This window comes from Xiphophorus hellerii, chromosome 4, assembly GCF_003331165.1.
Source record: "Xiphophorus hellerii strain 12219 chromosome 4, Xiphophorus_hellerii-4.1, whole genome shotgun sequence".
NCBI classification, from domain to species: domain Eukaryota; kingdom Metazoa; phylum Chordata; class Actinopteri; order Cyprinodontiformes; family Poeciliidae; genus Xiphophorus; species Xiphophorus hellerii.
Window position 1 is genome coordinate 9,861,108 of NC_045675.1, and position 119,717 is coordinate 9,980,824.

The 119,717-nt window shown below is 37.2% G+C and overlaps 4 protein-coding genes across 6 annotated transcripts; all 4 read right to left on the bottom strand.

Moving 5' to 3' along the window:
* Positions 1 to 2,987: 2,987 nt before the first annotated feature.
* LOC116719189 (AT-rich interactive domain-containing protein 3B) lies at positions 2,988 to 62,412 on the bottom strand. 3 transcript variants are annotated; one of them, XM_032561629.1, is made up of 9 exons: positions 62,060 to 62,412; positions 59,383 to 60,015; positions 28,672 to 28,746; positions 28,488 to 28,560; positions 9,913 to 10,096; positions 8,002 to 8,261; positions 6,054 to 6,329; positions 4,714 to 4,806; positions 2,988 to 4,623 (listed from the first exon to the last, which is right to left on the bottom strand). In XM_032561629.1, the coding sequence occupies exons 1-9, from the start codon at positions 62,093 to 62,095 to the stop codon at positions 4,424 to 4,426; spliced, it is 1,830 nt and encodes a 609-aa protein (XP_032417520.1). In that variant the 5' UTR covers positions 62,096 to 62,412; the 3' UTR covers positions 2,988 to 4,423. The 3 variants fall into 3 exon arrangements, with proteins under 3 accessions (XP_032417520.1, XP_032417519.1, XP_032417521.1); XM_032561628.1 differs by having other exon boundaries at positions 6,039 to 6,329; XM_032561630.1 differs by lacking the exon at positions 62,060 to 62,412 and adding an exon at positions 61,891 to 62,053 and having other exon boundaries at positions 6,039 to 6,329.
* A 1,462-nt stretch (positions 62,413 to 63,874) lies between these two features.
* Positions 63,875 to 70,717, bottom strand: fam219b (family with sequence similarity 219 member B). The gene is made up of 6 exons (XM_032559841.1): positions 70,329 to 70,717; positions 69,017 to 69,125; positions 68,592 to 68,685; positions 68,425 to 68,502; positions 68,202 to 68,253; positions 63,875 to 65,829 (listed from the first exon to the last, which is right to left on the bottom strand). The coding sequence occupies exons 1-6, from the start codon at positions 70,401 to 70,403 to the stop codon at positions 65,680 to 65,682; spliced, it is 558 nt and encodes a 185-aa protein (XP_032415732.1). The 5' UTR covers positions 70,404 to 70,717; the 3' UTR covers positions 63,875 to 65,679.
* Positions 70,718 to 72,319: 1,602 nt separating this feature from the next.
* Positions 72,320 to 78,376, bottom strand: cox5ab (cytochrome c oxidase subunit 5Ab). The gene is made up of 5 exons (XM_032559842.1): positions 78,191 to 78,376; positions 76,976 to 77,092; positions 72,879 to 73,000; positions 72,580 to 72,702; positions 72,320 to 72,441 (listed from the first exon to the last, which is right to left on the bottom strand). Exons 1-4 carry the CDS (start codon positions 78,261 to 78,263, stop codon positions 72,589 to 72,591), a joined length of 426 nt encoding a protein of 141 aa, XP_032415733.1. The 5' UTR covers positions 78,264 to 78,376; the 3' UTR covers positions 72,320 to 72,441; positions 72,580 to 72,588.
* A 1,678-nt stretch (positions 78,377 to 80,054) lies between these two features.
* LOC116718147 (synaptosomal-associated protein 25-A-like) lies at positions 80,055 to 115,634 on the bottom strand. Its single transcript, XM_032559840.1, has 8 exons — positions 115,474 to 115,634; positions 98,563 to 98,668; positions 97,622 to 97,663; positions 92,633 to 92,681; positions 87,511 to 87,628; positions 83,604 to 83,723; positions 81,982 to 82,126; positions 80,055 to 81,362 (listed from the first exon to the last, which is right to left on the bottom strand). The coding sequence occupies exons 2-8, from the start codon at positions 98,632 to 98,634 to the stop codon at positions 81,294 to 81,296; spliced, it is 615 nt and encodes a 204-aa protein (XP_032415731.1). The 5' UTR covers positions 98,635 to 98,668; positions 115,474 to 115,634; the 3' UTR covers positions 80,055 to 81,293.
* Positions 115,635 to 119,717: the final 4,083 nt, after the last annotated feature.

A 119,717-nucleotide genomic window follows, 5' to 3' on the forward strand; every position in this document is an offset into this window, starting at 1 on the left:
ATTCGAAAAGTGTATTTTATTCCAAAATCAAGAGACCTAAAGGTTCCTCAAACTTCCAACTTCACAGCTTCCTGAGTGACGAGACGTCGCCTTGCAGTTAGTGACGACAGAAAGTTTGAAATAAAACATAAAGCAAGTCAAAATTGAAGAAGCAAAATGACCAGAGCTTTCGTCAGTACTCGTCGCTCGATGCAGCTTCGTACTGTTGAATGACAAACACGTCACACACAGCCAGGAAGCCTTAATTAAACCCACTGGAGAATGGAAAATTGACTAACCAACCCTCAACATTTCCCACTCTCAGATCAGACCTCAAGCAGCACAGACAGGACTGTGGTTGTGCCAGGCAGCTGCCAGTAAGCCGGAACTGTGCCAGCCTCAAGAAAAGTTTCAAGCTGACTCAATTGTCAACAAGCTGACCATCATTTTAGGAATTAGCAGATAGAACATTGGCCCCATCTGCAGGCTCTTTAATGTTACTACAATAATGTTCACTGATAATAATATACTAAACCTGCTTCCACACACTCCCACACACAAACACAGAAACATACAAAGGCAGTGAGGCTACTCTACCAAACAACCATTACAAACCAAAAGCTAAGTAAATGAAATTGACAGTTTGGACTTAACAAAAATGTTTCAGTTAAGCGGTTTAGATGATTTAGCTAAACAATTTCAGCCAAGACAAATAAAACAATACAAATAAATATCAAAACTCATCTGGTAACAGTATGAATGGTGGAAAATATCTATCCAAACGGCAGGTCATAAACCCCCCTGCATGAAACCTGCACTGACCAGATCTCACCAGCAACTACATTAAGGCAGCATCTATGATTCCCTCCTTTATGAGTTTGTTTTTGACCAAATAAAATGAACAGCATGGCCAAAAACTGCAAAATCTCACGTTTAGTGGCTAAGATACAGTCAAGCATCAAGTCTGAGCCTCACATTCAACACAGGAGAAGCTGGAAAATCTATTTTTAAATCTTATTGATGTAATGTTTTATAAAAAAATAACTTGAAGGAAAACATATCTTATGCCATCTGTGTCTGAAGGACCAGGAAGTGTGTTTGGTTGGAAGGAACTGAAACTGTGGGGCAATGCCTGAGCTTGCAGGCAGGTGGTTTGTTCAGTGCCCCCAAAAATATCTGATTATATAAGCTCAACGTGACATGAGATCTGGCTTTTCTTCTGTGTAACACTTTAATCTCTCCTACACAGCCAGCGTATGACCATCCTTTCATGTTACACGTTCAGATTCGATTTAATCTAGTTTAAATCGTGAGCAGGAAGTGAAGACGTGTCATAATATGTTGAGAAAGAAAGGACTTGCACCTCATCTGACATTAGTTTTCACAAATATTTCAAAGATTAGGTTGTACGAGGTTAGGTGGGATTTTGTTTTGCAGTTCAACAGACTGTCGGATCTGTTTTTCGAACCACCTCAGCACGTGCAACCAGGATTGTATGAGGATGACCAGCTGGACTAGTCTTTGGTATCTAGCTGTGCAATAACCAGAAAATTAATGTGTTCTAACACTGGTCACATGATTGTACACATGCATTTCATTTCAAAACGGCCAAGAAAGAATTAACTGCAATTCGTCTGTTCGCAATCAAATCTCACAATCCTGCAAATCTGTACAACAGTTAGGAACGAAGATTTCTGTTCCTCTTCCCTGACAAAAAAAAAAATGCATATATCACTTCCCTTAGACGAAATCCCTCCACCCCGCCCCTTCCACCCCAAATCCCACCCACTGGGAAAAAATAGCAGGAAAAAAGAATGCATGAAACAGGGTCTATGAGTAAATACAGCAGAAAGAAAGCAAACCCCTCCCAACTCTTTTTTTTTTCTCCCCAAAACCCACCCGCAGTGTGTCAGTACATCCATCTCAGTTTCAGTTCAGGCAGGATTTGGCTTCACAGCCGAGGTATGTAGTGTCGCTCTCGCTTTCAGAGAGTCTAATGAGGTATTTTCTTTTCTTTTTTTTTTTTTTGAAACAGTCACGTAGTCTTGTGCATTCTTCACGAATGAATCTTCTTTAAATTATCAGTGATTCCTTGCGGTTGTCACTTTGCTTCCTGAGAGAGACGCCCTCCAGAAGAGAGAGGCCAGTGTGAGGTCTGGGAACTACTTACTGATGAAGACGCCGTCCTACTGGACATTCAGGTGGAAGGATGCAAACTAAAATACAGGGTGGGGGTGACAAAATGGGTCCGTGTAGCTGGGTTTGAAATGCCACAGTAGGTCTGATTAGAGACAGGGACTCAGGGTCTACTGGGCTTGTTGGTGGACAAGAGCTGCTGTTCCCCCCCAAACTTTGTGCGTTAAGTCGTTAAAAAACAGGCCTGTGAGCAACTGAACTAAAAGTGCATCTCAACAGATAGAAGTATATTCAAAAAGTTAATTTATTTCAGCGCCTCAATTCAAAAAAGTTAAAATTATATTATGTAGATTTCTTACATAAAGAATCAATATATTTCAAGTATTTACTTCTGTTAGTTTTGATGGTTGTGATTAATGGCCAGGGATGAAACCCAAAACTTCAGTTTCTCAGATAATTAGAACGTTAAATAAAATCTATTAATATAGCTTTTAGTGCAGAAATTTAATGTTATTGTATCATAATAATGGGTAAGACTACTTACAGCACAGTTACTGACAGGCTCGCATTGTGAAAACACAAAATCTTACCAATTATTTTTGGTCAAGTTTCTAGTGTAAATATCTTAGTACATGTGGAATAAAACAAAGCAAACTTAAAAGTAACTTTTCATCAAGACACATGGCTTGTTTTAAGTAAATAATTCCTTAATACTGATAATAAATTATTAGTACCACATGCAGATTATTTCACTTATAACAAGGGAAAAGTGTCTCATTATAAGTGAAATAATCTTCCAGGGAAAACAAGACTTTTATATGAATATAAAAGCATTAGAAACTAGACCAATAATAAAAGGTTTTGTGTTTTTGCAGTGTCTAGGAAAGTAAAGAAGCTGGCTGTGAACACAGTGCAGATTCTCAGCATAATGTTAAGCATAGGGAAGACCAGAGGTAGGAAAAAATGTCCATTTACAAACTTGGGGGACTTTCACAAAACGTAGACTGCAGCCTGGATTAGCGCTGAAAGATCCCCCGACACACAAAGACTTATTCAGGACATGAACACGCCATCTACCAAGAAATTTTAACTTGGCAGGACTTGGTACCTTTTCAAAGTACCAGTATGTGCCTTAATGAACATGGTATCACTGGGTTCAACTGGCCAGCAAAGTGGACCGACCTGAACTCCACTGAGACCCACCAGGATGCTGTTACGTAAAAGATGAGAGACACCGGAGAAAATAATAGAGACCAGCAGAGCCGCAGGCTGATCACCTCTCTGTCAGGTCGCATTGATGGGAGTAATTCATGTGCAAGGAGCTTCAACGAGGTATTGAGTGAACATATTTTTCAGTAGGCCTATATTTGTACATGAAATAAATTTTTTTTCTAAGAAACTGAAATATGTTTTTTGTCATTAGCTGTAAGCCATAATCATTAAATTAACAGATATAAACACTTGAAATGCATGACTCTGAGGCAGTGGATTTCCCTTCTTGAATTAAATTACATTTTTAAAGATACTTGAATTTATTGAGATGCTCCTGTATAGGTTAGGGCTTCCAACTGTTGTAAAGGTCTTTTACTGAGGGTAGTTGTGAAATGAGGTATTTAATCTGCCGATCTACAGCATCATCTTTATCATTCACCAGTCTGAGTTCAACACGAGGCTACAGTGTGTTACAGACCTGAGTGGCCTGGGTTGGAGGCCTATTGCTGTGAGGTGAGTGCGCTGTACATGAGGTTGTGTTGGTGAGAGATACCCGACTTCCCCTGATTGCAACAAGTTTAAACAGAATACAAAAATAAAGTTGATTCAGGTTAAATATTCTACAGCTCCTGAGGTAAAGACACCACTGCAGGTTACATGATTTGAGGTATGTAAAAAGAGAAAAACTGAAAACAAAATCATTCTAAAAAACAAAAATCAAAAAGAGAACAAAATGGCAATAAAACAAACAAAATGTCCTAAAGTAAAACTTTTCAAGTTCAGTTGTGAATACGCCTGTCAGTGGGTTTTGGCTGAGCTGATTGTGTTTAGCATGTACACTAGGATTAATAAGTGTATGAGTGTGTAGATTGTGTATATCTATGCATGTGATGAATTTAATGCAGAGAAGTGGGTTTATGTGATATTCTGGGGCTCTATGTTCATGATTGGACAGCCAAAAGGTTGACAGGGTTGTTGAGGTATTTGTTGTGCAACAGTTTCTTATTCTTATCGGTTTCTCATTGTACTGTATATTCATGCTGGGGCCTTGCTGTGGAGCAGCGGCCTAGGGAGCGGGTACAAAGGAAAGCTCGAGTTAGGGGGAACCGCTGGGCGCCAGCTCAGCGGAGCCAGAGCCCTTGGAGGAGGAGGTGGAGGAGGGTGTGGGGCTGAGGGTCTGGGCCTGGGGAGCAGAGAAGCCAAAGCTTGAGCTGGGTCCAGCAGGGGATGATGAGGCGGCACTAGCAGCAACAACAGGCCCTGGTGCCCCGCCGGACTTCTGGGCAAACAGGGTTCCTGAATAAAAGCAAGAATTCCCACAGACTGCTTTTATCTCAGCCGGACTAAAAAGTACAAATTAAAGGTTCTGATCTTTTTCATACACACCTGAGTAGATTGTGCCATTAACCTCCACAGATACAGTGATGCTGGCATTCCCATTGGTGGAGATGCTAAGAGACATATCCTGCTGCTTCTCATCTAAACAAACACAGAAGCACTTATTATTCCATCATCTGTTCACAGAACATGCTTATCACTTCAATCCCAACATTTTTTAAACAAATTTTGTGAAGTGTAGCGAATACTACAGCTACGTTCATACTCCATGTGTTGATGCTCAATTCTGATGTTTGCTGAAATTAGATTTTTTCTTTTAGTCACCTTTCATTCTACTAATTAAATGCAATCACACTTCTGTATGAACAATTTATGTCTCCATCGTGACCCGCAGGCACAGAATAATGGGCTGTTTTGATGTCACAGAACAACCCATTGTTTACAGAAGTAATAATGGAAAGAGGCATTTTTGGATCGATTTTAAGGTTTATTCAGTAATGAGAGCCAACAGTCGGTGTTATCACACAACAACATGAAGGAAACTAATAAAAAGGCAGCACAACTAAAGCAACAACCTTTTGACTGCAACTTCTTTAGAGAAATCTGTTTGGATGTGTAGCCAGGAATACGATGCGCTTCAGTGACAGAGTTTTTTGTAAGTTCATAAATATCATTTTCAGTCATTGTTTATGTCTTAGTTTACAGTGTCTGTAAATCAGACGGTCTCATGTCAATAACATGACAGATGGATAAAATGAGACATGCAGATGTTTTGAAAACAACTGGATACGTAATCAAATTAGTACTACATATGGAAATGCCACAGATCAGATATTTTTGGGTGAAAAGATGGGAATTAGGTTGTTCAGACTGCCGTGAAAAAGTCGGATATTTGTCACAAATGGGCATATTTGATAAGAATATAAGAAGAATATAAGAATGCATATTTGGGTCACATTTACCTGCTGTGTGAGCATAGCCTAACAAACCAACTTTTTAACTAATTTTGCCCATTTTTTCTCCAAATATGCTGTCAGACCTTTAAGGTCAAGTCACAATGACCATCAGGTCTTATGCTCAAAATAAATTTGTCAATGCCCGTCATACATGTGGAAGTCATTCAAATGTAAACTATCTATTTTCGCTAACTAATTTGATTGGAGCTGAACAGTATATCAAATTGCAGTTGGTTTGGTGAAATCAGTGTGTGCAATCGCAAGGAACTGCTTGGAATGGCATTTTTCCAATGCCATGCAAGAAAATTCTACATTTTTTTGATAGTTTGATTGTGAGATATATTAATTTATATCAACACAGGAAAAACAAAGTCAGTATTTACATAATTTCAAATAATATTTTTATCTCTTCACAACCTTGGCAGCGCTGACCTCTGGTGGCGATGGTGGGGGCTCCCAAGCGCAGATTCATGGGCATCTGGGATGCCATGGCCAGCAGGTTATGTTGGAAAGCCTGCTGCATGAGGCGCTGCTGCTCCTCTGCCAGGCGGGCCATCTTTCTCTCTGGCCCCTCTCCTCCCCCACTGGTCTCCAGTTTTTCTCTGAGCTGCTCCAGGGTGGCAGCTCTCGCCAAACCAGCCACCTGCTGCTGACCCAGAGACAGCGCAAGAGGAGGTCTTGCGGCCATGATCGCAGGGGTCAGGTCTTCTAAAGAAGAAAAAAAAAAAGCAAGTGTACATAAAACTGTGTTTAACAATCATGTTGTAAAACTGAAACAGGAACAGAAATCAATTCAATGTGAACAGCTGCTTTGTGTTCTGTTTCAAACTACCAAAAAAAAAAAAATTCTGAATAAAATGATGCTTCAAATTCTTTAGTTTTAGCTATTGTTTTTGCACTGCTTATTATGGCTTTAAATTTTTTTAGATTGGCAGTTACCTCATTGAACCCAGACTTTAAGACTATGAGTACAAGACAATTCTGCACTGGTTTATGTCACAGAGCACGACAGCGATTACAGACGCTCAAATACTCATCATACATGACCACTTAAAGTAAAGAACTTGAACAGCTCATTACTCAAGTCAAACCATAGACACTGTTAGAGGTCAACACCAGAGTCACATTCCAACCAAGGCTAAGCCACATCAGATAAAACAACAGCATAATGACAGTTATCAGCAGGAGTCCTCTTAATGTGAAACACAAGCTTCAAAGTTCATAAAGTGGCCTCCCCTGTGTGGGAAACATGTTATTTATCATTAAATAGGAGGGGGCTCCCAGTAGCCTTGGGCAGAAAAGGTTCACATGGACTCTTAAACACCTGGATGGATGACATGAATTTGCTCAGTGCATATTTAAACAGTAAAAATGTACACACACGTTTACAGGGTCATGCAGTATATAGAACAGCTGAAATGTGACAATGTTCTTATATTTTGTCTTAAAACAGTAGGTATAGTGACATTATGAATTTTATTAATTTTGGTAGTTTGATGAACTTAAAAATCCTTCCAGGAACAGATTTTCTCACAAATATACGTCAGGGTCAGACTCCGAAATGCTCAGAGAAATGTCAAAAACAACAACAACAAAAGAAATCCATCCAAGACTCTATTGGAGTTAGTTGATATGTAAAAACTAAAGTAAAAAACTGTACAACTGGAACATAAGAATAATAATGTGTGGCTTTTTATGAAGGGTTGAACAACAAAAAGCCCCTCCTTTTTTCAAAAATCAAAGAGTACATAAGCAACACAGCACAGTGATTGGGAGGTTATGATCTGAGCTTGTTTTATAAGTTGAGGAGCTCTACTGAGTAAAGAAAGAGATCAAGAGATTAGACAGTAATCTGGCTACTCAACGGGAAAATGATACCAAACACAGAAAATTTATATCATAATGGTGGCAGAGGTGTGATGGCCAAATTTGGCAATGCAATTGTGAAGAGATTCAAAAGGCAAAAATTCTAAGAAAAATGCACCGGTATAAGAAAAGAATCCAGGTTCTTTGCAGTTATGTGAAGGACTATATGGGCAAGATGCAGTTATCAAACACAGCGATAGAGGGCAGTATTTTTCTATCAATAAGCATCTTGGTACTTGAGCACTTTTGCCATTTTTTCCACATCAAAGCAGCTAAACTCTCCCAAGTAGTAATTTACCCAACCTATAAAGTCATAATTGATTTGCGTCTTCCCCTTCCAGCACCATTAAAAACTGTTTGGAAGCATGCATATTTTAAAGTGGAAAAATCTTAAAACACTTTACTTCCAAACCTTTTCCTTAAGTTTTCCAGATTCATATTACAGACGTTGAATCAAATTTGTCTTGTTCTAGAACTTAAATAACATTATTTTGTGCAAGTTGAAAGTGCTAACCTTTCTTCAGAGAGGGTCCTGGAGAAGCCTGCAGGCCATTGAGGGTGACTGAGGTCCCGGCGCCAAGGCCTGTCAGATGCATCTTGGGAGGAGAGAGGATGTGGGGAGCCGTGCCTGGAGAAGGAGAGAAGCGGAAGAGGCTGCTGCTGTAGCTAGGACGACGGCCCTCGCGTCGGTTACTGTCGATGGCGGCTTGCAGCTCGCCCGGGGAGCTGAGACCTTTCCTCTCGCACTCGTACGGGTACAGGTATTTCATGTACCTTCACAAGAAAATGCAAAGTTGTTGTTAGACTGAGAGAAAGCCTTCCATCAAAATCAAGCATGTGAAAAATGCACTCATGTATGTAATGTGTTTGGAGCACAAGTATGTTTTGTTTTTTTTAAAGAATGTGTTTTGTGAGCACATAGAACTTTTTTACGCAGTATGAGAATAATGCATTTTTCTTTAAATTAACTTTTTCCAAATGTATGTCTAATAAGTCAGTTACTTCTAGAATGATGTTGCTTTACATTCAGCTTTATAGAGTCATTTTTTTCAAACATATCAGCGGAAATTCTTATGGAGTGTTTCTCTATCAGCTTTGGACATCTAGAAATTGAAATGTTTGCCCTTTCCTATTTACATTTAAAGCACCCAACCATAAATGTTGAAGTCTTGCAGCAGCTTACTAAGTGGATTTAGCTCAGGACTTTGACTATAACATTCTAAAAAGTGAAAATACTTTGATCTAAACCATCTTATTGTAGCTACACCCATCTTCTCATCAAATCTAAACAACTTCCTTGTTCTAGCTGAATAAAAGCATCCACATTGCATGATGGGACTAAAGACATTCAGGATAATGTGGTGAGATAATTAATTTGGACACAGAGGATTTTGCATGAAGATCAAAAGTTTGACGTTCGTTCGAGATCAAGCCAAAGTTTGTGGCCATAAAGTACAAAACATGGGAAAGTTTATAGGGTATCAGCATGTTTTTCTACTCTTCTTATTTGATTATCTAAATTAAACAAGATACCCAAAATATATCCAGCATAGTTTACACATTTGGTTATCAAATTTTGAAAACTTATATTAGCTTTTTTTCTTCCCTAATTTAATTCCCATATGCACTCAACTCTGTTTCGGATGAAGTGTGATTTTATTTTCCAGAACATCTGAATTTATAGCAACACCTGGAACAATAATGTTTGACAGGTTGAACTGGAAACATACTTGGATTACGTCACTGCAGCTCTAGATATATGCTCTATTATGTTTTCCATCCCGTAAAGGAAGGACGCCATAAGCCGCAAGAGCAGCAGTTTCTATCATGTAAAGTAGGTGAGCAATACTGTATAAGAACCTGTCAACATAAAAAAATACATCATGTTTCTTAAAGTGTAAGAAGATAAAGAGGTGTTACTTCTACTGATGGGTGTCTATAAAAAACAGGAGGTTTAGTCTTGGCTAAATGTGTAAGCTGTCAGTCCAACCCCACCTTAGTCACTTCGTACTCTGACCCAAATGACATCGATAGATCACACAGATCAATGAGCTTTGGGTGTGATGTAATGTCAAGAAGATCCAAATAAACACAAAGACAGGAGATTATTTTCCCATATGTGTGTACAAACGCACATTTACTTCAGCAGGGTGTAAACAGAGCTGTTACTTAGCTTTGCGCACGACCATCAATTAACCCAGCCAAAGCATGGTTCCCTTTGTTGTCTGTAAAGACAGCTGCACTGATTAAAACGGGAGGAGATCTCATCTAAAAGACATGCGTCACACGTGAGTGCACCTTAATACTGCACGCATACATGGAAAAGGTGTTTGCTTCCAGTTTGAAGGTTACTCGCTTGACGTTCTTAACTTAGTTCCAGCAGATGAAAGTAATTTGTTTCCTTTCCAAACAGACAAAGACTTACTGTGTGCGCAGAGTGAAAGCAGCGCTGGTGATGGATGTAGGCAGGTTGAGTCCCTTGGTGATTTCTCTCCAGATCTTCTTGTTGATAACCTCCACAAGGCCGCCTTTCTCCGTTACCAGCTTGTAGAGCATGTACAGATCCAGGACCTGCTTGGCCATGATGGGAATACGATTGACCGGGGTTCCTACAGAAAATATATAAACAAGGTACATCAATACAGTATCAATTATTAATGTGATTTAGAATATCTTGAGGAAAGGTGACTGGTTTAGGAGCCATCAAGGCTTTTTTCTACAGACAGAATGCCAGAAAAAGAAGAATCCTGCCATTAGCTCATCAAACAATCAATGCTAAAACACCTAGGATTATTTTTGACCTCTAAATCCTGATCTAAGTGCTACTAGGATGATGACAAGACGAGAGTGGTGAGCTTGCTGCCTGCACGTCCATTAAAATTGGCTTGAAAACAAATTAGCTCCGTTAAGGCAATCTGGCTTGACCTGGAAAAGGGGATTCACAAACAAACACAAAGCAAAGCTGCTCGAGACTTTTGATACAGATGCATTAATCTTGTGAGCAGCTTATCTGCAGTGAAGCTCGCAGGGAACGTGTGCAGTGGGAAAACGAGGTGGAGACGGAGGAGGGAGGAGCACCGGCCGCTTCCCATATGTGACGGTATCAAATCAAAGTGCAATGGGCAATAGTGTAAGCATTAAATGGGAGGAGGGGACTGGGGATTGTGACAACCTAATAATCCTTAAGAACTAGTGGGGAGGAGGGGATGTGGGCTCCAGGATAGGCTGGTATAATGAAGCTCATTTAGAGGATTGTGCCGAGTAAATCCATACCCCTCTGTGTAAGTGCCGGACCCAGTGCATGGAGATGTGCAGATTTGCCCTCATAGGTAATGCCAACCAATCCTTTAGCCCCTCCTTGGACTGCTCTTAACCTGGGCTCATTAATGACTTTATAAAATAGCAGCGTGATCGGACCATACAGATTAGCCCTGATTCATTTTCTTAAGTTAGTAACATGTCTTTAAGCCATGTGCAAGAGGCCAAGGTGAGCACATGGTCCTGTGGAGTGGAGATCAGGAAAGCGACTCTGACCCTCTGAACATGCCTTAGTCAATGCCAGTGTTTGGGAGACAAGCTAATTTCTAGTTAGGAGGCATGTTGGATGCATTTGAAAAGAGTTAAAGGAGTTTAATCATTCAAACACAAACAGGAAAATGAAGGTGCAAAAAAAAAAGAAAATAGTTAAGCATGGAGAGTGATTGAACTTTTTTGTAATATTCTGTATTACAAACACAAACTTCAATGTATTTTATTTGGATCCTATATTATTTACCAATGCAATGTAGTGCTTAGCTAGAAAGTGGAGGAAAACTGATGCATAGTTTTCAAATTTCCCACAAAATGAACCCAGCCTTATAATCAGCCCCAAGTCAAGGTAAAAAATCTGCAGAAACACTTCTTAGAAAATTCAGTTAAAAGTTTTTTTTGGGAAATGGCACAACTACTGTAGCTTAGCATATGTAGAGGCAGATTTTTTTTTCTCCATAAATGCTGAAGCTCAGTCACATTTAAAAGAGAGCATCTATTAGACTTCAGTTATTGCCAAATTAATTATGGACTTTGACTAGGCCATTGCGGCATAGGTCCATGCAAAAAGGTGAATGTCCACTCCTATCTCATCCGTTTGCAGCCTCTAATAAGTTTTCTCGCAGTATCGCAATGCATGTTTTACTGTGGGGATGTTTTGTTTAGGGTGGTAGGCATCATTAATGTTTGATGAAATGTTTTGCATGTAGTCCAGAAGGTTCAAATTTGTTCTCATCTGATCAAAGCACCTTCTCCTACATGTTTGCAAAGAGAAACCATGAACCTTTTATCCGTTTCTCTGATTAACACTCTTCTTCCCTGGCCTGTCAGTTTAATTGGGCACATTCCAATAAAATATTATGAAGTTTGTGGTAATTTCTTTATCCAAATAAATACCACTTAAATTGAACTATCAGAGGAATATAGTTAGAGAAACATAGTAATCAAATGGGATGTTGCTTATTTTCAGAAAATATGTTATTGTTGAGTAACAAGTTTATTTTTAATTAAGAACATTAACTTAAAACTATTTTAAGCTCTTACATGGATATGCCAATATAGTTTTGTTATTAGTTAGTGAATTAAATTTGATAAAATTCAGCAGCAAAATAATAGTTTGAAATCAAATGATATTTAGAAACTGTGTTAATGTGGAATCAACTTCACAATAAATCTTTTTATCTGTTAATGCCATCTTTTTTTGAACAATTTATTTCATCGGTGGCCAAGGAAGCTAAACAGATGACACAAATAGAAAGAACTACCACTTTTTGCTTCTGGGAACACACAAAATTTCCAGAACAAGCCCAGCTTCAAGCTGCAAGTGCTTTGTCAGTTATCTAATGCAGCGTTGGACATCAATCCTGCATTAAACAATTAGTACAACTACAGGGGTCAGAGATCAGCCAGGGGTTATTGATGTGTGAATTAAACTGCAGGTCAGCAGGAAGCCATGTTTTCATACTGGCCCGCTCGTGAACAATGACAGAACAACAAATGAGACACAGGAGCGCTGGCCCCAGTGTGACAAGCCAGCAGTTAGTTAGCTTTTAATTCACGTCTGTGCCTTTGTTACCATCTGCTGTCAAATCAAAATCTGATTCTGTGTAGTGACTGCAGCCCTAGAAAAACTCTAAATGTTTCATATTTTATGCAAAACAGAACAAAGCTTGAAGTGCGAATATGGTCATCTTTATATCTAAAATGGTTTCAGTTTCATATTTCAAATTCTGATAACCCCACATGAAAGCCCTGAGGAAAGCAGTTACAATAATATCATAATTGAACAAAAATCACATTCACAACACTTGGTCAATTAGGGAGAGACTTCCCTTATTTGAAAGAGTCAGTGCACCGCCTGGCTTTGCTGTCCAACATCTGCTGTTTCAAACCCTGGAGACATTCAGCTCTAATTAGAGCAGCCCAAAACACGTCTTTTGATCAGTTAAACACACCACCTCTACCCCGTATTTGCTCTAAATGACTGTTTTTATTCACACATAAAACTTATTGCCAAATGCTGTTGAGAAAGCCAGAGATACAATATGATCATCGAGGCTTCTGGCAGGCAAACTGCTGAATACTTCATCTCTCTGTGAAGCACTGATTTGACCAGCCGCTTGCTATGAGCCAATCTGTAATTGGCTGCAGGCCTCACCTCCCATCATCCTTTGCCCCGGACTGATTTTCCCCCAGGGACAGGACCATCAGGAGCCTAGTGATTAATGGCACCAGAGGTTAGAGGTCGCTCTGGTGGGAAGTGCTGAGGCTGAGGGCCCCTGAACCACTCCCTAAGTCCTTCCTCAAATGTCCACAGCGAGCACCAGAGCCACACGGCTGATCTTCAAAAGGCTGGCCTTCAGGAAGAAAGTACGCAGCAGCCTCTTTGAAGGATTCATATTTGGAAGTGTGCGGGTGTGAGAATGATCAATAACTTCACCCTATGATGTATGTCTGCAAACTGCATTATATAATGAATTTGTCTCTGAAAAACTCACAGTAAAACATGTAACCAGGTGTAAACCCATTCTGTCAATCAGAAAATGAAGCAAATTATCAGTCCACAAGAACACAAGAAAAGTAAACAAAAGAGCTGCTAGTTTGACTAAAACAAATGTTATATAGTTAGCCCATCAAAAACAAGGTCATTTCATCTGACCCTTACCCTATTTTTAGCTGGAAACAGCTGTTCACATTAAAATGGACTCTATAATAAATCAATTGGGCACCCCTGACGCCAGTGGTGGTAAATTAAATATTGCAGACTTCCTTTGATGGGCATTCTTTAAATAATTATGAGATGGGGCAACAGCCTTACAGCGGCCAACACACAGGAAATGAATTTTTTACTAAATGAGAGTGCTGGTCGGTGTGAGGTTTCACTGCCATCTACTGTGAAGAGCAACAAGAAAAAAAAAAAAAAAGATAGTGAAGAAAACAAAACAAATCATCCCTTGCTGCTTGAGAGATTCAACAGTTTTTATGTCATAATCAAGACAAAAATCTTACCAAAAAAACATAGAAATAGATAAGACATAAAGGAAAAAAATGGGGTAAAATGTGTCCCTCTGCTGCCTTTATAAGGAAATGTAGGACAGATGAAGGAAAAGGAAGGGGGAGGTGTAGTAGTTAGCCAGCTGGAGAAAGACTGGATTATGGCTGTAAGGAAGGTGTCAGCCAACACAAACAGCCCTTGGCCTCATGGCAGCGTCTGAGTCTTTAAGAGTACCAACAACCCACCACCCATCCACACCTTCCTCCTCGTCTTCCTCGTTACCCCCAATTACGACAACAACAAGTAGATCAAACCCAACTGTAATTATAATAATTATAATAACATAATTATAATAACATTCACATTCTTTTACAAATCCAACTTATGAGAAAAGGTTTGAAGTTTGCAACATTTTTTTTTACATACAAATTGTGTCAATTGCTGGTATTGATGCTAATGTAGAGTATGTAATGGCAATAACAAACTCTACATTAACATACTCTATGTTATTGCCATTACGAGTATGTTACGTGTTACAGAAATTTTTCTTGTCAGAGCAAATCAGACACATTTCTCTTCACTCATCAAACAGTCTGTTTGTTGGAAACACTTTTCCCCCCAGAATTATGAAACAACGAGAGAGCCAAGAGAATGTTTGACTGCAGATGCTATCTGAGTATTTTAGCTCCCAACCACTACATGTGTAGCATTAGCCGGAAGGGATTTTTCTTTAGAAACAAATGGTATGTTGTTATGTGAATGCCTGTAAACTGGCTTACAGAGTTTGAATGTTATAAAAGGTGACCTTGGAAAAGTTTTTAACAGCTACATAATAGCACTGCAGTTAAGTTCACACACTGATTATGTGGAAGAAAATGAGACTTTCACAATCACAGCACTGCTCCCAAAAAGAGTATAAACCATTGTGGTGACAAGGTTGTATGGAGAAATGACACTCATGGTTATTAGATTAACTATGCCTGCCGCAATAAGTAATAAATTAGTCAATTGCATGATAAATTAAAGCAAGCTCAATAATTTCCATTCGCATGATTTATCGTATTTCTCTTTTCTCTTTCCTACTAAAAACTGGATGACAAAAGTCTTCAGTGTGGTGGTTCAGTCTCAACTAGTCATTTTTGTTGAACAATTTGTGTTGACAGAAACTTCATACGTCTTTTTTTTTACTATTTTTGTTGCTCTTTTTATTTATTTTGGATGTTTAAGAGGTTTTTCAGTTCCAGTGTCAAATACCGATTAGATTTTAAAGTTTTTGATAGTCAAGAATGTGTGCTTGCATTACTATGCCATTAGTATTATATTACTTGAAAATATTCTCAAACCAACAATATTATAGTTCATAGCAATAACTTCTGGGACAATTAATTGTCCAGAAATATTTGTTACCATTACCTAAAAGAGCTGGTTTCTTAAATATCCTCATTACTGCCATCAGCAATTCTCCTGACTTTCTCATCATCATCACATAACTTGTATTAATCCTTAATTTTTGACTAAAAAAGTAAAAATACTGCTACATTTATCTTGACATCATTCCTCTTAATGTTAGCTTTTTCTATTTCATGCTTCCTACCTTTTATTTATTATTTTAGACATGGAAATAAATATTGTGCCCTACAAGTCTGAACAAGAATTACATAGGGAAATTGCAAAGTTATTGCCTTTCAAAAATCCTCTGCAATCAAACATGATTTTTTTTTTAATGTAATATCCATCACATTGTTCTGCTGTCAATAAGAGAAAATGTTAAAGATTAATAAACTTTCATTCCTCATAATAAAAGGCAAAAATATTCACAAAATTATTGGTTGATTTCTAGCGAGTATCCACTGACAACTGTCCAAATTCTTTAACATCAAACTCAGAGATGCTAACAGAAGAGATGAGCGTCTGGTTTCCACATGCTGGGAGTTTACTTTATGCATGCAGACCCCGGCTGTAAAGTTTATACATTCTTATGTCGGGCCTCCATATTGTCAGGACCCTGCTGTATGCCGGGGGCACGTTTGTTTTATTTTTAATGCACGGTTGAGTACATAAAAGGTAAAAAAGCTTTGAGTGCATGGAATTTGCTATCTTTAGTGCAGGCAGAGCCACCACTTGAATGACAACCCAATTCATATCATGTGTTAAGATATCCACCCCTCCACATAAGGAAAGTTAAATGTAATGTAACACTATATAGATACATTGCTATTCTGAGCATGATTTAAAGCTACAGCTGGTTAACACACACACAGTGACATACAGAGAAGGTGAGGGACTGCCTTCTCTTAAATTCTTCAATATAAGCCAGTCAATAATCTCCACAGATCTGGCTGTATGAGATAGAGGGCTTCTGACATGTCAATATGTTCAAAAAATCTTTACTAACACAGGGAGAAAGGTGGGTAAATGGAAAGAGGAACTACTGACGAGAGAAAAAAGGATGAAATGTGTTGATGGTTGAATATGATCCACATTGAGATAAACCCTAAAAAAAAGAGCAACTCCCTTAACTAATGACCTTCTATGTGCATTTAGGCAAGTCAAACAGGTTTAACAACCCCATAAATGTTAAAGCTATGTGCATACATATCTGTGAATTATAAAGGTATTATAAAGCAGCATAGTTTCCTTCATTAGTGAAGTATTGGAACAAGAGGCCAGATGACTTCACAAAGACAAATATTTTTTATACCCAAGAACTTTGCAATATCTCTCTATTTTATCAATCAATAAATTCATTCATTTCAGTGCCAGTCTGGCTTTCTTTCAGGAGTAAAATCCAACAGATTCTTCTCTTCAAGTTGTGTCAACAAGGCCAATACTAAGGAGGAAAATGGTAAACAGTCAATAAGGAAGGTGTATTTACTAAAGAGAGGGCCAGTTATCACACTGAGCAGGCAGACGGTAAATAAAAGAGCTGTCTTTCAGGGTGTGAAAAAAAGAAAAACTAAGAAAATCTGACATCTCTCCAAATAAAGGTCAACACTGGAGTCTTCTGACTGTATACATGGACAATAATAACTGAATTGCATGCATATAAAAACCCAAGATAATTTACATCATTCTTAGAAATGAAGTTACCAGCTTAGGCAACTGTTATGAAAATGAACAGCATATGTATTAATGTTACAACAGAAAAAACTCGCTTTACAGTACACAGTTCCACTTAACAGTTTTAGTCTGCTCCATTTTCCATTGCAGAGCTCCTTAATGGAGACAGAATCAATGTGTAACTTTTTGTATGTGTGGGTTTATTAGATCGAACTAATTCAGCTGTGCAAAAATGACTTAGAAGTGAAGAAAATACAGGACCAGACATAGGCTTTTTAACAGATTTGTGACAAACTTTTAACACATGAACCACAGAAAATGTTTTGTAAGTGATTTATAATGTCTGAGTTCGACAGAGTTCATCTCTGCATAGCGGAGGAAAAAAGAATTGATCTTAAAATCCATATTTGCAGTTAATAAACATGCTCATGCTCATTAGTCATGCGGAAAATATTCAATTTCGGTGGACAAATGAGATACCTGTGATTTATGCTGTGAATTGTGTCGCAGATTTTCAGATGACTTCATTAAACAAGGAAGTGTTTCAGCATGACAGTTGTTAAAGTATTGATGATTTGAAGCAGCCTGCAGTGTTTCCATGTCACGATACAGAGCTTTGAAAAGTATGTGTGACTTTATCCACTTCGGGAACGCATTCTGTGGATGATAAAAATCAAATTTGGAATATCACACCAATCAGGGAATCATGATGGTGTCTGTGGTCTATGATTGCTTTTCTGGATTTCTTCAAGGCATGGACAACTTTCTGTATTTGTAGAGACCACAAATTCTGTCGTCCAGAAAAAAATCCTGAAGGAGAAACTTGTCATTCCTCTTACACTTATGCAAGAGAGGAATGACCTTGAGCACAATCGCAAGTCCACTTCTAAACTTTAGCCTTTGTGTAAAAAAAAACAAAACAATGTTTTATTTTATTTTTTTTGCCAAAATTGACTCTTAAATAAGTAAAACTTCACAGAAAATGCTAGTTAATTGTAATCTACATAGTTATTACAATCTTAATATTGACTTTGTGCAGCACTAATTTAGATTATTTGAATAATCAATAAATTGAATAATTAGTAGACAGATTTCTTGACTAAGTTACTGTCTAGAAAAGGAGAACCAAACAAAGCCTTCTTGTGCCACAGCTTAAACCTTGTAATGAGAAAGCTCTAATGGAGTTTTAACAATGAGCTGACATTAATCCTAAAAATTGCTGTTGGCAAAGAATCTAAAAGTGAATTGTTCAACTGAGTGATGAGTCAGGGAGTTTCTTTCTGGGAGTTATTACAGCGAGCCAGCAGCCAGTAAATAAAAGAGCTGTCTTGTGCGGTGTAAAGGAGAGAAAAACTGGCGAGGCTCCAAACAAAGGTCAGCTGCTGCAAATCTCACTGTGTCTAGTCGAATCATTGGGAAGCCTGTCAGGCTGCACACAATGACACCATTAGCAACTGAATTGCATGATTAGAAGCTTTTCTGCTGCAATTTGGCAGTAAATCGTTCTTACCCATAAAGACGATAGATTTGTTTTCCATTTTTTAATGCTGTGAGCAGTGAAACCTTGACAGGCTTTCCAAGTACTTTAAAAATAGTGCTAGATGTCATTAGTTGCACAAAAAGGAGAAAGAAAGGGAGAAATATGACTCCTTTTCCATGGGTCATAACGATGGGTCACCTGGTGAAATAGGGGAGGAGGGGGGTTGAAAAGGTTGGATGGCACGAAAAGTGAGATGGCCTCTCCAACTGTAACCCAAGTCCCGTCAGTCCCCTGAGACCCAGCAGATCAACTGACAAGACCCCAATCAACAGCAGAGGGTATGGAGCCAAATAAGAGATGGATGGGTGAATGCATGGCTGGATGGACATACTGAAGGATGGCCAAAGTGTAATCAGACACAAACAGCTACACAAACAAGTTGTAGAGTATTTTCATTAGACCAATTATCTCAGAAGAAAGTCCAGAGAATCACTGAAAAGAAATTTTGCAACAAATTGCAGGTGCTGTATTTGGATAAAGAAAGGGAACCTATAAATAATGGATAATGCCTACCTCCATGAAATATTCTCCTGCCTCTGGTGTTTTTAAGTCTAGTTAACCAACAGAAATAATCTATTTTCAAGACATATTTATGTCCAACCTTTAACTTGGGGCTTGTGTTTAGTAGTGATATTGCTTCAATACAATCTTCAATATTTTGTGAAGCCTACTGGTCTGCACTGCAGTAATACACACACAGACAGCAAACAAATTGCAAACAAATCTAACACAGGTCATTAAGGTCAAACACTTCAATTTTAGTTTCACAGGACATGTCATCAGAAATCAAGGTCGTCGTCTCTAGTTTTTTGAAAACTGTGATCTGGCTTTTTGTCTTGCTTTTGAAGTAATAACTTAATCTTCTCTGAGTGCAGATATTAATGGTGCTTAAAACACATTTTCTTGCCTCTTTTCTTTCTTCATTACAATTTTCTGAGGCTTAGTATCTCAGACAATAAAAATTACAGTCTCTATGATGTCCAAGAGCAATCAGAGAGCATTCAACTGGCCAAACATATTATTGCCTGCATGGCCCTTTAAATATGATATCCAACCAAATATTGCATCCAAACAGTCCTTTGTATTTAAAAGAAGTGTGTACACTGATATTGTGATAGTCAGTGTGGTTCAATAAATATTGTGATGCAGTCCATAATTCTGATTTCTTTCCATTATGTTGAACAAAGAAGCAGAGTGTTTTGAGGTTTTGTCTTGGCATAAATTCAAGGGTGAATTTCAAATTTGAGTTCATAATGTGAGTTTTCCCAACTTGTTTACACACAAAATGTAATATATGCACATGTGTGTGTAAAATTCTGAAATTAAAATAGTGACAATTTCTCAAATGAAATCAAGAAGAAGAAAAAAACATCATATTGTGCCGTTTAACAAATGGAAATACATTTTTGATTATCACACATGAACTAAAACTAGAAAACTGTAATCTGATTTAATTCCAGAGGGTGAGGGAAAAATAGATTAGAGGTTTATTTGTAGACTTTGTAAATATCCTACTGTATGGTTTTATTTAGATTATCTTTCCTACATATAACCAGGGATAATCTTGTTATTCCTTTTTGCTCAACTCAAACAGAGAGACGTAAATAGATACCTTAGGTACAGTTTTCTCATCTCTTTTCAGTAGGGTTGCATAATACAATGCAAGTTGATCTTTTTCGCAATATCACTGTATGCAACATGGATATTGCAAACAACTTCCTGGTATGCAATATTAGTTGCCTAATTATTCAAACACCTAGCAATCAGGCTCTCTATATATGTAATATATTTGTTTAATGCAGCCTAAAAAGTTTCAGTCTCCAGAAACATTGATGTGAAATCAAAATTTTATTTTATCCCCCCACCCCCAAGTAGCTGTACAGATTTATTGTTTTTGAGTCAGTGTTTGCTATGAACTCAAAGTAGACAGATGTTAGTACTTTAGTTATTTGTCAATTCATCCCAAGTCACATCGTTATTGCAACATTCACCAATATAATCGCACATAACATGTTTTCCTGATGTTGTGCAATCCTAGTTTTCAGCAGGCGAGGCAAAAAAACCAAAAAAAACCACATTTAAACAAAACCAAAGAGCAATGACAGTGTTTCACTCACTGTTTTGGTGTGTTTATATGGATAAGTTTAGATTTTCAAAATACCTGGTTTCTCAGAAACATAAAAGATGACCTCTGCTCCATATTTACATGCAATGGAAAATTTAGAGAGAAAAATAGCCCTGACCCTGTAAACAGCCGTCTTTGATGATGGAACAGAAAATGTCGAGAATGCTTATGTGACAGCAACATAACAATGGATTATCAAGGGAGAAACTCTGGCAGTAGCTGCAGATTTATTTCCAATTTAAAAAAAAACAACACCTAAAGCCAGAGAGAATAAAACAATCTTGCACAAAGATAAATGTAAATATGAAGTCAAACAGAAAAATACATGTATAGGAATCTAACACAGTTTGCCAAAACTGGTGGTAGTTTACAAGTCCAACTGATTATTTTCAGTTTTAAAGGCAACGCAGGAAAGAGACATGCCGGTCCTTTAAAGCAAGCTTTATAAAACAGCTAACTGCTTCAGTCAATAACCACCCAGATTGACAAATAAAGCCATCAGCTTTATTTGGAGCAGTGATCAATACGAGAGAGACATCTGCAGCAATACGTCGAGGAGAAAGACAAATATATTTAAACAAAGGAAAGCGTGTGGGGGGTTACACAGCCATCCAGGAAATTTTAACTCGCATCAATGCAAATTACTTTTGGCTTCTGGAATCCATGACACTGTGTTAGGCATTTGTCTTTTTTAATGGACAGGGGCAAGTATAAGAGAAGTATATCATTATATTAAGATCTTATTTTTTAAAATAAAACCTAAAAAAAAACTAAGAAAAAAAAACATGGGAGCATGCATTGTGGCAGATTGTATACTTCAATTTCTAACGGCTACTTCAGAACTACAGAATATCCACTATACAGACTGTTAAACAAAATAATAAAAAAACACAACACATCAACATAAATGTCACTGGCAGAGATTGTAGCATCTGTGCTTCACATCCACTTGGGCCCTCGTTTTCCATTAGGCCCCTTTGCACTCACATCTTGGTGTCTGTGCGGCTCATGGAACGTCGTTGCAGAGTCCGCACTGGAAGTGAGCTCAGGGCTATTGTATTGGTGTAGGGCTCCTCTGGGGGCTGTAATGCATTTCATACCATCCATCACAGGGGTGTGGAGGGCAGGAAACATTGCTTTAAGAGCACACACAGGACACAGATGGAGAAGCAAGACATGCAGAGATAGCAGAAGTTTAGGAATTTGTTGATCAGAGGGGGGATTCTGGGGAAATAAGCTTTTGAAAGCCTTCAATAACACAATTTCTTGAATATCTTCTAATATACAGCACAATGACTAAAAGAGGACAATTAACTAATAAGGTGTCATTATGATGTTGCTGCATGCAAGTATCTGTTTGCGGTTCTCTCTGCAGTGCATGGCGATTAAGAATCTTTCAGCTTCAGCTTAAGTTCTCAAATCTTTGCACATTACAGCCATAATTAAAAATCAACAGCACTGAGGCAATCTGTGTATGTTGAAATGTCTTCCCAAACGAAAAAGGAAATAGCAAGGAGGTGCATGGGGTTGGGGGCTGGGAAGCAGAGGAAAGGACATAAAGAGCAGCCTTGGCTGGAAAGAACCAGAAAATAAAGTCTTAAGATTTCCATTTAACCTCCCCCAACACGAGCATAAAAACAAAATCAGGAAAACTACTATTTCCTTTTGTTTTGAAGGAAGAGCATAACCCTGAAGATGTAAGCTCCACAAAGACGGGGCTGTAATTTGCCAGCCACTGGGTGGAGTGCAACAGAGTTAAAGATAATGTCAGCACCCAAATATATCAAGATGGAAGCCGCAACATGTTTGATCGCAAATGCTGGGGGAGGATGTGTTCAAAAGAGAAGTTTTGCCTCTTTTTTGGAGTTTTCCTCTGAGCAATGATTAAAAAGCTGCGGTTGGCGTCAGTGTATCATTAAAGTTGCCACCCTTTCCTGAAAGTCGGACCCCTGTGCTCCAGCTTCTGGTTTTCTAATGTTTCCCTGATTATCTTACTGTGACTGGTGAGCTCAGGCAGCTTCAGCTCCCTGACAAAGTGCCTTGAAAGGGAAATGAAAGCGCAAGGCCTCGTTTCTGCTCAGGCTGGCTGATGTCTCCTTTAACCTCTGCTCAGTCACCCTGGCACCCTGTCTGCCCTTGTCTCCTCCTGTGGTTTCCATGTCTGCCCTCTTCATCCCTTATTCTCCGTTTTCTCTCTTTTCACACATTAAAGACACACAATGGTCTCTCCCTTGTCTGCTGTCCATCAAGGGTTCCCTATCAAAAACGCTGGACCCCACTTATTTAGAGATCATTAATCATGCTGTGTAGGACAGGAGGCCCTTTAATCCAGCCCCCCGCCCCCCCGAACCTGACCAAGCAGGCCGCAGCGCGGCCCTCCACCCTTATCCCCCATGGTGTTATCAAGTTTCAGTGGTTGTAACTGTAGCACAATAAACAGAGAGGAAAGTAGCATTCGGAGGGGGTAGAAGAGGAAGGGGCTGGAGACACAAGGCAAGAAGAGAGGAAAAATTGTCCGTTCTTCATCACATTTTATTGCTTCTCTCCGAGTACAACATGCTTACCAGGATTATCTTTATGGAAGAATACTGGATCCATCTAATAGCTGTCTCTAACCAATCAAATTAATCTCTCTGAAATAGAAAACTTTTTTAAATGACAAACCAACACTTCATCTAAAATATACTCACAATACCTTGTCCTTTTATTGTCAACCCAACCAGGTGCTGCCACTTTCCAGAAGTTGTGGGGTGTTAACTAAAGGAAAATGAGGCCATATCAAAGAGCCAGGGAATGTTCCCATTGTGGTGTGGTGTTTGTACAGAAGGCCTGCCTGTTACAAGCACCAGTGTGAGGCTGACCAGGGGAGTAATATAATGCATACATGGATCCCCCCGAGCCCATTCATGGTGTAATTGGTGTGGACAGAGCTCTGGGTCTCTGGGTTACAGTTGGGGAACTTCCTCTAATGTCCTGCTGGGAAGCCACTTTTCCCACACTACAAATCCCATCACAGCTGCAAAAAAAAAGCTAAATCTGGACTAAGGAATATATTTTTTTAATATTGGAAAATTGGCAAAGGAAGATTTATGTTTATTTGTCCTTAAGGAATTTTATTTTATTTTTCAAATTGTGCACAACATAAGTTAACCAACACACATCATTTTCATTCTAGACAAAAAGAAGCCCTCCTCATTTTCAAGAAACCTAATTTGCCATTCTGGCAACCTTGATCAGAGCAAGCAGGAGATCTTACAATATTTCTCACAACCTTAATTGTTCATCTTTGTCATCTCTCATCATTTTTCCAGGTATTTTCTCATGTTCCCTAAAGCTTTTCCTAGGTCAATCAAGAACTTATGTTCAAACATACAAATCGTGCTTATGATTTCAAAAATTTGAACAAACCCAGATCTCCTAGCACCTCAAAAAACAAATGTTTTGTCTTTCATTTTTTAAGGTAATTTCACCCATTTAACCCAATAGTGTTTTTTACATGTATATGCAGAGTGATGGTGCTTGAACCTGTTTAGTGTAAAACTCTGCAGAAAATGCAACAAAAATTAAATTTAAAAATGTATTGATTATCTCAGAGTTTGACAGAAAAACAAAATTAAAAGTTGACATTAGCCTGACCTCAGAGTAAACTTTAAACCCATTGTGAAAGTGTGAAACTGACCTAAATTTAACTTCCCAACAGTTAAAGTAAAACTTTATGATATATGTAGGCATTTTTCCAAATAAAATTCATTTTTAAAAAAATCACTCTATGACTAGAAACTGACAATGTTGCGCTCGAAGAGCTCCGACTTTCTATTAGCTAGTTGGAAACAAAAAAAATCTGGTCCTTCTCCAATCAGTGAACTCTCCAAACATAAACTCTACCAGGACAATGACATTCTTTAGAGCAGGAGAAGTAACTGCAGGAAGAACTCAGCTAGCTATTTTCAGTGTTAATATAGGGGTTTAAAAATGAAGTCAGAGGAAACACAAAATGGTTGTAAAAAGCTGTAACAAGGAAACTGAATTTCCTTCAGCAGCATGTTGCCTGTTCATTCAGGCCAACACAACGTGGAGTGAGATGTCAGCAGATAAATGGAAACTGAAATAATTATAGCAAAGTCGCTTTTCCTTTTGGTTCAGTTTCCAATTTAAACATCCCGAATATTAATACCAGTAGTTTTTATTAAAGAACTGCTGGTATTTATTCGGAATGAATCCTGTAGAAAAAAGTCGAGGAAATCTTGTGAATTTTCTGTCATTATTATTGGTTTGATTTTATTTGAACAGATGCCTCTTTTTTATAACCTGAAGTGTTTTTCAGTCGTTTTGATTTTCAGTGATGTAGAGACACATTTCGGCAACTTTTGGGTGTTTTTGAGAATGTTCTTTTTTGATTGTGAATTTAAATTTAAATTAAGACCATACTTTTTTCAATGTATTCACCCAGTAGAAAGACAAGTGTGTTATTTCTGATTTCTTAAGAAGAAATCAAAAATGGATTAAATTGGTATCTGCAGGTCAGAGCTTTACAATACTCAAGATTAATCTATACAATAAATGCATGAAAATAAATAAAAAGGAAGATAAATCACTTGCCCTTCTAAACGGTGACATGAAAAGGGTTTTTTTATAGCTAGAGGAAAAGGAGGAACTGTTGTATTTAGTCCCCTCCCCACACCGTTCTGTTCTTGACTGGTGATTTCAATGAACAGGAGCCTCTCTCTTTGGCTCTGTCCATCACAGTCTGTGACCATTAATCATCTCGAGTGGACACCGCTGAAAGGCAGTTGGCAGCATCAGTCTTTTTTCCCCTTCATCATGTAATCCAGCAGACTAATTTACACCACCCCTAATTCGCAACCCCACTTTTTCTCCCCTCTTGCCCCCCTTTTCCACGATGATGCAGCAACTGGTTATCCCAGCATGACAATCCCTCTCCAGCTTAATCGAAATCCTTAAGGCGGTTAATGGTGACAAGCCAGATTGAGGCTTTTTCCTTCCCCACAGAGAGTAGAATCGAGACAGGAGAACCGTAATGGATCTAATGAACAGCCATCGTAACTCATCAGGGCTATGTAGACTCCTACAATGTGGGCAGCTCTAATTCATTTATATTACATGTACATGTCAGGCCATTAGCTAATGTTTGCTCCTGCAACAAATAATTAATATATACATGAGGTTCTTGGGTTGATTAAGGCTGAGATTATGCTCAATAATTACTAAACAGCAAACAACTAAATTCAGCTGTGAATGCAAAGTAAGCTGCCAGCAGAAGATGAGAACTATTATGAAACGTTGGTAAAAAGTTAAAGGTTGAAGAGGCAGTTTATGAGTAGCTTCTGCTTTATCTGTGATCCAGAGAGCATCGATGGCCCCCCTCACACAATTTAGGACAGCTGCTGAAATTCCTCAACCATTAACACACACACACCCCCACGAGTGCACAGGCATGTTTTTTAAACTGCAGAGGCAGGAAATGGGAATCCCTCGTAATTTTTCCTTCCGCTGTTGCTTTCCTTTCAAGACTCAGAGGCCCCTTGCCAAGGTGGGAAAAATCACCTCACCATTTGTTTCTCCCGTCTCAAGAGTCTACTGAATTTTGCTGAACCTCACAAAATAAAATAGTATTTGTAAACTTTTTACTTAATAAATTAGATTTGTAAATCTAATTTTTGATTAAATTAAAAACAAAATGAAAACAAATTCAAATTCTTTTGTGAGACTTTAAAGTAAAAGATGTGATCTCAGAACTTGAAGAGTAACGGTTCAATCAAAAAATTAGGATTAAAGTCAAATAAACATTTCAGAGTAAGAAAACCTAAAAATCATAAAAGTATGAAATCACAAAAGAAGTTTGCCCACAAATTAATACAATTTTAGGTAATCTCCAGAAGCTGTAGTATTTGTTGCCAACTGTTGACCCTTGCACTCCCTCACTACCTAACACTTGTACAAGATGACACAGGAACGTGATCCGTGCAAGTCGACTCCTCTAACGCTTTCTGTAACACACACCAGAAATATAATTTGGCTTAAACTCCTGAACAGATAAACAGCACAACTCTTATTGTTTTTAAATCTGAACTTAGGACTGTAGAAGTATGTAACTAGGCTAAGAGAAATTGAGAGAACTATGTCCTGAGTTCAAAGATGCCACAAAGGACCTGAAAAACTTAGTCTCTCTGGCTCTGCTCAATCCATTACAGTGCAAACAAGAACTCCAGGTGTCAAGACCAGATCAGGGAGAGGCCGTTGTTTTGTAGATGGTGCTTTGACATTAGACAAGCTCAAAAATCTTTACCAGCTTAGTGCAAGACTGCAATTTCTGCCCATTTCTCCCCATCACTTCAGTTCAGTCAGATTGAATAAGAAGCATCTGCAAATAAATTTTAAGTCTTACAACAGATTCTCAATTGGTTCTAGTTCTGGGCGATTGCAACACACCAATACTCTTTGATCTAAACCAGGAGGCTTTAAATCCAGGCCTCAAGGGACAGTGTCCTGCAAGTTTTAGATGAATCAAATGGCTGAATCCCCACCTCAGTATGCAGTCAAGTTGTCTGGAGTCCTACTAATGACCTCATTATTTGACTCAGGTGTGCTGAAGCAAAGACACATCTAAAAGTTGCAGGATACCAGCCCTCGAGGCCTGGAGTTGAAAACCCCTGATCTAAACCTTTCCATTGAAGCTCCGGATGTATCTTTAAGGTTGTTGTCCTGCTGAGATGTAAAGTATCAGATCTTCAGCAGTCTATCTAATCTGAGAGCAACTTCTAAACAAGTACTCTATTGACTATTACTTTTATATAGATATCAGAGTGAAGGAGGCTAAACACAAATGCAAAGCAAATGTTTCAGATTTTTTTGTGAAAGGGTTTTAAAAAAAACAATCACTGGTAGCATTTGAAAATTATACACTCCTTTTTGTAGGTCTAGCAGTTTAATTTCTGATAAAATACATTGAAATGTATAGTTATAATGTGACAAAAGATGAAAAGGTTCAAGGAGTATGAATACTTTTGCAAGATACATGTATTACTCACTAAATACAACTATCTCATAAACCACACACACATCCAGAGCACCACTGTAATCAAAATTAGATTCACTGTGGGAGATATTACTTGAGCCAAATGCCTTTTTTGGCAGCAGGTTTGTATGATGAAAGTCTTGCTGCATCAGCAGTGGAGATTTGAAGGGTCCTATAATTTGTGCAGAAGCAGTTCATGGTCCCTGAATGCCTAACTCACAAGCATTTACCATAAATGAATTTTGCCAATCCCAGATCTACATCACTCTACTAAGGATCAGCTGATGCAGAGCTCACCTGCTGAGACCTTATGGCCAATAATCTTAGGACTGGTGGCCAGACATGTTTTTGCCTGTGTGACACTGCACACTTCTTAGACAAAACAGGCAGAAAACAAGGTGATAAATATTCAGTCCACACTGGAAATATGAAAAGAGAGCAAATCCCTCCTACTATGAGCCAGGGAAATACTCTTAATGAAAACACCACAAAACATCCTCCTTTCAATGAACAAACCAGACCTACTGTTGTTCTGACAGACTTGTAAAGAACATTGTAAAAATTGTTGGACACTTCTCTTTTTTTCAGAATCACGAGGGTTCTTGTAAATTCTTAATCCTTGTCAACCAATCCAAACAAACCTCCACTTTCTTCGATAGTTTTGCCACAAAATATTTGATTCCGTCTGTCGCTGCTGCTTAATGTTTTGTTCTTACCTCGTTTCTGCATGAAGGTAAAGAGATCATCCAAAAATTCCTTCCTTTTCGGATCATTGTCCAGCTCATACAGCTGCAGGAGAACACAGAAACATATCAGGGAATTAAATGCAAGTTTTGTGGTTGCTGAAAACATGGATGTCTTAATACAAAATTCAGTGAACCGTGACTTTAACAAGCTCACCTTAGCAAAGTCTCTGGAGGCTTCTCCTCGTCCTCTGTTACTGTCAGCCTCATCTGTCCATCCAGCACTGCCATTCTGAAACACAACAAGTAAAACAGGAAACATAAAGGTCAGAAAAAAACATAGAAAAAATTATGCCAATAAAACAGAGAATTTGTATGAACAAAGATAGAGTAGAACCAAAACAATGTATCACAGAGATGTATCAAATTTTAGTTGCTGTGAATGAATTCTGGATGTTATTTCTTAAAAAAAAAAAAAAATTATTTGATTCTTTTCGTTTTACTGCAGGTCAAAACATTTGTGCTGGACTCAAGGGAAAAGAAGACAAAGCTATAAATTAGCTAAAAACAAACATCCAGCTATAAAAACCGGTGGGAAAAAAAAAAAAAGAAAAACTAATGTAAACTCGGAGCTAAAGAATGCATTTATCCAGGGGTTGAAAGAGCAACTTCTGGAGTTATTGTACCCCCGATCTCTTAAATCCCCCTCCCCCTTCATCCTCAAACATCTCCATTTGACCTAAACCATCTGCATCTGGACCTGCCCTGCCCCCACCTATGTCTTCCGACCCAGCTGGATACACGGGCCCCCCATCCTTCAATCTTAACGCAGCTGTGACGGGTGGCCAAGTTCATAGAGTGTAGCTGGCTGTCAGGAGGGGCCAGAGGAGGGTGGGCTGGTCACTTGCCTTAGCGTGCATCTCTGCAGGCCTGCACATACGCCCACATACATAGACACAAATGCTCAAAGGCTAATCATCAATGTGTGCATGTTTGTGAGTGCAGGACGGAGGTGGGAGGGGGGCATAATGGCCCCACAAGACGGAAAGAAAGAAAATAAAGGCAGAAAGGAGTGCACGGTATGTGCAGACCAGGAATGTCTCTTAAAGACAAAACCTATAAAAGCATCAGGAATCAAAACAAGATCCTTTTGGAGGGAGACGTTAATAGCTGCAGCACGGGGTCTAGTTTCAACCAGGAGCCTATTGGTCAGTGGCAATTACAGGCCCTGAAATGAGAGCTAGGAGGGCAAAGGTTGTCAAGGCCTCTGAGAGCAAGTCATTTTCACCCTCTCACTCTCGTGTGTCTAACTGTTGTCAACATTCATGCTCCCTAAACAAATATTCATCAGCCATCAACCTGGACAACTGCTGCAGATGGTCTGTTTCAAGGTCACCAGATAAACGCACGAAGAGTTGTGAAAGAAAGCCAGTCGTGCCCCCCTAACACAAACACACAAAGTGTTTTTATAAACATACATAAAATATATATGTCCAACATATGTTTCCAAGGAAAACGTTTTTAAGCCTGCAGTGTTAAAAAAGTGCTAATATAAAACACCTTTTCCTATTAAACTGCATAATCTATGACATGTGACAAAGATTACAACTGGTTGATCATGTGGACATAAAACATACATTGTGTGCAAAGGGCTGTAAGGCCTTCAGATGCACTGTAATTTGATTGCGTTTGTTAAACTTTAACCTTTATGAATGATTATGACTGAAGACACATCAGATTTTAAATATGCATATAGAACCTGTTATAGGTTTCTGACCTTGTTAAGGTAGGTTTGCAGTTGTGCCATTTGAAAGCTAAAAGATTTTTGCATTGGAAAAATGCATGATAAATGTGCCACCTAAACAAAAAAAATCTGCTCCTGCATACTCACATTACTAACCAAACAAGAAACCAGTATGTTATACTGAAAACTAAAGGTTGCTTTCATCCTGATAATCAGTGTGTTAGTCAGTAGACGCTGCTGACCTTGAAAGTAACAGCTGATCAGATCATGCCAAACTAATCTGAAATGCTGTTTCACAGCACTCTCCATTTGAGGAAATGTATCCCCACAGCATGGTGCTGCACCCACCAAGTTTTACCATTGAAATGGTGCATTTAGAGTGATATGCAGTGTTAGTTTTCTTCCATACATGTCTGTTGTGTTCGCTTGGCTGCTTCTGTGATTAATGCTAAGTTTTTAGTTGTGCCATTGTGCATTTTGTAAGCTAACCCTGCTTTAAACTGTTCCCTAGTCTTCATCGTGCAACTTGTTTACTAATGTTCTCGAAGAAACGTTTTCCTCCTCTGCCATAGAACAATGAATTGTCCAATTGGTTGGTGGTCTTTTATTCAATAAGAAGACAAACTGTTACTCTGAATTATATAAGCATCAATTGTGTCCTTTGTTGTTTTTTCAAACCCTAATGAACAAAAATCAGTATTAATATTTTTATTACAAAACTAAAGGATATTTTTGTAAACCAAAGACCTATTTCTAGCTTACAAACACAGATAATTCCAACATGCAACTAAGGATCAGAACCGAGTGAAGGTCCAAAGGTGCAGGCAGTAGCCGGCGGGTCACTGGACTTGGAAATGTTAAGGAAACACAAATGTGTTTATACACAAACCACATGGACACTTTCACACACATACACAATCATTCTTCCCTGAGGGACACTGTTATGGGAGAGCCGAGGTCAAGGTGTTGTGACATCAAATGAGAACAAAGGTCTAAAGTAACCGAGCATTACTGTGCAGTCAGTACGTTAGGCCTGAAAAAAGGCCTGAAAACCTTTAGTTAAGTGACTCAGGTTTTTTCCAAAACTCAGACTTTCCAAGTTGTCTGTAAAAGTAAAATTTTGAAACTGACAAATTTGTTAAAAGGAAAGCAATAAAGAAGAACCTGGTGTAAAAACAGGAAGATGTTTAGGGAAACAGAAGTTTAGGTCGACATGCAACTCATTGCATAAATATTTATTCTACATTAACTACATTACCCATGAGATAAAAAAAATACTAAGCTATGTGATTACTTTAAAGCAAATGGTGATTTTGCAATAATCAATCAGAGATGCCACTTTTGATTTGCCAAGTTCAGCTACCGAAACATTTTTTTTTTACCTCTCAATCCATAACATATTTCAGAACTAAGAACATTTTCAAAAAAAAAGATATTTTTAATGGAAAGCCTGTGTCAATGTAATTAGTGGACACTAATATAATTAGTGTCCACTAATGTAATGTGGACACATTACATTAATTACATCTCCACAAAAAGTTACCAAGTAGTTTAAAACAAACTTGACTATAAAGTGGGAGGAGAGATGCAGTAAAACCTGTGTTAAATATAGTGGTAAATCAGTAGAAAAATAATTGAGGTAAACATCAACCAGAAAAAAAACATTGCTTTTTTTAGAAATCATTTTCATCCTATCCTCCTGTTACACAAATGTTTCAAAATATCTGAAACACATCTGGGAAGACACAGATCAATAATTCCAGCTCACTGAACATTGGTATTGAAGCAACTTTTTAGTTAATTTCAACTGCCGCCTTAAATGCAGCCAATCATTAAAATGGAAACCCAGTTAAAGCCTTGGACCCAAATACGAGATCACGAAGGTTAACCATTTTATTTTCTTTCAATTATTACAATCCACAGTTAATCATAAGTCTCCATGGTAAATGTTTCTCGTTTCAATGTTTTGAATGTGAAACTGCTTTTATTAAATAAAATACTTTAAATGTGCAAAGCAACCCAAACAGTTTGTTTATATCAGGAAATATTGTGGATCAAATGACACATTTTTGAAACAGAAGAAGAAATAACTTCTATAATTGGCTTTATTCAGACTCCCTTAATGTCAATGTCAGGATATCTGATCCAACACCCTCAACACCCAAAGGTTTAGTGGCTGATCGGTCTTGGATGACCTAGTCTGGCTGGAGGTGCAAGTCCTGCTGTGGAGGGATCCGAAGAACCGAACAAACAAAGAGCTTTTGTTTAACAAAGAGGCCGGACACAACTGAGTCAATAAGAATCACCCTGTTCGTACTCCAAATAAATGCTTGTTTTACATTTTATACTACATTGTTTATATGGAGTAAAGCTCTGTCAGAAATTAGTCTTATAGCATGCAATTTTTGCATCAATATCCCTGTTCGAAATCCAAAATTAAAAACCTCAGGACACCCAAAGCTGGGAATAAAAGCGACCACTGTTATCATTTCTGAAAGGGATCACTCCTGGATGATTGAAGCAGTGCTGTCAAAAAGTGTTTCAAAGCCAAAGAGATGTGAGTAACTAAAACTTCACCACATGATGGACGCAATCAGCACTTCCTACTCTTGTCCAGAGCCAACAGTGATGTGAATGCTGCCAGATTTTTACAAATCTCCTACTTATAACAAAACTCATAATTAGATCAGCAAAAATTATTTCTCTTCACATGTGAGAAATGACCAAACCTGCTGAAAAAAATCTCCTATTTTATTTTACCTCTAATTCAATAAATATGCTGTGATTTACAATTAATTGTTTGCCCCATTAATTGTTTGATTCATCTTATTAATCAATAAAAGATGTGATATTTCTTCCAAAAATCTTATGGAAAATTTTAGATTTTCCATGCTTATTTTTAAGCTTTATATATATATATATATATATATATATATATATATATATATATATATATATAAAACTTAAAAATATTGAGAAATTTTCTATTTTTATAACAGTTAAAACTAGTTTCCTATAAGTGAAAGCCAACTTTTGCTTCTTACTCATCCAGGAGAAGCGAATGGTCCAAGACTGTGACTTGCACTCTGTTAGGTTTCCTCAAATGTGATTAATGAACTGAAGTAAACTGCATTGTTTGATAACTAGGATCAATTTGAATATATGTGCTTGACTTTCAATCTGTCTGAGTGCATTATATTGACATTTTTTGGTAGTTGGTGCTGTGTACTAGTTAGTAAACTGAGATGACGCCTAGGTTGAGTTTCAGATTGAATTTATTTTGTTGATAAATGATTACATTGAATTGATAATAAGTCTGATTGGGTGATTTGTGGACATTAATGTCACTTAATGTGACTAATAGTTTGCTTCATTATATATTTACTTATGTTGTCTCTGGTGAAGAAAACACTCACATGCACAAAGTAATTATAACAGGAGCCAATAACCAGGAGTAGACATGTTGGCTCTTGAAATGAGACCTTGGTCAGCTGAGGAATGTTAACACCATGTTGCTCCTTGTAAAGTTAAGAGTGGCTACTGATGTGTTTGGACCGCTCCTTATGATCAGTCACCTCAGCCCCCTCATCACGTCCACCACTCCGCCCCGAAAAATGACTTTTAAAAAAAATTCCCACACCTTTCCATATTTTATGGAAGATGTGTACATGACTTGACAAGCCTAGTGCATTTAATAACTGTTTTATTGAAAGTAGCGCAACACAAAAACTTTGTACAGGAGTGTTGCTTGATGCAGGATTTGTCTGACATCCATCACAACTAAAACTGTAAAGACATTTGTTTTGCTCTTAGCAGAACACAACCTCGCAGCTTAATGTACACATACAAAAATGCAGAGTTTCATATGGAGTCAGTATGGGTGTGACTAATAAGAATTGTTTGTGTTGAAAATACTGGTGGATACATGTACACACACATATATAACAAACACCTATCTGAGTAGTCAACAGCTCTTTACTAAAGAAAATTACATTTACTTTATATTTTTCACTGACTTATCTGACAAGTAAGGCTGCATACAGCAATGGTTTAAAAAAAAGGGGGGGAAGTACATCCTATGAATCAAGAGCTTGTTGAACTGCCTTTAGCAGGTATAACCTGAAGTTTTCAATAAGACTAACTGTGGAAGAATGTCAGCCCCATGTTTTTAACAAAGTTGCATCAGTAGGTTGAGGTTTGCTGTCGGCACAGCTCTTTTAATGAATGAGCTCAGTATTTATTTTAGATATGGGTTGGGCCAAACATGTATTTTCTTTTTTTTTTTTAGGTAATTTTGGTAGATATTCTGCTTCCTGTTAGAATCATCTCTCTGGTAAGAGATGTGTGCAGGTGTTGGATCTCTGATACATTGTTTCACATTTAACTCTGACATAATTTGGCATACAGAGAAGTTCATGCTCAGCTCAATGACCGCAAGGTACCAAGTTCTTCTGGGTGCAAAACAAATCCACATCATCACCCACTCAGGTGGCACGAATATGTATTATAGCCAATCATCTCATTCTCTTGTCTCATCTGTCCAAAAGACAGATGAGACAAACATAAACAAGTGGTCCATTTAGTTTCACACTTGTAAACTTCTCTTGCTGTTTTCTTCTTTGAGAGAACAGGCTTTAACTAGGCTTTAAATGTAATTTGTTTACAAACAAGCTACATTTGTTTAATTGATTCTTAGTGTAATGTGGTGAGTTTTCTCAAGTAACATAAATAAAAACAAAAATGAAACATGCTAGTTGCATTTTTTGAACACTACAAAGTTTAACCTCTAGATGAAATTGCTTGTAATTCACAAGATAAACAGGAGGAGTGTGAAATGTTTTCCATTTGTAGATAATCTTTTAGTAGTAGTCTATGACTTCATTGGCCTTGTAAAAACCAGCCTTGTACTACATTTTGCTTCGTACAGAGGGCAATGGCTAGGCTATGAATTGATGGAATGACTTAAAATTGTTGCTACCATACTAATGGGCAGCAACAATTGGTTTTCCAAAGGCACTGCTGATGCCTTTTCTCCTGTCCTGTCGAACAATGATTGAATAAATCGATGGTTGGTTAATCAGATGCATCTAATGAGCATCTTCTGGCCTCCATCTTCACTTTTAAATCTCATGCAGGAAGCTACTGGACTGTGCCTATTTTTTCAACATTCATGGAAACTTGAATTTGAACTTGAAATTCTATTAAGTAAATATAATTTGTTTTCAAATAAAATATGAAAAAACCCCAACATAGTCAAAATGTTGCTTCTAGAATAATTTCACCTGTCTCTCTGAAACATGCTGGTGCAGCCATGTTATATGTCAGTGAGTAATGCCTATTTTGTGCCTTCATTTGCTTAGACTTATGAATATCACAACAATCAGTCACTCTGTTCTTTGTGTAGAATAAATGCAATGAGTTTCCAGTATGATTGTGCAAAACAAGTGTGATCGCGGTACAGTCCAAAATAAATAATAAAAAAAATGTGAACATAGTCAAACAATCCTATACATAGCTGTAGCATTAGTTGAAAATGGGCTGTTTGTCCAGTAACTAAAACCAAGGTTTTAAGTAAGTTATTTCTAAAATTATAAAAAAATTTCCATTTTATATACATTCCTAAGGTTGATCTTACTTAAAACTCAAGACCGCTACAGTTTTATGCAGGTTAAAGAAATGCTACACTGACATTGCCACTTGTAGCAATGCAAGGTCAGGTGCATTGCTACTTTCCCTTTACTTAGTAGAAAATCAAATTTGCTCTTTGGAAATATTTGAATCCACAAAAAATACAGACAGCCAGGGTGTCTATGTTGTTCTGTGTCTAAAGAGATGGTATCCATCACTATCATTAAGGCAATAATAAAACCACAGATTCCCACTGTTAATCTATAAATAGAATAAAGGCAAAAAGGTATATAACATTCTGTACAATAAGCCCTTGAAAATAACCGAGTCTTTCAAGTCTATGTATTTGAATAAAAATAACACAATGCTATATATAACATTATTGTAACAGCCACAACAATATGTTAGATCATATTACCAGTGGTAGGGATAACTGGGGTACATTTTGTAAGCAGTTAGAATCAGTACCAAAGTATTCTTGTTTCAAATTGTTGTATAAAAACTGTAATACAGTGAAACTGTAGTGTTTCTACACAAGATTATCATGTAAGAATCTCATAGCAGCTCATGCCTTTCATCTATGCATATGAATTATCTGCACAAGCTACCATATGCTCAAACAGCCACTGTGTCTGTTTCTCTTGTGTTGTTAAAGGGTTTACTGGCAGGGCAGTGGGTGGCCTAATTACATTATGGCCATACGTGACCAACTGGTTCAGTGCCAAATCAGGGATAAGAATAACACAGCACTAAAAGTTAGCCAAAGATGGACATCACTCGGAGGAGAAGATGAAAAAAAGAATGCACTTCCACAAATGTCCTTCATAAAAGATCCCCCTTATTCAGTATCAAAAAGGAAAACACCAAAATGAATATTTTGCTAACATGCAAATGTTTTTAAATACACTTTGGATCATTTCTGTACTTAAAGATGAACATTGATCAGCAAATCAAAATGTGAAGTAAAAAAATTAACACATTTTCCTTGATTGGCTCCAACTTGTGATCCAATGGTGATGGTGGGGAAAAAGAAAGAAAACAATAACTAAAAAACTAATTTTGCCAAAATTGCAATTAGGAGTTAATACCTCAAAGACAAATAGATGCCAAACTTAGGCTGATGGTTGCTAAGTTCCATCAACATGCTGTTGAAATGATTCAACAGCATGTCTGACTGCAAAAGAAGGCAAGACAGTGAAAACTTGGCAGAGCATTGAACTTCCTCAAAGAATGTATGTGAAATGCAGACTGAATTGTGTATTTATGTGTCATTATTTTGATTTTTATGGAAAACAACCTTTAGCAGGATGACATTCTTCATTGCACTCCATCAGACAATCCACACAATGCTCTCCCACATGAATGCTAATGCATTTCTTGCAGGAAATTGTACTTTGACACCATAGAAAGATGTCCAGAGAAGAGCCACCATTTTATTGAGGCCAGGCATGCTGGAACAAGAGGGGTTAATGGCTGCTGCTTGGAGAGCGGGGGGTGGATGGCATTGATTGCTCAGGATGTTGACAGCACTTTTCCAATTTGATAGTGCAGCTGTTATTAGATGAAGAGGCTTACCCTTACCCCATCATGTGATTTCTCTTCACTCAAATAGCTCTTAAAGACTGAAATAAGAAGACATTCACTGTCCACTTTTGAAATACCAAAAATGTAATTAAAAAATAATGTAAATACTTTGTTGAAATAAAGATGACCCAGTGTATAAATAGCAGAGAAGTTTCTTGCTACAGCTGAACTGGTGGAAACAAGTAGCACCACATCTGATCTAAAACATCTGTTCAAGCAGCCCACCACTTTAATCCTGTGAGCCCAACAAAAAACTTATGAAGAGTCAAAAACACATCTTTGCCATGTAAGGTCATGTTAGCCCTTAGCCATACCTCAAAAGCCCTCAAAGCTAACTGTCCCAGGGTACTGTCAGGGCTCTCTATACCTCACCCTACAGAGGTACATGCAAAATCCCCAGGGCCATAGCTATTGAACACGCAGCTCAAATCAATAGCCCTGGATGTGCAAACACAGGGAAGTCCCCAGCCCCCCTCCGGACGTAATCTCACTGCAAACGTCAATACTCATCATCCTCAGTCATCTACCACTACACCAGGGAAACTGAGATGAGGGCTGGATCATAGCTCCCAGGGTGACCTAACCACCTCGCCTCCAACAAGACATCCTAACTTCAAGTGACATGGTTAGGGTTTCCAAGGGAAACCTTCATCAAGTTGCAGCCGTCTATAAGAAACTGTGTAAACAGCCACACCTATACTCAAAGAACACACAATTCATGCTCATGCAAGCTAGATCGCTATAGCAACCCTGGGCAGTAAATCAAAGTTAACCAAATCCTGCAGTGTTCCCAGTGTGAGCTGTGCCAGAACGGACTGAGGTGAGAGGGCAACTTTAGTGAAATTCACCAACATTCCTGTACCCCAGAAACAGGACCTAACAATAACAGGATAGCCCCTCTCATCCCACAGGTACTCTTAACATCTCATTCCTAGACTAATCTTTTTTAGCCAAATTGCTGCCTGTCAAAACAGCTCAGCAAGGAAAACCTTTCAAACAGACATGGCAGCAGTAATTTAATCACAATCTTGGCCTTCAGCGGAAATCTGGACCACAGCCAATAGCAATGCTGTGAATGAAAAGTAACATTTAGAGGGTAGATTACAATTAAAAGCCTATTCCTGGTACAAATTTAGAAAGTCATCACAAGATCCAAAATAAATGGGAAAATAAGTTTATACTACTTTTAAATAGATATGTGGTTTAAGCCAAGTTCTCCTACTTCTGTGAATTAAAACACAAAAAGGAAAGCAAAATACCATTAATTTCATCACCTTCAGTTATTTTCTTCAATATATTTGCACAATATATTGTAATAGCAATGTCTGCAGCATTTATATCGCAAAGGACTATTTAGAGCAAAATAATTGTTGGCTAGTAAATCCCACGTGTTATGAACTTGAATATTTCATCCAAATGTAATATTTGGTCAGTTGGATGAAGTCTTAGACCAGCAAATGCTCACACTGGACACAAAAACTTGTAAATAGTCACAAGAGTTATGGGAGAACAGAAAGAAAGGAAAGAAGAAAATAGGCATACATGGTAACGGATATTGTCACTGCAATATTTCCTAATAAAGTTGTCATCGCTAGATTTTCTAAGATTGTGCAACCCTAACAATAAGTGTAACTCAAATACACACAAAAAACATACTTTCAGCATAAACAAAAAGATCAGTGCAGATTAATTGTCAACAAGATGGCAGACTCAAGGTACCAGTCAAGATATGGATTTTCAAAGTGTGAGGCAGCTCTTTGGAGGATAAAAGGAAAATAAAGAAAACAAAGCAAAACAAAGAACTGAAAAGTAATTGTGGACCTTTAGCCAACTTCACCAAACGTCAGAGACAAAATGGATAGATTTTTATTACCTGTAGCTATGGTGAGTAAGGAGACAGAGTCTCTAGGACAAGTAAAATAAAAAATTAAAACAAAAAAATTTTTTAAAAAGCATGATCAGTTAAGATTAAGAATTTCATGGGCTGAATCTGAAGATGCTACACTGACAGGTAGTTGTCTATCAAGAACCTGGGAGTTTTTTTATTATAATTTTTACAGAAGGCTAAATGTACTATGTTGCCTTGCCAGTGAAACACGTATGCACAAAAAGTCAAGTGTACATCAACAATAAAAATTCTCCAGAAAAAAATAGCAATAATCCAATTGGGAGTGGGGAGCTGGAGGATAAAAGGCAGTTGTCTTTTTGCTGTATGAGGGGGACTAGCTCAAATTCAGAAGACAATCTTTATTCAAAAATAAATGTCAAAGTTAAATCGATAGTAAAGTTTATAATAAAAATGCTGTATTATTTGAAGCATAAAAATAAGTGACAGGCCTGAAGCAAATCTGCTTTCTCTCCCAGCATGCCTGACAAAAGTAGCACAATTGGGGTCAGAAATAGTTCAACCACATGAAATAACTGGGGTTTGATCTCTCTGCAGAAATCACTTATTGAGGCTCTTCCGACTGGGAAGTGTAGAAGGGAGGAGGGCTGAGGGGATCACATCTTTTACCTGAAAACAACTGCAAAGGATTTCACAGTGATCTGGTCATACGCTACCATCCACAAAGGCTCCAGCTAATCGTGATCCCATGCACGACAAGGAGGAAGTAAATCTCACTGGAAGCCAGGAACATATGGTTACCGGTAAGTTTCTGCTGACAGCCACGTCCACTCATGATTGTACGCTCTCATAAGAAAATATTAACAGCATTTCTACAGATCCTATAAGATCAGACTGATGAGATCAGGGAGGAACACAACCTAAAGGCATTCCTGCCCTTGAGTGTCCAGTCATGTTTGTAGCTATGAGAGATTTCTGGCTTTAGAGGGAACAGACATAGTGGCGGGGACAAGGGGCTAAACGTCCAAGAGCGGAGCATGTTGCTACCTGTCTTGGCCTCAGCGGTGCTGCACCTCTAAATAGGCCACTGAAAAACAGGCCTCCAGGCAAGACCACCCCTCCCTCCATTAATCACTCCAATTACAAAGCTGCAAAAGAAAGACAGAGGAAAGAGGGAGGGGGCAGACAGGAGACACCTACAGGCAAATGGGCAGGTAGACGAACATACAAAAGAGAAAAATAACAAACGTGTGCATTTTTCAACAATTCATTTGCCTTATTTAGTTTTTAAACCACAAACAGAAAGAGGTTGTGAATTCAATCACTCAGAAATACAAATAAAGAAAAAAAAGATGAAGTGGATCTTGATATTAGCTGCAGAGTAAACATGTCTGCTGGTATCCTGTAAGTCTGGTTTGCCAAATAAACTGAGCGCGTTTGTTCAGCTCCAGCCCTTTCACCAAGACACCACATTCCACAGTCAGAGGCCCCATCCCCCATTACACTAGATGGCCCCTTTCGTTGCCTCACACAAATGCAACGTTTATAGGGTGGTGTGGCCAGGAGTTCACACTCATTGGTTCAAAGAACCTTTCACAGGCAGAGCAAATATTTTAGTGAATCACATCTGTGCCATCAAATACGGCGCTCCATAAGTTAACCCGTTACTCTGCGGTTTCAGGGCCATCAGAAACTAGACCGCAGAGACTACATTTTTCAACTACTAACAAGAAAGGAGCTTCATGGCCCCCACTTAAGGATAATTTGGTTTAGATATTTTGTTTCTATTCTGTGAAGTCTACAGTGACAGATATAATTTCTCCTGAATGTTTAAGTAGTTATTTTACGAACAACTCAAATTTGTGTTCCAACTGTGCATCAAAGCAGAAATTTTACAATATCCCGGATCCCTGCCGCTTTTCGCTAGGACTTATATTGAAAAATTTAAAGCAGCTATAAGACATTTCTCTTGCGTAAATAGCTTTGGCTGAAAATACCTTGCATATCTCACAGCTTTCAAATGGCAAGAATCCACCTCACCCCAAAGCTAATGGTGACGGGAGACATCGCACAAACCTGATAGGTCTTAATACATTCTCAGTCTACTGCCAGTGCCAGTAACTTGATACATTCACAATCAACAAAAAAAACTTTTAATTACATATAAAATGACAAAGGTCATGGCGCCTGGAGTCAGATGGGTAAATGGCTTCTTTGTGAGACATGGTTAAGAAGTGTTGGGGGTGGGAGGACTTCCTCTGTCAGAAAAGTTACTGTTATGACAGCTTCTATGAATCCGGAGTATCAAATGTTCAAACCATAAGCGCAATTCACAGCTTTTCAGAGGAGTTTAAATCGATAGGGAGCGATTTCTCTGCTCAAAGCAAGAGGTATCTGTTTCCTCTCAGTGAGCGTTAAGTGTACAGGGGCATTCCAACCCTGACAGGCCAGCACCCCCCTGGGAACCAGGTTTGGATGTTGCAGGCCGTCACGCATCTGGAGCTCATCTCCAGAAGCAGCAGGGAGCTACATCTCTACTGGATGCTCAGCAGATTAGAGCTGATCTGAATGAGTTTTGAGCTTTATAATAATATAATATAATATAATATAATGTGTGTAAAAGTGCAAACTATAGAGAAAAAAACCCCATAAAGTATACTCTTACGCAATGCATAGCCTCCATTTTAAGGGAAGAAATTAAAAGCAGAGGTATGCCTTGAGGTGACAAGAAAGACATCAATCTTGTGAGGTAGTATTAACAACCATCTGTCAGAGATGAACTGATCAGGCTTTTCCTGATTGACGCCAATGTTCAGTTTAACGAACATTGACAGAAGTGGTAGTTTTAAATCTAATGGAAAGTCAAAGAATTACAAGGCTACCAGCTATGTAGGAATGATTTGATCAATAAGGGGAATTTTGTTTTTAGCTTTTGCAGTATTTCACCTGCCAATCCATCAGCGTCGATCAAGAAAAAGACGGGCAGAATTTGGCTGACTTGTCCCTTTTGAATTAAACAAATTAATATTTTTAGAAATTCTGCAGTTGGTTTTGGAAAGTTTATAGCACTGAATGTAGCACTGCAGTATGTCTAAAAAGGAAAAAACAGGATTAAAAGAGTTATTACAGCAGCAAGGAATGTAAAATAGGAGAAAATAAACCGGATTTAGAGAACATGCTTTAACAGCAGCAAAAGGTGTGCGTTAACCAAACTCATAAAATGTTGAAATTTGCATATCCAAATCATGAACAAAGCTATCAAATTGCAAAAGAAACTATTAAGGGGGAGGGGCATATTATTTTCTATGATGATGGTGTATTTAAAGTGTGACAGCACATAAGAATAATTTTACATTTAAGTCCATTTCATCAAATGAAACAAAAGATCCGTGTTTTTGGCATGCATTATTCCACCTACCTTTGAAACAACCAATCTTATTATATTTTCTATTTATGCTGAAAGCAATGGGCAGTCTTAGGTTTTCTAATCACATTTATAGAGCAGGAAAACCCGAGACGTCTTTGTTTGACCAGATGGCTGACTAATCAAGGCCGGCTCCACTGGGAGTGGTGTGTGTTTATGTGTGTGTGGAGGGGACATTGAAATCTGCTTCAGACATTATCAGAGCAAGTTTAATATGAATCATCAGATCAGAGTTTTAGCATCTGGTAAGCATTTGTAATATAGATGACTTTTTATTGCCAAACATCTGGACAATAAACACTAACATTTATTTTTGTCAAAAGCATGAACTCTGTGTTGAATCTCAAGTTCATATTTGAAATTTCTATGTCATGCTTTAATCATTTACTACTTTGGCTTTGAAATTATTGACTAAAGTTTACGTAGTTCATAGTTCCATCCAATGTGATTGTCTATTAACCAGAACAGCTACAGGTCAAATAAAGTTGACTTTATTTTGGACATTGCAAATCTGCAACATAAAGTTGTAGATTTACAAAATAGAGTAGCATAGATCTATATATTTTCCATATAGGCATTTTTAAAAAAAAAACATCATAAGATCACTTTCTAATTTCCAGATGATATTAGCACTTTTGGAAGTCATTTTTAAGATGGTGAAGAAATCGTAATTTCTTCACCATAAATGGTAATTAAAAAGAAAAGGAAACTTATTGGAAAACATTATGCTTTGCAATAATGTAACTGAAAATAATCAGACTGAAAAAATACAAGACTTGGAAAAATGTGCTTATGTGATCCTTGTTTAGCAGAAATATAATGCTTAACAGACATACCACTTACAGTTCAGTTCTTGTGGTTTTTCTTTGGGGATTCAGGAAGCATTCAGTTTTTAGAGTAAAGGGCAAATTAAAATATTAGAGGCTGAGCTGCAAACACATTGCTATTAGTGTAATGTGACGTTTCCTGGGTTGGAGCCAGGAGATTCTTTTTCTTCCTTCCTCCTGTGGTGGTCTCTCCTGCTTACAAGACTTTGATTACGTTTAGTTTATGTTTGAAGATAAACAACATAGCCACACGCTACTATAAACTGCAGGACATTTTGGCAGCCAGTGCGATGCTGACCAAAAAGCAGGGAAGCAACAGTGTAAGGAAAGCCTTCTGAAGCACTTCCAACTGCTTCTACTGTATGTGTGGCTTTGTGCCAGGTACCAGTCAGCTGCTGCGTTTACCCAAGCGCCTTGACACAGTGGCCCAGTTACCGCTTACAAGCCCCGGAAAGCAGCCTGGAGCTGAGCCAAAGCAGTAGCAGAAGAGGGCCTAGAAAGCCACTAACAATAGACAACTCTCACTGCACACCTCTACGTCAGCTGGCCCCTTTTTGCAGGGTCTTTTACCACCAAACATAAGTTTTCTATTGAAAGACACTAAGGCTAAAAAAAAAACATCTTGAATGTCTCTTTGCTCCCTGAAGTGGCCTTGATCTCAGGTGCATTGTGTCTTTGAAACACTTGCTGTGAGGGGTTTTTGGATTGTTTTGTTCAGTGCATCTTGACTTTTACAAATATACAGTCAGCAGAAATGTCAAATAATACGGATAACTTTGCACAGGCATTAAAAGCCCCTTAGCATTTTCACAATCATGTACCAGCCACATAGTGTAATGTATCTTACTGTAGTTTTAGATGACAGACAAAAAAGTAGTGCACAATTGTGAAGTGGACAGCAAAATAATATTACTTTTTTTTTTATGAATAAAAAAAGTGACACATTTGTGTCTGGCCCCAGCTTCAACTGCTTGCAGAAATACACTTAATTTTATTTTGGGTTATGTTCCTACCATCTTTGCACATTTGGCAAATAAATATAACTTGGATCTAAATTATTTCTGTCGTTCTGGCAGTATGATTTGGGTTGTCCTGCTGGAGAGTGAATCTCTACTCCAGTCTCAAGTCTTTTTTCAGTCACCAACAGCTTTTCTTGAGTGATTTTATACAATTACTTCCATCAATATTTCTACCCAGTCTGATCAGCTTCCCTGTTCCTGCTGAAGATGTGTTGCTTTTTCACCACACATTAAATTTTTCATATCAGAAAAAAACTTCCATTTTAGGATGCTTTCACACTATAATAATCCAGGGAACTCGACATATTGTGTAGGGAATACAGACAAAGTTATTTGGTTTGTGTTATTTTAAACCTCCATGTACTTCTTTCAAAGTGGACTAAGTCATGTAGTTACAAAAGCTGTTCACTTGGGGTCAAATCACAAGAATGTTCCCAGAATGAGCAGGCGAGGCAACAGACTATTGAGTGCATTACTCTATACATTCAAAGAAAGTAGCAAAACAGGAAAAGATGCTGAAAAATTAGGAACTGTTACTGTTACATGGTTACGCAGAGCAAAGTATAGCAAGGATATACAGTAAATGTTTCCACATCTCATGTACGTCTAGAAATCACCTGTCACTTCCTCCCTTTGGCTCACAGTCTCTCGTTTGCTCTCTACATAGACAGGCAGTTTCCTTTCCCTCTGCAGACAAACCGCACCAAGATTCACTTGCTTCGTCAGTATCAGACAACGGTTGAGCTTTTACACCTGACTATTACAAATGAAGATGGCTGAGGGAACAAACTTAAAACAGACTAACCAGCTCTCTTACTGTGTAACAACACAGCTGGTCTCAACCAACCAACTCTTTTACTGTGTAAAAGCTCTCTTAATCTTATCTGGACAGAGCACCATCTTTTATGCATTTGCTCTGGTCTCTACATGGGTTTTGGCCAGCAGCCACACGTCTTTTTGTTTTCTTTCAACAGTTCAACAATCTCGCTACTCTTACACAGACTAATGGCTTTCCCGACAGATTGTCCCCCTTGAGCTGTGGATCTCTGTTGCTCCTCCAGAGTTACCATGAGTCTCTCTGCAGTTTCTCTGTTTTAAACTCTCCTTGTAGGTTGACCGTAATCGCTTGGTAGGTGTGGAGTTGCAGCATATTCTTTATAGCTTTAGATGAAGAATAAACACAGTTACTGCCTGAATACCTAACCTATCACTTTTCCCTTGATTCATCTGGTCTGTCAATGTAGACATTAAAAATATACACAGTTGATTGTGTTGAATTTTTTTAGGGGCAGAAGAGTAAAGTGTGTAATGCAAATGATTACAATCCCAGAGTCTTATCTGGTTAAAGAGTTAAGACTTTTAGATTTGTTCACTAAATGTGTAGTAAATCTCCTTATACTGCAAGAGGGCAAAAACAAGAAAGGCAACCACCTCCTTTCAGTTTTCCTTATTTAAACATAGTCTCAAATGTCGACAGCTGATTTCCAATTCAAATAAAATTTGGATAGCTTGAGACTACCAAATCCAGCAAACATCTTATATCACTTTTTTTTTCTTAAATTGAGTTGCTATTTAATCTTAAAATTTGAAAGAGAAAGCAAATTTTATAATGTACTTAAAAGTAGTTCCTTCAAAAAGCAATTTAAGGCGTTATTTAAATTGCTGGAAAATGAAAGTATCAACACAAAAATTCAAAAGCGTAAAAAATACAATTATTGTTGTTTCAAAAACATACCTATGTTATAATCTGAAAAATATCTACATTTCAACATGTTAATTCCCATTTTGTTTTTACATTTAATAGTTATATAAATTTAATTTCATATCAGACTCAAATAGAAAATTAATCATGTGTAATGTTCTAATCACCAAGTTCATAAATACTTTACATTCCACTAGTTTATTCTCTTCACAATAACAGACGGCACATACAATAATTAAACTATATATATCACAATGTTGTCTGTCTACATGAAAACTCATGGAAACTTTCAGCAACAATATTATAATGGGTAACATGACCTTGTCCATGTTTCACTGCAGCTGCTGAAGGCGTTGGTGGATGTCTTTTTCTCATTTGGCTTCCCCCCTATGTTGTTCGCCTTCATTATAGAGCAGGTGTTGAGATACGTTTTGTGGGAGTGGTTGTAAAGCATGAATGAAACTGGCAAAGCTGTTTGTGTGTGTGTTGAGGGGGGTGGATTTCGGGTTTACTACAAACTGATCAAATAACAATGGACCCGAGTATCTCAGTTTTCATTGAAGGGAAGACTATCACCAAGGGTCTGTTTGGGAAAAAAACAAAACATTAAGTTCAAATCCACAACCTTCCAAGTAAATGTTAATGTTTTGTTAGCCTAATTAAAAAGGAAAATGCAGTCTACCTATCAATAAGCATGCTTGTGAATGTTACATTTTAAAATGCAGCCTTAAACCAAAGGATTGGCTTAACAGTTATATAAAAATAATAATTAATTACAACTAGGTTTACAGGGAAAGCCAAATAGTTGTAAGAACCCATATATTTCTGTGCTTCTGGGAAAAAAAAAAGAAAAAAATAAGCCTTAAGCTTCTCTCATAAATTATTAACTTTGCCCCGTTTTATGTTATTGTTCATGTGTCTTGAAATGATTCACTGCTTACTTTGTATTAGGGTTGAAAGGTAAATAAGTTATCTACATGCTGGATGGTTGGATTGCATTGCAAATCCCCTCCTCCACCATCTGACCAGACATGAATAGTTTGATTGCAATTATGTTATGTGTAAAACTAAAAGTTCAATTCACGCAAAGTAGCAAGGGGTTGCACTTTACTTTCAGCTTTTTACCTATCTGAATATACAAACCACTAAAAGAAATTTTAAATATTAATAGTTGCAGTGATTTCTAACCAATAACAATATCATTGATAATGAACCTGTTAACTGATAAGACAGTGCACCCATCAGATAAAGCACAGCGGCTGTGCTGCAACATATGGTTGCACAACCGCTCTTTATATATGGCAAGATTGCCATCCATTTCTCAAAAAAGTGGAAAATGTCACCCATCTTGTTTTGCTACCTGTATTCAGCATGTCAACAAATCCTAAAGAAAGTTGTGTCAATTGAAACATTCACTAACTAGCCGCCATACCGTGATGCAAATGCTCTCTTGAAAAAAAAATATACCAAATGTCCATTAGATTACAATGTCAATTATCCACAGAATGAAAAAAAGTACTTTTGCATTTGAATGCTACTATATGTTGATAAACATCACAAACACTGACTTAGTACTGCATACTAAAAATCAGAAAACCAGCAAAGACTTAATAAATGGGAGAAAACGTTTTCATAAAATCACAACCAGCCAAAAATTTATATGCATTGTAGTCTTACAAATGACTGATCCAGGTAATAGCTAAGGCTAAATGTATGTCCATTTAATTTATTTAACTAGTGTAGCACAGAACAGATTCCTGGACTTTAGTTAATATAGAACAAATCTGGAAAAGACTGACTGAAAAAAAAGAGAGAATCACGTTGTAGTTCAGTCACAGTCCAGACTTTAACCTGATTTAAATGCTGTGGCAGAGCAGAACCTTAAACAAATACCTGTAAATCATGTAGCAACTGAAGCAATGTTGTAAAGAAGTGTGGGGCCAAATCTCCACCACAACGTAGTGAGTCTGATAAGGTCATGCAGAAGACAATTATTATAAGTTATAGCTGCTAAAAGTGTTTCTACAAGCCACTGAATCATGACGTGGGTTTAAGTTTAGTGTTTTCCCCCACAGTTTGCCTATTCTTCATGGCTCAGATTTTGTTAAATCAATAATTACATGGTGTAATGTATGCCAATGTAATGTATGGTACATTTTAAACCAAGCTACGGGCTTTTTCCTATTCACAATTATTGTATTTTGCAATTCTTGTACATTTATAAGGTCTACTCTCTCTCTCCATATATATACATACATACAGTACAGACCAAAAGTTTGGACACACTTTCTCATTGAATTCAATGAGAAGATGTGTCCAAACTTTTGGTCTGAACTGAGTACAGACCAAAAGTTTGGACACACAGTTGTGTCCAAACTTTTGGTCTGTACTGTATATACAGTATATATACGTATAGTACAGACCCAAAGTTTGGACACACCTTCTAATTCAATGGGTTTTCTTTATTTTCATGACTATTTATAAGGCAAGAAATCCCACTTATTAACCCGACAGGGCACACCTATGAAGTGAAAACCATTTCAGGTGACTACCTCTTGAAGCTCATCAAGAAAATGCAGAGTGTGTGCAAAGCAGTAATCACAGCAAAAGGTTGCTACTTTGAAGAAACTAGAATATAAGGGGTATTTTCAGTTGTTTTGCACTTTTTTGTTTAGTGCATATTTCCACATGTGTTATTCATAGTTTTGATGCCTTCAGTGTGAATCTACAAAGTCAATAGTCATGAAAATAAAGGAAACTCAATGAATTAAAAGGTGTGTCCAAACTTTTGGTCTGTACTGTATGTATATATAATATTATACTGGGTGAATCTAACATAATGGTAGTGCAGAAGATTTTTTTTTTGTTCGTTTCATTTAATAAGTCAGAGCTCAGTTGTAAAAAGTCGGCGAAATTCCCTATGTGCTGCTTTACATTTTGTGGTATTTATACTGGGTCAAAGACTATGAGACTTGAGCTGCAGGTCTTATGTTGCCCTAGTCCTGGTTGAGACTGAAAATTTTTGTTTTTTTATTTCTATAGAGCTATCCCTTATTTACACTCAGAGGGGTCATCACTTCAAGCTTCAAGTGTGTGTGTTAACATTCACATCAGTATACCAACAACAACCTAATTAAAAACTCTGGTGTAATAACATACGGTATCCACTGATTAAACCAAATAAGATCACATTTTCAGTAAATAATTATCAAGTAAAGCAATGAGGACAATTATCTACATCACATTATGTAAGCATGTTTACATCCAAATCCTGTTGTATCATGTAGATGTTTTATGACATTTTGAAACTGGTATTTATGTACTGTGCATAAATACCACAGCACAAAAAAATGCTGCAGAAGTCAGTGTAAAACATAAAGGCTGTTGACAAAAATAAGCAAAGTTGTTTGGCCAGGAGGGAGAAATATGATTACACCTGAAATCCCAACGGAGATGGGAGAGTTAGGATATTTCTAACTCTTTTCTAAATCTCTGTTCATAGATATGAATGTAATGAATAAGTGAGTATAATTCACAGGTGCATCATACTCATTTGTTATCATTTATCACTTATGAACAGCAAATAAGTGAACAGAATATCACATTTTTTACAAGATATCAAAACTGTAAAAGATAAAGTTGATGCTAAAATAATCCAACATACTGGTTATTAGTTATAATCATTTTATATTTGACAATTACCCATTTTAATGCTCATAATTTTTCTTAGATATAGAGGAGGCAAGGCAAACTCGGTAGTATTCATTATTGAGCACAATATTATACCAATTTGCCCTGTATCAATAAAGACAGGAAGAATAATCTGATAATAGCTAATTAATTAAATTGCTGTTTAACAGACATGCTGCCCCGAAGTTGTAAACCATTGTTTTAAAAAGGGTTATGTTAATAAGAGTAGTGGATAGCTCTTCTTTAGTTTTCAAGTCATCAGACAGAGAGGGAAAAGTATAGCTGTCTTCTTTAAGCCAGCTGTCTCGCAGTGCACAGCAACAGGTGTTTTGTATTTATTTTTTTTCCAATTGTACAGTCAGCTGTACAATTAAACAGTATACCCCCATTACAGAGGTGAAATGAAACAAAGAATGAAAATATGATGATTATTTTTGTCATAAACAATTAACAATTGGTTATTTTTCAAGAACCAACACAGCTCGTCACTTCAGTCCTACAAAACCTTAACCAGCATGAATCCTGAGGTTTTGTGTACAGATGGCAGAGTCATCACTGACAAACAGACACCGCCAATAAGTGGCGAGCTTGACCAGGGCATGGCGTGACAGAGGTTAAAGTACTGTGGCCACTCTGAGAAGCCTCCCCCGGTCTGTGAGCAGATGTGTGCTTTAGAACTCAGACAAATAAAAAAAACCCAACTGTCTCTGCCCTCAGTAGTGGGGTACTCCCCTCCAGCTCCTCCCTTTGGGGCACTTTGGCTTTTTTCCTCCCTTTTACAGCCCCTGCAACACTCGGTGAAATGAATTGAAAGATCACCAATGAGAGGCTCAACAACCACATGGACATGCACCCAACCACCCTCATCAAACCCCTTGTCTCTTGTTGGGAGCCCCCAGTGGGAATGTTCACTGTTTGAAGAGTTAACTCTTTAATTCTGTCTGGAATGTTTCCTCTGGGTGGGGCAGTGTAGCGTGCAGAGCCAGACCACTAACCACTCTCCTACAGCCCCTCTACTCTCATTCATCTTCCTACTAAATTCAATACCTCTATTTCTGGGAGGGGGAGTGGAGCCACACTTAGCTGTTAAGAGGTCAGCACAAGATAAAGCTGTTTAATGTCAGAGTGATTACAATTTTTTTTTTTTTTTTTTTAGAAAATTGGCAATTAAAAATAACAATTAGGGGGCATTTATTTAAATTTGATACACACCACCATCAGCAGCTTTTGAATCAAAAAGTTCAAGTATCAGATCAGTGGACTGTAAATTGTGGCTACAAGTAATTCTGAATATCTTCCATAATGCCTCTTAATAGCTTTAGCTAAAAATAGAAAACAACCAACAAATAGTTTTTAAGCAGAGATTGAATAACAAATGCAAGTTTTAGTAGCTTCTCGTTTTTCTTTATGGAATAACGGCATTGAAGTCAGCAGAACAACAATTATTCTGTTATTTTGTACAAATTATTACATTCCAGATAGATCGCAGTTTCAATGATGATTAAAACATGACGACATCCACATAAAGATTAATCAAATCTAAATGTAGTTGAAGGGCGGTTGGGGGTCAGTGGTATGGGCCAACCAAGCCTGACTTTCAACGCCTTTGTTTAGGCTAACTTTGGCACAACCTGTGGGCTAAAAAAATATTTACTAGGCTAAATAAAAGGCAGGTCAAACTTAAATAGCAGTCAAAAAGATGCCTATGGACTCCATACAAATTTGTAACACTAAACACTAACAATGCTTTGTATACCTACCTCTTTTACATGAATGTACGGTCTTCTGTTCTGTTTTTGTACTTTAAGTAAACTGTGTGGATTGAGATTTTCAATTCCCTGTGTGGTTCAGCAGATTGTGCAAAGAAAGATATTCCAGGCCTCACACATTATAGTCGCTCTTTGTTCTGAACAAGCACTGCAACAGGTTTAAATGGACCACAGCCCTCCTCATTATTTCTCATCTGAATGGCCTCCATTTGCAGGCAATTTGTACAAGCAGAGGTCAGACAGTAATTCCAGTCTTATTACATCAACATAACAGGAAGTGCAGTAAACGGAGTAATACTAAGTACTCCATTTAAAAGCCACTGACAGTAATGGCATCTGAGACAACATTCGGAAAGAGAGAAACCAGGTCAAGTTGGCGCATGAAGTGGGGCATATCGACTCATGCTGCACAACTACAGAGACTGTGCTTCCAAAAAAAAAATACAATGCTCTAGCCAAATATAGTGTTTTTGCACACTGATTGCAGAAATGTTCCACTTTCTATTGTCAAAATAACAGCATTGAGTCCATCTGCTAAATGCAGTTTCCTCCCCATTTGTGGAAAACGAGCTGAAAACAATGCCAAACATTCCTGCCTCTTAAAGCTTACACACAATCCTTATCGATCTACTTGCTGCAGCCGTGCAGCTCCCCACTTCCTGACTGATGTGTTGCTGGGGCGACAGCTAAATTATGCAACGCTGCTGCCTCAACAGACAGGCTTCAGTGCATGAGTAGGAATAGCAAGGCTCAAGAGTGGCAAGTGTTCCCGCGCTTCATCAATAGCAGATGCCCAATTACAGAGAGGAAACAGATTTAGTCCAACATGGCCAATACTGGTCAATCAGCTTTCTTCATTTAAATGCATTCTTCACCTGAGTTGTGGACAAATCTTTCCTGGAAAAAGTTTTCCATGTTGCACTCATTAATTCAACAGTTATAAATTACTAGTTGTCTTTTTCAGTTTTCTCATAGAAAATAAAAAATTATCTTTCCAGAAAGCCAGAAGTACAGATATTATCAGAAAAGCTAGCGCTACACCTGCTTATGGGATACAAGGCAAGAATGAAATTGTGTAATGTCTTCCTAAGAAGAACAACCCGTCTTAGTGTTTCCCAATATTACATCATATAATGTAAAAAAGCACAATTTAAAATGAACTTACTAAATTTTAAATGTGAAATAAACCCACGTAAATCTTAAGACTGTGAATGACATGAGGTTTATTAATATCAGTTTGAGATTGAGACGCAGTCAGTCAGGCTTTTAGTAATCAATACAGATTTCTGTATAAATCCAATACAGGTGTGAAGTTAGCAGTAAAATGTAATTAAAAACTCAACATAAGAAAGGAAATAGAATATGCTGTGATTTTACTGTAAAAGAAAATAAGATAAAGGGAAGAATATTGCATCATCATAATCCTAATTTCTATCAGATTCTTTGCTAACCTCAAAGCAGCACATCAAAGAATATGCAGTTTTTATTGTGTTTACAGGCTGAAAAAATGTCAGAGTTTAAGTTTTGATTAATTAAATAGGGTGGTAGTCCATCTGAGCCAAAAAGAGAAAAATTTGTCTGAAAGTCAAAATATTGCCCTAAACTACAACATTTTCTGTTATTATTATGGTACCCAGCTAATAGAAATTAACTTGGTAACAATAACTGACCTAAAACGGGAAAAGTTTAGTCTGATTAATTAACAGTAAAAACAAAGGGAGCCTTTTTATATTATGTGTGTAAACATCTGGTTTCAGCATTATGTAAAAAGGCAAAAATAAAACTATCTATAACCACAAACAAATTACAGTAAGGAGAGGTGGGGTTTATTCATATGTGGATGCTAAGTGACAGAGGTCACGTAGTCTTCATCCTATTGCAGAGGAGACCCGGGTGCTGTGGCTGCCCAGCCCATCTCTCGCTCCACACGGCACCTTTGTGCATCCTCTTGTTTGACATTCATTTACTCTGCTGTTTAGGAGAGGGCCGAGGTCACCATGCATACATCACTGACACGAAAACACTGGTTAACATGTCTGTCCACACCCATCTGCCCTGTATAAGACATTCACATTCATTCAAATAGGCAGGAGTACTTTGCTGCAAGATGGATTATTTGTAATGCCTGTCAGTCAAATTGTCTCAAGGAATTAGGGAAATCTCATTCAGTGAAAAAACTATGTTTTGACACACAAAAACTGCTACATTTGGTGGGGGGGGAATGGGAAGAAAATTCATCAACCTTAGTTAGAAAATCATATTTTAGAGTCATAAAACCTATAACTATTAAAAGTTATAGTTAATGAAACATTAATAAATTGAACTTGGCTATTCCTTGTTTTTCCAAAGCAATTAAGGAAGAATTTTTTGATCATTTAAAAAAAAAAAAAGCCTATGTAGTCATGGCTTTTAACAGGAATTGAGTGCCACATATACAGTAGATGATGATGTGTTTTCTGTGTCTGCATTATCTGTTGCATGACAGTTGTATAAAGCAGATGGACTGTTTTATGGACTGTTTGCATGAAAAAAAAAACATTTATTAAATAGGAATGTGTCAAATGACTGTTTTAAAGCTTATCAGGAGTAACAAAAAACACAATGTTGTGAGGACTTCTGTTACAAAAAAACACTGCAAGCATCATGGGGTTAGCTTTATTAGCTGATTCCAAATGACCTACAAAAGAGTTTTTTTATTGATGACACTTTGAATCTTTTCTGTACCCTTTTAAAGAGCAAAATAACTACAATTTGAGGGAAGACGAAACACCAGGTTACGCCACAGTTTGCGCAACTGGGATTCAACAACCAGAGAAGAGAAGAGACTTTTTAGGACTAAACTACATGTTGTGGGGAAACTAACTACAAACCAGCTTAAAGTTTGAATGGAGAGACAGATTGTCTCCCTGGAATAATTCTAAAATTATTATCAAATTATTGATCTGTACAATCACTGTACGGTTTCAATATAACTTAGGGTATTGTTGAGACAGTGTTTAGAGGAACTTTCTGGTGCACATCAGAGTAACAATGATGGTCAGAATCGAAGCAGAAGTAGCAATATCAATCTGAATGATCCTATAATTTTAGTATTTTGAGATATTTGTTGTATCCAAGCTTCTGCTCTTTAAAAAAATCTCTTTCTCTGCCTCAGCCTCCTGGATAAATCACCAGATAAATCTTCAATTTATAAGCTCAAATTCAAGTTGCTGACTGCCATTACTACTTTCATCTTGGTTGGTCACTGTCTTTGTACTGATGCCTGAGTTTGTCATTAAAAATATCCCAGTATTACTCTTCACAAACTTTAGAGCTGTGCCTTCTTTTTTCTTCTTACACACTTTCCCATTCACACATTTCTTAATTTTGGTCATGGAAATGAATAAGGTCATCATAAGACAAGTTTGTGCACAATTACAAAAGAAAAGTTGGGGGAAGAAGGCACTATGCAGCTTTTGTTAAATAGACATAACCAATTTTAATCACCTAATTGTTCTGGATAACATCAGGACCTAAACTTTTTCTAATTATGGGTTGAGAGGCTTCAGCACCATGGTGATATCTCTTGACAGCATTCATCCACCAAGTGCTTTAGATAAAAGTCTCCATCCAGTGTGACAGGTTACATGAGACACACATCGACATGTTAAAGAGTTAGTCTATAGAAATCTCTCCTTAGTGAGTCATTCTATCTCTCCTTTGTCTTTCAGAATACTGCAAATGTCCTTTTAAAAAATTTTAGATAGTCGGTATTTGTGGCATCTGTCAGGCTTGACTCTGGTCCTTTGAAGACAATAACAAAAAAAAAAAAAAAAAAACACACACACACTTCCCCTGCCTACACGGATCCCCTCCCCCTACAGCGGTGCAACCTGAAACTGCCTGAAGAGATGAGCCGTCATTAAATACTGCAGAGCTGACATAATGACAGGAAAGATAAAAGAGAGGAAACAAAAAAAGGCCAGACCAATTCTCTTCCCATAATGCCGCCCCCAACCCCCAGGCTCTGGCCACCTCTCCTAATAAAAGACACCAGGCCACACATAGGACACTGGTCAGCTACAAGTTGGCTGCTACAATCTACTGTTCAGGAGACACTCAAAGCCTGGACAGCGAAATACCCTAGTATTTGACCTCAAGGGAAACAGTAACCAGTCTGACCAATTTGGTGGAACTCAGTTTCCTTTAAACTCTCTGAACTGAAGGAGTACCATGACCTGTTTTCTATTGTCCAAAGCTAAATTTGGAAATGTGGTTAAGAGCAGTTGTTATCTTTAGCCCTAAGACCTCTACTTGCATTCATAAATATTAATCTCCCTGTGCCTGCCGCCAAGTATGCATGGACAACATGCCCACATGGATGAACACACCACAAGTAACTGGCCCAAAAATAATAGTTTGCAAAACTGGGGTCATGGATCAGACGCCAGGGCTAAAGTTTGTGACAGCTTTTATTTTTATGTTAACAGAAGTCACAACAGGTATTTAGTTTAATTATCTAAAATGTTTAGTTTTACCAGTCTGGATAGAACAATTCAAAAATGTTCAAATCTTTTGCTCTGAAAGATATTTCTTGCTTTTAGACAAGTACATTTTTTAAAAAAAGTTCAAATTTTTGTTGCAAGTCCAAGATTTGTGTCTACTTTGACAAGCATTTCTAAACAGGAGACACACTAATCAGTCTGCCAGTAAACAAAATTGAGGAATTTCCCCATTGCTTGGCTCTGACTGGCAATAGGTTGCATAAAAAATGTCCCCTGCTCATTGAATGCAAAAGAAAAAAAAACATTTTTGTGGGTTTTTAAAGAAAAAAAACACAGAAATTACTATTACCGAATGGAAGCCTGACTGGTCTATTCTTAGTCTCTAGAAAATTTGTGCAAAATAGAATCCCATTGTTTCCAGGATGTTTCATTTTACACTCATCATCGGCTGTTTTGTTCTTTTGTAAAAAAAAAAAAAAGGAAAAGTGTTGACAGAGTAGAATTTTTAAAAAATTAAAAACAATGTATATTTGTGTAGTATTGTAGTTTATTTCTGCAAATAATTCTTCCTTTACGCACAATAAAAAAAGTGCAGTCTTTCTTGTGTAATAGTGGCATTATTATTGAGTTGTGACAGGAGTGCAAACCTGCAGTTAACCATGGGATAAGATCTAGTTCACATCAAATATCTAAAATCCAGGTCAAAGAATTCTGAAAACTCACAATTGCTGGCTTATGAGTGAAGCAAAAAGTTTTATTTCACTTTCACACCAATTGAACACCTGCATGTAACTGCAAAGTTTGCATCTTATCCTCGGACAATGGACTTGAACAAGTGAAGTTGGCATTAGAGAAGCAACAAAGGACAGCAATATGGACATAATAGTGCATTGTTCATGCAATCCCCCACTTCACACCTACTCGTCAACTTAGCTCTGTGACTACATTCATTGGCAGCGCAGAGCCAATGAAGGCTCAGTTCTTTAACGAGTCACTCTGAGATGACAAGGAGTGATCTCTGGACAAGCTTGAACGCGTCTTTTTGTGAAGAGGCATAAAAAAATCTTGGATGTAATATTTTGTTGGGGAGGATGAGACAGATGGGATATTCCCCTGTGATAACCTTAAGTAAAAAAAAGACACTAGCTTCATAGTATTTACACAAAAATCCATCTGCGTGGAAATATTAGAAACATTTATTTTAACTTCTTTATATAAATCATATAGAGTGAACACCTTAAAAATTTTGTATTACTTATGTTGTGCTTAATGTGAAGAATATTACAATTCTGTCATATTATAGAGTAACACTGGATATTAGCTGGTTCTTAAAACATGACTGCATGCCTTTTAAAATCAGAAACATGTCAAAACCTAAGATGAGAATTACTGCATCTTTTTTCACCAAAACAGTAACAATTTGGATCACCAAATGTTTTTTGGTGATCCCTAAAAACATTTAAAATTAGGATTGTCACTTTATATACTTTTTCGCACCACTGATTCAGTGAGGGAATAAACATATTTGAAACTATGATTGAATCTAAATATTGTTTTTCTCTTTAGCAATACAATTGTCATATTTAATGTAACCAGTGCCTTAAAGTAGCCTACATGATAATGGATGGCTTCTATTTTTAAAAGAATTACTTTTGTTTGTTGGGATTTGATCTAAAATTATTCTCCTCCTGTGTGTAGGGTTTGAAATCCTGTTAATACAAGGTCTTAAAGTGTGTCAGAATGACCAGAGTTTTCTTTGGGTGCATGGAGTAAAGTACCCCAGTGATGTCCAGCACTCACTTGTTTTCATGCACAGCCTATCAACTTGCTGAAAAAAAGGCTACTATATGTTCACCAAACTAACAAAAAATGCATATTTAGCCATTTGGACATAATTCTTTTGCAGAACCAACAGCAAAACTTATATCGGTTAATTTCCTGCTAACTGAGCAGGAAGGTTAACTAATTAACGAGCTAATATAAACTCGTTATACTTCCATTGTTACTATAAAAATAGCAGAATAGAAAAATGTACATTTCACATGATATGAACAATAACAAGTGTTTGTTTTATGTTTTTCCTCAAGTATTGAAATAACAGTAATAAATGTAACAAATTTGTTAGATTATTTTAAGAACAGTTGGAATAATTCTATCTTTTTGTTTTAAATCAAACTCAGATTGCTAATTGAGCGTTCCAAATCTGTGTGTAAATATTATGACAACATGATATTTTTACCGAGTTATTATGAACTTAATACATGATTCCAGGCGCTGTGTCCCTGAAAACATCTGTTTCCACAGTGCAATAAACTGGCCACTGCCTTTAAATAGATAATAAAATAGAAGTACATGAGAGCCAAATCATCCTAGCCCACTGTCCAATCACATGTCTTGTTACACTGTCCACTTCTGCACAGCTACAGCGTTTTATCTCACTTACAGGCTCGTGAGCTCCGTGTTTAACCTGCTCCGTCTGCAGCTATGATGTTAAACCACATGGCGCTTGGCTCGGTTCCCTCCTGACATGTCAGTGCTCTGTAACACGGTGCCGAGGCAATATTTACCTTCAAGGGAAAGTTCACTTGGCACACAGCCGAACCTCTTGGGGTGGCTGCTACTGTGTACTACATCCAACCTTTCCACCCACCCAAAATCATCAAGCTGACCCAGGCAGCCACCCACAGCCTCACAGCAGCAGCACTGCCCCGCCTGACTCCGCTGCTTGGACCAGAGCCAAACCAGAGCCCGAGCAAAGCGCCAAGAGGGACAAAGAGCAAGATACACACACTCAAAATCTGAGTGCAGGAGGAGAAAACTGGCGAGCGTGAACACATTGCACCTCGGCCTGGCAGTCTGCCAAGACTCACTCAAGAGGCTTTTTTTTTTTTTTTTTACCCACCACAAAAGCCAATCGGCGGTCAACCCCCTGTAGAGATTTGAAGTGTTTTACAAAGATACTCCCGGAGCAGTGCACGACGCAGTCAAGATTAAGCCGTCTTTCCCAGCAGGGGGGTTAGCAGAGAAATCACACTAAGCTCACAAAATTTAACAAGAGACAGAAACATGTTGAGAGAGCTAATAATATCAGAGGAAACTCAATATTTAGAGGACATGACTAGGAAAAGAGCAAAACACAATTTGCAATCAAGAAAGATTAAACAGAAAAATGCATCGTAGCATCAGGAGCCACACAGAAGAAGGAACTAACCTGTCTGAAGTGGTCATCAAATCCCCAGTCGGCCTGTCCATTAGGAGAGGCAGATGAGTTTGGCCCTGCAGGGGACATGCCCTCATCAGGTTCCTGCTTCACTCTAACAGGTGGGGAGACAGCTCTCTGGGGGGCCGACATGGAGTAGCCTGCGAACGGACGGGCTGGGATGCGGGAGGCGTTCTGTTGCAGAGCCAGGGTCTGCTTGCGGAGAAACTCCAGGCCGCTGGCGTTTCCCTCATCCTCGTCGCTGCCCTCGTCCCCCTCCATCATCTCGTTGTCATCATCCTCATCCCCCGAATCCCGGCCTCTGTCCTCATCCTCCTCTCTTTCCGAGTCCACGCTGCTCTGATTGGACACCCGAGGAGGCAAGCCGGCTGCAGGAACGCCTCCGGCCATGCCTTTGCCCATGAAGCTTGCCCCGGAAGCCCGGGCTGCAGCCAGTATAGCCTGCTGGGCTGCAACCTGCTGAGCGTACATGATGTGGGCCTCTCGCAGCTTCCGTTCCTTCCTCTCCATTTCCAGACGGGCCTGCTGCTGGCGCTGGAGCTGCTCCATCACTGCCTCCAGCTTCATTCCCCCTGTAGAGGTGCTCTGTGGAAAAGCCACACTGGGCTCCTGAGACATGCTTGGCTGTGGAGGGAAGAGAAAGAACCATAAAGTACAGATAAGGAAAGCTACTCTCTCAGTAGAGTTACTTTAGCAACACATTTGCATACATAAAACAAATTTCTAAATAACCAATCATGTTTTCAGTGGTAGGGACATTATTAAACCGGGTTCAAAATAAATTTTGAAAAATAAATAAAAGAATAATAAATCCAGGACATTATACTCTACATTCAATACTAAAATATTCCCACTCTTATCTTATCCTTTTTATATATACTCAAATAGTGAAAAATGCACACACACTCTAAATAAAGGAAATTAGCAACTAAGCACATTACAATATAACCGGGTGTTAAAATGACTGATACAAGCAACAAATTCATTTTTAAATAGAAAACAGCACATAGACAGCAGATAAATATTGACTGCTATGACTCTTAGGACACGGGCTCCACGTAAATTTGTCACCGAATCTTTACCCGTGAACAATTTCTATTAGTTATTTTGGAGAACAAGTCTGACATGTAATTTTATTTTATTAAAATAGTATTTTAAGATTCTATTTTCACATATTGTGGGCTATTTATTATGCCATGAAGTGTTTCTTCCACTGTAATTTGACCACAATGGGGTTTTTTATTACATAGTTCAGCATTTTCATAAATTCTAAACATGAAAAAGGTCATGACTGCTAAAATCTTTAATTAATTTAAATTTTTGTGTTACACTCCATTTTATTTATTTGGGTTCTGATCCCCGTTGACTTTTGAAAATTTGATAAGATTATGATCCATGATCAAACCAAGACAATGCTAAGTGACGTCCTGCTGATATTATTTATTGAATTCATAATCACATTTCCCTAAATATATGAGCAGATAATAGAAAATGACTGGACTGGTTTTGAAAAATTGTTTTCCAATCACAGGGCTGACACTTGACAAGGGTGCTGGTCATTTATCCCTCTTACCCACTCAGCATTGGCTTCTTTTTTTTTTCTCAAATTCATACAAGGAGGTGTTTTGTACCTGTTATGACAACAAATGATTTCCGATGCTTTTTATGCCAATTGGAAGGTCTTCTAAAAGGAAATATGATTAGATAACTCCAACACTTTCTAGCAGCATTAGGTCACACAGGTTTACTATTTTGATTTGGTCAGTTGTTGCGTTTCCACAGTCATCTGGCCCAAATTGAGATTAAAACCAAAACTCAGAGGAAATAGGAAGTAATAAAAGATTATAAAATCAAACTGAATTAAACTATAGGTGAGCCCAATAATCCACACATTTAACGTAAATACTCATCTGTAATAAAATAAATACAGAATATTTATTGTGTATTTACAATTAGGTACTCAATTTCTCAATTTCTTCAAAGACATGGAGGAAAAATGGGGGTACAAAGTGGCAAAGGGGTCAACTTACCAAGACGCCCACCTTTCGAGCCTAAATAGTCAAGCAAAATTTAAAACGTAGGAAATGGCAAGAAGGTAAAATGACCAGAACCCGGACTGGTATTGGAAGTAGACGATCGTCAAAGAGAGGGATGGACACAAATTTGACATAATAAATTAAACCATAATCATGCTATATCAATGTGAAAACTGTCGCCAATTAAGTTCTAGCTTTTGATCAACATTATTTTTAATAGCAAACAACCACACAAGTGGGAAAAAACAGACACACAATTAAAGCACCTCCTCCGTATTAGAGCGAGTTGGCTGCCACATCCTCAAAATAACGTGGATAACATAAGAGATAAGGAGGAGATAACATGCAAACATGCCAAGTCAGCCAACTTACGCTTTTTTTAAAAGAATGCAAATAAAAAAAATTGCCCCAGCTGCAATAATAAAAACGAATGAAAAGTAACCAGCTCTAAAGGTCATGTTACCTCTCCAAACTTTGCTCTCCTTTTTCTTTGGGAAACTACGCGATCAGCAGCCACCTCCTCCTCTCGGCAGCGTGAATAAAAGCGTAAAAACGAACTCTCGGAGGGCTTTTTCAGCTCGCTGCCAGGTCAGAGAAGAGCAGAGCCACAAACAAGCACAGCCACCACTCACCATTTGCGCCTTGCTGCTGCTGGAGTTGTCCACCATCCCTCTTTCCTTGGGGTTTTATCCTCCTTCCCTCGTTTCTGGCTCTCGTTCAAACACTTGTAAACACACACGCATGCGCGCGTGCACGCCCCTCAGATTCCGACTGATCCGCCGGGAGCAGGAGAAAAAGGAGCTATCCGAGAACTGGGCCAGTTCTCCAGGTTTGCCCGTGTTTCTGTCCGTTTCCCACCGCTTTCGTAAAATTCGTGATTTCCTCCTTTAATAGATAAGGGAGCAGGGTGGTAAATGACCCAATCTCATACCTCGGAAAGCGCTGAGGTAACTCCCTGTCGTTTTTTTTTTTTTTCTCCAGTGGAGTTGACACCCCCCTCGCATGGCGCACACCAGCGTTAGGCCCGCCCAATGACAGCAACAAGTATTTCGATTTAATTAAATTAATACATGCTTTTATCTGACATTAATTTCATTATTCCTCAACCGTTTGAGGATTACAATGAACATGTTCGCGGTTATTGCGAAAACATCAGAATTATGCCTTATTTTTTAACTAAATCGAAATAAAAACACAGGTATTGACGCAGTCGCGTGTATATTTTTAAAGCCAACGTGTACAGATTTTTACGTATTAGGGCTTATACTGTAGATGCACAACTTATACATTTTGCTTCTGTAGCATAAAAAAATCTTTCAAACGAGATGTTACAAAAACTTGTTGGAAAATGTTTACCTCAACAGGTAGTTCAAGCAGCACAGCTCTATGCTGCCCCCTTCCGGAAATTAATGTCTGTAATTCGATTTAAAAAGTGAAACTCATGTCCGTGTCAAACTCCAGTTCTCAAGGGCCACTGTCCTGCAGTTTTTAGATGTGCCACAGGTACAAAACACTGGAATGAAATGGCTTAATTACCTACTTCTTGTGTAGAGGTCTGCTAATGACCTAATTATTCTATTCAGGTGTGGCGCAGCAGAGGCACAATCTAAAAGTTGCAGGGCAGTGGCCCTCCGGGACTGTGCAGATCTGAAGCGTTTATTTGTTTTAATTGTAATGGTTATGATTTAGAGCTAACGCAAAATTTATTTGAGCAGAAAAGTACAATTACATAAGACCAATAAAAATACAATTTAATAGAGAAATGTCAAACTGCCCAACATATCTTGCAGTAGATAAACGTAACATATTTGAAAACCTAATAAATTAGGATTTTAGGCTTAGTGGAGAAGTGGTTTGCATTTTTCTGGTTCTGAGTCATGTAATTACGACAAAATTATTTGAAATTTATATTTGAAAAGGGACAAATTTTCCCAGTTTTGATGTGCAATTTGGTGAAGTTTAGGTAAATATGCACCAGTAGAAATGTATTTTCAAAAAAGTGAAATGTAGGATCTTAATTAAGCAGAAGTCAGTGAGAAAATGTGATATTTGATCAAAAACTTTTTGAAGTATAAAATGGATTTTTATCAAACCTGGTAAGTATTTTAAACGCTGAAGCATCTGGTAACATCCCAGTGTTTATTGACCTGCTTTAAGTCAGAATGTTTTTCTAATTAAAAGAAAGGAAGTAGTTAACTTTCACAATGTGTTTAGATCATTTGAAAGCTTATCCTACTCATTTCTATAGAAAATAATTATTTTAAATTACATGTATTTAGTCTGGATAGCCAATGCTTTAGTCATCCTGGTCTGAAAGAGCTGCAATTTCACATGTTTAAGTGGTTGAACAGCACAAAGATTGTGGTAGTCCAAAAAGAAAGAGGTTCCCTGTAATGTGAATTCTTTACACAGTTCACACTGTTGCTTTCAATGAACATAAATACAAACCATGTTAATTGAATTTTTATTTATAATGTAAACCAACAGAGTACAATGGGAACAGAGTATTTACAGTTGTAAAACAAACAAAACATTTATTTATTGCATTCAGCACTCAATAACACAACCTTGTCACAATGTTGTACAACAAGCAGATTGTCCCATAGTTGCATAGTACAGGTGAGTCAAGTGTACTTGCTACTGGCAATTGGTGTTAAGTGCAAAATTTAATCTACATCAAAACACACCACAGAGCAAGAAATGGGGTTAAAAAATTAATTTAGAAGGTCCATATAAAGCAGTCTGCTCAAACCAGAAACCTGCCTTAAAACTATGAAATGCAAGGAGGTTATGCTGCGTATCTCAACTCTCCAATTCAGGATTTATGACCAGCTTTCAGCTCTTCCTACATTGTCCTTGCACAGAATTTTGTTTTTGTTCTAGTCCTATGCTTCCTCAATGTGGTGAAGTGTTTTGCTGTGAATATATGCAACAGTAGAAAGGAAGGTTTTTATCCTGCCTGCATTATTTTATTCACTTGAGCGGTTATGTAATTTTCAAATTTAATTTTAAATATATATGCAAAAGTCTATCCGATCTCTGTGCATCGGCGCATAAAAACCTCCTGAGACGGGAAAGTCTCTTCATCTCTGGCAAACAATTGGTGATAATAGTTTTAAAATGCATCCAAAAGTGAAAACAATTAATGCTGTAATATCAATGACAAATATGTTCTGAAGTGTTGGAAGTCACAAGAATCAGAACACAAAGCAAATAAATGTATGAATACTAACACTAAATGTAAATTATATTAGAACTGTAAATAACTTGTAACAAGTATTTTAGCATACACTTAAATACAATGATAAATAAATAATGTAACTCAAATCTGATGTGGAGACATGTTTTCTGAGGAGCTGTTTAAACCAAAATACTACACAAATCAAAAGAAATTTACCTTTAGGAATGATTTTGTCGATCTTCAGTCTCTTCAATACATCTGTTTTTTTAAATTGTAGATTTGTGCCAAGGTGAATGATAAGATCCAAATATAATCCTCAATTTAAGCACAGTCGTCAGAACTACATTTTGAACCTTAAACAGCACCTATACAATGTGCCAGAGGTATAAACGGAGTGCTTCTTAGTATGTTGCACTTTTGTTCTGAGTTGTATTTGCTGAAACAGGTGCTACATCTGTATGGTCACCTTGCTATTTAGAGTTTCGAGAGAGAGAATCAGATGTAGATTATAATGACAGAGGAAGTAAAAATAAAACTACTATTGTGCACTCAGGTGCTGCCAGTATTCCCATGAAGTGCCAATATATCATTTAACAGTAACAGATGAACAGTTGATCATTTCAGATTTGTCAAAGGGTTAAACTTTCCATACTTCATACTGGTGGGATTCTAGGGGGTTACAGACCTGCTCACCATGGAGGAAATAAACCAGCCAGCTCCTCCTTGAGTCAACATTCTTATCAAGAATGTCAAAATACTCCACCACTCAACTCAGACCAGTGTCATAGTTACGGTTTTATGTAATGCTGCAAGAACATGATAAATAAATACAATTAGTTAGGCTTTGGAGTCACAGTGGATAAGGCTTGCTCTCATGTCTTTCTGCATTCTCACTGAAGCTGAGCGATCTCAGTGTTCAATGTTTGCAGTCCAGCATCAGGCCTCAGAGCTGGATTTCCTCAGGCAACATGCAGCAGCTGAGCTGCATTAGAAAGAAGAGCTTTGGCCCCAGCGACTAGCGAGCTGAATAAAGAGTCAGACCTTCAGAAGGTCCAAGTCACAGCACCGACATCACTGCATGGGGCAAGACGGGCACTCGAAGCAGCAGCACATAGAAGAACCCATGGCTTTGGGGGGAATCAGGTCCAAGTCTTCATCATCAGGAATCTCATCCAGGTGGTAGCCATCCTGAAGCAGCTGCTTGCTTAAATCAGGATGGACCTGGAGAGGGAAAAAATACACTAGAACCTCACAGAACACCTGAGCTAAAGCTCATAAATGTTAGTGAGTTTATATTTGAAGTTAATTTTATTCCATGTAGAGAACTGATGAGGGAAGTATTTGGGGGTTTTTTAGACAATTTCCTGAAGTTTCCTGCCTGATTAGATCATCAGGATAAAAGATCTTGAACATTTTTCCTCCAAAGTTTTAACAAATTGATAGCTCTCAAGTCAAAATTTTAAGGACTAAAACATACAGGAGAAATATAGTCATGCTGCAGGTTTATTGACAAAGACAAGTTTTAAAAAATAAAGGGATTACAAGTTTAACTGGTTCATCCAAAACATACTTGGCCTTACCTTTTGTCTGATTCTTCAACTAAAAAAAGTGTATAATGAGACATTTATAGACATATGCTATAAATCAAGATATTTCGGTATTTCCCAGGCCAATCACCAAACAGAATTAACTAAGGGAAAAGTGGCAGATTCTGATATTTAGGTGACTGATTTGGGGCTTCTCTAGAACTAATTTTTGAGAAGACTGTCAGTTTATCATGAGAACATAATGACATTTCATTTGCATAAAGCTGCCAATCTTCCTGGGTGTGGATGTTTCAGCCAGTTTACCTTGAAGTGAGATTTTACAAGGCTAAGAATAATCCCAAAAGATAAAAAAAACTCCATTTAAAAAGACTCTCAGTTAGCTTCAGTTATTATGTTAAATAAAAAAAAGGTCATGAGAGTCCAAACAGATAATAAACAAGTTTGGCTTGTTTTAAAGGAGTTTCAGGAAAAAGACTTCTAGTTCCTAAAGAGAGCCTATACAGTGGTGTGAAAAAGTGTTTGCCCCCTTCCTCATTTCCTGTTTTTCTGCATGTTTGTCACACTTAAGTGTTTCGGAACATCAAACCAATTTAAAAAATAGTCAAGGACAACACAAGTAAACACAAAATGCAATTTGTAAATGAAGGTGTTTAATATTAAAGGAGAAAAAAAATCCAAACCATCATGGCCCTGTGTGAAAAAGTGATTGCCCCCTACACCTAATAACTGGTTGGGCCACCTTTAGCAGCAACAACTGCAACCAAGCGTTTGCTATAACTTGCAATGAGTCTTTTACAGCATTCTGGAGGAATTTTGGCCCACTCATCTTTGCAGAATTGTTCTAATTCAGTTACATTACAGGGTTTTCGAGCATGAACAGCCTTTTTAAGGTCATACCACAACATCTCAATAGGATTCAGGTCAGGACTTTGGCTAGGCCACTCCAAAATCTTCATTTTGTTTTTCTTCAGCCATTCAGTGGTGGACTTGCTGGTGTGTTTAGGATCATTGTCCTGCTGCAGAACCCAAGTTCGTTTCAGCTTGAGTTCACGAACAGTTCCGAAACACTTAAGTGTGACAAACATGCAAAAAAACAGGAAATGAGGAAGGGGGCAAACACTTTTTCACACCACTGTAAAAGCTAAGATGAGAAAAGAAGAATATACATCTGGATTAGACATAGGTGGATAGGTGTGCTCACATCTGAAATATGTAATATAACACAGGGTGGTGTAGGACTGATGATTTGAGCTGGAGCTCTAAAAACCTCATGGTCACCATGAGTTTCTCTGTACATTAAGACATTCTACAATTAAAAACAAAGCCATTTGACAGTCACAGCTAGACTATTTGTTTTCATGCATGACAGTGATCTCACCCAAATGAGTACTTATAGAAGAATGAGAGCAGCTATCAAAAAAAATAAATACTGTGGTGGGGAGCCTGTATAAAAAACTCCAAATGCACAAGCTCAGCCCTTGTGAGCTCAACCCTAACCCTAACATAGGGAATAAGGCCAGGCAGTTTCTTTGTACAGCATATGTCACATATCACCTGAAACGAGGGTGTGAGAAGAAAAAAGAAAACAACTATGCACATAAATTACTGTGACATTAACTCAATGACTACTGAGTAAAGCAAATTAAAAATTGTCATCTATGACGTGGCTAATGTGGTTGTTAGTTGAACTAACTCAATAAAGTAATTTTCTATTAGTGCTATAAGGAAAAACTGTTTCATTTATCTTTTACCTCCTATTTGCTTTAAAATCTATATATCTGTAACAGATGTCCTGCAAAAACATTGCACAAAAGTTTGTGAATAATTACTCTGAAGGCAAGGCTTTCAATAAACCACTTTCTTAATAGTGTGAAAAGGTGCACACAGAGGATAAAAATATGCACTAATTGAGGTAATGAAGTCCTCGGTGAAAAGAAAACAAAATTATCTTCCCGCAACCACAGGCCAACAGTCCCGCAGCGAGTTTGACAATGTGTCAAAAATGAATCAGACAAATCTGAAAAATGTCCAGTGAGACAAACTCACCTCGGCTGAAGAGTATCCTGAGGAATACTGCTCAAAATCGATCTCTTCATCACTGTAAACACCAGGAAGAGAGACTGTGAATGTCGTAAATTTAGCTGTTAAACTAAATCAGCAGTGCAGTGCCAACTTTACAGCACTATCAAGACGTAAATACGGTTTTAAAGATCATTTTGACTTCAACGGCATCATCTGATTGATTTATGCCTCTTTCTGTTTGCCCCACCTGTCTGAGTCTAGCGCCACCAACATTTCCTCAGCGTTCTGGCTTAAAGCAGCATAGCCCTTGTTAAACTTCACCGTCCTGAAAAAGAAGGTACAGAAAAATATCTCTTTAAACATCCCTGTTTTGTGTGACAAGGTTAAAAAAAAGCTTCTTTTCTCTTTCCCCACCTCTTGACTCCCTGTCTGGGCTGTTGTGACACTGGAGGACCAGCAGAGAGGGCTTTCTTCTTTAGCGCTTTCCTCACCATCTCCCTGTGTTTCTCTTTGAATGATCAAAAAGAATAAATGTCATCTTTATGCTGACAGATTGAAACCAACAACCACATTATGGATTAAACCATACTGAGATTCATCAGTGCTACTGTGCACATATTTTAATGTATAATCCTTGACTGTTTAAAGCCGGTCGGTAATGTTTGCACATGATATCTGCATTCTATGACCTCGGATAAAATAAACCCTAAACATTCTAAAAAAGTCAGGGACTTAACCTCAATGAAATACTTAAATACAACTGATATAAATCACTGATGGTAGATGTAATTTAGTCTTGTTCTCATCTCTCTCCTTGCTCTATTAGTGAAAATGCTCACGTAGTTTGAGGTGGATGGCTGGAGCTCTGGACATGATGTAAGGTCCTCTCTTTTCCACCGGCCGGATGCCTCCATCTGGAATCTTAGGTCTTGTGCTGTTACTTGGTCCCTGAAATTTCACAAATTCAAATAAAGAGGGTTCATAACCCTTAAACACGTACACATTTTTGTCAGACCACAACCACAAACCTCAATGTATTAACTTAGATACTCAAGTTTGTTTTTGTTTATTTTATACAACAATATGAAAGGTGTGCATACATTTGCATATAGCCTCTTTATTAAGGCACCTCTGCTAACTCCAAAATAAGGAAACTGAACCAAACTGAAACCTCATCAAGACTTGGAAATCCATGTAAACTGACAGCCTAGAATAAACAAATGTGGTGTGTCTGTTCTCAGCTATTTTGTCTGCTCTTCACTGGCCTCTGCACATCACAGAATTCATTTCAAAATCCTCTTGTTTTCTTATACATTATCTATGCAGAAGTTCAACTTTCAGTGATACAACCCTAAACATACAGCCGGTGCTACAGTAGAATGGATTGGATCAAAGTATATTTATGTGTACGAATCATAGTGCAGTCATTTATCTAACACAGACACTCTGGCTAGACTTGAAAATTGATTTTCAGACTTTCCATTGAATCTGATTAAGCTTGAGATATGTTGCAGAACAACATTTTCGACCTCCAAATATGTAAAAATGGTAGGACAAACCTAAAAAGAGTTGCAATAGCTAAACACAAAAGCACACCCCTCTGTCAAACTTTTATTTAAATAAAAGTTTAAATAAAACTTATTTTTAAAAGTTTAAAAATAAACTTTTAAAAATTGTATTTTTTGAGGTATTTTTTAAAAAGGGAAATCAATTTCCCTCTTTAAATACATTGGCGTTTATGGATGCAACGTGACAAAATATGGAAAAGTTGGAACTTTTGAGTACATACATGAACTTATGAATATTAAGAGTGTTTCTTGAAACATACATTTGATGAGCAACCTATAACAGATTTTTGGGGGGTTACAAATAAACAGCACTGTGATCCCAACAACAAATACATTTGTTCTGTTAGTTTAGCTTTCATTATAAACCCTAACTGTTCGAACAGGAAAAAGCGGTTTAGAAAGACGTATTTTCTATGTCTATCGCCATGCTGGCGTTATTGTCATATATATAAACTCAGAAGCTTTTATTCGAAGCATGTCTAATGTAAACAACTGTCAAAGATGACATGCTAGGCTAGCTAGCTAACCTCCCAGTTTCTGTTTTCATCCAAGCTGTCGTTGAACTAGCTTTAGCCCACATTACCGACAAAACTTGCTGTTCCTGCTGCGCCTCCAGGAGTGTGTCCTTTTCAGGCTCCTCTATTATGTCGTTCATCATCTTCGGTTTAGTTGTCACAATTTATTCCACAACATAGCTATGACACTAGTCCCACAGGAGGGACGTGGTAATTACTTTTAGGCACTTCTGTTAGCCCGCTAGACTGTTGCTATCAGTGTTAGCCAATGTCTCTACTTCCGGGGGAAAAATAGATAACAACTCCAGAGTTTAAAAGATTGACCATAAATAACGCAAATACATAAAAAAGATAAGGACAAATGCTAGTTAGCAATTCATTTTAAAACAATCGTAACAATAAATAAAGTATTAAATTACGAATACTACACTGATTCTTCTTCTACTATAATTAAACCTACCCTGCTTTTTAGACGTTTGTCGCCATCTAGTGGCTAAGTGAGTGGATACGGGTGGATTTCACAAGGTAAAAATATAATGCATATTATTTTTGGTTTTCATGTTAAGAATACAAATGCAGGCAAAAGACAGGCAATCAATCTAATTATTATACTTGGTAAATTTCATATTCACAAATGTAAATGTTCATCATCTTCACCTCTTTTTTTTAAGTTTTGGTTATCGAACTTGATCCACTATTTCCAAGAGTATGAACAAAAAAGCTGTAAACACATACAAATGTTGTAGATCTCTGAATATTGACAAATTACATTAATTTGTCATGTCTGTAATATCTGCTCTCTATTCTTTTTGTCTTTTATACCAATGTATTTACTGTTGAAATGTACACTCCTGGCATACTTTATAATATTTTGTGTTCTTTTTCTTGGTTTTTCTTTGTACTTGTAAACAAAGATGTTCATTAAAAAATATATGTATATATACAGTGGAAACTCATGCACGGAATTATGGTAAACTTAGTGTTTACCATAATTGGTGTTTCATAGCACTCTTGCACTTACAGATCATTGTATATTTAAGCTGTCCATAACATTTACATTTTATATGCATTCTATACTTGGTCAGGTATCCTTTCATCTGAATTTCTGAATCAATGTAGCATAGCAAGGAGGTGATAAGCCTGTGACTCTGCTGTTTCTCATTGTCCTCTTGACAATACTCCATAGTATTGGAGAATTGTCCAATACTATGGATAGGCCAAGAAAATCTGTAAACCATCAAGCACAGGAATATGCTAATTAAACCAATGTGTGTGTTTGGGTGGTGTATGGAGGCAACGTGAGGACACCAGCCTCAGCATACAATATGCTCTGGGAAAAAAAACTAGTAAATGGATACACTACCTTTGAACTTCAGAAAACACAATGACCCAACACCTGCTGATGACATGGCTGCCAAAATCCTCCAAGATCCTAGAAACCTCAAACTGAAACTCATACGTTATGGATTCTGTGCCTCTCCACTTTTCTAAAGACTCTAGGACTTTGATTTCCAAATAAAATTCAAAATGTACTTCAATATGACAAGGGAACGTTGGACCACTGAGAAACAATCTGTAGGCTGCAGTTGTCCCTTCTACTTCTTTCCACTAAGTTGCTATTGATATTTTAAATGCAGAACTCTGAATAGAAAGCTTCTTTAGCAGTAGTTTTTTTCTGGCATACCCTCCTTGTGAATTTTGACGAAACTGTCAAATTATCAATCTTTCCTTTGATTTTATAGCACAACAGTAAAAACCCTTTCAGATCATATGCAACAATTTTCCTAAAAACTTGGTGCTCACTTTTCATTATCTGTAAGCCATAATAGGCATGAGAAATTATCCACAGATAAGCAACACTACATATATTTGTTAAGCACATTACCACACAGTGTGCTGTGTTTATTACAGTGTGTGCAATGAATCTATGAGTTTCACTTTAAAATGAATTTCTTTTTGTGATATTCTTATTTATAACTCTGCACTTCTCTGGCTTCCCTCTAATGTTTATTTTATCATCAGCACATATTATATTTGTAGTTCTCTTCCAAATACATAACACGTTTGGTAATTGTTTTTTAATTATATCCATTAATTTGTACAACAGCACAGAATGTATTGAATCAACAATATAGACATTTCCAATGGGAGTCAATCAGGAGAATCATCACTCAAAAAGGCCTGAAAGAAAAAAAAAAGAAGAGAGACATGTTTTTACCCCACAGGTATTTTTATGTGCAGCGTTACAGTTCTACACTTTGAGACAGTCAACAAACACAACATGGGTGTGAACCAGTGTGTAGTCTAACACCTTCTCACCTCGACAGTCTACAGCTTATCAATTCCAAGCTCCTCTGGTGTTGAGATGCCAAGTTCTGTAAGGGTGGGCTTCAGCTCTTGGATCACGTAGGGATAGATTTCTTTGTGGGAACCTGCTTTGTCCTGCAAACAGGAGAATATGCTTGAATTTGTTGCAAATTGGACAAGTAAATTTCAGTACACTAAATGTTGGAACATGGGCATTTTTATGTCTCTTTGATTGAGCTTCAGTTTGGAAGTGCTAAATGAAAAGTTTAGAAAAGAAACTTGCCTTAGCCAATGGAGGGAGTGAGACTCACCTTGACAGCTTCAAGGATGCGGATGGCGCTGGCGAGATCGTTCAGCCTACGACAGGCTCTTAGTGCTGAATCCAGGATCTTGGGTTCTGGGACCAGGTCATATCCAATTAAAGTGTTCATGCCTGTAATTGATCAAATCCTTGTTATTTACCAGCCAGTAAGTGTAGAGGAATATAATTATATTAATAGTTAAAAATTATGTTTGTTGGTCGGTTTCGCACTAAGATATGTTTTAACCTAAAAGAAATGTATTGTGTCAAATGGATTGGGATTATGTAAGAGTGGAAATACTCTTTATGGAGTTGCACTGAGGAAATCTGGCGCCATAGAAAGTCAAGTTGACCTGGCTCCCAGCTTTCCTTGGCGTGCGAAGCCGAAGTGAGACGGAAAGAATGTCTGAGGAATAAACTGTTTGGATAGATAAGAATAATAATTGACTTGTTTTGCACCTTTGAAATGGAGCAGATGTTGGAGGCCAATAGGTCTGAATGTTTCCAAGGAACTTCCAATACACATCCAGTGTAAGACGGAGCCAAATGAACTACGTAAATGGAGGAAAGCAACGCCATTGGTCGGGGCTTTCCAATACACACCAGCAGAGCTCGGATCCTATAAAAAACTGATACCAGAAGTAGAAGTCAAGAGATTTTGTGACTACTGTAACGATGTGTATGTGATGTTTAGTTCCGCAGATGTGCATTAAAATCTCTTCTCGTTTTGACTATGAGCAGAAGGAGTTCCGAGTCTTATTTAACCTTTATTTATATACTCTATAAGTTTAGGCACCCTTAAATTCCTCTATATAAATGGTGACACCCGACGTGCCAATGAGCCGATTCAGGGGGACTTAAGGGGGACGAAAAGGTGTCTCTCTCCAGACTGGCTGCAAGGCAGGGATCCGGGCCAGACACAGAAAAAGAGGTAAGATTTTTATCTCTTACTTATTAAATTATAGAAAGGATTCTTGTCTGGTGGCAGTCTGAAGAGCTAAAAAGTGATAAGGTTCTTTTCTGCTCATCATCAAGCGAACCCTTAGCGCTAAGGGGGGTTGCCTAATCACCAAAGGCTCATAGTTACCTTTTACATTCTGGAAATATACGCAACCTTAAAACAAGCACCTTTGTCAGTCTGGCTTTACGCCCTTTTGGCGATGTGTAACACTCTAGGAATTTCCATTCCGCGTTATAAGTTACCACATTTCAGCGAGCTGGGTGAAGCTCTTCTGAGGGAGCGCCTTCGCAAGTTGATTAATTAAAACATATCACGATTTGTTAAATACGGCGTGAGGCCGTGGGTTAGGAGAATGGCAAGAGGCCATGAGTTTAATATTAAGCCAGCTGAATCTGCGAAGAGAGATTGCGATCTCTAGAAAAAGGCCGGGAGGTGATTCTGACCTTCCCCAGAGAAAGCGAAGAACACCCCCAAAAGAAATATCAGATTTCTTGGTGAGGCCTTAGATATATGAATAAAGGAAAAAGTAAAGATTGAGATCTCCATATATAAGTTGATGTAAAGCGCTGAGAATAAAGTTTAAGGTCACAAATCTTCGATTTCGACTGGGCTGAGCGAGGATTGATTCCTTCATTTTTGACTGATTAGATAAGAAATCTTTCAGTTAGAAATAAGGGGCCTAAAACGACGAGTCTGAGACATATACTGAGAAGTCTCAAAGTTTAGGAAATTGAGTTTTTTAAAGAATATTTATGTGAATTAAACTGCAGTATGTGTTTTCTTATTTTCTTTGTCTAAAATCTTTGTAAGAGGACTTGAAGTTAAATTGTGCCTTGGCTGAATAATTGTGGTCCTAACATAAGAATATTCTATTGTGTGCACACATTAAAATTGACCAATGGCTAGTTAAAACAGTAGCCAACTAAATTAATATTTTTATAAATATAATAGTCAATAAGTTATATATATATTAGAATCCCCGGGGAGAAGAAATTTCACAGGAAGTGGAGAAAAGAGCAATATTTGGGAGAAAATAAATGGAATGAATGTGTTGAGACGAATGCTGAATAATTGGGAATGAATGCGTATGTGTCTGCTGTGTAAGTATTCAACGGCATGCTCTGTATATATTGTAAACTTTGAAATGTGCATATTTTGGGCTTATTAATTGACTGATTGCTTCAAAGTGGCGTTGAAGCGTTGAAACTGTGCTCTGTTTAAGAGTTAAAAGTTGGCCTTTAATTTGTCTACAATTGTTCTATACTGTTCGTAACTTAGGTAATAAAGATAGGAAAATATAACCATATCTACAGCCTAAGTTACAGTGAGAGAAAAGAAAGGCGTTTGTGGCGGATTGCCAAAGGATAGACACACGAACATTCCCTTCCAACCCTTCTACCCCTCTCTCTCTCTCTCTTGCCCCCTCCCACCCTTTTTATTTTTCTGTCTCTCCCTCCTCTGTTTCAACACACGTCACGGGTCCCGGATCTTTCGTGATTTGAGACCATTCCTTGAACACACCCAACTTGTAGTCCACAATATCTAAGACAGCCCACTTCCTATTACGGCTAACTAGCCCACCCTTGCTCACCAACTGAAGAGAAGTGCAGCGTAGCTTTTCCTTTTTTCACTACTCTTTACTCAAAACAAAGAGGTTTAAAGCATATAGCCTCAAATTAACTCAAATAAAACAGACTTTCATCTAAATAATCATTGTTCTGTGACACTGAACTATGTTGAACATCTTTTAAATGTATATTTTACTGTAAATAGAGTTGAAAACTGTAGGAAAACTCACTTAACTGCTATATCTATTGAAGAATATATAACATATTTAGCAATATTAAGCAATAATAAGCAAACAATACTACAAGGAGCAGATATAGCGAGCGCAACTAACTAAATTAATCAACTCATTCCTTATGATTTGATTCACAGTAGATCCATGATTATATTACATTGGTGCCAAATTAAAGAATTAAAGAATTGGAAGCAGTCATTATTCAGTTGAGCTCTTTGCTAGTTTAATTTTAATAGCCAATAAATTTAGATTCAAGCAACATAAAGAAAAAAAACAGACGTTATTGGTGGTGACCGCGCCAGACGAGGACTAAAAGGTAGTTTTTTCCTGAAAGAATCAGATCACTAACCAACCATATTTTATATTTTTATAAATAAATACACTAATTAACTGAAGTTACATTAACTAGTTCTCTGAGTAGAACGTAAGGAAAGGAGAGACGCACATGATAATAAAATGGCCTTAACTGCAATAAATTCTGAGATCTCTGAGTTAGTAAAATAAGGAAACCTGGAGAGATAATGACAGGCGGAAGTGAAAAATTAATTGTTCCGGCAAGAAAATAATAACAACTAGTGTCGATAAATAAGCGATAAGATAAATTAAGATAAATAAGATAAAGATAAATTAGGGAATTAACTAGATTACCATGACACTTAAAATATGTCCTAAATACCTGGGGAAGAGAGGAATGAAAGTGTGTGTGAGTAGGCCTACTAGAATGATGTTGATCTGTGCTTGATAAGATGTGTAATAAATATTTGTGTGAAGGATATATATGGATGGATGAATGAAAAAAAAAAAAAAAGAGTTGAATGAGCAAAGTATGACAAAATGAATGGAAGTTTGAATGAGAAGTGTATGATAGAGTGTGAACGCATGTAATAAACAGCTAAAATTGCATGTTTGGCTTTAAGCACCAGGAGTTTTGCTTTAGTATTATTAGAGGTGAACGGCTTGACTGAGTAAAACTGGTGATTGCTTGGAGTGTGTGTGTGATGCATGCAAAATGATGGCTAATGTGCATGCTATTTCAGAAGTGACAGTCTCAAAAATGCTATATGTGACAAACAAGTGCAGACATTCCAGGTCTTCTTCTCCCAGTGTTCACTGGATTAGCAAGTATGTTAAAAGCTAGAACAATAACAGCCTACTACTAATTTAAGGAAGGTTTTTTCCACAGGTATTAAACTCTTAAGTTACATTAGCTGAGTTTGCCTAAAGCTTCCTCAGAAATTCAGTCTTCTCGTGGATCTGGTGAGGAGTTGTAAAAGCTACACAAACCAAAACATTATGAGCAAAAACACCAGGAAACTCTCTTGATAACAGCAACCAGTACAGTCACCTTTCCTCAGCTCCCAGGCATCAATGTCAGGTTTGCTGAAGTAGGTGACCCAACGAGAATCAAACTCCTCCTCCGTCTCCACTTTCCCATGGGAATAACATCTGGATGCCAGGGGAGCTGGAAAACACAAGTGCAGAATTATAATAAAGCAAAACCTGTTTCCTAATTAAAAATAAAAACAATGACAAAATTGCAGCAAAAAATAACATCTGATTTATTTTATTTAAATAAATCAGTCATTTAACAAAAAAAAAAGTCATTTTGTATTTAATCATCAGACATATTAGGGTTTTCAAGTTACCTTAGCAGGTAACTTTTCAAAATCACAAACATTTTTATACTCTGATACCAGTAACAGACCCATATCTAATTCTTTGAATGATTGTCATTTATAATGAATGAAAAGCTACAACTACTTGCTCCAAATAATCCCACTGCACAAATGTTATTTGTCAAACCACAAACTAAATCTGTGCCTGACTTTAATCAACAACTGAACATACTTCTGATGAACTATGCTCCCAAATGAGCATTAAAAGTTCTCAAAGAAAATAAAATCAAACCAGCAGTTGTTCTGTGTGCTTAATATTGTCCCCTGTTGGTTTTACTCAGGGGTGAAACTTCTCAGGTCAGGTCGAGGAACAGAAGGTTGCTTCCATTTTCCTTAAATCTCAACTTCTTCTAACACAATTCTGCACTTTCTTCAAGATATTAAACACTTTGATTTAGGACTATTTTATAACGCCATTCATCAACATAGACTCTGTTCTGTTTCCTTTTACTGACTAAAAAGCTTTTCACCTGAGCAGGAGAACTTTATACGGGTTTACAGAGAACAGACCAAAAATACGCATTTTGATTAAGGTCAAGGGAAGCTAGATGAATTAAGCCGCGGGGCAAATAAATACTACAGAATGAGTGTTGGTCCTAGTTGTGTTAAACTGCGGCTACTGACCCTTCTGAACTGACTAAACGGGGTCATCACAAGGTCGAGAGCACTGTTCTTTAAATTTCATTCCAAGAACCCAATTAAAATACAGAATGAACCGCAAAAGAACAAAACACTGACAATGCGAAACTAACAGAAACAGCTGCATTCAAAATGCCTCAATGTCACCCTGTGTTAGCTTGTGGCTATATGCTAGCCGAGCAAACCAATCGTATTCAAGGTTTTACAATAAGATTTTGTATTGGGTGCAAAGCGGACCAACGTACCCGAGTAACCGGTCCGTGTCCGAGCCACACTTCGGAAACCTGAGGTCGATAAACGGGAAAGAGCTCGGAACATGGTGCCGAACAGGAGACGCTAACCGTCCTGTAAGTGGTAGAGAGGGAGATTCTGGACGGACAGACACGATGAGGGCGCCAGTCGTCACGTGATTCAGGGGAAAGCCCAACGCCTGTACGTAGAGGACGTCGACCTGACGTAATTTCTGAAACGCTAATTCTTGTTTTTTAGAGTAGACCAGACTTACAATAGGTTAAATACTGACGAGACATTATTATTATTATTAAAGAAAGCATTTGGTCTCCTCTTTTCTTTTTAATGTCTACCTGGATGATATTTCAAACTGTTAAATAATTGTAATAAATATAGATTCATCAAACAGAGATACATTTCAAGCATTTATAATTAGTCTTATGATTATGGTTTCTCAAAAAAAAATTTTAATGATGTAAGTAGATTGGTATAATGATTGGGTTCAAAGACTTTTGTTTCAATGGCATATCCTAATTAAAAAAATTATTGATATGCTCACCACCAAACATCGCTGGAACCTTTCATTTCTCCCTCACATTGCCTAGAAAACTCACCCTGTACACAGTTCTGTTACAATACTTGCAGAAATCATTCGGTTTATTTACTTGTTGATATTGTCTATTTAACAGTGTTTGGGGCGTTTTGCCCTAAAAAAAAAAAGAGCCAAATCTGTGGTCTAAATCAAAATTGCATCTGCATAAACTACCAGTAGGGGGAGACTTTGCATTAGATGTGCACAAATAAGTGTTTTTTCCACAATGTCTTATGTTTCCAGGTCTAACTGCAAAACCCTAACTCTGCAATCATTTGCATTAAGAGTGAGTAAGAAGAAAGAAAAAAGACAGATTAAAATATTAAGCATCAATATATTTTCTTTCAGTAAACTACAAATTGTTATATCTTATGGGGATAAAGTGGAAGGCAATCTTCCACCATTTTGTATTTACATGTATTGGCAAGCTTGCAATGGGACTGGTATTACATGTAACTAAGTTATAGTCCATCAGCCCCATGTGTGGGAGAGAGTGTTTCAGTTCTTAGTGACGTGGTGTACTCTAATCCTCCCTAAGCCCAGAGCAGCACTGTAGATGTCCATTAGTGTAATGTGCTGCTACTCATCTTTCCTGCTTTGTCTCTTTGTTAACCTTTCTTCTGTTTTTTTTTTCCTTTACATCTGAATTTGACATAAATCTAATTTCTCATTTTCCTGTGGAGAGCGAGTAGAGTGAGTATTATAAAGCTGGTAAAATAAGTATCAAGCAGGTCAACAATTTCTCATTTGAAGTTTTTCTAATGAGGCCATGTATGTAAATTTTATACCACATGGTGACAGCAATCCAAGTAGTCCACACTCAAAAAGATAAAAACAAATTAGTCTATAATTGTCAATTTTAATAAGTGTTGAACTCAAGTTGTGCAAAAAGACACAGACTGCTAAGAAATTAGAGAAAATCTGTTAGTATTTAGAAAGCATTCCTGATGCTATATGCATATCAGTAACACATGCTTTCATATTACCAGATGGTCTATAAAAAGTTGTCATTATAAAAGTATTGCACAGATTGGTGCCATTTGTACATTTTCTGAACTATGTCATATTCTGATATCTGTGAATTTAAGTTTCTGAAATAATTTTATTTTGATGATATTTTAATATAAGCTAGCAAATCTTCATAAGTTAATTAGGATAACGCCAAGCGATGAATCTGAATAAGATCCATTGATTCAATTCCCTTAGTTCTGTGACTGGGCTTCACATTGTAACCTTGCAGCTCTTTTGTTCAGATACAATGCAACAAAATAGACAGAAAAACTGGATTTGGTCCTACAGTTTAGATGGTTTTATTGGCATTTAACAAGGTACATATTATTTTACAGTGATGATCACAGTCTGGAAAGGTAAGGAGACACAAAACTGAGTGGCACTATTGCAAACAGATATAAGTTCCTTCTCTGTTTATGCTACAGTATGTAGCATACTGTTGCCAAGTTAGGATGTTTTTCTGGATAAATGAATTATTTCATGCTTTGAGAAGCAGAAAACATGCATAATGCACTTAATGCTCTATTGCTTTGGTTGTGGAATGGGTCTTTAGTTTATGCAAAGATGTTGCTGACACTTTTAAAAATGTGCTGTATACTTGGACTCACTGCTGTAGATCTTGGTTACAACCTAATATTTGCTCCCCAATAATGCTGTGCAGACCACAAACAAGTGCAACTGTTACTTATCTCATTTCAAAATGAGCCTTATGATAGAAATATGTATTTTTGATAGATTTTTAATGCATTAATAGATCATTCAAACTTTGCTTTTGTGTAGTAAGATTAGGTCCCTGAGGAAAATGTTTGCAGTGTAACATCTGTGGCATTAAATTGTTGTAACACTGTGCCAATAATAAGATTGGTAATTCACTGTCATACAGATCAGAGACAGTCACATTGCAGGCAAAATTCATGTTCTATTATGTAACTATTAAGTTTTGAGCAAATTCACATCTAGATATATTTATACAATGCTCAGTGTTTGCTGTTTATACAGCCATAGCATATAGCATAATATATCCTATCTGATAATACAGAATGCGTCTGAGGCAGACAATACTAGAATACTAAGTCTGTGAAAGGATAATGTGGACATAAGGTTTACAGACAGTTTATTTTACACAAAAACTTAAAAAAAGAGAGAAAAGGATGAAGAGAAGATGATGAGAGATCAGGGGCACAAAAGCAAGTAAAGATGGACTATATACAGCGCGGATAAGACTGGCGTGGATGAAGCCTAACTGAACTATTTAATAGCAAAATCCAAAAAGTGACGTCACAGAGCAACATTGACAACAAGGTTAGGGATTTAATGGAGTGTTAGGTAGGTGTAGGAGTGAGAGCAGGGGAGGGAAGCAATGTATGATATGTGTATGTGTGCAAACTTCTACCAGTATCACAATAAAAGCATGACTGTGCAGCGCCTGCTGTCGGCATTTGGTGTTGGGGCAGGGCTGGGTTTGGTTGGTGTCACTGGGGTTTAACAGGGATGAGAGCACTTTAAGCTGCCGTTTAGCCACTGCCCAGCATCTTTGTGGCACGCTGGTTGGCCTCATCAATCCTGGTCTTGTTGGAATCAGCCTGAAAGAGAAAAGCAGCAGCTTTTACAGACCTCAGGATGTTTAGGTAAGACAGAAGTATAAACAGAGGTATGTGGAAGGGTTATTTCAGTGAAGGTATTATAAATCGGAATGTAAACAGATTCAGAGGGCAGCATGTAAATCACATTTGGTCCATTAGTGTGTTAGAGTCAGAGTAAATCTGCTTGAAATCAAAACATAACCTTTTGTTCAGCCTGTAATTCACGCTAAACATAATTTAAATCTATGAATTAGCTAAATTGTACCTTGTAGTATTATTATTTTTTCTTTATTTTACTGATATTTGTTGGTGCAAAAGTAATTTTTAATGCTTTACCCCGTGACATTGATACATATTAATTGAAAAATTTCTATTTGGTCAGCTTATTTTAAAAGAATAGCAATGTTCTTTTCTTTTGTCATACTTTTACATGGAAACTGATTTGTTTCAATCAGTAAATTTATAACTAAAAAAAAATAAAACAGTAACAGGTTAAAATGTATCTGATTTTTTCAAGTAACCAGATGCCTGATTATTTGAAATAATCAGGTATTATGTGAGGATGTGACCCTGATTATAGGGACACACTCCCTATAGTAATGATATAGGGATGCAGTACCTTCTCCATGATCCTTTCAATCTGGCGGTTCTGCGTGTCAATCTCCTGGCCCATGTCTAAAGCCATGTGACGCAGGTTTCCAATGATCCCGCCCACCTGCTCCAGGTTTTCATCCATCTCATTCTCCCGGGCGTCGTCCGTTACCCTGCAGAATACAAATTATTGTGGCTTGTTGGTTTGGACCTAAAACAAGAGATACAAGCTGCTCAAAAAAATGTTAAACCATATTTGTAGAAATTTAAAGTGGTAGTATCATGCATTTTTCAGATACAGAGTGCCATTTTATGACTTTTATGATAATTGAAGGTAGCAATATTACCTTCAGTTATTATAAAAAGGCTGTATTGAATATAGTTTAAAAGAAAATTGACTTCATAATTTGATGCCTTGAAACTGGTCTCTGTTTATTTAAGAAAATTCTGCTCTTTCTCTGTTTTATCACAACATCGGTCCTCTATTAACCCTTTAATAACATTTTTACCAGCGTTACACTAAAAAAAGCAACTTGAAAAATGAATTCAGCAGATGTGCAGTTCCATCAGGTGTTTCCTAATTGCTGCTGGTGATAGACTGAAGGAGCTGAGTGTGGAAGTAGCAGGGATGCTCTGTAGTACAAAGGCTCGGTTTGGAGACTGCAGCTCCATGGAGGAGCCTCGTATAATCAAAGGCAATGCTCGGTTCCCCCAAACATTTTGGGGGCCGAGTGCAGCTAAATGGTTGCCAAGGCAGCTTTAAGGATTTCTCAAACATGTATTAAAGAATCAAAGCAACACTCCAGGTATGTTTGTGATGAGAGGATAACATTATGATATAAGGCTAAAAAAAAGTTGATTTTACATAAGACTGCCTCTTTAAGTTTTTGCAGTACGTCCTGCAACTTTCTGTTGATGTACTTACAAGACATACAGGAAACCTGGTACATTGTGAAGAAGAAAGAGTAACTCCAAGAGACAAAATTATTAACCAGCATGAAAAAACAAATTAATGTATGTTAAGTATCTACATTTATAAATAAACAGCAACACATGTTCAAATCTGTATATCTTGAGTATGAATGAATCTGGGAACAAGACACCTACACACATTTACAGAATGTACGTGTTAGAAAAATTATCCTCCTGTTCATTTACTCATGAGTTTATTTTACAAGTTATGTTTTCATATTATTCTTTTTATATTATTACTCTCATATTATTCTTCTTTTTATATTTACTTAACTTCTCTTTCTTTTGTAGTATGTTATTAACTTTGTTTAGGATGTTTGCTTGGAAGCTAAAAACGTTAAACATTCATGTGTTATTAGTTCCATCTGTAACTGATTAGTTGTGGTCAGCCACATGCCCTTATAAGGGCATGTCCATAGGAGGTTTCAGAATGTAAAGACGGTTGGTCAATTCTCTGTGTGACTGTGTGAAGAGAAGCCCAACCTCCTTTTTCTATACAATAAAGAGAAATGCAAAGAAAGAACTGGCAGAATTGAGTCCAGACAGTGTTTGACAGCGATTCGTCGCGTCTGTTCTCAATTCTCCTATTCTGCAGAAAAGAAATCAAAAGAAACCTAATCTCTGTCTCTGGCTGATTCTTTGCAGGTTATGACAAAATAAACCTATCAGTACTTATACCTGCGGATGAAGCCCCCACTGATGGCCATCTGTTCACGTTCATCTACAACTCGAGCCCCTGGCTGGCTGTTCACCACGCCGTCCTGGTTTGCTCCCCAGGCCTGGCCCCCGCCCTTAATCCTACCACAGACACATTTCAGTCAGGGCCACTGGAGGCATCAAAAAGCTGTAAATGTTGATGAATGTGTGTGGTAAAAGTCTGTATGTTAACTGGTTAGTAAAAGTGATTGTGCACGTCTTTGTAGGTCCACATGTATTGTTTGTTCACTGAGGTGTGAAATGTTAATGTGCATGCACGTTTTCCTCTATCAAAACATATATGTGCATATATGTTTAGAATGTAAAATGGCATGAAGCTAATCGTTCTAACAGAAGCAGCATGACAAGCACATATGATACACAGTCGTTACATGCATATGCAGTATGTTGGTGAATAATTGATCCAACATGCAGATCAATTGAACATAAAAAGCTGAAGTGCTGCTTACATTCAGAAAGAATTTCAAACACAAAAAACAATTAACACAGAGAAGACAACACACACAGACACACACCCAAGCCCACAACCTCCCCCCCCACACACACACAGACATGAAAACCTGTAGAGTGGACATGCAGAGACTTGGTACACAGTGGGAACAGGAACAGACAGATGCTGTAGCTATCAAAGAAAGCTGAGCTGTTAGGTCCATGTGGCAAAAATCCCCACAAAAAGAAAGAAAAATTATATAACATTATCATTCTGATTGGAAGACCAGCAGTGATTAGCCCTTCATTTCATCTGGATGGATAGAGCTATATGATGAGACATCACATGCAGTCAAATAAGCAAGTTCAGTTCTTCTTGTTGTTTTCTTTTTGATTAATTAAACACCAGTTAGATTCAGGTCTTTGCTGACAGGAACACTTTCATCAAATTGTCGACATTGGTAAGTATATTTATCCTGATTTGTATTTGATGACACAATTTTTCATATACGGTACTCATAAAGCATAATAAAAGTATTGCACATTGAAGTAGAATTAATAATGCAAATGAGCAAAATCTGGAATCATTTTGATCATTTCTGAATTATTCCAGATCACTAGACAGCGCCAAAGTGCACAGATTGTGTGAAATATGGATCAACAAGTATTAGTGGTACACATACACCACCTTGGCTGTGGCTTTAAGCAAATTTGTGGTTTAATCTCCTCTTGGAGAGTATCATTAAGTGCCTACTGGATAATTGTAGTCAGGAGTCTTCTCCATTATTGTGGAGGCCATAACAACGACATTTGCTTTTTGTTTTTTGTTGCGTTTTTTTTTTATCAACTGTAACCTATGACTTTATAGTCCAACATGTTGCCTTGTTTGTAATATATCATTATAAAATTTCATCTTTTGAATTAAATTACTGAAAAAAAAATATTTTCACTGATACTCTGAATTATCTAGCAGTCTTTGTTAGTGTTGGTATATCACACCTATCAGGTGATTCGGTTAGACTGTTAACAAGAAAAGAAAATTAAGTCTCATGCTGTTTCACCCAATGCTTTCAATTAATATGTCTCAAATGAAACATGAGAGTCTACAACCACAGGGTTACATAGCAAGAGGGTAATGGAAGAAAGGGACCAAAGAGCTATAGAATATACAAGATCTTAAACCAAAACAGTAACATCTGGAAGCTGAGTCAAAGTGGATCAAGTAAAGACATGAATCCTGAAAACAAATCAAAAATTATGTGCCAGTTGTTGACAAAAACTACAACTCCTTTACACTGATCCCTATTGTGCTAATTGGGAAGATCGGTTATTGACTGCCAGGATCCAGTCCAGCCCAGTTTTGGAGAAAAGGATGATCTGTTGTCAAAATATCAACTGTGGGATTAAATACCAAAAATTTAAATTAAACATTTTGTTTATACACATCAGAAAATAACAAAAAGAGAAACACATTGAACCATTAGTCCGGTGCACTGGAGAATGTGTTTTTTTTGTATTGTCAAAGCACCAAACAATACATTTAATTTCTAAGTTTGCATTTCAATTACGTCCAAGATCTCATGATAGTACCACATAGTTCAAAAAGAGATAACTTGCTGAAAACTAGCCATAACAAATAGCAACTAATTATATTTCTGAAATAGTAGGCATAAGACGTTGCAAGAAGACACTAGAGAAATTTGGTCAAATGGAGACACCCAATAAAAAATGATTAAAGAAAACTCATCAAGCAGTGCCAAAAGCTGCTATGTTTCTCTTATTTCCTTCCTTTTTTGTAGGTCACTTGTGTTTTCTATAGCTCTGAGACAGAACATTAAATAAAGTACATGCATTGGTACACAGGTTTAAAATGCACAGACATGAATCAATGGCCATAGTTTGGCTGTTGTGGGCCAGATGTAAGGGACTCATTTGAGCTTTCAAACTGCAGGTTTAACTTGAACATTTTGAGTTCAGATAATCTGTTAACTTAACTTTTGTGGAATATTACAATGTAAGAAAGTCTTGAGGAAGGAGACTGAGGCATCATGCACTCAAAGTTTGTAATCTTGAATCAACGTTAGAGTAAGGTTACATAAATTTAACAGATCATCTTAGGTTAAAGGTCCAGTGTGTACAATATAATGTTATCTTGTTGTCCAAATTTAGACACTTAAATAAAGTGAATCCCCATTCATTCATCATTGAATAATTTTCTATCATCTTTAAACAGAGTGATTTATTTCAATTGATTTATTAGGATTTTGTCTTCATGACTCTGGCTCTTCAACATGGACATTAAAACAGTTTTTGATCATTTACACAGTGCATACAGTGCCAAAGTCCTGCAGGAGAACAGCATCTAGATAAATCTGATCAAAAGAGATGTAATATCTTCTGCTCAACAGCTGTGCTGACATTAGACTTGAGAAACTACAGTGGTTCAAAAAACTTGTCTTTTCCAGCAGCCATTGTACAACGCAGCAGTAAAACAAGGCTGTGGTTCATAGGTAATGGTGCTCTAATTGTTAAGTTGATTGTGGCAAGTGGAAGATTTTTGAAACTGCTCATTTTCCAGACACCAAAAAATATAAATTTACTGCCAAAAATTACTTCCATTGGGAAGCGCTTAATGGGCTTCCCAATGGAAGACCCTAATGGGGCTTAATGGGGCTTCCATTAGGGGCAGCTTTTGAGCCCCTAATGGAAGAACAAACATATGCAAAATGTGAATTTTGCATAGTAGGTCCCCTTTTAAAACTATTATAAGACTATAACACTGATTATCATAATTACACAACTTTATGTTAAAAATTGTAATGAATAGTTCACATGAAATTTGTGGCATCAGAAATTTCAATACGCTTCACACTGGAGCTTTAATCATGATAATTTAAAAACAAATTAGATTAGCGACCTTTTGATTTTTAAATGGACACAGAATTATTATATTCATCGGATTTAGTTGAATTGTCGCTTGGTTAAGCATACACATGATGATGAGACATCATGCTGCTGGGTAGGTGTAGGAGTGAAGGATGGACTTAAAAGCTGGGTTGATGCCGTGGTTGAGATCCTCGTTGATGCTGCTACCTGCTGGAAGGGAATCTTTTATCCATTGTGGAATGAAGGGCTTTTGATGGCAACCGTCATGGAGACTGGAGGGCAAATACAGCACCAAAAGAACACTTATGCACATGCAAGTAGTACATGCTGTATGCATACAATAATCATTTGGTGATCTTAGTTTTAATTCAGACATGCACACGTGCTTGTGCATGCGGTGCTTGTGCCTGTTCAGACAGTGTGTCGTTGTGGCTTCAGGCCTGATTGCTCACAACACAAATTACCATGCTCTACACACCAGAAGCAGGCAGATGGATAGAAAGGCAGGTAGGCACTGGAACACATGCATTCGGGCGACACAGGCAGCACCTACTTGTTACAGGGACATGAACATAGACCACAGAACTGTCCTAGATTGTTCAAATTCTTTTCTGCGTCCATCATGTCCTTATTGATTTGGTCCATCCCCTCCTCGATGCGCTCCAGTTGTTCTGATTAGCAACACATTGTCATTTATCCCATCACAAGAACGAAAGCACGTAAGAAGAGAAGAGAGATGGAAAAAAACGGAAAGGGAAGTAGAGGGGGGGAGGACAAAGGAGAAAAGACAAAAAAAAGACATAGACTGTGACAAGAGAGACATCAGACATCACCATCACCACCACCACCACCACCAGCACTGGACAGGCAAGAGCTCGAGGCTCCTGGCCGGTACCTACTTTTTAACACATGGGCATATCAGACCACAGCACTGTCCTATATCTTTTAAATCTTTCTCGGCCTCCTTCAGGTCTGCGTTCACCTTGTTCATGCCCTCCTCCACACGATCAAGTTGTTCTGGTGAGAACAAAGGCATGAGAGCAGTGAAATGAAGCTGACTGGTTTGAGTTTAGTTGGCTCTCTATGCTACAGGGCGAGAGACTAAATGCAGATGGCAAAGCGGGCAGCAAGGACTGAGAGAACCTCATATTTACACTTGTGCAGTGGATTGAAACTAGACGAACTCCAGAGGCATCGTCTTTCACTTTCCATGCAACTTTGTCTCTTGGATTGTTCGTGATTGCATCAGCTCCTGTTTTCCATCCTACCTCCATTCCGAAGGACATTTTGATTTTCTCAGAGTATTTCATCTGAGTGGCAGCAGCCAAGTGCCTCATCCAGAACTGCATCTGAACATAAAGACGGTTATTCTGCCACTTCTACTGCTTCACTGCTACTGCTCATCAAACATAGCTCAAGTAGAAGACAAGAGAGTGAGAAATGAGGAGGAATTTGTGACCAACCCAATGAAGTAAACCTTAACAGCTGAAGAGTGTGAAATAAGATCTCAGGGACATAAAAAACAAAGAGTATTTAACTGAGCCAGAGCAAAATGTAACAAATAGTTTCTTATATAAACTATGTTTGCAAAAGTATTCATACCACTTGAACTTCCACCACAGCTGCAACCTTAACTGTATTTTACTTGGTTTTTATGCGACAGGCCACCATAATGTAGTGCTTTATTGTGGGGTGGAAGAAAAATTATAAGGTTTTCAACATTTCTCACAAATAAAAAACTGAGAAGGGTGACTTGCGCATGCATACATCCTCTTTTAATCTTTCACCCTTATATAAAAGTACAGTGGAGTCAACTGCCTGCAGAAGTCACTTAATTAGCAAATATTGTCTACCTGTGTATAATTTAATCTCAGCAGAGATACAGCTGATCTGTGAAGGTCTTGTAGAGTTACTTGGACACATTAGTGAAAAAACATCTTCATGATGACAAGGGAGAACACAACAGCTGTCAGTGATAAAGTTGTGGAGAAGTTTAAAGCAGATTTAGGTTATTAAACAGCATCCCAAGCTTTGAACATCTCAAGGAGCACTGCTTGACCTGCCATTCAAAACTATTAAAAGCATGGCACAAATGCAAACTTGACATCTCTCCACCTACACTGACAGGCCTAGCAAGGAGGGTGTTAATTAGAGAGTCATTTAAGAGACCAGTTACTCTGGAGTAGCTGAAAACATCCACTGCTCTTAGCTAATGTGGTTGCACAAAAAAATCAGGCACAACTTTATTATAAAATTGAATCCCACACAAATAATATAGGTATAAATAGCCTCTTATAAGACTACATACAGTCATAATTTTATCACTACATTGTTGTACACTATTAAGAATAGCTACGTCATCAGTAATATCTAATTGCAATACAGTGATGGTGCAAGTATGAGTTTTGCCCTTCACAAATGGTCTTAATGGAATAGTGGGGATAAGAAAGAAATGGTTGAAAAAAAATTAGGAAGAATCTCCCCTCTGCAGTTTGCTGCAAGTTATTTATTGGACACAGCAAAGAGGTAGAACAAGGTGCTCTGGGTTAAATTAAGACACAATTACACTACATTCAAAAGGCAATGAATAAAGTGAAGCTAAGGGTGCACTCCAGACTCCACCCTGAACATACTAAATAAACAGTGAAACATGGTGGTGGCTGTGTCATTCTTTGGAGATGCTTTTCTGCAACAGGGACAGAGAAGATGTGCACAATTGATGGTAAGATAGATGGAGATAAATACTGTACAGAAAACCTGTTGGAGGCTCCAAAAGACTGATCTCCAACAGAACAATGATTGTAAAAAGGCTCACGAGTCATGAGTACTTTTGCAATAAATTGTATGCATGTACCAGTAACAACAACAACATCGCTTTCTGAAAATGATTAAATGGAACCTGTCAATCAGTCAAAACAAACACTTCCTCAGCTGTCTACTCTCTACTCTCAGATATGATCTCTTTTTTTAATAGTCTATTATAATTACCATCAAGTAGAGGAGACCATTTGGTCCTCAACAAAAATGAGGTTTGGGTATGAATTATGCCTCAAGTAATACAGGAAATATTTAGTTTCATTTCCACAGAAAAAAGAATAACTGTTCTTTGAATCTGACTTTTGATGGAGACTTTTACACTACCAAGGTACCTAAATTGCATATTTTAATTCGGTCTGCTGACTTGATAAATATAATAAATGCATTTACAGAGCAAGAAAAGCTATATTTTCTTCGTATAAGTATTGACGTACACATTGAAGCTTGTTACTGCAATATAATGAAACCAGAAAATGTTTTAAGGTTTTGAATACTTATGCAAGGTACAAAACATTGCTAACAGTAGAATAAAGTGAAAGTAAAACTAAAGAGAATGGTGTAATAAAACTACTCCTAGATGAAATTTTTTCTCATAAAGTTACTAAAGTATATATAACTAGTTACTACCCACCTCCAAATAACAAAGAGAACAGCAATGAATATTTTTCTCATTCTCACCATAGACAATAAATATAAACATTTAATAAAAGCAATGGGTTGTCTTGTAATTAGTAAGACGATATCATAAATTTCCTTAAAAGCAGCTGTTTTTATTGGGCATCATTGCAGTTTGAGAAAACACGTTAAAATTTGGAGTTACAGGACTATCTCTAAGCCAGAACCATAATCCATCAGCTGTCAGTCTTGTCGAAATGTAGGCCATCGTGCATGTACGAGCCAAGCATGGAGGGGCTCATTAACGTCTGTGACACCTCCACCACAGGTAATAGATGACTGGAAGGAGTGACATATTTCCTCCTAAGTGTGAGCTTTATGCGTGCATACAGCCTTGCGTGTAAAGGGCAAAGGGATTAGTCACACCCCTGCTTAAAGCCAAGCAAGGCTGTATTAATGATGACATGCCTGGCAAGCTTTTACAAGCTTTTTTTTCATGCAACAGGAAGTAAATAATGGGTCAAATCAGACAGGACCTCTAACAGCCTCTGTCAAAGACAGGAGATTGGGAATAGTCACACCATTACTACAGTCACAGTCACATAAAGATAAACATGAAACAAAAAACGAACCAACAAAGAGGAGAAGTGCAGAGGTCCAAGAAAGAAAACAAACACTGAAAACAGCATGAAGTAGAGAAAAGACGAGGAAGATAGATTGAGAAGGAGATAGGGATCAGGTATAGGGGACATTAGCTTGGGGGCGGAGCAAATAAAGTCTGAGAATTGATTGGTGTCCTGTGATAACAGCGGTTATCAGAGAGGCAGGAAAACATGAGAGAGGAGGATAACAGGCTATCTGTCGTTTTGACAGGCCAATTAGGTTGGTCTGTCAGGGACACAGCAAAAAACAAACACCCTGCAAACATACATGTCTTTCATATATATTGGTATGACTTTTAGTAAGAAATGTACTCTTTCTATTCAAGTCTTTAAACATCCATATGTTCATTTCAAAGTTAAGTCATTTTCTTGGTGTTTGTCACAACTTTTCTGTTATGAAAATATCTATCCTTTGTTGTCTAATGCAAAGGTTTTAGAATAAAACAGGGCTTTGCATTGTTTGGCAGTAACCTTCTGTAAAAACAGCCACAGTTAATAGTAGCATTGCTCTTCACATATCCAAAACAATAATATTTAATTCCTGACAAAAATATTTTACTTTTGAGATGCATCAAGAAAGCATAAAATCTCCTTTTCTTTGAGAATTTGTTCAACATTCATCTTATAGAATTACCCTCTGACTGATTGTCCATGTGTCCTTTAAGCCTGAAGTGCAGGGAGTTATGGCTGAAACATGCATCATCAGTTTTTGTGACAAACTATCCATAGCGGATCACTTTGCTCTCTTCAGCAAACGGATAGATTACTTTGTTTTCTATCCATTGCTGAGCACACATTTTAACCCATTCCTAATATTTTAGCACTTTCATTACAACAAAGTAAAACTGTTTTATTATTGAAAAGTGATCCTGATTATCAATTAAACAGGCTGATCCATTTGTGCTCATTGTAAGTGGATGACTGCACAAATGGCACATCGCTTTCAGAAATGAATAGATTTACACATTCATTCATTTGTACAATGTTTTGATGTTAAAACAGTTGATAGAACTTTGCTTTGATACTTCTTATCAATTATTGATATTGAACAGACAAATTTATATAATATGATCTTCAGTCAGTTAAGATCAATGGAAGAGATTTAGTGACTAATATTCCCTGAAATAGGTCAAGTTCCCAAAAACTGATCCTCCACATTACATGGTTGTATTATAGACTTGCTAAAAACCTGAGAGGTTTTCGATGTGACATATGTAAAAAAAAAAAAAAAAGCTTAGATGTTACAAATCTAGCTCTATGGGTTAAAAATGACTCTAAATGCATCGGCTATGGTCACTGAATTTTACTCATCATTTGAAGTATTTTGTCTGACTGAGTGCAGGATGAGGCAAAGCAGAGAACTAGCTTCACAACAATAAAGAGTATAATCTTGTTAGCCATACTAGTGCAGACTCTGGTTAATGTTAGTGTTCCAGAGATTGACTGAATAAGACATAAAATAATTAAAATGTGTTTCATATTCTAGCGTTTCAATGGTCCTACAGGCAGCAAGAGCGAATCAGGAGCAGGGAAGACTGGATCAAAATAGCGATGTTCAGCAAACTCTCCTTTTGAACTTACCTCCCTGCTCATCCAACATGACCAGAGTCCTGATGCCGGCATCTTTACTCTGACAGATGGGTAGACAGAGAAATGAAGAGGGGGTATCAAGGAAAAGAGATAAAGGGGAAAAAGAGGAATAAAAGTGAAAGATGAGTATAGGCAAACCAAGCAGAATGGAGCACAAATACCAGGACAGCAAAAACTACTCACATTACGATTTGAAATCACATTTAAAAAGCTGATCCTGCAGAAACAGCTTGATTGAAAACATATCATGACATTGCACCTTTTCTAAAAATGGTGAGAACTATCTTATGTTTAGACTAAAGTTGATTAAATTTTATGTTGAAATCTACAGTATTTTCCTTTATTGATACTCATGATGTGTATTGTCACACAAATGTAAATAGCTTCCTGTGATTTTAGGGATGTTTGGTTATTTTTTTCAATGTGAACATTTAATATTTTATTGTATTTTATTGTTTGTTTTAAGGGGAATCTTTCCAATACTCTGGTTTTATAAAACATCGGAATTTGTTTATGTAAGACTTTTAATCATAGAAACAACAGAATGACAAAAGATCAAATGTGGAGTTTCTCAAGGCTTTGTTCTTAGATCCCTGGTATAATAATATCAATAAGCTTCACCAAAATCAGATAATTGTGATTAGAAAATTTAACAAACTTATATATTTTCGTGTCCTTTTTATTACCAGGTAATAGGGTGTGGGTTTACAATAGACACAGACTTACTGTCATCTTAAAAACATTGCCTGAACAAAAGGTTTCCCTGAAAACAGTTTTCTGTGTGCTTATTTTCAAAATTGTAGGTGATTGTAGAATAGTTTTACAATGTCTCTATAAATAAATTACAAAAAAAACGTCAAACAGACAATTGAAGTTCAAGCAACATAGTGCTCCCAGAGTTCTGGGGAACATTAGGAAACTAGATCACATCCCACTAGTCCTTAGATGTTGGATCTAAACCCCTTTTTGTCAAAAGATGAACCTTAAAAGGTCTGAATTGTTTTTCTGATTTGTTTGTTCTGATGCTTCAGCTTCAATTTTTCTGTTTTGATGTAATTCTTGTTTTTAATCTAAGTGTCCTTATGTGTGTATCATTATTTTTCTGTAAAGCACTTTCATTTACAGGTTCAACTGTACTGAAACAATAAACTTACCCTGCCTTTGCCAAGTGCTTCCTTCAATTTTGAGCTAAGCTAAGTTCACTTACCATTGTTCACAAGTTTTGAATAGTGGTAGTCTGACAATTAAAGGACTTTTTTGTATTTCAACTTCGCTTGTTTAAAAATGTGCGACCAAAACCTTTGGTTAAAATAAAAGTATAAAGCCCCTTGGACATTAAAAATAGGAAAAATATTGCACAAATGTATCCCTGCATTTTCTTGCACAGATTCCTGGGAAGAACTTTGTCATCAAAAGGTAAATGTTTTATCTGTTTCATTCCCAGAAAAGTCAAATACACCACTATTGTAATAGAACATTCTAGTATGACTTAGAAAGCTGGCACTATCTGAAATATAATAACACATGTACCCGCAACATGTCTGTGTTGTTGTTTCTCTCAGCAGGAGCTTCATTATCTAATATCACACTTCAATGAGCGTACAATAACTATGCTAACCACTGTGTGCATGTGACTAAACAAGTTTTGCACTCTCCAGGGTTCTGTTTCACAACCAGATATTAAAGTCCAGAGGCCATTCTGTTCATGCATGAGTTAATTTTGATCAAAGTGTGCAGTGACCTTCTTAGAACAGTTATAGATGCCACATAGGCACAGACGTGTCTCGTATATTTATGTCACATGAACTGAAACAAATGTCTGCCTTAGATTGGAATGAGTGAAATAAATACTGGTTGTGGTGACAAATTTTTATTTTGGGAAGACTGAAAATGTCATTTTTAAAAATGAAATAGTTTGTTGAGTGCATAGTGATCAAATTAATGCCTTTGGGTGTTCAGCTCTGCTAAAATGTGCAGGCCAATAATTTTAGATGAGAGAGCTGCTTGTTTACCCAAAGGGAATCATGGGAAATCACAGACAGGTTGAGATTTCAAAACTACAGGACAGGATATCAGACTATGCCAGCTGGCATAATGTGAGGTGACTTCACTCTTCCATGTACAGCCAGCAAGATGCACACAAATACTCACACATTTATGCAGTCAGGTTTTTCACACCTTACAGTGAATCACCTGGTCTTGTTAAGCAGTCTTCTGAAAATAATCATCTAAAATTATGAACATGAAAGGTGCTTTTCATGACTATGCTCCACAAAAGCTCCACAGTAGCCCTCAGCTATTTTCACATTAAAAGCTGTCTAAGGTGTTCATCAGGCTCATCACAGCCAGTTCATCCAATCAGTTTAATGGGTGTATTTGGAAGATTAGATCAATCCAAAGATGGCAGATACCACAACTTATATAAAGATCCTTTGGGATTTATTGTGGTTTCTGTTGTCTTTGAATTAAAAGAGATACTACATCTCGTTGCTTGTACTTGTGACAGTGCAATGACAATAAAATTGAATTCTATTCTGTTCTATTCTTGTACCGAAATAGCACAGGCCAGTTTGTGTTGATGTAATGCAATCAGAAAAATACAGCAAAACAAAGGAGGCACAGAGCATCCACTTAAATAGTTTTATTCTCACCCAGCTGGGGTCAAGAGCTTGATCAGAGGAGGGGATATGATGTAATAATTATAGATAGCTGTGTGTTGGTTATCTTCACAAAAGCCCAACAAATTAAAACACCTCGACTGATACGCGCTTATAAGCTTTGAACATAAAAATAACAAATATGTGGGCCCCAAACACCTGCTGCTGCTGCTGGCCCAGTACTCGGCTTTTAGACTCATCTTTAAAGTTCTTCATCCACCAAGGTAGGTAGAATTTATTTTGGAAAGTTTTACAATAAGTGTTTCAGAGGCTGTGGAAGCTTGATATCGTTAGATACTTTTTTGTATCTTTCTCTTCATCTTTCATACTCCTTTCATTTCATTTCCAGCCCGTTTGCTGTGTGCCTCGGTCTTGTTCTTTTTATTAATATCCATCCTACACCGGTTCTCCACATTTCGTCCTTTTTCTTTCTTTTTTTTCATTTATGGTCACTGCAGGCCTCCAGTAAAGATAACAGTTTTCATAAACACTTTATAGTACTTCTTAAATTAAATAAATAGCAAAGCACATTTCGACACTTTTTAGGAAACACTTTTTAATTTTTTTTTTCAAAGCAGACTTCTGACATAACAGTTATATTATATTAGCAAAAATGTCAAGAGAGATCCATTTGCTTAATACACTGATTAAAGTATATAAAACTGGAGATTATATGGACTTATGTATATAAACCTATGTTAATCATTGTATTTTATGTTAACATGTGCATTATATTATGTAACAGCTTAAAAAAACATCCTGTAAACAATCAGTCTCAACTTCTAAGACCTCAATGCCATCAAAACAAGGGCTTCAAAAACCTCCGGTTTCTCCTTACCAACCAGGAAGCCATCTTGGTTCAAAGGTTACAAAATCTACTTTCCAGCACTTGTGGCGCTCACAAACAGGTTAATCTTCTCATGACAGAGAGAGTGCTGAGCTCTGAGCAGAAAACCCAGAGATGACTGCAATCCCCTAACTTTATCTAACAAGTTAAACCTGAAAGTTTGAAGGATTGGAAAAGACGTAGCAAGCTCGTTGCTATTCCTTAGCAGGGCTCCATGAAACCACAGCATAACATTTTTTAAACATATTTTATTTAGGAACAGTTTGGATTAAAACCAAACCTGGGCAGGCCTAAGCAAACAGATTTGAGATGAGAAACAGAACAAGTGTGTTTTCACTGCTCTGATCTCTTATTCGATTAGCATAAGCTTCACTGTAAGCCCTCTGCGCAGCGGTCACAGTGTACTAGCAAGTGCTTAAGGGTATCCTAGAGTATCATGGATGTGGGAAAGCCATCAGCTGAATCACTTTGTGACAGATGTATAAAATACTGAATGCTGTAAAGTCAAGATGTTCATTGCTGTTTATATCAACACTTTGAAACACAGACCAATCTCAGGACATTTTAGAGATGATTGGAACAACTAAGTTTCACTCTCTTGGCATTAACATTAAAAGTCAGATATTCATCCAGTCAATGAAAAGTTTTATCTGTAGTGAAGAAAACAGTTCAGGTCAGCTGCAGACCTTACTCCATGCCCTGTTTTGTCTCATTAAAATATATCAGCTTGTCCAGAGGCTGGAGTCAGATTATCTGAAGAAGCCTCAGAAACAAGAAGTTTAACATGTAAGACTGCGTTATTATAGAAGGAAAATAGGAAGCGATATTTAATCATAAGCTTTATCAGAAAGAACAGTGATATCATTTACCAGGATGTGTTTGAAACTGTATATTGTATATACTCATCTTGGGTTTCACAAAAATACCACATCAATCTATCAAACTGTTAATTAAAAGCTTTATTAAGCCCATCTGAGAGAGAGAGTTGTTGATAAATGAAACTTTCTTCACAATAATAAAATCCATTAGTATTTCTTTGTTTTGGTTCTGACATAAGCAAAGCCTTAATCCTAACACAAAACTAACCCTGACAACTAGAATTGCTTAGACTTTAACCTTCATGCTATTGCTAGTTTTGCCTTTTTTTATTACATCATCTTCTTCCTCTTAAAGCGAGATGAGTTGGGTCAAGTAGTTTGTTTAAATTTTTTGCTCTGCAAAGAAGTGATTAATCTCTTTATCTTATATTGCAAATATTCACACATTTTTAGATGACACAAAACATCAGGGTCAATGTGAAATTTGTAAAATTATTGTGTAGTTGCAGATTACAAATAAAAATTTGATGTTGAAAGAATGCTTTGAATATACAACCTTGCTACACTTGCAAAAGATAGAAATGAAAATGTCCCAACTGATCATTATGTGGTTTTGTAAATGCCAACAAAATGCACGTGATTGAATGATTGGACTCACCTCCTCGACCAGAGCCAGCATACGCCGAGTGCTCTCCAGGGACTGTAAATAGAGAAAACAAATCAGCTGAGAGTGCACAAAAAGAAGATACAGTGCACGATCTGCAATACATATCACAGGGACATCTCAATGACTTTCTGTAGAAAACAAATTCTTTAGGAGTCATTGGTAATAAGCTGGAGAACAGAAAATAAATTATGTGGACAGATATCCTGTAATGTAATTAACACAGGTTATTTCTTGTCCTTATACTCACTAATTGTGAGATTTTTACCTTTTGTTTACTAATCCTTAAAGGTCATTCATTTCTTAAAGGGATTCCTAAGCCCTGCTCCCTCTTTCTGTTCAAAATTTCTCTTGTCTAGTTTTTCTTTGTCTGCCTCTCTAACTTTTTAAACTCCATCCATGGCCGCCTTTTGGCCCTGCATTATCTCCTCATGAATTTTTAATGAGACCATTTGAGCCATCCTATTATTCTGATGCACTGAATTATCTGTTCTTCCTGAGCTCCATTCAACTCATTAAAGAGGCCAAAGTTCTTCCTAATCCCACCTACAACGATTTACAGTCGAGAAGAAAAGAGACTTTCAGAACCAACTGCTGAATCAAGAAACTGTTGAATTATTAGAGGTACTATGTCTGAAAGTCTGGGAGCTTTGGCAGTACATTTGTGTGTCCTTACAAGAACAGGTCATTTTGAAATGTCAAATTATAATTGGCATGTCACAAAGCAATGCTCTTTTCAGTGCAGACCATATTTAGCCTCACATTCTGTGTTCTGTCTGTCCTCTGTGCTACTCTTCCATGCTGTTACATTGTTGATTCAGATTTATTTGTTTTCTAACACATCTAACACATGTTGTTAGGTATATTATTCTAAAATTAGAAAAATACAATTGTCTGTCCTTAAATAACTTGGCTTATGTGTTTTGAAAATGTACCTCATCAGCGATCTGGTCTGCACGTGTCTGCAGGTCGGCCAGCTCATTGCGCATGTCCGCTTCATCTGCCATGACGACTGTTGAACTTCACTTCAATTAAAAGACACTGGAGAGAGAGAAAAAGAAAAGGAGAAATGTTACTATTGTCTTGATCACTGCTAAGCAGGAGGGGTAGACATTTTGCTTTGTGTTGCTCTGCTTTCATTCAGATTAACATTATTTATGTTTCTTTAAAGGGTTTTGAGATTGCCTTGTTTTGTTAGTAGTTGATTTCTTAGGTTTGTGTTAGCTTTGCATATTTATAGAATGAGATTTTTGCTCTTCATTTAGCTTCATCCATATTTCACTGAACTTTAAACATCTCATGTCTGGCTATTGAACAAAAGCATCCCCATTGCATGATACTTCTACCACCATGTTACACCTAGAGGACAGTCAATGCATGGTAATGTCTCAAATTTACACTGTGAGCTGAATTATCATTACTTAGACTCAAAGATGGTTTGTAGCATTCATAGATATTTGTTAAGGACTCAAACATGTGACCTGAACAGCACAGACAGCTTATTTTGTCTTTCTTTCATCAATGGATTCCTTCTTGCCATTCTTTGTGGAGAGCACAACTAATATTTTTCCTGTCAACAGATGCTCCCACTGTGTTCAGTAGGTGTCCATGTAGGTTTATAATTGGACACACTTCACGATGAATTACTGTTTAGGTATTGAACAAAGCAGGAGTCAACCTAAAACCTGTGTCATTGGTTTGAATTATGAAGGAAATATTAAAATCTGCTTCACTTATTCTACGAAGAAATTCTAATTAAGCATGTTAATCCAACAGTGAAAATAAATACAAATAAGCCTGAACGACAAGCACGCTCAAACTCAATTTACAAAGACTGATGGCAGTCTAAGAAATAAAAACACCAAAGTGGATGTCAAAGTCAAGATGCAAATAAAAATAAATTATTATTATTTTTTTTTAGGAAATAAAGAGGTGAGGAAGACAAACACCTAAAGGAAACAATTCCCAGTCTTTAAACTTTCTGATACACACAACTTGTAGCAATTTGTCTTTCCAAAGTGTACCTCAGGCAAACATTTAAGTCAGCAAATTAAGTTTTGAACCTTGAAGTGAAATGTTGACAATATAAATATTTCACTGTGTAACACTCTTCCAGACATCAGAGCTCAGCACACAGCAACACGCAGCAACACACAGCAACACACAGCAAAGCGCATCAACCTTGTGCTACAAAGAGAAGAAACAATATACGTACTTAAATAAAGTGTGCAAAAGGATCCCTAGCTGTTTTTTCTCACTATCTGACTTTAAATAAAAATAGACTTTTCTTGATTAAGTTCAGTAAAGATTGCCAAAATTATTTTTAGCCCTTTTTTCAAATTCAGAAGTCTATATACTGTATATCATTAGTTTTAGGTAGAATTGCTTTTTAAACTGTGTGACTTCTGGTCAAATATTTTGGGTTTCCATTCAAGAACTTTTCATAATAGTTTTCTAAAGTTTTAGACCATTCCTCCAGATAGACCTGATGTAACTGAGTGGAGTTAATTGGCTGCTTTACTTGTAAATTTTTAATGGGCCTGAAATCAGAACTTTGTGATTTCTACTCTAAAACACTGACTATGTTGTAATTTATTTGACTATAAGTCTGGGTTCTTGTCCATTCGGAAGAGTCGTTTATTTCCATGTAATGTTCTTTCTTCATGATGCAGTCTATTTTGTGAAGTGCACCAGTCCCTCCTGTAGCAAAACACAACCATAAATGATACTGCCACCCAAAGGCTTTGAGCTGGGATGATTTTCACAGTTTTGCAATCTTCTTCTGTTCCCTCCTGAAATGTAACAATGGTCTTTAGATTCAAACACTTTCAATTTAAGCTTCAGCAGATGACAAGATGTATGTCCAAAAATTAAGCTCTTTGTTAATTAATTAATTAAGCTCTTTCTCTAGTTGCATTTATAAACTTTTTTCTGGCTTTTTATATTGTATTGAGAGTAATGACTCCTTCACTGAGTGATCTTTTAGCCAAAGTTGGTACAGGACTCACAGGAAATGACTCTCCAGTCATTAGCAGTTTAGTTTAGTCCAAAGAGATAAATGTGGGCCCTCTCTTATTTTTCCGATAATATTCTAGCATTGATCAAATAGAGATAAATTTGGTAATCGTAACTGACCTAATGCAGGAAACATTTAGCCATATTTAATATCAGACAAGGTGGGGAAAAAATTAACTGTGAGTATAAATATGTAATTTTAACTGTATGTTATATAATATGAACACAATTGTAGAGGCATTGAATACAGATTGAAGAGTATCAAAACGAACAAGAAAAAATGTCAAGAGGATTGACTACTAAACAGAGGCATGAGTCTATTTTTACTGTAGTCATGTGCATAACCATGCACAGATTCATTGGTGGTGCACTCCATGAAAAATGGATGTGCTTGTTACTCTCTAGTTTGAAGGAGGGACATGGAGTTCAAAATGGAGGCAACAAAGGCTGAGGGGAGAAAAAAAGAAACCAACTCTATTCTGATTCTTCCTTTTCTTACAGTCTGCCTCACACTCTCCATCTGTCTCACTCAATAATTAAGACTTCAACAAGACAAATAATGTGATCTGCTCCAATCAGAGCTCATTTGGGAGAATAATGCATTTTAGTTTCAATAGCTGAACTCATACTAGAGAATTTCTGTTCCTGTGTCACTTGATTTAAATTTAACCACCCAGCAGCTTGCAGCTCGGGACTCATTAAAGCTTTATGTGATCTAATCTACTTTATGATAGAGTGTATAAAAGGGACTAAGAGTCGACTGCTTTCCAGAGTCTGTCAGGGAATGTGTTGAGATATTTTATTTTTTAGCCAGACTTGGCAAAATTTAAAAAGGGAACCATCTTGTAATGCAAAATGCTATTGGCATAAGATTATGTAAACAAATTTTAGGGAGACAAAAGGAAAAAGCAACTTGTCAACTGTAATAGTTTGCAGATTTTTGAAACCTGGGCATTAGTTTCCGATTCATCGCCCGAGTTTATCTGTCAGTCAGTAGATCTCTGAGGTGAGCAGACAAGGTCAGTTAGAGTCACAGCTGGATGTTTGATAAACTATCTCCTTGCTCTGTCTCACCTTCCGTCCTTATTACTCTTTCCTCCTTCCCCACGGAGTCGTCACACCAGTTAATAATTGAACATGCGACGGGAAAGAAAGATGGAGGGGGGAGTTGGGAAAAAAATGCCCATCTAAAGTGCTCCTCTTCTACATTCATGTTCCATCTCTTCATATAAAGATATATGTCAGTTTTTGTCTGCAAAGGCTGGCAAGAAAACCACTTAAATATGTATGTTGGCATTTTACCTTCTAGTTATTTGACTACTTATGTAATTCTAACAATGAATGCTGAGTTCATATATTAGCAGCATTGAAGGTAACCACAAGCTGAGCAGGAGAGAGCCACAACTGAGCAAATTAATGCACTATTTTAATATCTGAGGCTCTTTTGTGTGTCCTTGAATGCTATGCAACAACACGCTAACTTGGTGAGGGAAAAACTGGACCAAACGGATTAATAACACACAAGGAACCAGGTGAGTAATAAGGAGCAGGAACAGTTCATCTGACAAACTGTTCCCTGTTAGGCAGGATCAGATGCTTTTTATTACACCACAAATTAACTTGCAATTATGAGACGAAGAGCATCACTGTTGTACATGTGTCTAATTAAAGTGATTTAATAGATAATTTTATATTCCATACCAAGTAAACACCAGCAGAGCTGCAGACAAGCTTAAAGTGCTGGATGACATTATTGGAAAGTAATTCATAAGACAACTACATTTTCAAAAGTAAAATAAACCACAAGCAATAAAATTTGCAATAACAAACTTGAAGTGCTTAGTAATCCAACTCATGCAAATTTATGTCAGTTTCTATATAATCTAATTGCAAAATGTTTTCTTATTGTGAAAATGTTGTATTTATAAATGGGAATTTAACAAGTTTAAGAAATTACAAGTAGAAGAACTGGCTAATATACTAATATCAATGTTCTAAAGGGAATATCGCAGATTGCTCCTACAACCATTTTTAATAGTTATTATAACTAAGTAATGATTAATTTAATGTGCTGGAACAAAAGAAGTTTAATTTTTCAGATGCTGTTAATCCAGCCTTTGTATTTTTACCATTGTCGGAAGTTTAGACTTGAATTTAAGAACTTCTATAAATGCTACGTTTTATTCACGCTACTTCTGCAAATAAGGTGTTTGCTTTTAATGTAAATAATAATAATACTATGATTAATTTAATTCTGCATATGCTGCTTCTTATGTTTGTCTAATTCCTGGATGTTTCCAAAGGGTAAGGTTGTCTTTTAAGTTCTTGTGCTGCCCTGCTTTTATAGGTCTTAGAATATACCAACATACTGTATGTATCTATACATATATTTTAACTTTGATATTTTCCTGTATTTCTGCCAATATATGATAGCTTGCATACAATATATGCAATGGAAATAAATAAATAAAATATTGTGCTTATATGAATGCCAGAGAAGCTATGACAAACATTGAGCAATATCATTTTCCAATTATATAATAATGAAACTCTTCATTACCACATTATGGGTAATGATGCTGCGATGGTAATGGAATTAGCTCATTGTAACATTGTTTTCCTTTGCATTGTTACACTTGTAGCAGTAAAACCGCATTAGGCAGAATATTACAGTAACAAGTCCAAACATTCATCAGAAGAAGGTAACTAAGTGGTAGTAAACGATTGCAAAAATGCAACTTTGATGATTAACTGGTAGTTTTGCTGACTCATATCACTGTATTCATGCAAAACAAGTCAAATCTGGTGAAACATGCATGAATGTTTCAAGTTCAGTTTAATCTAGACCACGTTGTTAGTCATCTCTTTTTACCATGCTCTCTCAGATACTCAATCTCCTGATGCTCCTCACTGTGTGCATCCTCCCACTGATCTGCTGTTATTGATCCAAGGCTGATTGATTTTCTCTTAGCTGTTACATCGCTTCCTGTCAACTCACACATCCTCAGCACAGGTTCTTCTTTTAATTTCCAGTCAGATTTCAGCGTTTATTCTCAGTTAGAAGATTCTTCGCAGTTTATTAAAACTAAAAGAAAGACATTTCTTCCCTTTTACACGTTTGCACAAATTTGCATTATTAATTTTTAGTTGACTAAAAACCTCCTTTAGTCCTGAAACAGCTCACGTCGTTCATAATGATTCGCTTTACGGCTGTAGTTTGGAGCAATCCTAGTTAGCAGCAGGTTTTTTATTGTTGTAGTCACAATATGTTCATTTTGACATGTAGAAATGTGAAGAGAATCCAAAACAATACACAAAGTAAAAAGAATATATTACCAACATACATTTATTTAAAGTGCTATCTTAAAATCTTTAAAATACAGCACAAAAAGTATAAAATGAATATTCAGCACAGAATAAAGAGCTACAAACAAAATATCAGTCCAGTGGAGAGATAATGTTTTAAGTCCTGACAAAATTGGTAAGAAGATAGATTAGAGAATGGCAGCAAAAGGATAAGGTTTTAATATTTTCAAGTATTTCTGATTAAGCTTATTCAAATTTCAATTTCAGATTCACATCCATTTCTCAGTGTTTTTTTCTTATGCCATCCCTTTGACATCATCTTTGAATGTTAAAGTCCCTTCCTCTTTAACATGCTACACACGCTTCACATCCAAACATGCATCTGCAGTAAAAGCTGACATACAGCAGGGTCCGAGTGTCCCCATCCCCCATGCCCCCGCTAGCCATCACTTGTCTTGAATGACAGCTGCTGGAAGGACTGTACTGCCAGGCTCATCCCATGGAGAGATTAAAGTCAGCAGGGAAAGAGGATTTGGTCTCCACTGTGCTCTCTCTCTCTCTCTCTCCCTCTCTCTCTCTCTCTCCTGACTTCATCTCCTGTCTTCTTGTCTCTTCTTCATCTGCTTTCCATGCCGTTTCTGTCTATAAATATATAGCCTGCATTACTGTATATTATGAAAGACCTGAGTTGAAATGTTTTCTATTAACTTACATAAAAGTCTGTTTCTTCATCACTATCTGTCAAATATGCACAGAAGTGACTCCACTTGTGGCTGAACGCAGCTGGTGTTGGTTTGTTCTTGGAAACTGGGCCAGACATGGAGCAGGGATGAGCAACAAACCCAAGCATAACAGCAGATAGAGTCAAAGAGACACTAGAGACACTAAAAGGGCAACAATGAATTATTGATTGAAATATTAATAGCATTAATCCTAAAAGCTGTAGAACTGAAAAATGTAAACTGATTTGGCAACAGTCTTCATAACAAAACTATAACCCCTCAGTAAAAAAACAATTGATAGAGGAGAGAAGTGAGTCAAAACAAAGATTCCATGATAGTTTTATTTCAGATTAAATTCTCATCAACATTTCCAAATTTAGCCTGTTGTTTTGTTGTCTCTCCTGTACATGCATTATTATTTACACTTGTCTTTATTAGTCAGTCTGATTCTGCCAAGCAACTACTTTATTACTACCAGCTTGTTATGCACAAAATCTTTAAGAAGACTCTTAAAAGCAAAGGAGGGGTTGGATTGATTGAGTCTGCCAACCTGGTTGACCAGCATGTAAACAAACAAAGCAAACAATTACCCTGAAATAGGTGTGTTGAATGGCACATTGAAATGGCCTTACAGTCCTAGTGTGTGATAAAACCTCAACTATGTTCTAAGTTGAAGGTTTTATTTATTTTAAACTTCATTTTATTGCCTACAAGCAAAAGGCAATAAAAATAGATTTTTTTACTGAAATGCATCACTGACTGAAACCACAGATTGTTTCAAGTCTTTTCCATAAAGCAAATAGGGTTACTACAGCAAGTTGACATAATGAAATGCATAAATTATAGTAATTTTTGTAAGTAAATAGTGTTATCTGATGCATGCTTTTTTTTAAATTAATTTACCTTTTTTAAATTTTTGAAACTTTTTAAGAAAAGTTACAACTGTCTAACTTCACATCGCTGTCTGCAGCCTGCAGCCGGGTGTGAAACAAACATCAGTCCTGTCAAGTGTCTGCTACACGATTACATGAACTCAGTTAAAAAAATATGTTTCAAAGTTCTGAAAGTCAATAGATTTTTTCTAAAAAACAAAAAAAAACGAACAACAAAAAATAATAGATCAATGTATAATTGAAAAATAAAATAATACTGATTATTTAATTTGTGAAAAACAGATATAACAGTTGCTTGAAAATTTAAATTTAGCTTCTAGACATGCAGCAGCTTCTTCGAAGAAAAAAAATATATTTTGAAACTGTTTCATTTCTAGACCAAGCAATGACAAAATGTAGTGTGAACTTAAATTATCTGACTGAGGTTGAAAAGCTTAAATTCAAGAAATTGGTTGCCCGTGTCTTTTTGTATAAGGTTTATGGCAAAAGCCCCTGGGAAAAATAAGGATAATGAAAAAAAAAAACATGCACAAGCACAAGATATCAATGAAGAGTCGATGTTTAGATGAAAACAATCAGGCCCTTGTAAACTGGGGTCATGTGAACTCTATCTCAAACATGAACTGTTCAGTGTCTCCACACATCAACGTAACTAGAAGAAACCCTCCGAAAAAACATTTTCAAGCTGTATTTATCTGCATTGATCTACAGAGTAGCTGCAACTACAGCTGACACTACCTGCAGCTAGGCAGGGATGCAGGACTGAAAGGAAGAAAGGAGCCATGTTAATTATCCCTAGCTAAAGCAGAATGTAATTCTGTCAGGATAAACTGACTCGCCTCTGCAATGAAAAGGCGGCTATCAATCAGGAAGCGTGTCCATCTAAGATAAACAGTGTTTGTGAAGGAAATAGGACATCAAGACAGGGTGGCTGCTCTGAATCTCACAGTCATGGAAACCAGGTCAGGTTTTCAGTTGTTTGGCTGCATGTTTCTCATGGGTTTACAGAGGCGCTAACCTAAATCTGGTGATTTTAGGGAAGCTGCTGCATGTTTGTCTGTTCCTACAGATCTTTTCCAGGTGCAGAAGGAAACGGAAAACACAGCGGGAGTTGAAATTAGCATTGCTTTTTCTGGTATTGCTTTCTTAGTCTAAGTGCATGTAAATTTATTTCTAGCACAATTGCATGGCACAGAGTGAACTAATGCAACTGGCTTTCTGAAAAGGGAAACATTCAACTTTGCTGTGATATTGTGAATAAGAAATAAAATAAGTGATTAAGACATAAATATAGTATTTAAGCTTTGAGTAGCAACTGTATTATTAATTTGAACAATGTTTGGCTTGCTGTGCACAGCAGGCCAATTACCTCATAATTTATGCAAAAGAAAATGTACAGTAACAAATTAAAACTGACAACCTGTGAATCTAAAATTGAATAGACAGCTTTTCCTAACTTCTCCTCTGTGTTCCCTTAAGTGAAAGTCACATTGTCCACAGACTCACCATGTCAGGCTATTAATAACAAGGGTTCTGTGAAGGGTAATGCTTCTGCACAAAGACACTGGGTGGGACCAGCAACTTAACACAACACGGGAGTCTTTTGGTTTATTATTCTTTGGGTAAAACTGTGCCAACATTAGCAGTGATTTGTTTATTCCAAACTGTTTTGATGGTGTATGTATGATGGTTTGTCCTTGATTATTAAAGAAATATGCTGATATAATGATTATGCAATCTAAAAATAAAAACGTAACATCCATGATATAAACATGACATGGAAACATTTGATCAGTTTTATCTCAAACCGTGCTTGAAATTTATTTTCCATTGTCTCCTAGCTAAATTAAAAGCTCCTCTTTACTTTTAAGCACTACGTTACTTTTGGTTGCTTCTGATAAACAGCAAAAATTCATATGGTTATAATGCAAATAAATGTGAAAAAGTTCAAGGGGTGTGAATAATTTTCATCAGATAAACCAACATCAACATTTTACAGTTTCACCATTTCCCATATTTTTATGTTAGATAAGCAGCAGTAAATCACTGAGTACTAAAAACTCTTAAATACCTTTGTGGAAAAACAACTAGTGATGACCCAATCTCTTCGAGAAAATTTCAACCACATATATCTGATATTTCTGTATGAAATGCTTATTTTACAGCAACTTTTATCTTTTTTTTTAAAAAAAAAACATATTGTTCCTTTAACCAACAAAATACCTTTTCAAAATTGTTGTTGGTAGGTTACACAATCAATCCTACTTCAAACTGATTACATTGTCCAAACCAATACACAGATTTAACTGATCTAGTTCACAGAATATAACTTAATAACTGTCCTATTCACATACACACTTCACATACTTCACTTACTCTTTGTTACAACAACACCAACATGTTCAAAATTATAACAATATTTTTTTTAATCCAAGCATCAGAGAGGTTAGAGATGCTAACATGCCTCATATACACATGTAAAATCCTTAAACATACACACACACACACACACACACACACCCCAGGATTTCTTGCACAGTTGTTGCTACAATGTCAAGTTGGGTTCACACAGAGGGGATGTAGTGTTCAAAACATTTTTTTTCTATGGTTAAATAGTTATTATATGTTGCAGTTTTCTAATTATAACAACCAAACCCCCAGAGCAAACACACTGTTGACCTATACTCTGTAAATATACCAAGATCTGACCCGGGCAGAGAACAAGAGGAGAGCCTGAGGGCTAAACCATTCAGACCATTCACCCTCCACTTTCTGCCTCACTGATGATATATTATGCAGCTCCAGTAGTATAGACAGAAAAGCTTGGACTAGCTTCTTTTACTCATATAACAGGCAGATTTATTGAAACAGCAAAATGGTCAGAAAAAAATTTTTAATTTGTAAAAATGCAATGAATAAAACATTCTTGAGTTCATTAAATAGTCTATGATCAGTCTTTACTCTCTGGAATATTAAAAGTTAAGGCAATTTTTACACATTTCCTTCAAAACACAGTCAACCAAAGTATCAATTTCCAAACTTTTTTGTCTCATAGTTCATGTATTTTAATAAAGTTCAATTGGGTTTATTTTTCAGCTCCAATTTACAGTAAATGTTATCTTAAAGGACATTACAAGACCCTTTGAAAGACAAAACAATTCACGTCCAGAAATATATATCCAAATCAGTCCACAACAATCCCGTCGCACAGACAGACTAACATTTTATTGGATCCATTTCACTTCATGAGATGCTAGTGAAAATCCTGGAGCGATTGCAGTATATAACACATAACTCCACCTCCTTCACCTACTGCTGCACACTGCCCGTCAGCTGAGTAGCTAGAGGCTTGTGCGCTTTTCCCTTGCTTACAAGAAAAACAATTTTTGTTGTTTGTGAATATTGTCAAGAAAAACTCAACAAGTGATAGCATGAGTCTTTTAGGACAACACTGTTTTGAAACAACAGTTATTAAACTACATGCTTCTTGTAGACATATACAAACATGCATCGCAGTTTCCAGTTGTCCACTTTGACATTACTGTGCAGACCAAAAAGCTCAAACTAATATTTCTAAAAATTGTAGAAATTTTGTTTAAGTATTTCTTCAACTATTTTAATATGCAGTGTTTCATTTTAATACTGCTCTGTATCAAAATCAAACTTCCTGATTTCCACTCGGGTTAAGCACAACGTTTGAGTGTGAGAGGAACAAGGCGATTTCCTGCCGACAGCAGCGCCTGCTGTGACAATATGGCCTCACTGAATTAAAGCGTTCCCTATGGAGAGGCAGGAGGGACACACACAGAGAAATCTGCTGTGGAAAATTACAGATGAGATATGGAGTAACTTACATTAGTAAAAAAAAAAAACTTCTCAAGATTTTTTTAGACATGCCAAAACAGGAGTGCACAGGTTTTTTTTAAAATAAAATAAACAAAACATTCTATTTTTCAAGTTTTAGAAAAACAACTCAGCAACAAAGACATACAAGTTCTCCCACTGAATAAAAACTCCCAAAATGCCAGGTTTGAGTTTTAATACTGTTACAGACCCTACAATAAAAACAGACAGCAGTTTCCCAGCAGTCGGCAATGTTTTGTCTCACTTGAGCAGACTGTATTTCCGGCATTTATTCGTTATAAATATTTATATATAATCCAAAAGAGAGACAGGCGGAAAGCTACCGCAGATAGGCAATAGTTAAGACAAGCAGATTAAAGAAACTGGCAGAAAACAAAGTTCTGAAGAGACGAGTGATCACGCAGATGAAAACCTTAACTTTTGAAACTTTTTAATTGATTTTCAAAAGGCTAATCATATCTTTTGACAAAAACAAGTATTTATAGCTGCCACTAAGAGCCTCTGTCTTTAATTTCATGATTGGTCAATTAAAGTGAGTCTGTCAGCATGCCACCTGTAAAGCAGAAAGAAGGAACTGTGTGCAGGCAGGCAAACATTATAATGTGGGAAGCACAGGAGATTCAAAGCAATCATTCAAGGCCTGCAGGGATAATCACGGCAAAGTCCCACTGTCCCATTCACAGAGGATAAAATCCACTGGATTAATCTGTCGTCACACAGAATACACACACAAGCATGAAAATACTTGCATAACCCATAAACTACTCTTTCTCTTAGTCTCTGCACTTTCTATCAAACATTTTTCCCTTTTCCGTAACCATCTCTTGGTCACTTTAGCTCAATCACAAACAGACCTACAGCTCGCTGCTATAGCATGCACACATTCAAGATGACACCTGTCAACATGCTGCTCTTTACATGGTTGTCAATTATGCATATCTGCATGCACCGACTTTTCAAAGGGAGAGGCAGAGCAATAAAAAAGTGACTCCTCTTGGTGCCAATTAAATGTTTCAGATGACAAAACAAATTTCAGTAAAGTTTTTGTTGTGTGTTTTACTCTTTTTACACATTTATGTTTAGCATTTGTTCAATGTTTACCGTTTTCCAAATCGGTTATAAATTAAGTTTGGCTAAAAATGAGAAGTTTCTTTTGTATGGGTGGAAGAAGGTGTCCAAATCAACCTGACCATACATGAAAAACTAATTAACTTCTGCTTAAACTTGCTTAGTGGAAAAATTGTCATCTGGCTTTTACAATAATTGTCAAAAAGAGTCTTAAAGCCCGGTGGAGGAATTTGAGACACTCATTTTTGCAGAAACATTGCAGGGCTTTCCAGTGTTAAACATTTAGAACTGAATTTTGACAAGGCCACTCCAAAACATTAAAGTTGTTTTATTACAAAATTCCTGATTTCATCAAGTATGACAAGTTATCGGGTCAGAAGGTGACAAAAAAGCCCCAAATGTCTGCATGTGTGTGTTTGTGTGTGTATCACCATGTTTGACTGTAAATATGATGTTCTTTTACTCAGATTTGTATGGTGGATGTAATGGGAGGAAAGTTGGTTAGGATCGCTTCTTCCCCCTGTTTATGAAATTATAATGTAATTACTGCTTTTTGTATTTGTTAAGTTGATCCTTTTCTGATATTATTTTTTTGATAATCTGAAAAAAAATAAAGTTTAAATTGTAAAAAGCAGAATGCGTTTTTTACACTATCTATTGGAAAACATTGAATATGAACAAAAATCAGGACAACTGTATGCATTAAATACATTGATTCTCTCATGATAAACATATCTCTGTCTAAAACAGGCTAATAAACTCTTCCCAAATGGGAATTATTTGTCTATTCTTCTTGCCCTGCAGTCAATAACCTTGCCTTCAAGGTAGCACAGGAGCATTTCTACAGCAAGAAGCAAGGAATCAAGTTACTTCGACTTTGCCGCTTCATCCTGATCAATAAGAGGAGATCATGTCACAATTTCAGGGAACTTAGAAATTACAGGCTGATGGAGCATTAGAGTTGGAGTACATTTTGTGTGTGTTTGAAGGGGTGGATTTATTTGTGTGTGAAAAGAAAGAGGGGTTGGTAAAACAGAGAAAAAGCTCTGAACACAGCTGCCACTTCAGCTCGCAGAGGACAAGAGGTGTGAAATGAAAGAAAATGGAAGAACATGCAGGGCTTTTCACCAGAGGGCATTGTGTGGATCCCTCATGTTCAACAAATGTATGAATTTTACTCCCTGTCACATGAAACACTCAAATATTGTGAGAAACATTTTCGCAGTGTTGCCTGTTGACGTTTAGGATCGACTGAGAAGCATTGCAATAATGTCCAAGCAACCAAACGCACAGATATGTCAACACAGAGTTGAAAAAAAATAAACAAAGGTCAGTGTGTAACACTGTATCATAACATTTAAATACGAAAAAAAAAGTGTCAATTTATAAAACAAAAGTGTGGCGAATGATTGGCAAATTTATTCTGACAAAAATTGGGCCTCCATTGCAACTATTGCATCCTGCTGGAAAAATGTGAGCTTTAAATGTTCGAACCTCATAGGTGAGCAACATGAAAATGTGATCAATCCACTTAGGTGACAGGAGAACGTGTCCTTGTGTGCATAATGCTTATTTTTAACAGATGTAGCAGTACTGGACTGGAGCCTGGTGGTAATTTCTCACCTTTTTCTGGTGGAGTGATGGGGGAGGAAGAGAAGGAGGTGGTGGTAAAGGGGTTCTTATGTGTGATGACAGCAGGTACAATTTTCCCACCAGGAAGCCGATTTTATGTGCAGCCTGGTTTTTTCTTCATCACAACATTTCAAATTGAAAGAATAAGATGAAAAGTTCCAGCTTCTCCTTAAGATGTTGAGAATGTTTTTAGCAATCTAACTGAAAATATTCTGCGGTGCACAGAGCAGGTCAAATTGCATGCGTCACCTACAATGACTGTTTTCCTCTAGCTCTCTTCAAAATGTTCTTGCTGGACCTTTTAAAACGAGTCTTACTAAATCTCCAAAATATGAATGATTTTGTGAGTTATGTTGTTTTGCTGACTCAGAATACCAGGTTAATCATAACGTTAAATCTGGATGACTTATTTAAATCCTGGATAATTCCATGTTTCCAACTTTCTGTGCAAAAATAACTCCAGCTATGAGATTTTATTTTATCTGCAACGAGGATTTGATTACATTTTTTGCCTTTCTCTAGTCTATTAATAGAATCCATGTTTCCTCAGATGTAACATGATTTAGCTCATGTTTCTTGAAGTGCTCCTCCTCTGGAGGCTCAGTCTCACTGGGCCAGAGGAGGACTGATCACCCTGTCTTATTTGATTACAATTACTTATTTTGATTACAATTAATACTTTCATTAACATCAAATCGTTTATCACAATCTCTGGGTCATTTGGTAACTTCCTTTAGCAAATATCGTTCTTTGTGTCTAACACGGTTCTCTGTTTAACATGAAGAATCATCAAGATATTCAATGAACTGAGCCAGAACAGACAGCTGCCAGTCTCTGGGTATCTCTCCAGCCAAGAGAAGCAAGAAAGTGACAGAATCCCAGAGCAAAAATTCACATTTGTTCTGAGAAATTCAACAGCCTCAAATAATCCAAAACAAGTCAGTTCTTTGGTGGTTCTACCCCTGGTGGTTCTAGTATTGACAGCTGGTGAATCAATATTGGTTTCATTCTCAGTGCTAGCATGTTTATTCTGTAATTGAAGTCTTGTCATTTTTGAGCTGACGCTATATACATTTTGTCAAATATATAAAAATCATCTTTGTTTCTTTTATGTAATGCAGACTAATCAATGGAATAGTAAAGCAAAAATCTTTCACTGTTTTTTTTTTCTTTATTTATTATGAAACTGATTTATTTTGAAATGATAATGTAGCTGAGCATTGTTGATCTACAGTATGTTACAGTTCCGTTGGTTGTAAGTCAGACTCCTTTTTTACTCTGTGTGTGGGTGTTCATTTCCTGTCCTAATTGAAATATCTACTTGTTTACTCCTGGCTACAAACATCACCAGGCTGCCAAACGAAGGCAGAATACGCAGCTGACCTGCTTAACACTCAGCCTGAGCCCTACATCCTCACTGGTATTACCACGAGTCCTGACGCAGAACAGGAAACAGGGATGGCCAGCATGCTTTTTTTAGTAGTAAAAGTTTAAACTTGTTCTTAACAACTATTGGCAGCATTTATCTGAGTGAGGCAGAGCACAATGCTGTGCTTGTATAACTTCACAGCTTTAGAGATGAGAACTTTCTACTGCATGTCTTCATCAGAAAGAAACAGGAACAAACCAGGGAAACCTGTGATGTTCTTGCTTGCAGCTGAAGATTATCTGAAGCTCTTGTGAACCCATGTTCAAAGAAAGTTGTTGTCCATGATAAGTTGGGGACATTTTCAAAGCTGTGAATCATGTTGCTTAATTCACTGCTTCAGTTTTGCTTCTACTAATTTTTCAACCTTGATCAAAGCTCAGTGGAAGAAGAAATGTTCTGCTTTAATGGGGCTTTTCTGGCTAAATCAAAATGTATTATTCTAATTCAATAGTTCTCTGATTAGCTGTTTCCATCCTGGATGAGGCTCAGGAGATACTGCTGTCCCTAAATCCTTATTTTTTTACACCATAAAAATTCTCTTGGAGAAGTGCAGCATTCTTTTCTGTCAGTCACTGAAGGTTTATTGCTGGAAAAAGAAAGTCTTTAATTTCTATTGTTCACAACATGCTTGCTCAGGACCTTAATTCTGTCTCTTAGAATGGATTGGAGTTGAATCAATCTCTAATTATCATCAAAAAAGTTGCTTTAAAAATAAAGTGACATTGACATACATCACGCTTTTCACCACAACAACACAGGAAAAGAATAGTGTCAATTGTTTATCATATACTCTCAGTAAATGAATGTAGAAAAAATAATAAATCAAAGGCACATGCTGCTAATTATTCAAAATTATTTGAAGTGTTGCATGATATTAGGTAAAACATGACATGGTTTACCAAATACTTGTGAATACTGATGACACTGATTGCAATTAGCCCATATTTTCATCAGATTTTTTTCTTTCTTTTGTCCTCACCACTCTCCATGAGCTGCTGGATCTTGGGGACTGAGATCTGAATCAGATGTGGTGACAAACAGTGAAACTTCATCCAAGTGGCCAAATGGCACTTGATGGCAAACAGGGTTTTGACGCATAGCAGCTGATAACCGAACAAATACACCAACGAAGCGGACCTTTGTGAATGCATGTTGCACATGCTGACATATAATTAATGTCCAGTTTTAATCTAAATCTGACAAACTGACAAAACATTGGGACATAACATTTCCCTAACATCTCTTTCTCATTCATGACGCAACCTTTAAAAACAATTGAAAACATGTAATTAAGGTATATGTCGAGTGATGACTCTCAATTTTATGGCAATTTTTTTTTTTTTTTTTTTTGTCTAACTGATATATTTTTCTTTCATGATTTACACCAGAAATTAGAGGGAGATTGATTTTCTTCATTAACTTGAGGAAACCTCATAGGTGAAGTACCTCTGTACGTGTTTTCTGACTGTGACTGTAGAGAGTCAGCGCAGCCTGTAGTTCAGCTGAGCACTTCGGAGCTGTCCAGGGTGCTGAACCACATTCACTTTCCCCACCTCTATACAATCCCCGCAACAGACAGGCAGTTCCAGTGAATTTCACACAGAAATTCAATTTCAATTTAAGTAAAAGCTCCACAACAGTAATATTTTAGGGTGTCACTAAATGTGATTTATGTAAAAAAAAATAATAATAATAAAAGATAAAGGAAATAAGAAGAAATCTCGGGAGAGATCTTAAAAAGCGGCACTACTCACGAAAAAGATTAATTGTCACAATTCACATATCCCTCTGATAAACAAGCAGCTACTGGCGAACTTATGAAGCGCACATCTATGAATACTTCTTTAAACTTTTATCGGTGCGGTTATATTTAAATGTCAAAATTAAGAGGGGGGAAAAGGACAGAGTCAAACTTACCTGCTTAACTTTCTTTCTCTCGTCTTTCCCTTGCTGTTTTGCTGTGAGTGTGAGTGTGGACAAGATGAAAATGTCTGTCCGCTCCAAAGCTCGGTTTAAAGGACTAACCTCGGTGGAAACACACTAGCCTCCCCCCTCCCTAACCACCGCGCTACGCCTGGCGGATTTATACAGAGGAACTTCCGGTTTAGCCTTTGCTAAATAAAATCAGCACTGGAGTCAAGAGTAAAAACTATATTTCTCAGTCCTTTTCGAGGAGTTTTAGGCCTTGCAGTAGCAGTACTTTTAGCGCGCGCACACACACTCAAAAAAACCTTTTGTGCAACAAATTAAGTAAATAAAGCCTACATTTTTAATTTCAGTATAAATAGATCTGTTCTGTGAAGCTATAACAAGTTTGTTAGAAAACATTAATGAGCAAACAATATCCAAGAAACACCCAAAGCAGGTCAGGGAGAAGATTATTAGGAAGCATAACGCTATTAGAGAGGTGATGAAGAGGTAGATGGAGCTAAAGATAATGCAATCCTGAAGGCTGCAAAAGAATGAGAACTGGGGTTCCAAGAGAAGGTGGGTTACTTTCCAGCAGTACAATGGTCTTAAAGATACAACTAGAGTTGAAACGAAAATTTTCAAAACAAAGGATATTTGATTTACAGCTTCAATGTTTAGCAAAGCATTGCATCTGTAGAGTTGAATAAAATTGCACAGCATTTTTGTCAAACTTTTAGTGATAAGAAAGGAAATTATCTTCCAGGTTTCTTCCACTTCACAATTGGGCACTACTTTGCGTTCTCCTGTCACCTAAAATCTTAAAACAAGATAAGAGTTTGTTGCTGTGATGACACTTTTTTTCTGAAATGAGGAGATGATATGGATACTTTTAATAGGTACTACAAAATTGAGTTTGATATTTCTAATGGAGCTTTTTTTCCATAATTTGTAATAGTACTAATAGTATATCAGTGATGGTAGTTGCTGTATTATATGATTTAGAAAGTGGAAATTACATTAGAAATACATCGAAATCTAGAAAATATTTACCAAAACATAATACATGCAAATATTCTACATTATTTTTGCTTTTAGTAGAAAATTATCCCTGTGAAAGAACATGTATGCTACTTTAATTCTCGCAGCAAAATTATGCTTTCTAAATTAATATTAGACTTTTAATCTGAAGAGCCAGAGTTCTAATTTCCTGCTTTCCTGAATTGTATTTGCCCACAAAATGGCCGCGCCCTCTGACGTCAGAGGCAGTGGATAAAAGGTAGGGCATCTCAGCCCAACTCAAAGCCATGTTGGCTTTCTTTCTCCTGTGAACAGATTCTCCCGTCATTTATAAACAAGAACAGGACGCAAACTGGATATGTTTGTATATTACCCTAAATCTGATACGTTAGTAGATAGATTCTAGAAGGATTTAAACACACTGAGTTAAAAATTAAAAATATTTGCATTGATTTAAAAAAAAAAGAGTTAAACCTAAACAAGGGGAATTTTAAAAGGAAACATGCAAAAGCTGCTCTGCTTTCAGATTCAGTGTTGAAGTGACAAGTGGCTGCAGTGTTTTCAGTTTTCTCCAGTGCTTTGTTTCTCCACGCACACCTTTTACAGCCTTGACCTTCTTTCTCTTTGTCTGAACTCAGCCTTCTGAAAAATATGCACTCCAGCATTTCATTCTCAGCACACAGGTAGTGAGTGCATTCGAAAGAGGAGTAGTTTGGACATATTCTGCCATCTGTTGTCTTTCTTTCACTCCAACTCAGAACATCACAGTGCATTTTTTACTCAGTGCAAGAGCTGCAAAAACACTTAACCGCCATCGCGTCCAGAGCAACAAGATTTCTATTTGAAGAGAGGCGTTAAAATGCAGACAATCCAATGAGCTCTCTGCATCTCTTTTCATGTGCAAGTTCAAAACATGCTAATATCTGCTGATTTTTACAGCAACTTGTGTCTGCATTTCCATAAACATGAACCTGGACGGTCCTCCCTGTCCTTCTGAGATTGCTCAGGGTGTGCACAGCTGTTTTTCCCTTGAGCCCTTGACTTCATACGATCAGATTCATGAATTTTAAATAGCATCCAAGTGACACACAGAGGAACAAGCTGACGAGAACACCGTTTAAAGATGGGGTGCTGCCATCTTTTTCTGGGCTTTACACTGCACAGAAGGCTTCCAGCAGCCCCCACATTATATGAGATTAGTGAACATTACATCCCACAGTAAAAAAGCAATCTTACATTTTTATACATCATTTCATTACATTATGTCTTTTATAGCATGCCACAGGAATCTTTGTGGAGGTTTAAACTACCTCAACCTTCAACTTGATAATTATGTGATTTTTCTTTGGAGCTGGAAAAGGTCACATTTTAAAGTAGATAATCAGTAGATTTAGATTCCTGGTTTCTGAAAGAAAAAAAAAGGCTCAAATTCCTTTCTCTAAACCAATTGTTCAAGATTTAATTTGTTTCCCTATGACGATCATGATGGTAAAAGTTGCTATTCATTCATTCATTGCCAAATTCAGTGTTGAATTTGTTCTCCTTATTTGCTGTTATTTGTTTTTGTAATATTATATAACAAAATCTGGTTGCTGAATATGATAGTCAAATTTTTTTATGATAAGAACATTCGATTGTAATCAGTTTTATGTGTCCAGTCCAGATCTTTGTCTTTATGATGCAGATCAAGTGGACCTATTGTTCCACATAATGCCTCCACCTAGCATCAGGGTACAGTAATGTGATGTAATAAATACACTGCTAGATAAATTTGAACTCCAGTGGGAGGTCAAATAAATGTTATTTTGGGATATTGTGGGTAAAAACTGAGCACAAATCTTCCAAAGCATCAACATAGTTTGGTCCACATTTATCACAGTGGGTCCTAGATGAAACAAAAAAGAAGAAAAGAATAATTAAGAAAAAACTGAGCAGCTTGGTCAGAATGCCTGTAAATAAAAAGACTGGGAAGTTATTGCAAGAGAAAGGAAATGGTGATACAGAAACAAGGTCTGAGATCCACTTGCTGCCAAAATCAATTGGACTTTTCAGTGTGATGACTTTAAACAATGTATTTTCATCACTGCTGCAGGACGTTCCCCCGCCCCACCATCCCTCCACTTACCTCTGTCACCATCACTGTCCTCCTCAGAAGATCCAGTTAGTTGAGCCAATCTGTTTTTTGCCCGTGATGGATTAGCCTTGTCTTCTTGAAGTTAACGGCCCCATGGAGAAACCCATTAAAAGAGATCCCTCCCAAGTGATGAGTACAATGAATCTCACTTAATTGTCATTGATTAAATGAAGACTGATTTGTGTCCTTGGGTCCTGAGCACATTCATGCACAGCACGGTGCACACACTGACAACAAAAGCAATCTTTAAGCTAAAACTAACTTTTGTTGTGCCAGATAGAGGATTAACTTATAAACACACTCCAAAACAGCTAAAGACTAATTGTCTACATACAGCATTTATAAAAATATGTTTTAGGATCATTATGTTTAGGTCAATACTTCTACTTTGTTTCTATGTACAGATATGCACTAAACACTGCACCTTTTGTTCCAAAGCAAAACAAAGATAAAATTAGATCAAATTTCTTCTGAATGCTTGCTGAATGCCCTGTCTGTATGTTATTTTTGGAAATAACATACCATATTACCTCTTATTTGGGTGCATTGCCAGCAGGTTGTGCATTCCCTGAAGTCTCACACAAGAATGCAGGGTGAATGTGTGTTAATGCAAATGTGCAACCAGCCGAGACGTGGTGAGGGAGGTCAGAGAGTCTGACTACAGACCAGAGAGTCTGAACACACCATTGTTTCAGGTGATGGAGGCACTGCTTCTAGCTCCACAGCAACACATATTATTGCGTTTTTGGAGGGTTTGCCATGTAAAGAGCAGCAGAGCCCACTGACTTGGAAATATTTTTTGTGTCAAAAATGAGGAATTATTTTAATATTAAGAAAAGCTTTCCTGGTAATCCTGGATCTGGCCCTCCTTAGATGTTTTTTAACAGAATTTCTTTTTCTGATTTTATCCTACATGATAGGAAGACAATCAGCTTTCCACTCCTGACCCACTGACGCAAACAACTGTACAGGACTCCAAGTGTTAGCCAGATCTGCAGCTTAGACACTGCCATTGGCTTCAAAGCTGCTGCTGCAGTACCATGTGAAACTAAGTATGCCTCTTGAATTTTTTTACATTACAACCATGAGCCTGTGTGTA

Excerpts from the sequence above, each read along its gene's own strand:
- LOC116719189 (XM_032561628.1), bottom strand. The coding sequence starts at position 62,095 with ATGGTGGACAACTCCAGCAGCAGCAAGGCGCAAATG. Across the intron at positions 28,561-28,671 it reads CCTCCAGAGACTTTGCTAAG|CTGTATGAGCTGGACAATGA; the intron begins GTGAGCTTGTTA and ends GTTCTCCTGCAG. Across the intron at positions 8,262-9,912 it reads GCTTTCACTCTGCGCACACA|GTACATGAAATACCTGTACC; the intron begins GTAAGTCTTTGT and ends TTTCTTGTGAAG.
- fam219b (XM_032559841.1), bottom strand. The coding sequence starts at position 70,403 with ATGATGAACGACATAATAGAGGAGCCTGAAAAGGACACACTCCTGGAG. Across the intron at positions 68,503-68,591 it reads CCCAGACAGGGAGTCAAGAG|GACGGTGAAGTTTAACAAGG; the intron begins GTGGGGAAAGAG and ends CTTCTTTTTCAG. Across the intron at positions 65,830-68,201 it reads CAGGATACTCTTCAGCCGAG|GTCCATCCTGATTTAAGCAA; the intron begins GTGAGTTTGTCT and ends TTCCCTCTCCAG.
- cox5ab (XM_032559842.1), bottom strand. The coding sequence starts at position 78,263 with ATGTTCCGAGCTCTTTCCCGTTTATCGACCTCAGGTTTCCGAAGTGTG. Across the intron at positions 73,001-76,975 it reads TGCCTGGGAGCTGAGGAAAG|GCATGAACACTTTAATTGGA; the intron begins GTGACTGTACTG and ends GATCAATTACAG. Across the intron at positions 72,703-72,878 it reads GCATCCTTGAAGCTGTCAAG|GACAAAGCAGGTTCCCACAA; the intron begins GTGAGTCTCACT and ends TCCTGTTTGCAG.
- LOC116718147 (XM_032559840.1), bottom strand. The coding sequence starts at position 98,634 with ATGGCAGATGAAGCGGACATGCGCAATGAGCTGGCCGACCTGCAGACA. Across the intron at positions 82,127-83,603 it reads AGTGGGGGCTTCATCCGCAG|GGTAACGGACGACGCCCGGG; the intron begins GTATAAGTACTG and ends TGTATTCTGCAG. Across the intron at positions 81,363-81,981 it reads TTGAAAGGATCATGGAGAAG|GCTGATTCCAACAAGACCAG; the intron begins GTACTGCATCCC and ends TTTCTCTTTCAG.